At 43.2% G+C, this 143,285-nt stretch overlaps 4 protein-coding genes across 6 annotated transcripts; 3 read left to right on the forward strand and 1 right to left on the reverse strand.

Moving 5' to 3' along the window:
• Positions 1-12,550: 12,550 nt before the first annotated feature.
• IER3IP1 (immediate early response 3 interacting protein 1) lies at positions 12,551-17,092 on the forward strand. The gene is made up of 3 exons (XM_054397346.1): positions 12,551-12,661; positions 15,277-15,378; positions 16,185-17,092. Exons 1-3 carry the CDS (start codon positions 12,571-12,573, stop codon positions 16,238-16,240), a joined length of 249 nt encoding a protein of 82 aa, XP_054253321.1. The 5' UTR covers positions 12,551-12,570; the 3' UTR covers positions 16,241-17,092.
• A 6,571-nt stretch (positions 17,093-23,663) lies between these two features.
• On the forward strand, positions 23,664-37,810 carry HDHD2 (haloacid dehalogenase like hydrolase domain containing 2). Its single transcript, XM_054397345.1, has 6 exons — positions 23,664-23,764; positions 26,229-26,437; positions 28,803-28,887; positions 34,895-35,111; positions 35,946-36,009; positions 37,486-37,810. The coding sequence occupies exons 1-6, from the start codon at positions 23,664-23,666 to the stop codon at positions 37,587-37,589; spliced, it is 780 nt and encodes a 259-aa protein (XP_054253320.1). The 3' UTR covers positions 37,590-37,810.
• Positions 37,811-40,226: 2,416 nt separating this feature from the next.
• Positions 40,227-70,427, reverse strand: KATNAL2 (katanin catalytic subunit A1 like 2). Its single transcript, XM_054397719.1, has 14 exons — positions 70,340-70,427; positions 68,571-68,613; positions 68,035-68,161; positions 66,884-66,979; positions 66,280-66,378; positions 65,698-65,775; positions 61,941-62,039; positions 61,369-61,432; positions 58,947-59,065; positions 56,753-56,844; positions 54,297-54,407; positions 43,765-43,927; positions 40,662-40,764; positions 40,227-40,366 (listed from the first exon to the last, which is right to left on the reverse strand). Exons 1-14 carry the CDS (start codon positions 70,410-70,412, stop codon positions 40,227-40,229), a joined length of 1,407 nt encoding a protein of 468 aa, XP_054253694.1. The 5' UTR covers positions 70,413-70,427.
• A 29,887-nt stretch (positions 70,428-100,314) lies between these two features.
• Positions 100,315-124,570, forward strand: PIAS2 (protein inhibitor of activated STAT 2). Of its 3 annotated transcripts, none has more exons than XM_054398226.1 (14): positions 100,315-100,338; positions 103,981-104,455; positions 108,167-108,251; positions 108,799-108,849; positions 108,971-109,061; positions 112,547-112,681; positions 115,271-115,376; positions 115,959-116,032; positions 116,900-117,060; positions 117,668-117,801; positions 118,212-118,383; positions 120,589-120,722; positions 122,537-122,574; positions 124,218-124,570. In XM_054398226.1, exons 1-14 carry the CDS (start codon positions 100,315-100,317, stop codon positions 124,401-124,403), a joined length of 1,866 nt encoding a protein of 621 aa, XP_054254201.1. In that variant the 3' UTR covers positions 124,404-124,570. The 3 variants fall into 3 exon arrangements, with proteins under 3 accessions (XP_054254201.1, XP_054254200.1, XP_054254202.1); XM_054398225.1 differs by having other exon boundaries at positions 124,221-124,570; XM_054398227.1 differs by having other exon boundaries at positions 124,247-124,373.
• Positions 124,571-143,285: the final 18,715 nt, after the last annotated feature.

Below are 143,285 nucleotides of genomic sequence, written 5' to 3' on the forward strand. Positions count from 1 at the left end.
CTTTTCCAACCTGGTTGATTCTGTGATTGCTGGAGGAAGTAAAAGAAAATATATAACCTCAGCTTGAGTACTTGGGCTCAGTTACCTTTTCTGCTCACATCTCCCTCTGTGTCCTGGGGCAGATTAGGTGGGATTGGATAAAAGTGTGTGCTAGATGTCAATGTGCTTGTCCATGACAAAATCAGATGCCACAGACAAACACAAAGTGAAACTCAATGTACCTAGGGAAGCTTACTACCTTGAGAAAAACGTTCAGGGTTTTGACATCAGATTAAATTCTGCCTTTTGAATTGGTCCCTTAGTCCATCTTGCTTGGATTTCCAGTCTGCAATACAGTGATAGCAGAACCTATCTCACAAGGAAGCTGTGAAGACAGTTCATGTTAGAGGTGATGAAATGCTCAGACATCATAAATAGATCTAAAATACATGTGCTGAGTTTAAACATTAAACTGTAATCTGAATGTTTGTTGGCTTTCTGTTTCAGGATGGTCTGGGCTGGTGACAAAGGTTTCCACAACACAGTGGTTTCCAAGGAAGAAGGTGTTTTACTTTCTTGTTTGTTTTCATTATAATTTTAAATAAGTTTTGCAGTGTTTCTTTGTGTGGTGACAACTATGTAAGCTTAGATAGCACAGAGTGTAGAATGAGTTCAGAAGCAACGAACCAAGTAAGTTGTATTAGGCCTGTTTCTACTGGGGCTTTGGAGAGGGAAGAATACTGGAAACAAAAAAAAAGCTGTCTCCAAGTGGGAGACTTGGAGGCAGGGGTAGGTAGGGGACATAGTCCAAATTTCGCACCTTTATGTATGTAATTAAATACAAGTTCAAAAAGGTTGGAAGTAGATCAAAAAGGGTGGAAGTAGATGGAAAATGTTGGTTAGAGAGGCAGTAGGATTCTGCTAAGGCTTTACTGTGAATAGGTGGATAGTATGTAGAAAAACTTTGTGGGCTAAATGAAGGTCAGACATCTCCACCTTGAGATCCATAGGGTAGGCTTCAGTCTCAGCTCTGCAAAGCTATGTTGCTTTGTACTTTGGTAAAGACCCATGAGTTATTAACTCATCTGTGAGAGTTTTGCAGAAAAAGTAGCTCCCAGGAATGCCCTTCAAAGACTGTAGTAGCTGGTCAACCTCTTCCATTCCTGGTTTGCAGCTGAAGGGACCATCAGTGTTTGCAGCCTGTAAAAATCTGGTCATTTCACAAAAAGTTGCATTTCTTAAAGCCTTTTGCTCACAAAACTCACTTGTGATTTCCATATTCTCCTCAAGATTCAACATCATCTGTTTATGAGATTACCATGGTGTCTCTCAGTGGAAGCCTATTACTGTTGGTTGCCATCAGTGTAGCAGTAAATGTTCTCCGGAGGTAAGTGTTAGGGCAGTAGGACAGGATTGCAAAGGAATCGTGCAGCAATGAATTCCTGTAGGAGCAGAGTGTGATCAGGGACTCCATAGGAAGGACTATGTGCTTCTCAGGGTCTTGCTTTATTCAGGCTCTTTAACCACCAGCCCATAGCAGGTTTCATTAACAGTGTATGGAGAATTGCTAGGGCGGGTGCTTGGGCAATACTAGTTTAGACTCGTCGAATCACAAAAACATTTAGGTTGGAAAAGACCTTAAAGATCCCCCAGGGATCAGTACTGGGTCCAGTTTTGTTCAATATCTTTATCAACGACCTGGATGAGGGCATTGAGAGTATCCTCAGCAAGATCACTGATGATACAAAACTGGGGGGGTTGGCTGACAGCTGACAGGCTGTGCAGCCATCCAACGTGACCTGGACAGGCTGGAGAGCTGGGTGCAGGCAAAGCTCCTGAAGTTTAATAAGGACAAGTGCAAGGTCCTACAGCTGGGGAGAAATAACAACAGGCACCAGGACAGGTTAGGGGCTGCCCCGCTGGAAAGCAGCTCCACAGAGAAAGACCTTGGAATGCTGGTGGACAGCAAGTTCTCCATGGAACAACAATGCACTCTTGTGGCCAAGAGAGCCAATGGGACCCTGGGATGCATCAAGAAAGGTGTCCAGCAGGTCTAGGGAAGTTCTTCTACCTCTCTATTCTGCCCTGCTGAGACCACTGCTGGAATACTGTGTCCGGTTTTGGGCTCCCCTGTTCAAGAGAGGCAGAGACCTGCTGGAGAGAATCCAACAGAGAGCCATGAGGATGATGAAGGGACTTGAGCATCTCCCCTATGAAGAGAGACTGAGATCCCTGGGGCTGTTTAGTCTGGAGAAGAGAAGACTGAGAGGGGATCTGATCAATGTCTATAAATATGTGAGGAGTGGGTGTCAAGTGGAGGGGGCCAGGCTCTTTTTGGTGGTTCACAGTGATAAGACAAGGAACAAGGGGTTCAAACTTGAACAGAGAAGATTTCAGCTCAACATGAGGAGAAACTTCTTTACAGTGAGGGTAACAGAGCACTGGAAGAGGTTCCCGAGGGGGGTTGTGGAGTCTCCTTCTCTGGAGACTTTCAAAACCCAGCTGGATGTGTTCCTGTGCAGACTATCCAACCCAGGGGCAGTTGGACCTGATGATCTCTTGAGGTCCCTTCCAACCTCTGATATACTGTGATACTACAACGTCCTTTCAGGGAATTGCAGAGAGGGATAAGGTCTCTCCTCAGCCTCCTTTTCTCCGGACTAAAAGTCCCCTTAGTTCCCTCAGCTGCTCCTCAGAAGGCTTGTGCTCTAGATCCTTCACCAGCTTCATTGCACTTTAGAGCAATAACATTTGGGTTTGTTCTATATCTGGACCCAACTTTTCTCCTTCTTCCTAGACTTTATTGAAACGCCTATTTACATGCATTGTACTTTACTGAGGAAAATTAAGAGACACAATCCCCGATTTCTCACTACTACAAACATTTTAATTTTCTTCAAAAACAACCTGAAATCACAAAAAATGCACATTCCTTGAGATGTTTATCTCTATGATGAGAAAGTAGATAATATGTTTTGAGAAATTACATCAAACAAAAATTCTATTCAACTTCAACTGAATGCATCTGGCCAAATGGAGGAGGATGATGGGGTCATAAGATGCGTTTTATGCTAAAGGGCAAAAGATTAGGAAGAGAGGAACAGTTCACTTCCATAATTAAATAAGCTCTATCCAAGCTGTCAGTTCTGTACTGCCATTAGATACATGGTGTTATTAATTGGGTTGGGTTCAAAATACAAAGAGCTCTTCATAGTTATTCAACGTAGTGATTTCTTTTGCTCAATTTCTGTTGTGCCAGGTGCTGCACATCAAGTTACTCCTCCAAAGATCTCAGTAGACCTGTGGTGGTGGAAACTATTACAGTGATGAACCCTGGCTCTGATAAGATTTCAACGGCGGATTTGAATGGCCCGGTGTGTGTAAGTTACATTTCTGACAAGCAAACTGTATCCACAGAGTTTGCCATCTCTGAAGAGACAATTTCCATTTTCGAGTTACCCCTCTTCTCCTTTGCTGTCTCGATAACACCCCCAGATTCAGAGCAGTGATGGCCACAGTTTCTTCCACTTGCAGCTTTCTTCTGGAGAGAAAAGTGGATGAAGGACTTGGGGATATATGCTGGTGACCTTATGTACAGATGTGATGTACTTTATTTTCACCATAGCTTTGGACTGTGAACTCAAACCTCACCAGTATTAGAAAACGTAGGAAAATGGAATTTTTCATGGAAGTGGAATAAAAATATAGATATGTGTATCTGTGATGTATTTTGTTAAAATATACCTTAGAGATGTATGATCTCTTTCTGTGGGATGAGTCATCAGGAAAAAAAATGCAGGGGCAGATTTCTGGTAACTCTTACAAAGATTTCCCTGTCCCTGTGACTCACGTGTGAATCCTGCGTTATGCTGAGACCTAACCTTCTGCACATGACTTTTTACTGCGTGGTGCAACTCCGTGGCTGTGCTGTGTTATTGGACAGAATGCAATCTGTTAAGTCACCAGGTTTGTAATTTATCTTTTATCTGCCCACTTTTACAGCCTGAAGGGAAAAACCACTTATTAATCTTTAAACTGTGTGCTGCAGCTTTCCCAGTACTGCTGCCCTCTGCCGTGACAACAGCTTGCTAAAGAGCCAGCTTGGCTGTTCCCCCCATTCAGATGACAATTACAGGGGACAGATTAGTCTGCAATCTGACATGGAGAGAGACAGCTGTGCTCCCTGGATCTGGCCAGCCTAGTCCAGCTTCATGCCCTTTGCTAACTTGCCAGGATCTGTGGAGTATTGTGATAGGTTAAACCTGCTGTCAGCATGGTATTGAATAAACAGCTGCAAATGTTCAACTTAATCCATGGCAAGTAGCAAAAGTAACAAAAGACAAGGAAAAGGCAGAGGTACTTAATGCCTTCTTTGCCTCAATTTTCAATAGTAGGATAGGTTGTCTTCTGGACAACTGGCCTCCTGAGCTGGCAGATGGAGTCAAGGAGCAGTATAGTACCCCTGTAATCCAGGAGGAAGAAGTTAAGAGACCTGCTGAGCCACTTGGATTCCCACAAGTCTATGGGACCAGATGGGATCCATCCTAGGGTACTGAGAGAGCTGGAACACGAGCTTGCCAAGACACTCTCCATCACTTTTCAACAGTCCTGGCTCACTGGTGAGGTCCCAGATGAGTGGAAGCTGACCAATGGTTGGTTGATTCTGTGATTGATTCTGAAGTATATAATTTTCCATTTATCTTAACAACTTTTTTGGCCTACCTCCACCATGCTTTCCATAGAAATAGCTGGAAAGTTGAAGGAAGCAGGAAAAAAGCCCTTTGGACAATGGGTATTCTTCCAAAAAGGAGTCTGGCATGGTCCGTTCCTCCTTTGTCTTTACACATCACACATAGTTACCAAAAAGTTGGAAGTGATGTTGGCATCAGTGACTGTCCTTTAGCTGGTGGCTTTAGCTAACTTCAAACAGGAGACCTAAGGTAAAACAAGTGTATGTACAGGAAGGCTACAGCCTATGAATTTCCTCCTCTGCAGGTTTAAATGAAGCTAATCACTTACTGGGGAAGCTGTTGATGTAGAGTTCATCCCCAGCAGAACACACTGTGACACCAACACACTTGTGTGAATTCCCATATGTAATGTTTATCAAAACAGAAACTTAAGCACAGAAAGATGAGGCTCTCCTGCACAGATCCACAGTCATTAGACATTTCATAGACCTGAGTGAAAACCCATGTGCTGTGCTGCAAAAATGGTCAGATTTCAGTCACCATTACAACATCTCTGTATCTGTCCCCAAAAAAGGCAGTTTGTGTAACTTTTCTATTAGCAGAGCTGGAAACCAGACCTGATTCTGAAACTGAGGGAACATGTCAGCTGTCCCTGCTGGAGGCTCAGTCACAGCAGGATCCTTTGATGTTAACCACATTTTTGTTCAAAATATTGCTACTGACACCATTTTCCGTGGTCTGATGGGAACACGTTTGCACATCCATGGTGACAAAGACCTACTCCTTGTTTGTAATAGTCTGTGCCACTTTGATCTCCCTCTTGTATAATACCTGTATTTAGTTTGCTGCTTCTGCCTATCCATTGCCCATATCAGTAGCGTCAGACACCCCTTCTCTTTGCTCTTCTTAATACCCCTGCTTTTTCTTCATGCTGCTCATTGCACAGATACCAAATCCCCCCTTGTCAAAATTCATGGAGCTGTTTTCTTTTCCTCCTCTAAATCTCTCCTTAAGACCTGCTGCTACCTCAATGCCTGCCAATCCTGACAGTCTGTCAGTGGTAAGGCAGGGCTAAGCAGAGACTTCCAATTCTCTGACAAAGTCTATTTGTTTTCCTGCTGCCTTGCTCCCTATATTGGTCTGCTTTTGATATCCACAGTCTTCCACCTGAGACATGGACTGCAAAAACCCTATGCCTGCTGTCTCTGAAAAATTATCTATACGGTACTGAGCATCACAGGCTTTGGTTCTGGACTGGTGTTTTTCTGCATGAGCACAACACTGAGGTGACTGAGGTGAGGATGACAATAGTCAGGATACAATATAATGTAGTGTAAAGTAGCACTGTGTTATTCCTAATACCAAGATGAACAGCAGTGTGTGTGTGTGTGTGTGTGTGCACTAGGCAACAAACCACATTTAAAGGCTGCTATGGTTATGGAACCAAGTATGATTAACTTAGGAAATGGCATTAATAAATTTAGGTGTACATTCAGAATTTTATATTTGTTTTTCCTTTTTTCTTCAGTCTCCAGACAGTCCTTTTCTGTATGAAGCCATTAATGTCCTCTCAAAGTAAAAGTCTTAGGAAAGGTGGCAGGCTGTGTTTGTGAAGGGGATGGCTATTCAAATGAGCAAGGGCAGAGATGATACTGGGCAGCACATTTAGAATCAATAAAGATAAACCAAAGCTCTTCCTTGCACATAGCTAAGGAAGGCTAAGAACCAGATGCACATTCCCTCAAATGTACAAAATCTTAGAATCATGGAACGGTTTGGATTGCAAGGGACATTTAAAGATCATCTAGCCCAACACCTCTTCAGTAAGCAGAAATCAACTAGATCAGGTTGCTCAGAGCCCTGTCCAACCTGACCTGGAATGTTGCCAGGGATGGGGCATCTACCACCTCTCTGGGCAATCTGTGCTGGAGTTTTGCCACCCTCAGTGTAAAAAAATTCTTCTTTATATGTAGTCTGTATCTCCCCTCTTTTAGCTTAAAACCATCACCCCTTGTCCTGTCTCAACACGCTTTGCTAAAAAGATTGTCCTCATCTTTCTTATAGGCCCCTTTAAGTGCTGAAAGGTCACAGTAAGGTCTCCCTGGAGCCTTCTCCAGGCTGAGCACTCCCCATCTCTCTCAGCCTGTTGTCACAGGAGTAGTGTTTCGGACCTTTGGTCATTTTTGTGGCTTCCTCTGTGTGGTGGTAGGGCCAAATGGGCTCAACACAAACCCAGAACAAGTCCTGGTATGTCCAGACATGATCCTCCTCTCCCCCTCCCTCCCTCAGGATGCCAGGGAAATGCAGAAAAAGGACAAAAGAACCCAGGCACCAGAAAGTCTGGTAAAAAAAGGGATATATTCTCCCTTCATGGTAAAAGAGCACATGCACTGGCCATGCCTCTCCTAGACTAGGCCTTAGATCTTTATCTTTTATGGTCGTACCTTTTAATTGAATCTCAGGCAAGTGATAAATACAGGCCAAACTGTGTTCGCCTTGCCTTGATTTGCCTCATCTAAGATCTGGGAGAGAAGCCACAAGCTTTAATCTGCAAGCCTGACAAGCCAAGCCCTGCTTTACCTTGCAACTTAGAATCTGTGCCGTGCCTCAGTTTACCCAGAAAGATGCAAGTGCCTGTCGCAGTAATGCATTATAAAGGCCCAGGTGCAGACAGACGTGTCAACACTGCCTGCAGTGGGCAGAGGGACAAATCCTGGGTGAGCCAAGACCCCGAGAACCGTCCCCTTGCAGCGGTAAGTCTCTTCTGGTATAAGCACCCGCTTTGCAAACCCAGATCTCGTTGTGAAGACGTCAAGAGACACAGGCTACTCATCTAAGAGCCTGAAACCCCACGACAGCCTGCGGATCCTGGGAAGAAGCTTCAAGAGCTGCACGCTGTCGTGCCGAGGCCAGCCCAGCCATCGAGACAGCGTGGCATCCCTGCCGGCAAGCAGCACCAGCCTCTTGCCGTGCCAGGCGCATGAGAGCGTCTCAAAAGCCTCACCGCCTGACACACTGCAGCAGAACCCCTCCACTTGCGAGTAATTAGTTTATTGCCTCCTCTGTTTAACGGTTCGTGTCGAGCCTCCCCCAGTGGTCGAGCGCCATATTGCACTGGGGATTCCCTTTCTGAGTTATTTTTCCAGTTTTCTTAAAATTGTTTCAATTGTTAAGTTGCCTGAATAGTGTACATTCCCATTGTAAATATATATTTCAGCCGTACACCGAACCTATAAGTGAGGCTTTGACAAATTTCCATATTAATTACAAAAATTTAATATTTTTATTAATATCGTATTCGCCTTGTTAATTTTTCCGTAATCATAACTATAACACTCAGTACCTGCTCCAACAGAACCAATGGGTCTTTCCCATGCTGAGCACTCCAGACCTGCATGCAGCACTTTGGGTGAGGTCTCATCAGAGCGGAAAAGTGAGGCAGAATCACCTCCCTTGACCTGCTGGCCATGCTGCTTTTGATGTAGCCCAGGATATGGCATGGAGTGTACATTGGTGGCTCACGCTGAATGTTTCATGCATAAGTACCCCCAAGTCATTCTCTGCAGGGATGATCTCAATCCCTTCATCCCCCAGCCTGTCTTGATACTGGCCCAAGCCCAGGTGCAGGACTCTGCGCTTGCCCTTGTTGAACCTCATGATGTTTACCTGGGCCCACTTCTCTAGTTTATTCAGGTCTTTCTGGATGGCATCCTGTCCTGGTGTGTCAACTGCATAGCTCAGCTGGCTGTTGTCTGCAAACTTGCCAAAGGTGCACTTGATCCCACTGTCCATGTCACTGATGAAGATATTAAACAGCACTGAAGCACTGAAGTACTATGTATAGTGTATATACACACACACACACAAGGCTCACCAGCAAATACCTAAAGAACCAATTGTCAACTAAAGAACCAACTGTCAAAACTAGTTCAGAAAATAAACTCAGAATATAGTGGTAGGTGAGGTGAAGGATGTAGGGATTGAAGTTATGAGAAGTCTTTCTTTGACCTAGTATATGCTCACCAGGAATGAATTCACATAATGCATGCAACAAGCTTAGTCTCATTAACTGCAGAAGATACTTAGGCCCAACAAGCTATGACAGACAATATTGAACAATAAACAAAGAATAAAAAATGCCAAGGTCTTCACAATACTTCACTAGCCTGAAGTTTAATCCTTTGACATCTGTAAGGTGGTTTCAAACTCTTCTTTATGGTGATTGACTGACTGCACTCTGCAGATGACACCACAGGAATTTACTGCAATGAAACATAACACCATAATGAAGATAAGAACATGCTTTCCTTCTAATGCAACTTTGTCTGGTTTTCCCTTCAACCACGTAGCATGATAGTTCAGAGGTACAACTCATGTGGTTGTTAAGTTGCCATGATGGATTTTACAAAAGGGAAAATCATGTCAAGTTTATGTAAGCTTGACAGCAGATGCTCTTTAGATATACATCTTAATTATGGATAAAAATACTAAGCCATAACTTGTATACTTATTTTTAAAGCCTCTTTTTTTTCGTGCCATAATTCTAAACATTAGCTCTTCACTGAGGTCAGTATTTATTTATAGGTTGGATACCGTAAGGAGGTAGCCCAGGAAATGCTACTTGATGATGGTGGTTATTAGACATGCCTGTTAGTGACCCCTCATATTTATCTGTATTTAATTATAGAATTACTGCCATAGTGCCTTAAGTTATATCTGAGAATAAAAGGCAGTGAGACCATTATATGCCAGCACTCACAACTTCTTGAAAAATAGTAATGACCTTTGGGACGAAATATTTTCAGCTTGATATTGACTTTCTCTATGCACATGGAGTTTGGTAAAAATCACGATCAGCATTTTTAATTATTTATAGACACACGGAAAAAGATGGTTTGAATGATTAAAAAAACCTTTTCGCAAACATTGGAGGCCCTGGGGTAACTAGAAATGGCACGATTAAAAAAAAAATTAAACTGATGTTTTTTAGGAGATTTGTAGATGTGCCAAATTAAAAAAATCTAGATGAGAAAGAAGTTATGATGGAACTCCTGAGCTCACAAATGTGCATTCACACAGGCCAGTACACCTGAATAGTGCCACTAACTGCTGACACACATGAAGTTAATCATACACATAAGCATTTGCAGGATCAGGGTCAACATTTGGAAACATTTTTAACTGTCATGGGGCAAAACACTTCAGCATATGTTTAAATAACTTCAGTCTCACTGGAAATGCAATAGATATTCTACTTACAGAATCACAAAAGCACAGAATCATAGAACACACTGGGTTGGAAGGGACTCCTAGAAGTCTTCTAATCCATGGCCCTGCAGTAAGGCCTCCCAGCTTTCTTGTAGTGCCCCTTCAGGTACTGGAAGGCTACTTCAAGGTCTCCTCAGAGCTTTTTCAGCCACTTTTTCAGCTTTTTTTCAGCTGCTCCAGGCTGAACAATTCCAATGTGCTCAGCCTGTCTTCGTAGGAGAGGTGCTGCAGCCCTCTGATCATTTGCTTCCCTGAACTGAGACTGATATTTTTTGAGCAGATGACAAAGCTGTGACAAAGAGCTGTTCTCTGTTCTCTCTCCGTTATTTAACAGTAGCAGTTTTGGGGGCAAGTTAATAACAATATATGCTATGGCCCTGATGGTGTGGTGCTCTCTCTTGCTTCCAGTTCAACGTGACGAAACTTAACACAACTCAATAGTAATGATTATTTAGATGTATAGTACTACATCACTGACTGAAAGAAAAGCTGAAAATAAGAAGCAGGTGAGGTGTGGCTTTCTTCCTGGGTAATTTGCTTGGTGTCTGAGCATCAAGCGATCATATGGTCCCAACAACTAATTGCTGAAGTACCTCGCCATCTTGTGCTTGCTGGTGAGTGGATCTTATCCCAGAGCTAAAGCATGGACATACATACATATTGATAAAATGAATAATTTGCCCAGATCATATCAAAAATCTGTGGCAGAGCAAACAATTGAGATGGGGTCTCTCCAGTCCACCACATTAAGCACAAAGTTATCATTTCTATTGTAGCAAATTAGTCTAATAACCATCAAAGCACAGTGATTATGCAAATCGTTGTACCCTGATAGAGTAATAAAAGCTATCAACCATCCGGAGTTACAGGGCTGCATATTGTATGATTACTGAGAAATAAAATCAGAGTGATTATGCAAATCACCCCCTTCAGCCAATCGGACTGGAAGATGCAAGATGAAAAAAAAAGTATATTTATGCATCAATAACTATACAGTATCCCTGAGCTCCAGTTATTATTATTTTTGTTATTTGACTGCAGAATGTCCTGATCAATCCAATATAAAATATAATTGTTTTCATTTGGATTCTGTTATGAATCTTGACTTCTGCAGTCATTGCTACTCTTATGGTTGAACTCAATGTTCTAAAAGGGTGTTTTCCAACCTAAACAATTCTATGATTATATGATTACATTTTGGATAAACAACAGTTGGGATCTGAGCTGCTTTCCTGCTAGAACAACAACATAAAACAACATACATTGAAAAAATACAAGGGATAAAAACAACAGATATTGCCCTTAAAATTAAATATAACTCTCCTTATCTTTCATGTGAGGGTGACAGAGCACTGGAACAGGCTGCCCAGAGTTTGTGAAGTCTCCTTCTCTGCAGACATTCCAAACCTGCCTGGATGTGTTCCTGTGCAGCCCACTCTGAGTGACCCTCTTTTAGCAGGGCAGTTGGACCTAGATGATCCAGATGTACCTTCCAAACCCTATCATTCTCTGAATCTCTGTATTTTTGCATATAAAGTGCTTTATGGTTTTGTCTAATTCTATTACATTAAGTAATTAATATGTGATGTCTGTGAGGGCTGCCTCACACAGGGTCCATAGAATCATAGAATCACTAAGCTTGGAAAAGACCTTTAAAATCATCAAGTCTAACTGTAACCCAACTGCCATGACCAATAAACTATATCCTGAAGCACCACATCTACTCACTTCTTCAATGCTTCCAGGGATGGTGACTCCACAACCTCTCTGGGCAGCCTGTTCCAACGCTTCACCACTTCTTTTTTATTAATATGCAATCTAAACTTCCTGTGGCACAACTTAAATCCCATTTTATCTCATCCTAGCTACTGGCCTCACTACAACCTCCTTTCAGGCAGTTGCAGAGAGCAGTGAGATCTCCCCTTAGTCTTCTCTTCTCCAGAATAAACAAACCCAGTCCCCTCAGCCTCTTCTCGTACAACTTGCCTTTCAAACCCCTCACCAGCCTTGCTGCTCTTCGCTGGATATCATCCAGGACTTCAGTGTCTTTCTTGTACTGTGGTGCCTGGAACTGAACACAGTACTGAAGCTGTTGCTTTACCAGGGCTGAGCACAGGGGTACAATCACTTCTCCTGCTGGACACACTGGTCTTGATACAGACCAGGGTGCCGCTGGCCTTCTTGGCCACCTGGGCAGGCTACTGGCTCATGCTCATCCGACCGTCTACCAGCACCCCCAGATCCTTTTTCACCGAGCTTTCTTCCAGCCACTCTACCTCAAGCCTGTACTGTTGCTTGGAGTTGTTTGTGACCAAAGCGCAGGGCCCGGACTTGGCTTGCACTTGGATGATATTTCCCTGCCAGCTCGCACTGTATGCAAGATGAAACATTAAATTTATTGACAGACTCTCGCCTACGGAAACAACCACAGCACCGCGACCATACGGGGTGAAGTATGACCGAGCGCTTGGCCACGCCTGCAGAGTGGCCCCGCCCGGCCCCGCCCCGCCTGCAGAAAGACACCGCCCCCAGTCCCCGCCGCCTAGAGGTCCCGCCTGAGCCCCGCCCCGCCCCGCCACGTCCCACTTGGCCGCCGGTCCCCGCCCCGGCGGCGCACGGCGGTGGCGGGACTATGGCGTTCACGTTGTACTCGCTGCTGCAGGCCGCGCTCCTCATCGTCAACGCCATCGCTGTGCTGCACGAAGAGCGCTTCCTCCGGCACGGTGAGCTGCTCAGTCACGGGCCGGGCTGCGGGGAGCGGACCGAGACGGGCGTCTAGGCCAGGCCCAGGCCTGGCCGCCGCGGCACGTCACCGCCGCCACGCACACACACCGCGGCCCGCAGCCGGGCTGGGGTGGGCGGCCGCAGCCGCTCGGCTTTTGGGGAGACCAGGGCAGTTGCGGCGGGCCCCGCGGGCGCGGGAAAGCCGTCCTGTGTGGTGCGGTGAAGGCCTTTCCCGGCTCGCCGGCCTTCGGGGGTCCGGTGCCGCGGCCCCTCCGCAGCCAGCATTGAATGTCAGCGTGCAAGAAATTGCTCTGGGGGGTTCTAGGCTTGAGGATGGATTTTTCTGCCAGTGTGGTTCATGTCGCTCTGGTCTCTTTCCCCCATACATTTCTGGGCTCTTTTCAGTGCGTTTGTACTATTCCACCACCCGTTTCATATTAGTATATTATGGCAGCGTAAGGCGTTTTCTTTCATCTCGTCATGCCTTTTTCTGTTGGGCTATTCATTCTCCGGTTTTGTACATTCACGCCTGTCTTTCTGCTACTGAGGAGAGATTACAGTACCATAGATCTCCGAGGCTGACTATCCTTGACCTTACAAAACAGAAAACCCACGGGCACAAAAATCTGTAGAGCCCCAGAAAAAAAAACTGCCTGTGATCCAAGGTTTCCCGGTTTTCTGATATGAAGAATCCTTGCTTCTCCAAGTCAGGCTGAGCTAGGATTTTTGGCAGGAGTGCAGATAGTTATTCCTTTGTTCTGTTTACCAGTGGGGACCTAGGGTTAGGGGGTTTGCTTTCCTGATGAGCAGCTTGAGGAAAAGGAGATATGGGGGTGGTCAGGATGAGTGGTCAAGCAATCTACTGGCTTATCTGAGTAAAAGCAGTGGCTCGTGAGAGAGAGGACTTGCCTGCTGCCCCCAGTCTGGTGCCAGCAGTGTGAGACAAGAGGAGAAAGTATCACTCAAAAATTGTCTCTGGAGAAAAGAAACTCATGGATTGTGCAGTGCAGCTTTGGATGGTGACAGCCACTCCCTTCTCTGTTTCACTCGGCCCCTAACATTTCAGGACTCAAAATTCCCTGGTCCTGGGAATTCCCTGGTTCCTGGACATGCTTTGTCTCTCCACAGTGGGTAGGGAAGAGTTTCTCCCTTGAAGGACTCTGTATACCTTCAGTACTTCTTTTGCCCTCTGAAAAGTTCCCAAGTTGTGGATTTCTTTACAGCAGTTACAAAAATCATCATTCTGACATGGAGTTTATACTGCTTCCTGCTATGCAGCTTGTTTCTCAGTGCTGAAGCATCACTTCATACCCAGTTACTTCATGCTTTATTTTCTAGTAAAGGACAGGTTGTGGTTTGATTTTATTTCAGCTTTTTTGAAGCCCAAATAAACCCATTTGTTTCTCTGGCATGCAAGGGGTAGTGGTACTTAAAAGGTGAGGATTTCCTTTACACAAACATTGATCTGTCATCACTGATGTGTTCATTGCACACAGAGTCACAGAATGCTAGGGGTTGGAAAGGACCTTGAAAGATCATGTAGTCCAATCCCCTGCCACAGCAGGATCACCTAGAGGAGGTCATACAGCAATGTGACCAGGCGGGTTTTGAATATCTCCAGAGAAGGAGGCTCCACAACCTCTCTGGGTAGCCTGTTCCAGTGCTCTGTCACCCTCACAGTGGAAAAAGTTTTTCTTTATATTCATGTAGAACCTTCTGTGCTCCAGCTTGCACTCATTGCCCCTTGTTCTATCATTGGATATCACTGAGAAGAGCCTGGCTCTGTCCCATATATATGTTATCCTTCACATATTTATAAACATTAATGAGGTCTCTCTTCATTCTCCTCTAAGCTAAAGAGACCCATCTCCTTCAGCCCTTCCTCATAAGGGAGATTTTCCACTTCTTTAATCATCTTTGTGGTTCTGTGCGGGACTCTTTGAAGCAGCTCCCTGTCCTTCTTGAACTGAGGGGCCCAGAACTGGACACAATATTCCAGATGCAGCCCCACCAAGGTTTTTGATATGTTGTGTTAAAATCTCATGGAATAAAGCTAATTGGGTTGTAATTTGTCTTTCAGTGTTAGAATAAACCATGTTATTATAACCATAGATTGGTTAGGGTTAGAAGGCACCTCTAAAGGTTATCTAGTCCTACTCACCAGCAGTGAGCAGGTACATTTTCCACCACATCAGGTTGCTCAGAGCCCTGGCCACCCTGACCTGAAAAGTTGCCAGGGGTGTGGCATCTACCACCTCTCTGGGTAACCTGGACTAGTGTTTCACTATGCTTAGCCATCTGAATCTCCCCTCTTGTAATTTAAAACCATTACTCCTTGTCCTGTACCAACAGGCCGTGCTAAGATGTCTGTCCCCATCTTTCTTATAGGCCCCCATTAAGTACTGAAAGGCCACAATAAGGTGTTCCTGGAGCCTTCTCCAGGCTGAACAACCCCAACTCTCAGCCTGTCCTCATAGGAGAGGTGCTTCAGCACCCTGATCATTTTTATGGCCCTAATGTTCAAGATACATCAGTCATTAATAGTACTGATAACATTTGTTTCATGGTTTGGGGTTCTTTTTCTAACATATCTGTCTTATTTCGTGTGACCCAGTTGGCTGGGGAAGCGACCAAGGGATTGGAGGATTTGGAGAGGAACCAGGAATTAAAGCACAGATAACGAACCTTATTCGATCTGTACGAACTGTTATGAGAGGTAAGGTGATGATCATTTGTTTAAACGTTGTTACCTGTAAAATTTTGTTTCAGCTGCTATTTTTGTCATTTGCAATCTGTTCTTCCTTCATGTGTGGACTCTATGTAGGAGGATGTAGATCCAAGCTGAGGTGCCCTAATTTTGATAAAATGTAAAACATTCTCTGACTCTTGACTTGGGGTGCCACTGCTGCATCTTGTCTTTCCTCAGAGTTTGGGAGCTGGAGAAAAGCTTGGCAATTACTCAGTGTACAGTTAGCTTCACCTTGGCTAAATTAAATAAGTGCCTTGTGAGGCAAATAGATTTCTGGGATTCTTAAAGGTAAGACAGGCTTATGTGCAACCAAGGATAGGGGAAAAAAGTAAGACTTCAGTTTCTAAGTTACTGATAGTTTTCTTCACTATAAAGCACATCAAATACTCCTTTCATAGGTGATGATAGCAATAGGAAGGGCCTATCTTGCCCACCACAGAATAAAACCAGATATTTTTTCTGAATTACAGCAAAGATGAGGGTAGAAACTAACTTTGAGATGGTTTAGTCTCTTGAAAAGGTCATTTGGATTAAAATTAAAACATTTTGAGATGTAGAAAAATATTTATGCTGTTGCTTTCTGCTAATTTTTAGTATCCTAGGCTTTGATCCTGGCTCCTATGCTAATCCTGATTTTCACATAAGAAAATTAAGTGTATTTCTAAAGTTTTGATTGATTTTACTCCTTAATAGGTAGTGTCCCAAGATGATAATAATTTACCTCCACTTTGATGTGGAAAAGTTTCACAATTGTTCTTTGTCTTTCTCTGCAGTGCCATTAATAGCAGTGAACTCCGTTACAATTGTTCTCCTCCTGTTGTTTGGCTGAAAGTACCTGTGAAAATCATTTGGACATCCAAAGAAACAAGTTGCTAACCACCACTGCTCTGAGTTTTTGGGGATCCAGCTGTCAGTCTGACACTTAAAGTAATAAAGAGACTATTTCCATTTACCCTATTTCCTAATGTTCACTTGCAGTTTCATTAAACCAAGATAATGGGATCAATGCAACAATGCTGCAAATGTATTGGACTGTGACCAGTTCTGCTGCCACCTGATTGTTAAGAGTGTGCATTGTCATGTATTGCAATGATTGTTGGCAGGATGCAGTTTTTAAACATCTTGTTACTCAGGGATGAATTTCCTTCAGTAAACTTCCCAATTTATTTTTAAATTAAAATAAACAATGGTGATTTTTGTTTCGGTTACTACCATGTTACTGTTTTGGAGAATATGAATTAGGCTCTGAAAACAATGTTCTAAGTTACTGGAGTTGTGGTATCAAGGGACATAAAATTAGCTGGGTAAGGTCCTGATTCAGTTTGATTGAAACCACGATTTTTCTCTTGGTGTTTCAGCACCTTTTCAAATCAACTAATGTTTCATGCTAGTGGTAGAGTAAGTTGAAAATAAGTGCAATTCCTATGCAAACTAAAATTAAAAATAAAAAATAAAGCTGTACCTAAAGCTGAGCAACTCAGTGCTAATTTAGGCTGGCAGGTGATGGTAGGGATTGTTACTGCTCTGTCAAGGATTACTACTCTTTTTAAAATGTGCATTAAACTTCTGCTTGGTGATTAGTGCTTTGGAAGTTGGGAACCATTTGTGTTCTGAGCTTCTTTGGAAAAGTGGGAAGGGAATAGAGTGCCCTTTCCAAGCGCCATTCTTCGTGAAAACAACACTTTTGCAGCCTCTTCTGTTACTGCTGCTTTTTCCTCTGTCCTGCATCTTCCTACATTAAATGAACAACTTTGAAACTATGGGTATGATCTTGCAGTTCTGTTGCAGAGAACACTGCTAATTGCTTCGGTACGGGTCATGTCTCAATTAAGACTGCTGGGTTAGGCCCAGTGTTATATAACAAGTCTGAATTGAAGAAGGCTCATTCTCATTCTTTAAAAAAGTTAGAAATCTTACATGCGTTCCTCTGCTAAAGTGTCTCAGCTTGTTTTTAAGGAGGAGAGGCTAAAGGAAACCTGGCAGTTTAGTTATTTTAAAACAGCTTGGTTTATTATCTTTTCTTCTGATGCCTTGATGACTAACGAACTCCCTGTTGTATACAAAAACAGATCTGTAAAATGTGTAAGTGAATTAAGAATCTTCAGCTGCAGTGTGTGGCAGAGTTGAGTGTATCCTTGAAGAGAGTTTTATGTTGGTTTTGTTTTTTTTATTTTTTAGTGAAAACGTGTAAATAAATTCTGAATTTCTAAGTTAAGCAAACTCTTTTCATAACTCACTCTGTATCTGTGTACAATGGGAGCATCCCAGAAGTCAGTTTCATCCTGTTCCAGATAAGAGAGTTACTGTTCTTACATCAAATACTTTTTTCTCATCCTTGTGGCACTTGCAAGTGAAGCTGTATTTTGGTTAATGTAGCAAACCTAATGAGCCATGGTAATGTTGGCCAGAGGCAGAAAAGGATTGTGCTAGCCTTTAAATTCTAAAGTAGGTAGAGCTATAATAAAGTATTTCTTTGTAACAATCTTAGTGTAATTCAGAGGTGATGAGGGCACAGTCTGGATCAGTTATTTTCATATATCTGTCTTCTGTGGAAACTGGACAGGATATGTGTGGAACAGATAAAACATGGATGGTATGCAGGCCTTTTGTAAAACAGCAGTGGTAGATGTTTCTATTACTGATGCATTGGGTTGGAGTACTGAATGATTTAAAGCACAGCTTGCCCATCATCTCGTTTCATATCTATTGACTGTTACAACACTAGTTCTTACTAAAATAAAAGCCAGTACTGAAGATTACAAGCAACAGCTTTAAAAACAGGTGAGAAGTGATTTCCCTCATTTTGTCCTTTCAGAAAGGCAGAAGATTCAAAGCATGGCTTGTGGCACATGGACAGATTGTTTCAAAATCAGTTTGGCATGTGCAGTAAAAAGTAGCAGTGATTCTGTGCAGCAGGAATCCTGCATTTGAGCAAAACTGGGACACGTTTTACCTGGCAGATGGAGAATAGTGATTCAGAGTGGGACAGCAGCTAAAGCTCAAATAAGGCAAAGCACTTTAAACCTGGCAGAAGTTCAGGTTCTTCAGTAACAGGGACTATGGAAGAAGGTTTCCACGCGTGAGAGAGCTCCATGCACGAAGTCCTCTGTGCTTCAGTAGTTGTTTCAAACTGTGAAGACCGTTAGTACTCACAACCTGGCATAGAAACCACAGAATCACAAACCAGTTTGGATTGGATGGGACTTTGGAGATCATCTAGTTCCATTCCCTGCCATGCTTACCTGGGCACAAACTCCATGGACAAATGCCTTAAGACAATGACAATGACCATAATATTTTACAGATCAGCATGAGGGCTAAGACTTTCCAGCATAGAATAATTTGTTCTAGTAAGGGTGCAAATAGAAGATGCTTTCACAGCAGTAGATTGCAGTATGGCAGTACCAGTTGTAGGTGGTTGTGTAGGGAAAATGAAGCTGCAGAGAGTCTTCAGTGAAAATACAAGAATAAAAGATCAGTTCTGCATAATGGTACTGCTAAAGGTTTTGTTTTGAAGGGCATGGGGGCAGGTGAAAGGAAAAGTAAGAAGGCAATGGGTTTGTACATGAATAAATTAATATCAAATCATCTTTAATTATTTTTGATATCTCAATCACAAAACGGTTTGGGCTGGAAGGGACCTTAAAGACCATCTCGTTCCACCCTCCCAGCTATGGCCAGTGACACTTTTCACTAGGTTGCTCAAATACCCATTCAACCTGGCTTTGAACACTTCCAGGGATGTGGCATCCACAGCCTCTCTGGGCAACCTGTGCCAGTGCCTCACCACCCTCATAGGAAAGAGTTGCTTCTTCATCTAATCTAAAACTACCCTCTTTCAGTTTAAAACCATTGCCCTTTTTTCTATCACTATATGCCCTTGTAAAAAGTTCCTCTCCAGCGTTCCTTTAGGCTCTGTTTAGGTACTGAAAGGCCACTATAATGTCTACCAAACATTTCTCTTGCTCAGGCTGAACAACCCCAACTCTCTCAGCCTGTCCTCAGTGCACTTTGAAAGCACATATTGATGGATCATGTTGAGCTGCTGTTAACCAATACTTCCAAGTCCTTCTCCACAGGGCTGCTGTTAATCCATCTCTTTCTCAGACTGTATTTCTGGGGTTGCCCAGACCCAGGTGCAGGACCTTGCACTTGGCCATGCTGAACTTCATGGGGTTTGCAGGGGCTCATTTCTCAAGCTTGTCCAGGTCCCTCTGGATGGTATCCCATCCCTCCAGCACATTGACCTATTGCATCAAATGTGTGCATTTGTTATGCTGGCTCTGTGAGCACAGCCTGGGCTGTGCTGTTTGCAAAACCTGTGGATTTATTGCTCTGTTTGCAGTGATAGGTCCCAGGGCATGATTCACTTATCATAGTCATGGAGTAGGTCGGGTTGGAAGGAACCTTTAAAGGTCATCTAATCCAACCCCTCCCTGCCTTGAGCAGAGACATCTAAGTAGATCAGGTTGCTCAGAGTGTAAAGTTTGCTCTCTAAAAGCTCCACCTTTCATTCTTTAACTGTTGTCACCTTCTAGCCTCAGCATGAGGGAAGTGCTCAGAAAGAGGATGCTTGACAAGCTGAAACACTACACGGCTTAGGTTGACATATGAATGTACATTATGTATATAACCCTATAGACCTTGGATTTTTGGTGTATTGTCACAATGTAGAACTACAAAAGCATACCATCTGTAATTCATTGAAGTGCCCTCACGTCTTGTGTAATCCTAGCTGCAACAGTTTACAACGCAACTGCATCTGCCCACGGTCTCTGTATGCACCATCTCTTGCAGACGACCATGGCACACTATACTGCCATTGCACCTAAAGCGCGGTCTCGAGAGACTGGGGCTTCTCCTGTCCCAGATGAATTGTCCTTAAAATTCTCTTTCCAATAAGCAGCAGTAGGAAGTTTATCTTCTAAATGACCATGAACAATATTCGCGGGGTGCGGGGATACGCACGAGAGTCGCATGCCCCAGACCCATCGGGGCCGTCCGTGGCTCTTCTCGGATCTTTCCCGCTCCTGAGCGCGCAGCTGCAGACCGCGGGGCCGGCCACAAAGCACTGCAGCCGCCTACCCCTCCCCATCCAGACGCTGCGCGGACCCCCGCCCTCGGCGCCACTGAGGCCCCTGCGGGCTGCCCGCCGCTCTGCCTGACGCCGGCTGCCGAAGACCAGCCGGAGACAGCGGTGTTTGAGGGCTGAGCGTCGCCGGGGTTCCATGGCTATGGCTGCCATCCCGGCAGCAGGCGGACTCCGGCGCTCAGTCGGACAGGCCCGTCACCATCAGGGCCCCGTGGGGCGGGACGGTGGCGGGCAGGCCGCAGGGGCTGTAGTGTTACTGCTGGAGCCAGGTTAGTCTGGGCGAAGGCGTGCCGCTCTCCCTTCTCGTCCGAATGAGCTCGCCCGCATTCTTCGGGCGCGAACGGGAGTGCGGAACCACCCGCATCACGGGAAAGCGGACCGCGCCGCTCGGTGGCTCCCCTGGCACGGGATGGACCAGCCCACCTGCTCGTTGTAAACCGGCGGGAAAAGGCGGTGCCACCTCCTTGACGGGGAAGGGTAGTTGTGTCCTTATGCCCTTACCAGCATGGCGAGGGGAGAGGAAGACACTTGTTCTGTTTGGGGGGCAGGGGATCGGCCGCGGGGCTTTGGAGGGAGCGACTTCCAGGCCCGGCTCCTCACGGGGTTATGACCGGTCCACAGGGGAGGCCATGTGGGCTCTTTGTGGGGCTGGATGGGTAGCTGCAGCCCTACTTCCCTCAGCCTTGAGGCTGGGCCACTCAACTGCCTTGTCCTGTTGCTCTCCAGTGGTTTCAGGGGTTCCAGCTTCTCTGTCGAGCTTGTGATGTTATCTGAGGGAAGGGCCTGGCCTTCACTGGTGGTACTGCAGAGGCCCAGTGTGGTGGTCTAGTGGTGAGGTCAGGGGGCAAAATGGAGCAGGAGCTGGGGGAGGCTTGCATGAACGTAGTGAGGCATCTCTGCTGTGGAGAGCAGCCCCTCTGCGACTCTAATGTACGCCGTTACAAACTCTACTACAAAGGGACAAAGCCTCTTTTCGTAGACTGGGGACGTCTTGTTGCCTTCTGATAGGGCCTGTCAGTTCTTTAGACTGACAAAGACCAGGTGGTCCTCATGTCTTGAGCAGCCTGAATTACCATATGCTTCATCCAATTGCTGTAGCCATAATGCCAGCACAGAGGTGAGGTTTCTCTGATGTGTTGGACTGTGAGCATGAACGCTGAGTTGCTAGAGTGTTTTACGTCTTTCTTGCAAGGCTGTGAACTTTATACTTAAAATGCTGGAAACTGGCTTTGCAAATAACTTCAATAATGCCTGGATAAATGCAATGAAAAGGGGAACAAACAGAGATCTTGGGTAAAAGAGGAATAACAACAAACCCGAAAATCCTATTTCTGTTAAATTTAGGTATTCTAGCCTCATTCTCAGCTGTGCTATCCATTCAGGCATGGTGCAGTTACTCTGCAGTTGTGTGCCTTTGACTAGAGAATTTATATAGTAGCACCTTTTGCACTAGTCTTAATATATCTCAGCAGTCAAAATTCCCTGTGCCAGAGTTTTAAGTGGCTGAGGGAAGAGCGTTTGTTTGGTTTTTTTTTCATGGAGGGAATGCAGTCATCGAAATTCCATTCTGTTCAGACACATTGTTTGCACTAAGAATTTTACTCAGAGAAGATGTCTTAGAAACCTCATGCCCTCTTTTCACATGCAGTGGGTGAAGCTTCCTTTGAAGCTCTGTGATAGACATTTAACCTTGGCCTGTGTAGCAACAGATACACCCTAAAGTAAGCATTTTCTTTTCTTGTTGCGAGGAATCAGCAGGAATAGTTAAAGTGAAAGCTCAGAGTTCTCTCTGGGTGTGTATTGTACCTGAGACATCAAGTTCATGTGGTCTTTATCATTGAAGACAGTCTGAAAAGATGAAGCTGTCTAGATAGAAAATAAAAATTGTTAAGACAGTTCCTAATCCTGGTGTTGACTAGTTTAGACTAGAGATAAGGAACAATTTTTTTACAATGAGGGTGGTGAAATGCTGGCACAGGTTGCCCAGAGAGGTGTTAAATGCCTCATCCCTGGCAACACTCCAAATGGGGCTGGACATGGCTCTGAGCAACCTGATCTAGTGGAAGATGTCTCACTGCAAGGGAGTTTGACTAGGTGATGTTTAAAGGCCCCTTACAAAGAAAAGCATTCTATGCTTCTACTCTGCATGTTTTTTTAAAACTATGTGTTACAGATTCTGTCTCTAACCACGACAGCTCAACATAAAACAACTGTGATGACTTGCCGATGATGACAGATCAGGTAGTCATTACTGTCTAACAAACAGGAGAAAAGCTTTTGTATTCTGCATTTTTGAAGAAACAGCAAACTTGATTGTGGAGCAAAATACAGCACTTGCAACACACATAATGATCTGAAGAAAGGCTTCTAGCCAGATGACTTTCATGATAACCTCACTGTGTTCTTCCCCAGTGCCTTTACCGTTTGAATGCTGACTTCTGTTCTGGGCTGTCTCCTGTACCTGTTTGTGCGTCATAGAAATTTGTTGTTCACTCCTGCTTTGCAAGAGGAGTGCAGTAACCCTTTGAGGTGCTGCATATCTTTGAGCCTTGAGAGCTTCTGGGCAAAATTCGTGCTGGTACACTGGCAAACAACCACAGAGTAACCTAAGAGTTAGGGCAGCTGAATCGTGTTGTGGGCTGGATCACCATAGATCTCGCTTAAAAAAATAAAACTAACAATATGCACTTCTGCAGAGTGTTTTGAGCTTTATAGTCAGAGCACTGTGTCATTGCTTAGTACTATTATGTTTATTTTTACTCCAACAGCGCCATTGGTGTCGATGGAACTTGCCAAAATGTGCTTGCTGAGGCCTTGAACCAGCAATACCAGACCTAATGATCCTCTTCCCAACAGTCTTAGTTGTTTAGAGAATTTTTTGACGTGCACAAATAAAGGCACTTAAAGAACAAATAGCACCTGATTTCCATATATAGAGTCTTTGGGAAAACACCACCCCATCAATTATGTATTTTTTTAAAACACTGCCTTTTATTTCTCTGTCTAAAGGGGCCCATTTAATACTGCGAGTAATGTTCTGAGTAATACTGGGCTTGGCACAAATGAGGCGCTTAACTGAGTTCCTTATTTTTATTATCCATTGTCTGCTAACCACTTTTCTGTTGTTTCATTTATTTGCCTTTTCCCTAGGGAAGGAAGGATGGCAGCTTGGCGTGTGCTGAAAGCTGTCTTGGTGGATCTCAACGGCACACTTCACATTGAAGACTCGGCTGTGCCAGGCGCGCAGGAAGCTCTTAAAAGGCAAGCTACCTTTTTTGATTTCCTCTGATAAGTTCTGTCAGCACAAAGGTGCTTCTTGAAATGGACCTGAAGTTTCTATCTTTTTATGCTGTTGTAGATAGGCAAATATGTGACCAAATTCTGCTGTTATTCACATCTGTGTTGACACCAAGAGAAATCAGCAAAAGGTCTAGATACTGAAAAGTTGCCCTGTGTCACCTGAGGCTCCACATCTTTCTGAAGTTGCTCTCTAGGTATTTTATTTTTTTATTCAGAATTTTTCAGCAGCCTTAACTGAAGTGGAAGTTAAAGTTAACCTGAATTACCCAACATACACTGAAGTCACTTCAGCTGAGCTGTTCCTCAGTGCTTCTGTTCCTACAGGAACCTAATTGTATGTCTGACCCCTTCGTCTGTGGTGGGCTGAGGCAGAATAACAGAATAGCTTGGTGCAGTGTGCAAGGCGTTCTTTGCAGAGTTCTCATGTAATTTGTCATTAGGAAGGAGGTCTTTACTATTAGGGTGGTGGAATGCTGGAACAGGTTGAAGGCCACATCCCTGGAGACATTCAAGATCAGGCTTGGTGGGCCTCTGAGCAAAGTGATCTAGTTGGGGATGTCCCTGCTTACTGCAGGGGGTTTTGACTAGGAGATCCTTTAAAGGTACTTTTCAACCCAATGCATTCTGTGATTTTATAATTTTGTCTTTCAGCCAAAGCTTTGCTCTGTTATTTTAAAAGTTTCTCTCTAGGTAAACAAACACAGCTACATTTTTAGTATGGGAAACATTTGATAATACAGCCCACGTGTTGTGGAAATTTCAACATCTTAATGAACAGGACAGTTTCTTTTCTGATGAAAAGTTGCCCAGGTGAGGTGTAGCAAATGAATGGCAAAACAGGATACAGACCTCCAGGATATTTGTAATGTGTTATGACACTGTTTTCCTAGGAGGAACAGAGCTGAGTTAAGAATGAGACATTTTTACTGGAGTTTTATTGGCTGTTTAGATTTTCACAAAGCTAGACTGTTGCTCAGAGGAAAAGTTCACAGGGGGATTAGGAAACTCTGCATTTCTTTTCAAAAATAATTGTGTGGAAATAATTATTTCCTGAAGGTGTAAAATTGCAGCCAAGTAAAAACTTCTAAAGCATTGGGTACTCTTCCGTTACTCCTTCATTGGGCCTTGTCTGCCTGGTCTTTCATGCTGCAGGGAGAACTTGTTCCAGATGAGGGTCATCATTCTCCAAAATCTGTGTGTATATATAAAAGTAGTGATATTGTCAAGAAGAGCTCAGTATGTCCTGCCTCCTGCTCATTTCCAAGCCCCTCAGGCAGTAGACTGGGTAGAAGAAATGGCTTCTGCAGAATCAGAAGGCAAACTGCTTTATGCAGTCATTGATTCTTCTGTGTTTTCTGCTTAGTTCCTGCTGGGCTGTGCTCATGCAGGCCCTGTCTGGGCTTTGAGAAGGGAAGAGAAGGGATGAGATGCAGAGAGTCTGGTGCTATTTATTAGCTTCGGTTTGTTGTCAGGTATAGAGAGCAGGTGTTATCCTTTCACTGCAAAGAACAGCAGGTCTTTTTGCTTAAAAGTTTGAAAAAATATTTTCTCATGCTTTTTTTTCTGCTAATCCGCATCATTGTCCTTCCTAAAGAGAAACCAAAGTGATTGGCATGCAGTTTGCAGTGTATCTTTCTGAGCAGCAGACCAGACAGGAAAACTAAGTGTCAGGTGCAAGCAAGTCTCTACCACTGACCAACTTTATTCTGATCTTATTCTTGCAGTCATGATGCAAGTGTTTGTTTCTATAGCAACAAACGTGAAGTGATGGTGGGGGAATAATTAAAGGGAGCACTGTTGAAATTGTCACTTAAAATTGTCTGATTGTATGGGAGTGTGTACTGTCAGTGTAGGGCAGTAATGTGCTTTTAAGTGATGTTGGTGTTTCTCAGTAAGGGGAGGTACAGCTGCAAAAGCTGGTATAAAATCTCCACACATATAACACTGCCCTGTGGAGCATTCAGCTGCTGTGAAATTCGTCTGGCATGTGGAGTTCAATATATTAATTTAGCATCCAGGTTCTTCATTTATTTTGGTCCAGGATGCAGTTGATCCAGAAAACAGGGCTGATTTATTTATTATGTAGTCTGAACTCAAAGGCTTTTCAAACTCACAACTGTTGATCATTGATGAGTTTGTTATTATGGCAAAGGTGGAGTTTGGATTCACCTTTTTTGCTCCTGGCTTTTTCTCCAAGCAGGAGAGACTTGATCTTGTTCTGGTAACTGTATTTCTTGCCATCTATTTCACATTGCCCTCCAGTTCCACATAATTAAACAACTTTGTGGTTCTTGCATGGCATCAGTCCTCTGTCATGTATAGTCTTTTTGTCTGCAGCCTCTGGAGGAACAGTCCTTGTTCAGTCCCAATCTGACGTAAATAGGAAGGTGTTGTGACCAGTTTGCCTTTGCTCTTCATCCTTCAGGCTGCGTGGTGCTCCAGTTACCATTCGGTTTGTGACCAACACAACGAAGGAGTGCAAGAGAGACCTGCTGGAGAGGCTGACAAAGCTGGGATTTGACATTGCAGAAAGTGAGATCTTCACATCTCTGACAGCAGCCAGAAATCTCCTGGAGCAAAAGCAAGTGCGGCCTCTCCTCCTGGTGGATGACAAGGCCCTGTCTGACTTTTCAGGTGAGGTGGTAAGAAAACAGTGTGGGGGGGAAGTTACTGAACAACTTGAGGCAAAAGCGTGCTCTCTCTTTTGTAGAATGACAGACTTAAATATACTGCTAGCCATGATGATGCCTGAAATTTGAAACTATCCAGAATCATATAGGTCCTTTGTTTTAAATTAATGATAAACAGCCTGAAGTCAGACATTCTTGAGGAGTGTTGGAAAATAGTCAGGAATTCAGGTAATTTCCAGTGGAGTTAAAAAAAAAAAGTAATGCTTATCACCAGATCATTGGAGTTTTGTTGCACCACTGCTGATTTGTTTTATAGCAAAGATGTGTTAATTTGTTAGAAATCAGGTTTCCCTCAGCTGTTGCACAGAGGTTTTGCTCATAAAGAGCTGAAAAGCTAGCACATGAGCTCATGCAGAAGGCTTTCTTAACAGATTACTATTAAATATTAAATCTCCTGGTAGCTGTTGTTACTTACCTTGTATTGAACATCTAGGCCTCATTCCATGTACTTCAGTACCATAACTGGTGGCAGAAAATTTATCACACTGATTTTGCTAGATAGACGTCTTTAAAGACCTGCTTTAGTTTCAGATGTTCCCATTTCCTTCCCTCAACAATAAGGGGAATAGAAGATATATTCTACCTTGGCCATATCTGGTGGGTGCCTGAAGCTAGTCCTTGACTTAACCACATTGTTGTCTTAAGCATGGTGAAAATAGCCACTTTTTAACATACTGAGAGTTCAAAACTGAGTTTTTCATCGAAAGTCAAGAAAGCAAAGATGTGGATGGCCTGCCAATGCTCTCTGCCTCTGAACTGACTCTCTGCCCCTGAAATGAAATCCTTATGGATGTGAAACTTAAGTAAGTTCTGATCTTGCTAGGAACTAGGCGGTTCCTGTAAATTTTAGTGCCACAGTCTAGTCAGTAATCTTCAGAAAGGTAAGTGTTGAAGAGAAAAGCCTCCTTGGGCTCTGAGAGCAATGAAACCTGACATCTATTCTACATAACATTGTAGCCAGATAAGTATGCCTCTAGCAATATTCTGTGTGTGTATTCTTGGGAAGGCTTTCTTGGGTCAGAGACAGCAGCTGTTGCACTGAAGGTATTTAAATCAGTTTAATCTCCATCTGTTTGGGATCCTTCTATCAGTTTTACAGTAACTGATGCTTATTTTTGTAAAAAACGGCAGAGATAGCGTATTAGTGGCATTATATGTGTTTCTTGGGTCTGGAGTGGATTGTTTTGGTTTTTTACTGCAAGAGGTTTGCCTATATTCTTTCAGTGCTGCTTTTTTTTTTTTTTAAGTACAAAGGAGAATGCTTTAATTTCCCATTAATGGCTGCTATTGAACTGTTCTTGGCTAATCTCTCTATGAAGTCGGTCATAGATGGATGAATGTAATGCATTCTTGGTTAAAAGACACAAGTGCTTTTGGGAGAGATGTCACAAATCTACGTGACATCTTCCTCAGAGTATACATTTTGCTGTCAGAGCTAATTGAAGGACATGTGGCAGGAGGCGGCCCCCCAGCAGGCTGCAATGACAGCCTCTGGAGACCTTGGAGCTCTCATTGTCCCTGTAAAGGTGTGGAGCATGTGCTGTGTGAAGGCACAACAAAAACCCCAGCAAGTGCAGGATACAGCTAATAACTTAACCTGTGATAAATAAAACCATCTGGTATTTCTGTTTCTCCTGTAGGTGTTGCTCTGTTTCCATTGCTGGTTCTGTGCACAGGTGGCACTGCCATGTAAAAAAATTGTTCTCTGGAAGAAATGCAGGACAAAGGATGTGCAAGCTATTCTTCAGGAGACCAATGCACATTACAAAAAAAGACTTTCCAGAAAAGCCAGTACTGATCTAGTGTAATAACTTCTAGGTTATACTGCAGTTCTGTCTTTACCAGCATAACCAGACTGATACATAGAGCAACAGTCAGGCTTTACACACTGTGTGGAGTTTTCTCTGGCTAGATGGATGGAATTTCCTAGTCTTTCTGCTCTACTGTCCCGCAAAGTGGGTGAATATATATAGAAACAGATTCTTACATAACAGAAAGTAATTCAGTTTAAAAAGTGATTTGTGTAGTCTGCTGCATTCCAGCAGAGGCGCTGAGAGAGTGTCTGCTTGACAATTGCTATTCAGGCTACCCATCTGCATTGTTGTGTTCATTGGGAAGGCTGGCACAATCTGGATCAATCAACACCTTTTCCACAGATGTTTTCCTCACTTCCAAAGGACATAAAACTAGTCTACATGTTGTATCTGTGCCAGAAAATGCTCATTTTTGCTGTAAATTGATTAACTGCACATGCTGACTGGGTACTGCACATTACTGACTGAGTAAAATTCTCTGTTTTGATTTTCCAGGCTTAGCCACTGATGACCCCAATGCAGTGGTGGTAGGACTGGCTCCCGAGCACTTTCACTATGAGATGATGAACAGAGCATTTCGGTAAGTCAGCCTCTTCTCATGGCTTTTTGAGGGGCAGCTGTCTCATGCTGGGCTTGGTACCTCTGCATGTACAAGGAAACCCTTCTCATATGAGAAGAAGGAGGGGGTATCAATATCCAGTCCTGGTTATTAGAGATTTCAGTCTACAAATAAGCTGTAGAAATACAGTCATGGCTGTCACTGAGGTGAAAAAGTTGGCAGTGCTTCCAGACGAGATAACCAGGGATGTTTGTAAATATCTGGGAGATGGTTTCTGCATTCAAACCTCAACCTTGGGAGCTCAAATATTACAGGGAAGGTAATGCAGTATTTAGGGCAGGATATTCCTCATTTATCTAGTGCAGGATTTCTGGCAGTTTCTTCTGAAGCATCTTGTGTTCAGGAGTAGCCAGCTTAGTGGGCTGGGTTGGATAAACTTTGGATCTGATCTGGTCTGTCCTATTTTTAAAGATTGTCTTGTGTGCATTAAGAAGAGTGTGTCCAGCAGATTGAGGGAGGTTCTTCTTTCCCTCTACTCTGCCCTAGTGAGACCTCACCTGGAATATTGCATCCAGTTCTGGGCTCTCCAGTTCAAGAGGAACAAGGACCTACTTGGGAGAGTCCAATGGAGGGCTACAAGGATGATTAAGGGACTGGAGCACTGCCTCATGAGGAAAGGCTGAGGCTTTTTAGTCTGGAGAGGAGAAGACTGAGAGGGGATCTAATAAATGTTTATAAATATATGAGGGCTGCATGTCAGGAAGGAAGGGACAGCCTCTTCTCATTTGTGCCCTGTGATAGGACAAGGGGCAATGGATGTAAACTACAGCACAGGAAGTTCCACCTCAACATGAGGAGGAGCTCCTTTACTATAAGGGTCACAGAGCACTAGAACAGGCTCCCCAGAGAGGTAGTGGAGTCTCCTTCTCTGGGGACTTTCAAGATGTGTCTGGCTGTGTTCCTGCATGCCCTGAGATATATTATATGGTCCTGCTCTGGCAGGGAGCTTGGACTCAAAGATCTCCAGAGAGGATCTTCCAATCCCTAACATCCTGTGATCCTGTGTGTTGATTAAAGGACAAATGTGGTAAATTTTTTCTGTGACAGTACATGAGTGAGAATGCAGTAGTGTGTGAAAAGGTGCATAGCCTAGCTCAGCACCGTGCTCTTGCTTTTAACTTGAAAAAAACCTTCATCTTCAAAGACTGGAACATGAGCCTGTTGCTGAATTCAGCCCCTGTAATGTAACTTTTGTCTGTTATGAAACGTGCAAAGAAAGGTTATCCAAGGAAGCCCCTTACCCTGCACCCCAACAGAGCCTGCCCAGTGTCCATTTCATCCTGCTGGGAGGTCTCTGAGCCTTCTGTCCTTCAGCAGTGGTTTAGGCCAAGCTGTTCAGCATGGCCTTCTAATGGAGAAAGTGCACCCAGCTGTGTGAGTGCTGACCCCTGTGGGCAGCTGGTCACCCGCTTCAGTGCTGTCTCAGCACTGAGGAGAGGGTGTGGTAATGCTCTATATAACTCCCTGCTCTGCTGTCCTATGAGACATGTGATGAGTCCATTCCACTCTTTGCCCAGGGGGTGATGGCTAACACGCCCTTTTTCACTGTGGAGTTTGAAAAAAACTTGGTCTCAGCACCTTAATCTGTAATTAGGACCACTAAATCTAAAGAGGGAGTATTAATTACTAATAACCAGTAGCTTACAGAGGTTCCTTGGAGAAGGAATGGGCTCTGTCAGATCTTGAACATCTTGCTGACTTGTTCTAGGGTTTTTCCTCAGTCCCCTACTGAGTGTAGACTGTTCTACTGGTATCAGTTTTGTTTGGCCTAATGGAAATAATAACTACTGGCCACGTTCTCTTTTTCTTGAGCCTTATCCTATGTCCATATTCCTTGTCCTTTACTGCTCAGCTAATGAAGTCACTTCAGATTTGCACTGCTCTTACCAAAACTTAAAAGGTGAAACTGATCAAATGCAGATATCTACAGTGGCAGTGCCTATGTCCAAGAGGGTGACCTGGGCTCCTGAGGGAGGAGGTGCTTGGAAGATGTCATTTATTTTTCATGGTGCTTAAAACAGAGCAGTTGAACTGTGTCCCAGCAGTGCTTTTTCCTCTCCACTGACTGTGAAGAGTCCAGGATGACTAATTACCTGGTAGGCAACTGCTCTGTTCTCAGCTTTGGGTTAGGTAAATCTAACCCATTGTGAGTCCCAAAATGAGACAGACAGAGTAAGGCCATTCTCTAGGCACCATTTAAAATGACTGAGATTTTGATGCCACATTGAAAAGAATTCTCTCAGGTGAGGTCTTTCCTGCAAACCACTGAATATAAGTGCTTGTGGTGCTGATGTCAAATTAAGTTTTTCTCTATCCTAGAGGCAACCTCACATTATGAACATGTCTGGCAGCTCACAGAGACACATGCCAGCTCTCTTCTTGTTGAGCTTGCTTTGGAATACATTGATTCATTACAAGGGTGATAAGTGAAATGAAATATTATCATTTATGTACAGCTCAGAGTACCCAGACTGTTCCGCAAGCATGTAGGAAGTAGCAGATGTCCTTCAAGGAGTGCAGAGCTTACCTAAGCCAGTGTCGTGGTAGGGCCATGACATGGCCCAGTACAAACCCAGACAGGCCTTAAGATGTCTAGACAAGGTCCCTTTCTGTCCCCTCCTTCCTGCAGAAAAACAGGGCAATGTGGGAAAAAGAAAAAAGGGGACAGGACTCCTGCCTGTCTGGTAGACAAGATGTTTATCTGGGGTGAGAGCAGTAAGCTGAGCACTGCTCACCCAGATACAAGGTCCTTGTTTCTGCCTTTTATGGCTATAGCCAGTCACCCTTGCCTTGCCTTGCCTCAAATCTTGCTTCAAGCCTACTTGGACCCATCTCGTAGAGGCTGCCTCGAGTTGCCTTGCCTCGAGTGCCTGGTCCAGAGCCTGAGATAAAGCCACAAGCTATACACGTGCAAGCTGGCAAAGCCACAAGCCTAGAGGCTGGATCCACCTAGTCTGCTTCCCCTTGCCACCAGAATCGTGCCGTGCCTCACTTTGCCCAACGCAGAGAGCATTGTTAACTGCCTGCCATCCGCTGAAGCCAGATCACAGAATCGCAGAATCAATAAGGTTGGAAAAGACCTCAAGGATCATCGAGTCCAACCTGTCACCCAAGACCTCATGACCACTAAGCCATGTCACCAAGTGCCACATCCAATCCCCTCTTGAACACCTCCACCACCTCCCTGGGCAGCCCATTCCAAAGTCTAACAACTCTCTCCATGAAGAACTTCCTCCTCACCTCCAGCCTAAACCTCCCCTGGCACAGCTTGAGACTGTGTCCTCTTGTTCTGGCACTGGTTGCCTGGGAGAAGAGACCAAACCCCTCCTGGCTACAATCTCCCTTCAGGTAGTTGTAGACAGCAATGAGGTCACCCCTGAGCCTTCTCTTCTCCAGGCTAAACAGTCCCAGCTCTTTCATCCTCTCCTCTCAGGTTTGTGTTCAAGGCCTCTCCCCAGCCTCGTTGCCCTTCTCTGGACACGTTCAGGTATCTCAATGTCCTTCTTAAATTGAGGAGCCCAGAACTGGACACAGTACTCAAGGTGTGGCCTAACCAGTGCTGAGTACAGGGGCACAATGACTTCCCTGCTCCTGCTGGCCACACTATTTCTGATGCAGGCCAGGATGCCATTGGCTCTCTTGGCCACCTGGGCACACTGCTGGCTCATGTTCAGGCGGCTGTCAATCAGTACCCCCAGGTCCCTCTCTGCCTGGCTGCTCTCCAGCCACTCTGACCCCAGCCTGTAGCTCTGCATGGGGTTCTTGTGGCCAAAGTGCAGCACCCGGCACTTGGACTTGTTGAATGCCATCCTGTTGGACTCTGCCCATCTGTCCAGCCTGTCAAGCCAGTCCATCGAGGACCACAAGGTAAACTCTCACACAGCAGCACCAGCAGCATCCCCATGTGGGTAAAACTAGCTGTGAGTAATTAATTCATTGCCCTTTGGGTCTGAAGGATCTTACCGAGCCTCTCCCCTGCTGTAATCGAGTGCTATCTGCTCTTGGGGACCTTCTCTTTCCAAATTATTGCCTTCTAGTTTGCATTAAAATTGTTTGTATGTCTGACCTAAGGCTGCATATTCCCACTGTAAATATATATTCCAACTGTACAACGATCCTATTCAATGAGTTTTGGCAATTTTAAAGGGTTACTATTTTTATTAATACCCATTTGCCATATCGTTTATTACTGTTGTGAGGGTAATAAATATTCCCCCCTCAACCACAACAGCCAGCTTCTGAGTAGACACAGCAGAGCTCCTGAAAGGCAGCAGAGGGGTAAAGCAAAAGCTTGTTTTCTTAAAGTCAGGCAGGGTTGAGGACAAAAGAAGTCCTCCTTTCTGTCCTCAAGATAGCAGCCCATGTTTCCTTTCTATTCCCCAGCTCTTTTTTTTTGTACCTGTTGTGACAGTGACTAGAGTTGCCTGCAGTAGCTGAAGAAGGTGCTGTGAAATGAAATAGGAAGTGTTTGGCAGTCACTACCTCATGTTTTATATATACTGTCTGGAGGGCTTTTGTTGCACTGGGGCTGAGGAGGTAGAGAACTTCAATGACAGCACTGTGCTTGGTAGTACCTGGAGGACTCCTCTAGCACTTCTGTCCTGTTGCTGCAGGACAGGTAGCTGCTGTTTCTGCTGTAAGGGAGAACTACCAGGCAGGTAACAGGAGTGGAAGCATCAAAGATGAGGTCCAGATTCTGTGAAAACAAGCCCTCTTGTACTCCCAGTTATTACTTTGCTGTCACTGGTCCACTCTTCAGGCACCATGAGTGCTAATCAGACGTGCTCCCTGCCACGAGAGTTAGACAAGCGCCCTCAAGCAGACATGAAGTGAATTGGCAGAGGCAGCAGGGTAATGAGGCTAAGGAGGTGCTGGTTGAGGTTGGTGAAGCAACAAGCAGCAGTTTCTTCATTACTTTTTCCCTTACATTTTTCTACTTCAGACAATCCTGTGTTCTGTGCAGGTTTTCAGCAGGTAAGTCAGCTGGCAGGTCCAGAGATGCTGTCTGTGGAACCCCGAGAAGGGTGGATGCTGCTGTATCAGGGCAGAAACTGGCCCGTGGAAGGTGGAAGGATTTCAGCTGTGGGCAGGGAGCAGTTCCCTGTTCATTACTGCACTTATTTCTTCAGGCCCCCTGGTGCTGTGCTCAGCCAAGACTCACCACTAACACTGCCATATGGTGCATTCTGACCCTCTTATTCTGCTCAGAAGTTTTAGGAATCTGCTTTCAACTGTCTTCTACTTGAAATTCTTGATTCCCGCTAGCAAGGAGCCCAAATTCAGTTTTGTTTCTAAAAGGCTCAGTAATAGTGCTAGTAACTGGAGAATTCCATGGGACATAAATGCATCTAATCTCTGCTTTTTTAATGCAAATTCTTACAGTAATTCCTCCAATGTTAAAATACGAAGTGAAGGTAAAATGATTTGGCCCACTTGAACACCCCTCTCTTCTGGGAACACATTGCTGTTTGGCTGTCACAGGTGATACCAATATCCCAATTGCTGCTGGGCTGTAGATTTCCTGACAGCAGCATCCTGAAAGCATTGAAGGGTTTTTAGTCCAGGGGAGGAGATTAAGGCTGTTGTCATCAAACTTATACCTGCAGCCACTGCCTGTGGGTAATATATTCTGAAATATGTCATAGGGCTTCTGCTGTTAGGATGTTTGCCTTAGTGAAAGGCTGCTGAGAGTAATGGGCCTGAGAGACATAGAGAGGATTTTAAAATAGTTACCTGTTAAAATAATCAAGATAAATTCTTTATTTGAGGGAGGTAGGTTTTCAGCTGTTGCTGGGGAAAATAAAGGAAGAAAGTTTAACTCACCAAATGAATGCTAGCTTGCATTATGATTTCATGCTTCATGAAGGTCAGTGACAGTGACTTAAGTAACAGCCAGGTGAGTCCTTCAGCTGTAAATATAATTTCTGTTATATTAATTTTTGTGCTTTCTTCTTCATTCATTCTTTAGGTTGATTTTGAATGGTGCTCCTCTTATAGCTATACATAAAGCCAGATACTTCAAGAAAAAAGATGGCATGGCTCTGGGACCTGGACCTTTTGTAACTGGGCTGGAATATGCAACAGACACCAAAGCAACAGTGGTGGGGAAGCCAGAGAAAACCTTCTTCCTGGAAGCTCTGCGGGGGATTGACTGTGCCCCAGAGGAAGCCGTCATGATTGGTGATGTATGTGGGAACCACATACCCTATCACCTGCCTGTTAACCTAGGGCTCACTTCCACTGCCTGTTGTGCCTCTCAGACACCATGAACTGATCTTTATAAAGCACTGGGGTTAAGTGAGGACTGAAAATTGAACCCTCAAAACTTTCAGGGTTTGCTGTGTAGTCTGTGAGGTTGCTACTCTTACTTCAGCTGATGTTTGATCAGGCAGAAATCATGTAGTAAATCATTTCTGTGACAGTTTGTACAGTAGGTAGCTAAAAGATTTGACTTAGTGTAGCTGCTTTTAAGTGGCTGGTTAGTGATATGCAAAGCAGAGAATCATAGAATCCCAGCATTGTTTAGGCTGGAAGAGACTTTTACAGAAAAGTTCAACTGTTAACCTAGCACTGCCAAGTCACCATCAAATCATGTCACTAAGTGCCACATCTACACATCTTTTAACAACCTCCAGGGATGGTGACTCTACCACTTCCCTGGGCACACTGGTTCAGGGCTTGACAGTCATTACCAGGAAGATGTTTTTCTGAATGTCCAACCTAAACCTCCCCTGGCATAACTGGCCCTGGCCATAACTCCCCTGGCCATTTCCTCTAGCCCTATTACTTGTTACTTGGGAGAAGAGAGGGTTGTAGAGAGCAGTAAGATTTCCTCTCGGCCTCCTTCTCTCTGGGGTAACTAATCCTTCTTCCTTCAGCCACTCCTCACAGGACTTGTGCTCTAGAGCCTTCACCAACTTCCTTTGGACACACTTGAGCATCTTAATGTTTTGAGTGTCATGAAACTGAACAAATTTGAGCTGTGGCCACTAACCAGCTGATCTCCTGTTCTGTCCCAGGACTGCCGGGATGATGTTGGTGGTGCCCAGAATGCAGGCATGCGTGGGATTTTGGTGAGGACTGGTAAGTACATGATGGAGTCATCATTCTGGAAGACAGTAGTGTGTTTGGTCATCAGGCCCTGTGTCCTGGCACCTTCTGTGCCCACAGTAAAGGTCTGTGCTGTGCCCTGTGTTTAACCTTGGTGCCATTCCTGTGGTTTGTTACACCAGGTACATCACCTTCTGCATTTTGGGGTGAATTGTGTCCAGTTCTGGGCTCTGCAGTTCTAGAGAGACAGTGGAGGGCTACAACAGTGATGAGGGAACTGGAGCATGTCTCTGGTGAGGAAAGGCTGAGACATCTTGGGGCTCTTCAGCTGGGAGAAGGCTGAGAGGGGATCTTACCAATGTTTATCAATATCTAAAGGGCAGATGTCAAGAGGATGCCAGGCTTTTTGCAGTAGTGCCAGTGATAGGACAAAGGGCAGTAGGCACAGGCTGGAACTGAAGAAGTTCATCTGAACATGAGGAAAAACACTCTTTGGGTGTGACAGAGCACTGGAACAGGCTGTCCAGAGAGGCTGTGGAATCTCCTCTGGAGACTTTCAGAACCTGCCTGGACATGGTCCTGAGCAACCTCCTCTGGGTGACTCTGCTCTAGCAGTGGTGTTGGACTAGATGATCTCCAGAGATCCATTCCAACCCCCACATTCTGTGATTCTGTGAATTCAGTGGATAGGTTTTCTCAGCTGCAGTAGGGCAGCCTGTCAAGCAGGTGATTGAGTCAGGAAAGGTCACAGTATTTAATGCTTCAACAGGTCTAGAGCAGGATGATACAAAATAATAGATGGGGCAGCTGATCTCATAGGTGTGAAATTTTTGTTCTGAAGAGTAAAGTCTCAAGCACTAACTGTTACTGTGATATTTTAGATGGCCCAAATCAGTTGTGGCAATGTAACCTCTGACCATTCCAGAACTCCAATGTATTCCTTATGATTACACTGGCAATTACAAAGTCATTTTGCTTCAGACAAAGTTGGAACCATAAGGGACTGGCAGGTGTTATCAGTGTCATTGACAGTACCATGATACTGTAGACTGGGTAAGGTCTTTCTGATGTGGCAGCTATTCATGCTACACAGTCAATTATATTGAAAATGAAAGCAAGCAATCCTGCTTTTCCTCTTAAAATCCATAAGGGAAGCCAACAGCCCAAGAATTTCAAGAACCTACAGTACAGTTAGCTGAGTAGTCAGTGGCAGAGCAGTGCCAGTACAGCAGAGTGAAACCAGTGCAGAAGTAACTAATTCTGAGCCAGAGCTGCCCCTGGAGGAACCTTCAGTAAGGCTCAGTGTTTGTTTAGAGAGGGCTTGTGAGATGTTGTTTGGAGAAAACCTCAGATGGACATTTCTTCTTCTGGTTGTAGAGAACCTTAGATGGACATTTCTTCTTCTGCAACTGTTTATTACTGGTCTGAGGAAGCTGTAACTTTCTTGGGCGGGGGGAAGGGATACTGGAAGTAGCTTGGTAATTGCATCAGTTTGTTAACGTGTTACAGGTAAATATCGACCGGCAGATGAAGACAAAATCAATCCATCTCCTTACTTAACCTGTGAGAATTTCCCAGAGGCAGTGGAACATATCCTACAGCATCTGCTCTGAGAAAAGGAGTCATTAGTTTGAAAAGGCATCTGTGTAACAACATTTCCTTTACTCTTGCTTCAAAAATTAAGGACACAGGATCAGCGCATGCATCATTGCATCAGAAGCCTAGCCCTGAGTTGTGAAAGCACAGAAGGACTGTGGATACCCAGCAGGTGATACAGAAAGGCTACAACCAACTCAGCTGCTGAATGACTTAGGGAGCATGGTAGAGAATTCTATTTATTTTCATTTTTCAAGAAATAAGTGGTGAAAGGCCCTGTCTGGGAAGAACCACATTCTTATACTGAATAAGCTAAACTGAAAACACCTACTGGAAATACCCAAGTAAATAAACCTTGAGGACTAGCAGAGCCTTAGTCAGCCTGTACTGATTTCACTCAGTGTGATTCTGCTCTGCTTTAATTTAAAGGTAGAGATTATGCACATGTAGAAGCTACTTCTAAATTAAAATATCACCATTGTTTAATAACTATGGTTGATATCTTTCCTCTCATTAGAACAGATCCTGGTTTTTGTTTTCCAAGTTTTACATAAAACTGTCAGCACTTTACAGATGTTTTAATTAGATGCTGTTATTAAAAAGAATGGTACAGAAACAAAAATCTGTATTAAATGCCTTAGAGGCTGTGAATTTTTGAAATTAGACTTCAGCAGGGTCCTATTAATGCTACAGTTGCAAATTTTCACTATTGTTGGGGTATTTTTTTGTTTCTTAATGTTATGGGAAAAATCCTTCATGAGCCATAGGGACAGATTGCAGTTTTTACACGGTTGGTAGAGCTGTAAAATGAAATTTAATTCTGTAGTATGCAGTGCTTCTCCCGTGTGCCAAACGCCCCGGTACCAACCAACTTTGTAATGATGGCAAATAGCTTTTCTGGTCCATTTGTAAACTGTAATAATCAAAGTCCTTTGCAGCTGTTCTACAGTGCTCCTGAGTGTTAAATTATTAGATTGTAATTATACTTTACTGGAGTATTAACCTTACTGAAAATACAGTTTTGTGCTAATGAGCCATGCTTGCTCATGTTAAGAAAAACCATTGTGATGAGCGAATGGGAAGCTCTCCTCATAGGAAGAGCATTTGCCTGCTGCCTCACTGGGTGGGTGGTTACCTCTACTCAGATCCAATCTCTGTCCAAGACAGAACGTGTGGACAGAGTAGACTGGGCCATAGAAACAGAAGCCAACAATAAACCCTTAGGGAAAAAATGCTGTCTTTAGATACTGTTTGTGTGCCCTCCTAAGATGTAATTGAATAAATTCACACATTTAATGTTCATGTGAACAATTCTGAACCACCATGGGTTTCCCTTTCAGGTATGTTAGGGAGGTCTTTGGCCTATCAGCAGGCCTGGATCTGGGAGGTGGGAGGTGGGAGATCCCCTGGAGAAACTGGCTGCTCATGGTTTGGATGAGTGGACCCTTTGCTGGGTTAAAAACTGCCTGGATGGCTGGGCCCAAAGAGTGGTGGTCAACTCAAATCCACTTGACAGCTACTTACAAGTGGTGTTCTCCAGAGCTCAGTATTGGGACCAGTTCTCTTTAGTATCTTTAGCAATTACCTGGATGAGGGAATTGAGTGCACCCTCGGTAAGTTTGCAGATGATGCTGTGCTGGGAGGGAGTGTTAATCTGCTAGACAGTAGGGATCTGGACAGGCTGGATCAATGGGCTGAGACAATGCTGTGAAATTTAACAAGGCCACGTGCTGGGTCTTGCACTTGGGTCCAAATAACCCCATGCAATGCTATGGGCGTGGGGCAGAGTGGGTGAAAAGTGGCCTGGCAGTAAAGGACCTGGGGCTGCTGGTCAGCAGTGATCTGAACATGAGCCAGCAGGGTGCTCAGGTGGCCAAGAATGCCAATGAAGCTGGTGAAGGGTCTGGAGCAGGAGTCTTCTGAGGAACTGGGTTGTTTCTCCTGGAGAAAAGGGGCCTCAGAGGATAGCTGCTTGCTCTGCAACTACCTGAAAGGAAGGTTGGAGCCAGGTGAGTGTTGGTCTCTTCTCCCAGATAACAAGTACAAAAGGAAATGTCCTCAAGTTGCACAAAGGGAAGTTTATGTTCAATACTATGAAAAATTTCTTCCCCTAAAGGGTTGTCAAGCCCTGGAACAGGCTGTCCAGGGAAGTGGAGTCACTGTCCCTGGAGGTATTTAAAAGCAGTGCTGGTTAACATTTGAACTCAATGATTATTCTGTTCTGTTCTGTGATTCTCTGTAAGCAGAATTCTGTGAAGACATTGCCCATGTGAGTGACATTAGAATGAAAAAGAAACTATTAATGCTTTAGAGCTCCCAAGGCATGCTGGAAAGCCTGTGAGACCACAGTGCTCAGAAAAGTAGCTACACATCACCCCGTACAAAGAAGTACTGGGAGAACTGCAAAGAGGGTAACTGATGCAATCACCCATATCAAGCTCCAGTCCTACCCCATACCTGTAAACAGCTGGCACGAATAGAGACTGACAAGCAAGCAATCCCCAAGTCTTTATACATAAAATTAAGGCTGGAGTCTTCGTTACATAGCAACTGTCACTACATTTATTTCCAGGAAGCAAAAGTCTTCAAAGTTGTCAATCTTTGTTGTTTTTTTCTTTTTTTCTTCTTTTCACACTGACTTAATTCAAACTTTTTCAAACTGACTCAAATTCTCTCTGCCAAGCTGTGTACTTCTGGCACAGGTTCTTTGCTGATGGCTTGGTGTGGGCGATTGCATCCAGGAAATCCGCTGTTGTGATCGTGTCTAATCGGATGGTGGGTAAGTTACTGTTGCCTAAAGAGAAGAGAATTGATTAGATACTATTGTTACCAGAACATTGCTGTTCCTGCCTAGTGCAACGCTACTAGCAGAGTCTCTGTGCACAGAGCACAGATACTGACAGCTTTAAAGAAAAGCCAGATTTTGAAGAATGTGAGCATAGGTGGATGTTCTTGAAATGAAAGTTTAAAACTTGGGTAAGCAGATAACAGAGCTCCACCTGCTGGGGTTAACACTACATTTTCTAGAGTCGGAAAGTTCAGCAACTCAGCATTTGCCAGCACGGATTCTCTGCTCAGAGCTGTGGTACCTGGCTGATGATTTTCCAGAGCATCGAAAATTTTCCGCACTGGTCTCATGGCTGCTTCCTTGCACACGAGTTTTATGTCGGAGCCGGAGTACCCATCTGTCTCCTGTGACACGGTCAGAATGACACAGGACAGCTTACAGGCTTACAAATCAGACAGGCATATATATTGATACTAAATTTATGCAATGTCTATTCTTGTAAAGTCTGTGCCGCTCTCTGGATGTGTTACAAGGCCAGGCTGGACAGGGCTCTAAGCAATTTTGTTTAGTGGAAGGTGTCTCTGCCCATGGCAGGGGGTTTAGAACCAGACAATCTGTAAGGTTCCTTCCCACCCAAACCATTCTGTGATTCTATGACATACATTGATATGTTTATATATGTATATATTTTGATGTGTGCCCTCCCCTCTATGTGACATTGTTCTTATTTTGAAGCTCACAGTACCTTGTGGGAGCAAGGAAAATACTGGCCATTTTCTTTCTAAAGGACAATTTCCCATAGGTCTGTTCCCAGTTTCCCTTTTAACAAAATAACTGTGTTTCCTTGTTAACATTTATGACAAAAACTGAGCAGTATTGTCTCAGTGAACAACCACAAAAAGGGGCGAACTGGGTAAGCTCTAAGATACTGGCAGATAATTTAGAATGTGATAAAGGGCTAAATGAAGAAAGCCTGGGTCTCTCCTGAATCTCTTTTTGGTCTAAATGCACTTCTGCAGTAGTGGAGCTGTGACAAACCTTCCCAACACAATTAACTGTTCATTACCCTGTGGAACTGGAAGTGCTCCCAGCTTGGTGAGAAGAGTGGTAAAATATATTGTTGCTGGAAGTCTCCCTGTATTTAAGGCTGAAAAGTTGGCCCAACAGAGAGGATCATAATACACCATTTTGCTAGCAGGGATGAGTGAAACCAGTGATTTCTATAGACAGGTACATGCCTGTGAAATGCAAAGGCCCAGGTCTTGCTGTTCTCCCTTTGGTTTCAGTCTAACTGAGCTGAGGTCTTTCCCTCAGCTCTGTATGTCACAGTGGCTGGATACAGAATTGCTGTCCTAACCCTCCGCTGATCTCTGCTGCCATGAAATAATCTTAGAATCACAGAATGCACTGGGTTGGAAAGGACCTTTAGAGGTTATCTAGCCCAGTCTCCCTGCAGTGAGCAAGAACATCATCAACCAGATTCAGAGCCCCATCCAACGTGGCCTGAAATGTTTCCAGGGATGCGGCAATTACCACCTCCTTGGTCAAATTGTGCCAGTGTTTCACCACCTTCAGTGTAAAAAAAAATCTTCCTTCTGTCTAGTCTGAATCTCCCTTCTTTTAGTTTGAAACCATCACCCCTTGTCCTGTCACTACAGGCCCTGTTAAAAACATTGCCCTCATCTTTCTTACAGGCCCCCTTTAATTACTGAAAGGTTACAATACAAGCTTTCTGGAGCCTTCAGTTCTCCAGGGTGAACAACCCCAACTCTCTCAGCCTGCCCTCACAGCACAGGTGTTTGAGGCCTCTGATCATTGTTGTGGCTGCCTCTGCACTCACTCCAACAGGTCTATGTCTTTCCTGTGATGAGAACTCAAGAGCTGGACACAGCACTGCAAGTGGGGTCTCAGCAGAGCAGAGTGGCAGAATCTGCTCCCTTGACCTGGCCATGCTGCTTTTCACAGAATCACAGAAATATTCAGGTTGGAAAAGACCCTCAGGATCACCAAGTCCAACCAATAACCCTACTCTACAAAGTTCACCCCTAAACCATACTCCCAAGCACCACAACCAAACAACCTTTAAACACAGCCAGGGCTGGTGACTCAACCACCTCCTTGGGCAGCACATTCTAATGCCTGACCACTCTTTCTGTGAAAAAAATTGCCTATTGTCCAGTTTAAACCTACCCTGTCACAGCTTGAAGCCTTTTCTTCTTGTTCTATCACTTACTGTCTGTGAGACCAGCATTAGCCACTCTACAATGTCCTTTCAGGTAGTTGTAAATAGCAATGAGGTCTCCCCTCAGCCTCCTCTTTCCCAAACCAAACAGCCCCAGCTCCCACAGTCACTCTCCGTAAGATTTATTCTCCAGGCCCTTCCCCAGCTTCATTGCCCTCCTCTGCACTCACTCCAGCACCTCCACATCTCTCCTGTATCGAGATGCCCAACACTGGAGACACAATGCTCGAGGTGTGGCCTCACCAGAGCTGAGAACCAGGGGACAATCACCTCCCTACTCCTGCTGGACACAGCATTTCTGATACAGCCAGGATGCCATTGGCTTTCTTGGCCACCTGAGCACACTGCTTGCTCATACTCAGTTGCTTGTTGATTAGAACCCCCAGGTCCCTTTCTGCCAGACAGCTTTCCAGCCATACTTCCCCAAGCCTGTAGCATTGCTTGGGGCTGTTGTGACCCAAGTGCAGGACCTGACATTTGGCCTTGTTGAAGCTCATCCCATTAATGTTCACCATTGATCCAATCTACCCAAGTAGAGCCTCCCTACCCTCATGCAGATCAACACTCATACCTAACTTGGTGTCATCTGCAAACTTAACTGATGACACACTCTATGTCTTCATCAAGGTCATCAATAAAGATATTAAACAGTAGTCCCAACACTGAGCCCTGAGGAACACCACTTGAGACCGGCTGCCAGTGGGATTTAACTCCATTGACCACCATTCTTTGGTCCCTTTCACCCAGCCAGGGCTTTATCCAGCAGAGTGTGTGCTCATCCAAGCCATGAGCAGCCAGTTTGTCCACAAGAATTCTGTGGGGAATGGTGTCAAAGGCTTTTTGAAAGTCTAGGCAGACAATATCCACAGCCTTTCCCTCATCCAATACTCAGGTCATCCTGTCACAGAAGGAGATGATGCTGCAGCCTAGGATGTGGTTGGCCTTCTGGGCTGTGAGTGCACATTGCCAGCTCAAGTCCAGCTTTCCAGCCACCAGTACCCCCAAGTCCTTCTCTGCAGTGCTGCTCTCTTCATCCTCTAGCCTGTACTGATACTGGGGAATTACCCTGCTGTTGGTGATTTATGTCACTCATGCTTATGGTTCCCATCCAGAAGATCTTAGGTATCAAGTGGGCATTGTTCCTGCTGCAGTGCTGTCTCACCTCGCCCAGCAAGCTGTAGTCCAGATCTGTTCTCAGCTCCACTCCTCCGCTGCTGCTCAGAGGGGGTAGCCAGTGCTGGATCATCACCTGACGTGCTTCTTTACTTGGGAGGTCAACCAAAATCCTCTTCTCCAACCGCCGCAGCATAGCAGAGTCTAACTCCCTGAAAGTAAAAGAGGAAGGAAATTGTCTCAATGTGCATCACTGCTGAGACATGGCTTTGACAGCAAGCTCCTTACTGCAGAGACTGACACCAGTCCTTTGAGCCCCACCAGTAACTGTGCCAACCCAGTTTTGAAAAAAAAAAAAAAGGAACGGGAGAAAGAAAAGGGTTAGTTATCCAGTGTACTCCTTTTCAGTATGTTAGTGATACACTGGGTTGTGACAAGGAGGCTTAAAGAAAAAACAAGTTGTACTTGTCTTCACTGCCTCTGGTACTCATTTGCAGCATCTCTCATCAGTAACAACCTCTCCCTTTCTCCCTTTGCTATCAAGGCAACACTACAAATTCTGTCTGGGGTGCTCTCAGGACTAATTAATTGCTACTTTGTAAGGGATGCTTAGTAAGTATAAAATGCAGACTGAAGGTCCTGATTGCAAGGGTCATGTCTGTGGCTGTTCCTCCAGTACAGATGATAAATAATACAGGCACAAAGGAGAATATCATTACGAAAAGGATCATTATGAAAGGACAGGCTGGATAAATGTGTCAGTGGGCCAAAAATCAGGATGCTGTCAACACTTCTAAAAGTATTTTGCCATTAGGAAAGAAAAATAAAAAAGATGAAGACAAAGGATGAAATACAAAAGATTGTGACTGCTCTTAATTTTGACTTGCTTATGATGCACAAAGGAAGCTTAAAAGAGAAAAATTCATGTTTCTTTCTGTTCTTTTCCCAATGCATTTCATCACCACCTAGAAACAATCCATCCTGCCAGTGCCACAGATTCTGTCAGGTGCCAGGAGTCCCGGTATGCCCAGCATGCCTCCTCCTCTCAGGCACATCCACACAGTTTGTTTTCGTCTAGGTTTTTTTCCCACGTGGTTTTCAGTTGTTTGCATCTAACAGGAACACAACAAAACAACTGAATAGAAATTCCTACTCCTTCCCTTGTCACTGTGTAACAGGAATGGTCTACAAGTACCCCAGCCATCCACACAATTTTCAAGAAGAAACAGCTGCTGCAAGTATTTACTCATAAGTCTCCAGCGCCTCAAAGAAGCTGCTCTGAGCGATTATCCTTCCAAGTACTTCCAAGTAGCAGTCTTTCTCTACTGGCCCCATTCAGTCACAGACATGTTACATCCGCTTAAAATATAATTCAGTCCTGATACCTGCTGAGAAATTCACTTCAATGTATCTTGTACAGACAGAAAAACAGAAGTTCCAAGTGCTATTTCCACTTTTGCTGGCTGAGCAGAAGGTGCCAGCTGTTAGAGGACTGCACCTGCAATTATTTCTTCTATTAAACCCTTCTTAGAGGTTGCGAGAGCCATTTTAGTCCCCATTCTCCTTCCAAATGTATTTTTCAACTCATCTTCAAAATTTTTCTGCTTTTCTGGAAATAATTATTCTCTGGCCAACCTCTTGGCTGCTATTTACCCATATTACAGGGCAGAAGTTCTTGGGGTTTCAGATAATGCAGGCAAAGGACAACCACAGCCAGAATCTCTGAGAATACCCTAAAATGCTCTAAATGATGACATTTTGCGTCGCTCCTTTGCTTCAGAGCATTCCTGGGGTGTCTCCCAAGATCACAGTTTCATGACCTCCCTAGCCATGCTCTGTAAGTCTGCGGATGCACAGAAGTTGCTCTAATTACCCATAAAGGTTACAGTGACCCTACTTGCTGGCTGAAGAGGAAGATATTTTTGTTAAGTGTTCAGGTTATTTGCTAAATTGTTTTAGTGATCGAATGCAAAGTTAAGAGAAGTTAATCAGAATAGAACAATAAGCATGGAGCCAAGCAAAATACTCTCTCAACAACCAGTGAAAGTATTAAGAAATGCTCACGAAAAGATACATGAAGCTGTACAGGATCTATAAAAGTGAGTGACTTTCTGGAGCAACTCCAGGTTGACATCAGGAGGCATATTTTCATTTCCAGGAGGCAGAAGGGTAACAAATGAATTTTAGGCAGAAATTAAGAGACCTCAACAGCTCCAGAGGTGAACCCAGAAACAGCAACAAGGGCTGACTGGTCCATAATTAATCCCTGCCTCGTGTAATCATCAGCACAGCACGCTGGAGGAAAAAGCACCAAGAATGAGCAAGCTTCTTATCCTCCCCACCTCCCATTGTCCTGTGGAGACAACCTGGGCACAGTCCCCCCAAGCTGAGGGCATTTCCTCACTTTACATCTTCTGCTCACCACTGAGGTCTTCCCTATACTGTCCTTCGCTCCTCTTCCTCACCCTCCTCCACTGTACACACCATGCACTGCAGAGAGTGAAGGCATGGGTTCATTGCAGGGTAATGTCAGATTTGACTGAGGTTTCACAGCCCACCTCTCCTTAAAATAATTTTGGCCACACACTCATGATTCTGACAGGACTCAGTTTGGACAGAAGAGGTGATACGATCAGCCTGTGTCAAATCCTCACTCACCCTGAGAGTGGGAAGGGAGAAGAAGGCACCAGTGCAATGCAAGTCAAATTAAATGCACTATTACATTAGGAAACATTCAGTACATGGTTAAAGATCACTTTATTGCTTCACTAGCAAGGCCTTTTATTTAGTTATGTTGAATCATTTCAACAAGTAATTTGTCAGTAGAAGTGCCTTGCTGATGAGCAGCAAGGAGTGAGGCTGGGCAGCAATCAGTGGCTGAAGAGGAAGATCGATAGCTGCAGTGCAGCTTAGGACAGCATAAAGAGCTTTGCTTAGGCTTCTTTTCATTCATTTAAAAGCAGCTTGTACTAATTTTTTTCATCAATAAATATCCAAGTTAAACAAATCTCTTGAAATCCAGCTTAATACAAAATGTTTGCAAGAACACAGGGCTGTGCTGAGAAGCCACAACCCCAGACTGCAGCACAAGGTATTTTGAGACTTTGTATGAAAGATCCCTATGCAGCTGAAGTCTTGAGTCTTACAGTAGGACCGAATGCCACCTAACGTTCCTAAAAATGAGCTGTAAACCATACAGCTGAGATCTTATATGGGGTTCAAGCCCCACTGACCTCTCTGGCAGGAAATACTCCCAAAGTCCTTGAACCTGTGAGCCTCAATGACAATGTAAGACGCTCACAGCTTTCATGAGCTTTCCAACTCCCTAAAACACCTTTCTAAGCAGGCACTCAGCCATATCTTAGAGCATATTTTCTGCAGTAGATACATTTCTGGCAGAGAACCTAGTCATTACACTCATAGGTTGGATTTGATGTGCCAGAGGGGTGGGATGTCATCCGGAGGGACCTGGACAAGTTTGAGAAGTGGGCCTGTGTGAACCTCTTGAAATTCAACACGGCCAAGTGCAAGGTCCTGCACATGGGTCAGGGCAATCCCTAGTATCAATACAGGCTGGAGGATGAAGGGAGCTGTCCTGTGGAGAAGAACTTGGAAGTGTTGGTGAATGGAAAGCTGGACATGAGCTAGCAGTGTGCATTCACAACCCAGAAGGCCAGTTGCATCCTGGGCTGCATCAAAAGCAGCATGGCCAGCAGGTCAAGGCAGGGGATTCTGCCACTCTGCTCTGCTGTGATTGAGGCTCCACCTCCAGTGCTGCATCCAGCTCTTGAGTTTTCAGCACAGGAAAGACACGGACCTATTGGAGCAGGTCCAGAAGAGGCCACAACAAAGATCCCAGGGATGGAACACCTGTGCTATGAGGACAGACTGAGAGAATTGGGGTTGTCAGTCTGGAGAACAGAAGGTTCCAGGGAGCCTCTATTGTGGCCTTTCAGCACTTAAAGAGGGCCTGTAAGAAAGATGAGGGCAATGTTTTTAACAGGGCCTGTAGTGACAGGACAAGGGGTGGTGGTTTTAAACTAAAAGAAGGGAGATTCAGACTAGACAAAAGGAAGATGTTTTTTTTTACCCTGAAGGTGGTAAAACACTGCCACAATTTGACCAAAAGGTGGTAGATGCCCCAGTGCCAGGCAACATTCCAGGTCAGGATGGATGGGGCTACGAGCAACATGATCTAGTTGACAGTGTTCCTGGTCACTGCAGAGGAAGTTGTCCTAGATGACTTTTAAAGGTCCCTTCCAAACCTAAATGTTCTGTGATTCTATGATTTGCTTAAGAGTGGGTGAATTCCAGCCTGCCCCTGTGCAAAGTTGGGAAAGTTCAAAAGGAAATTCTAACCTCTCAGGTACAAAACTTCCAAAAGTGAGAGCTGGCTTCTTCCAATAGCTCAGCTGCTACTCTTGTACAAATTTGCCAGCTTTACGTGTGAGCAGTTCTTCCAAAGCAGAAATCTTGTCACTTTGGATGTACCCTAAAAAGCTGTGTCATTTTTGACGTCTCAGAGAAGATACTTTGCAAAAATTAGCACTTCAGAGTTAAAAAATTATCTGAAATCAAATGTGTAAAACATCAAGAGTGTATTCTGTAAATTTTGGCATGAATTTCCAGAAAGAGTTTATTGGTTGCTTATTAACAAGATACGTGCCAGAGATGTCAGCCTCAGGCTTACATTAATCATCTCCAAGATCCCTAGCTCTGACACCAGCCACATGGTGACCTTCAGAGCAGTTGCTATGCCTGAATTCTTTCTCAGTGGGTTTCAAATACACAATTTTTCCTTTCAAACCAGTGTGCAAGGGTAGAAAGATGGATCCTCTAAAGACAGGTGGTGCTTTTCAGTGCTGTCATGCTGCAGCATTACATGTGAAGCTGAGCTGCTCACAGGGTAATTTAAGAGATCACAAAAAGGTTCAATGCACAGCTCACTGTCTCCTTCCAACAAGGCAATGATGCTACAATAACATAAGCATTAATAGTGTATAACGAACCATAAAGAGACAAATGGATTATTAATTCTCTCTCAAGCTTACTATACACACACAGTAGTTATTTATTTTTCATCATTTTCCTATACAACTGGAACATGTAGATACTTCCTTTCATGTTGATACTGTAGTGCAAAATGGGGTGGATATTGTACTGATTTAAATTCATGGGCTTGCCCAAGGCATAAACCCCTCAAACCAATACACGGAACTTGCTATTACGGCTACAGAAGCCACTCATGCTTTTGGGCCATGATAGGAATCAGCCTAACTTGTAGACAGACCTCATCTCTAAATAAATTTTAGGTACCCACACAGACCTGAAAAACCCTGGGTAGAGCCACAGAGAGAGATAGATGAGAACCCTGAATATGTTGCCACTTTGGCACTTGAATTTCAGTAGGTGAGGTGTCTGCCTGTTGGCTTTCAGAAGCATCCTTCCTTAACTGTATGGGAAACATAAGGTTTTGCATTAGGAAAAAAAAATGTAGAGGGAGAGACAGGCTTGTAGAAGGAGGTGGACTGGATCTCTTCCTATGATGGACAGAAACTCCAGCCTTTATCAGAAAACTCTGTAGTTCTCAAGTGAGTTCTCAGGTATTTAGTACATCTAATTCTAATGAGGGATACTGAAGGTGTCACACTGCCTGTTTTTATGCAGCAGCTCTGCCTCTATGCCAGACTTGGAAGACCACTCCCCTTAGGACTTCTTACATTCAGAAGAGAGAAATAGTTTGAATTACTCTCATGATACCTGGATTAGGTCACTGCTTTGATTTACAGAATCACAGAATGGCTGAGGTTGGAAAGCATCTCTTGGAGATTGCTTAGTTCAGCCCCTGCTCAAATCAGGATCAGTAAAAGCAGGTTGCTCAGGGCCACATCCAGACACAATTTAAACATTTTCAAGGACAGAGACTCCACAACTTCCCTGAGCAACCTGTGTCAGTGTTTGATCATCCACACCTGTGATTTTCACAGAATCGGGGAATGTTAGGGGCTGGAAGGGACCTCGAAAGATCATCCAGTCCAACCTCCCTGCCAGAGCAGGATCACCTAGAGCAGATCACACAGGAATACAACCAGGCAGGTTTTGAATATCTCCAGAGAGGGAGACTCCACAACCCCCTGGGCAGCCTGTTCCAGTGTTCCATCACCCTTACAGTGAAAAAAATTCTTCCTCCTGTTTCCATGGAACTTCCTATGCCTCAACTTCCACCCATTGCCTCTTGTTCTGTCATTGGGCATTGCTGAGAAGAGCCTGGCTCCATCCTATGGGCACTCACCCTTTACGTATTTACTGACATGAATGAGGTCACCTCTCAGTCTCTTCTTCTCCAAGCTGAAGAGCCCCAGCTCCCTCAGTCTGTCCTCATAAGGAAGATGTTCCACTGCCTTAATCATTTTCCTGGCTCTGTGCTGGAGTCTGTCAAGCAGTTCCCTGTCCTTCTTGAACTGAGGAGCCCAGAACTGGACACAATATTCCAGATGTGGGCTCACCAGGGCAGAGTAGAGAGGGAGGAGAACGTCTCTCCACCTACTGACCACATTCCTTCTAATAAAACCCAGGATATTATTGGCCTTCTTGGCCACAAGAACACATTGCTGGCTCATGGTCAACCTTCCATCCACTAGGACCCCCAGGTCCTTTTCCCCTTCACTGTTCTCCAGCAAGTCTGTCCCCAACCTATACTGGAACATGAGGTTGCTCTTCCCCAGGTGCAAGACTCTACACTTGCCCTTGTTGAACTTCATTAAATTTCTCCCTGCCCAGCTCTCCAGCCTGTCCAAGTCTGGCTGAATGGCAGCACAGCCCTCCGGTGTGTCAGCCACTCCACCCAGTTTGGTGTCATCAGCAAATTCACTGACAGTGCACTCTGTTCCTTCATCCAGGTCATTGATGAATATATGGAACAGCACTGGTCCCAGTACTGACTTCTGAGGGACTCTACTAGATACAGGCCTCCAGCTAGACTCTGTCCCATTGACCACAACTCTCTGACTTCTTTCCTTCAACCAGTTCTCAATCCACCTCCCTACCTGATCATCCAGACCACACTGCCTCAGCTTAGCTGCAAGGATGCTGTGGGAGACAGTGTCAAATGCCTTACTGAAATCAAGGTAAACCACATCCACTGCTCTACCATCATCTCTCCACCTGGTTATGTCCTCATAAAAGGCCTCATATTAGGTTGGTCAGGCATGATTTCCCTTTGGTAAAACCATTTTATGAGATTGCTGTGGACTTATTCTTCCAGTCTGTTGAGGTGCTTTTGAATGACAGCACAATTCTCTGTTCTATCAACTAGTCCTCCCAGTTTTCTATCATCTTGCAGACTTGCTAGAGGGTTCACACTGTCCCATCATCCAAGTTATCAATTAAGAGGTTAAACAACACTGACCTCTATGGGTTTCTCAACTGCTGTATCAGTTGGCATCACAATCATTTAGGTTATACAAGACCTTTAAGTTTATCAAGTCCAACCATTAACCCAACGCTGTGAAGTCCAACGCTAAACCATGTTCCCAAACACCACATCTACATGTCTTTTAAATACCATCAGGAATGGTAGCCTGTTTCAGGGCCTGACAACCCTTTCTGTGAAGAGTTAATATCCAACCTAAACATCTCCTGGTGCAAGCTGAAGACATTTTCTCTCCATTGTTTTGCTGCTGACTGTCTCATAAGAGAGGAAAATTGCCCTCTGCATTAGGTGTCAAAATTATGTGATGTGAACATTGCCCACAAAGTCCATGAGACAGTGGTCTGGGGTAAAACCCTCTGTTGTTCATTGTGCCAGAAATACTGCATGGCAGAGCTGTTGACAGAGCCACAGAGACTTGAGGATATCCATTCTCCTGCATCTCTACTCCCAAGTAACTGGCAATAGGACAAGAGGGAAGGCCTCAAGTTGTGCCAGGAGGAAGCTTAGATTGAAGATTAGGAAAAATTTCTTTACAAAAAGATTGTCAAGCCCTGGAACAGGCTGCCCTCAGAAGCGGTGGAATCATATCATGGGTTGAGTTGAATCTGCTGCTATTGATGTCAGGCCAACTTCAAAATGAACGTCCTGACTGGAGCGAAGTATCATGGGACTTGAAGTTCAGATTGTAGCATGAGAGGCTTCCTGTTCCAGCTGCAGCTTTCAGTTTCCAGGTTTGGCTGTGTGGGTCTCTTCTGCTTGGGTTGGCACAGGATGGGGTGGGGGCGGGGAGTTAGCTTCCTAGCTTAGGGTTTGGTTCGCTGGCTTCTGCTGCTGCCTTCTGCATTTTGCTTCAATAGGGTAAGGTAATTGTGCTTTGTAATATCTCATTTATATAAAACTCTTTACTTCAACTCTTTATCTCAACCTGGAGGGTTTTTGTGTGTTACTTTCCCTCGCTTCTGTGTTGTAGGCAAAGAGGCTGTGTTAAACCAGCACCATCCCTGGAGGTGTTTAAAAGATGTGTAGATGTGGTGCAGAGGGACGTGGTTTAGTGGTAGATCTGGCAGTGTTGGGTTAACAGTTAGGTCTTTTCTAACCTAAATGCTTCTTTGACTATGAGTCAGGCTTCTCAGCACCATTATGTTTTGAAATGGGCCAGGCTTTACAGGCCACATGGGACTGGTTCAAAATACTACCTTTGGGCCTCAATTCTGAGGCACTTATGTCACTTCTGTTGTTTAATTCTCTCAACTGTGTTCCCATGGCCTTTCAGCTAGGCCTGCCAAAAAGGGGAACAGCTGAGAGGAATACAGCATTACCACAAACTGTGAGAAGAACACTAGGAGGGGTGTCATAACTGAGCAGTGTGTTTGTATGTTGTACAAAACAGAACATGCACTAGACATTCAGGCATTTTAAAAGGACTCCAAAGCAAGCACCTGTGGATAAACACACTATCATTCAAACTTGGACACTCCATACACCCAGCAACAGCCTGCTGATCGCAGCACACAGACTTGTCCAACACATCTCCCTGTGGCAACATCATGAGAATCAGCCAAAAATCACTAATCATGAAGAGCAGTCAAGGTGGGAAGGGTGCGGTTTTGTGGGTGCAGAGCCCTCCCTTGCTCCCAGCCAGTTTTGGATGCCCTGTGCTGTGGCTGTCACACTGCAGAGTCAGGCAAGCATCACATCAAGGAACAACATGCCATTCAATCAGATTTCAGCTGTTGCCACTTGACATGCTGCTGAGCTGCTCACACAAGATCATTTGTGTGAACACCTTCTGCTGGCCTCCACCCAACATTTCCCAGACTGTTTTTAAGTTCTCTGGTCTCCTTTTCAGACTCCTAGTTTGATCACCTCTACATGAGAGGTGAATAGATCCACTTAGGTCTGCATACTTTTTGAAACATGGCTATCAAGAAAGACCTCAGTGCTGTGATGATCAGCAGACTGCAAGCACTCTAGACAATGTCAGTCTGCCCCCAGCAGACTCGGTGTTATTTCCCTCCTTCATGTGTACTTCAGGGAAAGGAAGAAAAAATCCTTCTTACACCAAACTCATCTGTTTTGCACACATGTGCCTCCAAGACTGTGCATCACCAAACAGGTGATTTTCACAGTTTGTTTTCCTGAGGTTTGCCTCTCTGCTTTCAAGGCATAGATTTCTCAGCAAGGAAAGATGTTCATCTATTGAAGATTTCACGGATTGAACCTGGAAAATGTCAGGGCAGGCAGAAATTCACAAACTGGTTCCAGATCTATGAAAACTAACTTCAGAAACAAGCCCACCATGAACGTGCTTTGATTCAGCTATACAGCTGTTGGCTTCTGCTCTGGAAAATGATTAGTGAGCTACAAATCAGACTGCTAAAAAGAGCTGTGCTTAACCAACAGCAATTGTTTCCCCTGTGCAATACTCGTAACCATTTGGTAATGTTTTGTATCAACAGAAAATGCATACTACAGTAGTTCAGATGAATGACCAAGCCAGATCAACATGCTATCTCTGACAGTGGCCATGAGAGATGTTATTCAAGAAGAACACAAGCTGGCCATTTTTTGCTGTGTATTGGACTCCTCTAGCATCCACAGTTGCTAAACTACAAATGTTACCTCTCTACCTCTTCTTCTTCCTAATAGATATCCAGCCCTTTTTGAGAATCAACATGATGAAGTGTCCTAGTTCCAGTCTTGAGCAGTTTGTTATTCTGTTCTAAATTATGCCAAAGACACTGAAGAATTTTGTCCCTCAACTTTTTAAAAGTCATTATCTGATACCAATAAACCCAGCATTCCTATTTACGGAGTATCCTTCTAAGCACTACATGTTTTAAGCACCTTACAATTCCAGGCTGAAACCCTTCTTAGCTTAAACATAGTAAATAACTTGCCTGTAAAGTCAAATACTCCATTTTAAATATTAGCAGCTGGCAGTGCCAGCATATGTTAACTTTATTATGGATTATTCTCATGTGGCACAAATAGCAAGAATCGTAGAGTTTAAAAGTAAAAGCTCCAATTTAATCTTTAAATGCTTTAACCAAATATCAAGGCTTTTCTGAAAAAGTCTAAACAAAATCTTTATCTGTGCTTAGAAGCTCATGCAAATGTATTCAAAATGTACTCTCTGGATCTCTTACCATGGCAGATTGGAAGCTGCTAAAACAAATACAAGATCATCAGATCGGGCCAAGCCATCCATCTGCACCAGTAATTCTGTTTTCATCCGCCGACTTCCTTCATGTTCACCACTACCAAGATTCAGAGAAATATTATTTGCTCAGTGCATTAAAGTAATCATCTTTATTTATACAGTGTCATTCACAGCAACTGAGCCCTTGTCACAGTTTTGCCCCAGTTCAAAGCATGATTAAACTCCATTAGCTAACATCTAAGCATTAAAATCAAGCTTTCTAATGATTACTTAAATGGACTCTTTTCAGTGCATTAATGTGTGGAGAATTCACTACTGCTGAATCCATGGAAAACAATTTTTTTTTCTTCTTCATATTAATCTCCAAACAATGTTGATGTTTACTGAAGAATGGCCAAGGCTTTGACTGATCTACGTAGGAAATTTTTTTGTAATGTAATAGTTGCCATTAAATAATTAACACATGTACCTATTAAGGGCAACTACTGTCATTTTCCTGTGAGTAAGTTTTAGGTGGCCACAAGAAGATACACCTACTGGATTAAATATTTTGCAAAATGTTCTATCAAAAGCAAAGAGTAAATTGTGCCAAATTGAAATTAATGTAAAAATGGGGCAGAGCCCACATTGAAAAGATCCATCCTCAGAAAGAGAAAGGGGACTTAAGCAAAGTGCTAAGAATTCTGACTTGAATCCAGCTATCAATTCTGCAGGAAATCCACTTGAACTGTTAGTCCTGGATGTGGTGTTCTTGGAAACCCCTGGATCAAATCCAGAGAAAACACTGGGGCCTTAAATGGTAAGAGCTACAATTCAGGTTTCATGGCTTATTTATGCAACGGCATCCACACATTGATGCTATGGCAATATTTAATAATGATTTGTTAAAAAAAAAAAAGGCTACATAATCTTAGCTAAAAATCCTACAGAATCCAGTGATGTTACTGAGAGCTTTTAAAAACATATATGTGAAGGCAAAGTTTGTCACAATATTAATAGCTACAAAACTGACAATTATTACAAGTTGTTTCTTTACAACATGGCATATTCTCTTTATACATCTTTGTGAACATGTAATTTACAGTACAGCAAATCCACTGTAATGGACTCCTAATGTTTATAATAATATTTTTATATTTCTTCAGCTTCTTTCTCATCCCTAACTGATTAAATCTCTTTTTACCTATAAACTGTCTATGGCATAGATGACAATAATAACATCCTCCCATTCCTGCATCTGGAATTCCTGGTAATGCCATGAAAACTCGTTCCATTAATGAAAACACCCTTCTACTGTGTATACACTCAGTTTTGTCCTGCTACACCTAAACCTGACCAAAGTGTTACAAAACCAGCTGCTTCTTATTCACCTCTAACAAACCATCTGTTTTCAATCCCTCACTGCCTTTATTTCCACTTTAAATCCCTTAAGTACTGCACCAATGGTTATACGCTCCTGCACCTTCCTCCTTCTCACAGTCTTGCTAACACGGAATAGTTTTGGTTGGAAAAGATCTTTAAGGCTGAGCCCAACTGTAAACCAAACACTGCCAAGTCCACTACTAAACAGCATCCCTCTGCACCTTATCTGCATGTCTTTTCAACACCTCCAGAGATGGCAATTGCATGACTTTCCTAGAGAGTCTGTTCCAGGGCTTGACATTCTTTTGGTGAAGAAATTTTTCCTAATGTCCAAGCTAAACCTTCCATGGGCCAACTCAAGGCCATTTCCTTTTGACATATCATTTGTTACTTGGGAGAAGACACTACAACCTCCTTTCAGGCAGGTGCAGAGAGCAATAAGGTCTCCCCTCAGTCTCCTTTTCTCCAAGCTGAATAACCCCAGTTCCCTCAGTGCTCCTCACAGGACTTAAGTTCTAGACCCTTCACTAGCTTTATTGCTCTTCTTTGGACATGCTCCAGCATCTCAGTGTCTCTGTTGTAGTGAGGGGCCTATCACTGAACACAGTATTCAAGAATCCACACAACCTGTCTTTCACACTTGCTTTTCTACTGATCTCATCTGCTGTGAATAAAACAACCACTACATCTGACTCTAAATCCACAGTGTGTGCAACACTTCCATGAAGTGGTACTTTGGAGCTGACAGATATCCTGATGACAACACACTGAGAGGCTCCTAAAATTGAGAATGGAATAAAAGAAACACTGCTTAATAAAAAGTCAAGAAAGTTACCCTTCAGTAATTATAATGCAAATAAAATGTAAAAGCCAAGTCTTTCAGGGGCTTAATCATGCTCCCTGCTGAAGTTTATAGAGTAGCCTCAGGCTTTAGTTTAGCTAAGATTTGATTCTAACAGGCATACTCTATATAATGAAAAATTGGTCAGCACCTGAACACACACACACACAATTGAAAAGTAGCAGTAAAAAGGGGATAAACATTCTCCTAAAGCCATAGGAGATGGTTTCATCAGTTACCCAGAAACTGTGCCTCTTTGACTCATAACTGACTCCAGCTCATCCAAGAAAATTGTGGAAGGAGCATGGTACCGGGCAAGCTCAAATAACACCTGTTTAGAGACAAGAGTAAACAGGAAAGAAAAGATAAACTAATACAAAAAGACATTAAGGGTCATTGGCACCGAAGATAAAGAACAGCATCCACATTCCAAACTTCTAGCACAAAAAGGGCTATTTGCTGGGAAAAGGCCCTGGGTAGGCTGAGGGTCCCCAAATCCCTTCAAATTCTGAAAGGTTTGTAAAGGAGATATAAAGAACACAGCCTCATAATCCTGTCTTTATATGTAAACCTTTCTGGCTAAATCCTATCACAGTACCCTGTGAATAATAGGATAGAAGAAAATGATCCATCAGAGGATTCTGGGAACTCCTAAACTGTTATCAGAGATTAAATATCTGTCTTTTGTTGTTGCTCCATTTGTAGTGTTGTTGTTTTTTTTTTTTTTAATAAGGATTTGAGAAAAAAAAATGTCAGCTGAGCCATATTGAAAGAAAATGGTTTGATTCTCCTGAGTAGAGCAGTTCTTTTGTTTTTTCCAGTGGACACAAACTGCTTGAATAATCAAAATTTAAAAAATGGAATATTAAGCTGACGCAAAAAAAGCTAAGTCTGCCTTTTGAAATTTCATCTGGTTTTTTTTCTTTCTGTAAACACAGAGAAACTTTCATTAGCAGTAAATGTAAGAACATATTGTTGGTTCTTCTTTGGTGAAGAGTTCTTTGAGATTTGTAGAATATCACTAACTATATATCAATCCAGTACTTTTTAACATAAGGACTTAAAAAAATATTTTGTACACTTAAAAAAAATGTATACACTATGGATATAAAGGACAGTTTAACTTATTTGCTCAAATAGACCATTACCAGTCCACAATTTTACCACACATCTGAAACATAAAATCACACCAATACAGGTGGGAACTGAAGAAAATTGGGTGACTGGACATGCCTCCAAATAATCACAAAACCCACATATATTTCACACAACGTCAGAAAACTCCTGTACCAGCATCATGTAATTTTAGGATATAAATTTACAGAATATGTTTCTTAGAACTGTCCTTACTCACAATCTTATTTTGTTTTTTGATCCATTCAAAAACTCAACTAAAGATAAAATACTATAAATTCAGTATCATTGCAATTACTGCAGCATGTTTGCAAAACCCTTTTGGGCGGTGGTGTCAGAAATCAGACTGTCCTATCTGTACTCCTGCTGGAAAGGAAACTTCTGGGGAGCTAGTGAGACACATGTCAGAGAGGATCGGTAACAAAGGAGGTAAATGTCAAAAAAAATAGTGCCATTTTAAAGGACAAAGGACACATGAAGAATAATTATGTCGCAGACATTGCCTACATATCAAGAGACATAACAGTGCTTGCAATGGCATATGCCAAGTGCAGTCTGCTAAGATTGTTAATTTTCAAGAGCTCTGCAGTCTAAGAGGTGACCATAAAGGAAGACTAACGTCTATAGATTTCTTATACTGAAATGGTGGACATTATGGAGATATCAGGATGGGCATTTTAGGGCAAAGATGCTACACCTGCATCTCTGAATTTATTTGCACCACAGTTGAGCCATGCATGCTACTTGCTAGTTTTTATGCAAAAACACATTTACCTATTTACTATCAAACTACCTCTCTTAAAACAACATTACATCCATGATTGATGAGGGAATTCTTTGCCTATTCTGTGCCCTGAAGACTAAGAATAATTGGGAGTCTGGGGATTTAAATAGCATTTTGTAGGGAGCTGAGAAGCAAACCTTTGCGGAATGGCAGTGAAGTGTGTTGACCAGGTCACTAAACAAGCACTACTTTAGTCAGCAAATCGGTTTGCCTGTCTCTTATTTAGTGAGTCAAAAATCTTTTCTGCCTTCAGGACATCTGCTTCTTCTTACATTACAGAGCTAAGATACCACAGCAATAATTCACTGAGAGTCTTCTGCAGATATGATGTTATTCTCAATTTGAGAACAAGATATGGAAATCATCACAAGTTTTTTCCAAGACAGATTATCTTTCCAAGGAAAGATTATGAGTATCAGGTGAATACTCACTTTCTAGTTCTGTGTTAAACTCCAGTTCTTTTGGTGAGACCATGATGTGTGTTAAAGGGTAATGAATGAGATAATTATTCTTACCCGGACAAGTTTTTCTGAATCACCCCTCCATTTGCTAACAATGGTGGATGCTGAAATGTTGAAAAAGGTGGTATTGCATTCTGTGGCAACAGCCTTAGCAAGCAAAGTTTTTCCAGTACCTATAAACAACAGCATTGAAGAAATTCACCCTCTGCAGAAATGTAATGCAAATACTCACATAATTCCCCTCATCCTACTACCAGTTAGATAAACCCAGTAAAACAGAAAAACTCATGGAAACATACAATGGTTTGGGTTGACAGGGACCTTTGAAGTCATCTACTTCAACTAGAATGAAATGACCAGGGACATCTTCAACTAAGCAGGTAGCTTAGAGCTCCATCCAGTCTGATCTGGACTGTTGCCAGGGATGAGGCATTTATCACCTCTCTGGGCAACCTGTGCCAGTATTTCATTCTAAAAAACGTTTGCCTTACATTCAGTCTGAAGCTCCCCTTTTTTAGTTTAAAACAATCATCCCTTCTCCTGTTGCAACAGATCTGCAATAAGTCTGTCCCCATCTTTCTTATAGAAGTGCTCAAAGGCCAGAACAAGGTGTCCATGGGGCCTTCGCTTCTGCAGGCTGAACAATCCCAACTCTCTCAGCCTGTCCTCACAACAGAGATGCTCCAGCCCTCTGATAGCTTTGTGGCCCTCCCAGGATTGTCTGGAGAATCTCAGGTAATATGGCATTCCTCAGATCTGAAATTCTACCTGCTGAAACGATTAGATGGCTTCTGTGGCGAGTCCAACTAAACATTCACATGAACAAATGGACTTTACTGCAGTGACAGCCTTTGTGACCTGACTCAAGTGGTACTTGTGCCCTCTGTCCCCTCCCAGCCACACTCATGGTGGTAGTGCTTCTGCCAAAGTGGAGCAGAAGCAACAGTGAAGCTGTGCTGACATGGAAAACACCCAGCTAGGATAGCAGAGGGCAAAGCATACACCCCATTTCCAAAACCAACCCCCAAATGTCAACTTGGAGGCCTGGTAAATGAGGGGGATTGCAAACTGGCTCCACAAGAGAGTTCAGAGGGTCGTCATCAGTGGCACAGAGTCAACTTGGAGACCTGTGGCAAGTGGTGTCCCCCAGGGATCGGTACTGGGTCCAGTTTTGTTCCATATCTTTATCAACAACCTGGATGAGAGCATTGAGAGTACCCTGAGCAAGTTCGCTGATGATAGAAAACTGGGGGGGTTGGCTGACAGCTGACAGGCTGTGCAGCCATCCAACGTGACCTGGACAGGCTGGAGAGCTGGGTGCAGGCAAACCTCCTGAAGTTTAATAAGGACAAGTGCAAGGTCCTACAGCTGGGGAGAAATAACAACAGGCACCAGGACAGGTTAGGGGCTGCCCTGATGGAAAGCAGCTCCACAGAGAAAGACCTTGGAGTGCTGCTGGACAGCAAGTTCTCCATGGAACAACAATGCACTCTTGTGGCCAAGAGAGCCAATGGGACCCTGGGATGTATCAAGAAAGGTGTCCAGCAGGTCTAGAGAAGTTCTTCTACCTCTCTATTCTGCCCTGCTGAGACCACTGCTGGAATACTGTGTCCAGTTTTGGGCTCCTGTGTTCAAGAGAGGCAGAGACCTGCTGGAGAGAATCCAACAGAGAGCCACGAGGATGATGAGGGGACTTGAGCATCTCCCCTATGAAGAGAGACTGAGATCCCTGGGGCTGTTTAGTCTGGAGAAGAGAAGACTGAGAGGGGATCTGATCAATGTCTATAAATATGTGAGGAGTGGGTGTCAAGTGGAGGGGGCCAGGCTCTTTTTGGTGGTTCACAGTGATAAGACAAGGAACAATGGGTTCAAACTTGACCATAGAAGATTTCAGCTCAACATGAGGAGAAACTTCTTTACAGTGAGGGTGGCAGAGCACTGGAAGAGGTTCCCCACGGCAGCTGTGGAGTCTCCTTCTCTGGAGACTTTCAAAGCCCACCTGGATGTGTTCCTGTGCAGACTATACCCTAAGTGATCCTGCTCTGGTGGGGGGGTTGGACCTGATGATCTCTTGAGGTCCCTTCCAACCTCTGATATACTGTGATACTGTGAAATGCAGAAGAGAGACAGGACATTTTCCTCAAGAAGGTGAATCTGTGCCGGATTTATTCACATTTTGTTGGATCAGGTCAAGCCAAACTTGATTAATATGGTTCAAGCTGAGTAAAACCAGAGATATGTTTCTCACTCCTCTGAATGGCTCATGTTAAGTACTGCTTCTGGATGATTCCCATGTAGAAAATAGCCAAAGGTTGTAAGAAAAGCAAGTGGACATATTTGAGAAAGATGGAATCATCCAACATTGCCTCCTTTTATTTCACATTACAGAACATGTTCTTTATTAACACATTTGATCCAACTACTACCAATGACTTACCCATGGGACAAAAGCAGAAGTAGTGATAAAAAAACATACCTGGTGGTCCATACAGCAATAATCCTTTCCAAGGAGACAGAACACCAGTAAACAGCTGTGGGTACTGTGCAAATAGAAGAGTAATTCAGGGATTAAAAATGTATCATCTAAAATAAAATATAATGGCTTCTAAGCCCTACCTTCAATGTTCCTAACTCACTTAGAAAACCTGAAAATTTTGAAGAGAAGGGGATAAAACCCTCTGAGTACTGATAAAAATACTGTGTTTACCATTTGAAATCTGTTTTGAGTAACTTCTTCAAATGCAATTGCTTTGATATTCTGTTCTGTAAACACTTTTCCAATGAATTAATATAGGCCAGATCTAGCATCCCTTACATTGCCAAAGGTACCAAAGAATAGAATTTAACACCTGATTTTAATATTAAAAGGCCATTTTCCTATAGAAGAATATGTATGCTATTGTCAGATGACACAGGAACAAGAATAACACTAATATGAACTGCCTACAAAAGCACAGAAATGGTGAGAACTCCAAAACTCTACTGTGATTACAAGGAAAAACCTAATGAGCCCAACACTGGTTTTCTGAAAACTGTTTAGCGACTTACCCTTATAGGATAAACAACTGCTTCCTTCACTAGCCTTTTAGCTGCATCCAGTCCAATAATATCATCCCACTTCACATTTGGATTATGGAGGTAAATATCCTGCAACATACATCATATCCTGTTAAGTAAACCTTTTTCTGCACTAGGGTAATGACCTCCGGCAAAGTAAAAGAATTGATTCTGTTATAAAATAAGAGTAGTATTAAGTGACACAAATTCTATGTGCTAGGGACTTCCCAAGAGGAAAGCATACACAGCAGTTATTTCCACAACGTACTTACCTTGTTCCTCGATTACCCTCAAGCCCCTAGTTTCCCTGAAAGCATATACATATAAATGGTTATATAAATATATGTACACATATATATGGGGTTTATGGCCACATATAGAATCACAGAATGGCTTAGGCTGGAAGGCACCTTAGAGACCATCTACTACAACCTCCTCGCCATGGGCAGAGGTGTCTCTCAAACAGGCTCAGCTGCTCAAGGCCTCAAACCTGGCCTTGAACACCCCCAGGAAGGAGGCATCCACAGCCTCCCTAGACAAACTATTCCAGAGTCTCATCACCCTCATACTGAATAACTTCTTCCTAAGATCTGGCTTAAAATCATTCCCTCAGCTCTCCTCATCTTAAAACCATTCCCCCAGCTTAAAACCATTCCCCCTTGTCCTATTGTTGAGACACCCTTATGAAGAGTCCCTCTCAAGCCTCCTGTATGATCCCTTCAGGAACTGGAAGGCTATACATGGTTTTAGTTACCAACTAACACATGAAGAGCTACCATGACATGAAGAACTTGTACCAACCCTCATGTTTTATCTCTAATGCTGGCAAGGATTGGCTATTTTAAAAAGAAGTATAAGCAATAGGAGTGGCACACTGGTTAATATTTATATCCACCAAATTCTGGATGTAAATGATTTTGATAATTAAAATTACATCATAGTCTTGAAGTTCAAACACTCTTTGATATTCATTCTTCAGTGAATTTCTCTTATCTCTTTTTTGAACATGCATATTCTTTAGTGATGAGTTCCACAGTAAATTTGCAGATGACACAAAGCTGGGTGGCTGTGTCGATCTGCTAGAGGGTAGGGAGGCTTTGCAGCAGACCTGGACAGGTGAGACCAATGGGCTAAGGCTAATTGTACGATATTTAACAAGGCCAAGTGTCAGGTCCTTCACCTGGGTCACAACAACCTCATGGCAAGCCGCAGACTTTGGGATGTGTGGTTGGAAAGCTGCAACTCTGAGAGGCACCTCGGGGTTCTGGTTGAGAGTTGGTTAAATACAAGTCAGCAGTGCCCAGGTGGTCAAAAAAGCCAAAGGCATCCTGGCTTGTATTAGAAACAGGGTGGTGACCATCCCCCTGTACTCAGAACTAGTGAGGCCACACCTTGAGTATTGTCTTCATTTCTGAGCCCCTCCTTACAAGGACATTGAGGTTCTGGAGCATGTTCAGAGAAGGGCAACAAGGCTCCTGAAGGGCCTGGAGCACGTGGCCTATGAGGACTATCTGAGGTTGTTCAGTATGGAGAAGAGAAGGCTGAGGGGAGACCTCATTGCTCTCTACAACTACCTGAAGGGAGGTTGGAGCAAGGAGGGGGCAGCCTCTTCTCCTTGGTGTCAAGCAACAGGACTAGAGGAAATGGTAACAAGGTGTGCCAGGGGAGATTCAGGCTCGATGCTAGGAAATACTTCACAGAGACGGCAGTGGTGGAGTTATCCCTGGGGGTGTTAAAGCAGCCTATGTGGACCTGGTGCTTAGGGACATGGTTTAGTATTGACCCTTCAGCGCTGGGTCAAAGGTTAGACTGGATGATCTTTGAGGTCTCTTCCAACTGGATGTTTTCTGTGATTCCATAATCCTGTGATCATGTACAACATGAAAACACTTTTGTTTGTTTTAAACCTAATGCTCAGTAACTTTATGGCTGCTCCTATTACTTCTGCCATTACTTACATTATAAGTAACAGTGAAAAGTTCTTATTTACTCCACACTATGAAAGGTTTTATATGATGCAAGAAAAGCTCAGAGAAACTCTGTAACAGGAAGAAAATTTTCCTCTAAGCATCTATAAAAAGATAGTCCGTAATTAGTCTATGCCCTGAAGCACTCACTAAATTAATTTCATTTAATTCGTCAAACTTTCCAAATCTATGAATCTTTCAATTTGCCTTGTAATATTTTGCAGCTTTGCATTCCAAAGACTAATTTTCTTCAGAAAATATCATATCTTCAATACAAATACTTGGGATAAATTCTGCTCTCCAATAAAAACAGGCAGTCCCTAGAGAATGAAGAAAAATTATGTGCTTATTTGCGAGGGGAAAATCAGATTTGATACAATTAGAAAAAATATTTATATAGACTACACTTTCCCTTTCTATTAACAGCAAATTAAGATGAATCAGATTTATGATACTAAGTAGAGACTTCCTTAACTGTTTTCAAATTAAATTAGATTGTATTGTGAAATAGATACCACATGCTATTTATTTTTATTGATTTACACAGTGTTGATTACCATAGCAACTAGGACCATACCAACACAATTTAAAAAACATACCATAAAGAAGGTTAAAGCAACCCTATTCTTTATTGCTAAAGTAGCAGAACAAACAACACTATATTCAAAGTTTATCATAAATTTAAAACCTGACAGGAATTGAAATGAGTGAGAATTTTAAAGCTGGAAACCTTTTAGACTTTGATTCTACTAAACTGCATGTGCAAAACTTGCAGACCAAGAATGTGGGCCACACACAGCTATAAAACACAGTAAGCAAGGGTCTCTCAGGCTTTTTAAATAGTTGATTTAAGTATGTGGGAGCAACAGCTGATACAATTAATAATGCTTATATATTAAAAAAGAATCACAGCACTATCAAATAGTTCAACACCATGAAGCTTTTTGGACAAACACCTTGGGGCTTGGGAGATGATGCATGTAAAGCACTTATCTGCTTCTTAGCCATTGATTCCCAGTAGCATGGGACCCTAGTCTGCACTTCAACCTGCAAGTATAATAAAATTTTGCTGGTGACATTGGGATTCTCTCCAGGTGTCAAACTGCCCACCCTGGAAGAATTATCAGTCTGCCTTGGGATGTCCGTGGATGCACGTGCAGTTCCTGTGCTGAGATGAAGGAAGGGCACTGCTTGCAGAGCCATTAGTAATAGCATGTCAAGGGAGAAAAAACCAGGGAGTCCAAGTCATGCAGGCAATCCAAGCAAGGCACAGGAGCAGCAATCTAAACAGTGCAAGAATATCAGTGTCTAACAATTTCAGTACCTCTTCTCAGAGTTAGGATATCGCTGCAGTACTGCAACAACACTCACGCTGAACACAGCTCAGTGGCTTGAATGGAAATTCACCCTCAGAGTTGAACCAGTTTTTCCTCACCATTTGACCACAGTTAAGTAATACATCAGATAATAGTTGGTATCAGCTAATATATTTAAATCTCTCTTTTCAGCAAAGAGTGCATTTTCTGTGGCAAGAAGAGCAAAGGGAAAAGCTATGCTGGTCTCATGGGTACAGCATGATTAGACTACATGTTCCCCATTAGAAAAAACCCGTCTTAATTACTTCCTCTCGTTGTGTATCAGAAAGAAACATCCTAACATGTAAAGAGATGACTTGTTGGGAGTTGCATGACATTCACAAATAAGTTACTATCAGTAACAGTAAAAAGAAACAAACAGTATTCTCAAATGACAAAAAGGGATCTTTCTGCAGCTGATCTTACTCTGCTTACAACCATGGCAAGTTCTTTCATCTCACCAGTCATGCCAATGAAAGCACTAAGGGGTTTCAATAATCGTTCCTAAAAAAAGAAAAACATAAGTTCTTGTCAGACTTCAGTTATTTTTAAACAGACAAACTATGCAATAATTTCCAAAAGGCAGATACATCATACTGTTATCAACTTTTAAAGCTGTAAAAAGATGGATAATAATAAAGATTTTGACATAAGCCATATTTGCAGTAACTTTCTCATTTTACAGAATCTAATCCTTAATTAACATTAAAACGAATACGTCTCCCATTGCACATGTACTCCTATACAGATTAAGAGAAGTGAAAAATGTACCTATGGGCCACTGCATTGTCACACTGACACACTGGGTGTCTTCAAGTGCAGGCAGACTGGTGCTACATCAGCTGGATGCACTGTGAGAAACTATGTCTTGTGTCAAGAAGCGATTACTGAAAATTACTCTCCACCATTTAAACTCTGTTCTTTTCTCAGCCATACTTTACTCTGCTCCTGATTATGTAAAACTGATGTTCATATTCATTGGGTGGAAATACCAACAGAAATACTTACAGCTGGATCGGGATCACAATTAAGGTTGTTCAAAGCTATTCTATTTGATGATACTTTGACAGCATCCTGAATCATCCCATAGAAATCAATTACTTGGCCCTAAAAAAGAAAATAATGTTTTGATGGGCTTTAACTGTTAAAACTGCAGTGGACCAAACTTTGCTTGCCATTTACAGCAATTAGTTTCCCTACTGCACAGGCAGTCCTAAATATGGCAAAACCTGACCACAGAACCCGTAGTAGCAATGGGAAAAGAACAAACATCTCCTCAGTCATTGCCACAATTTAACTGCAAAGCCAAGCCTCTTATCATCTCATTTAGGAAATGGAAAATTGGCTTCAATTTTAGCTATTACCACTGGATTTTAAAACAAGAAATATTCTTCCTTCTTGATGATGCTTGAAATACTATTTAATGCAAACAGAACCTCCAATGCAATGAATTACTGCCAAAATAATAAACTGACTCTTCAGCTAATTATAAAGGAAAAGTTTATATAAAAATAGACACAAAAAGCTTGCATTTGATATTTGTGAAAACTTCCATGTGTTCTTTTCTACATATACATTTCTATCATAAATTGCAAACCAGGTTTCCACCAACCCTTCTTGGGTGAGTGCTGTCACCTCCGGATTTGTTGACTGCTGATATGCTTAAGCCAAAGCTGGACTGTTCCAGAGCAGTTGCATTTTCATTATTCTAAAGAAAAAGCAATTTAAAAACAGATATGTAGCCAAGTAGATGTGTGGCAGTTCACCTTTTATAGGCATTATTCCATCTCTTCATATATGTCCAAATGAGCTGTATCCTTACATGAAAGTTGCAGTAGTAATCCCATATTTGTCAGAGAAGCACCACTGTACATTTAGACTTCATCTGATTGCAGACAGCAGCAGTGAAAGCTCTAGAGCTCAGTATTCAAGTTATCTCATGTATTATTAGATTTCATTTTAAATTGTAGAAATATGCATTTTACATAGCTATGAAAAGATACATGGAACAATAGAATCAAAAAGCAAGCATAAGGCACAGTACAGCAACTCAGAAATGGGAGTGATTTTAGGATTACGAGTTACTTTGACATTTACTTCATAGCAGTCACATGCTGTATTTTACAAAAGCTAAGTTTTTTAAAGGGTGAGAAAATTGGTCAGAGATGAGATACACCCTATGCAGGAAAATGGCCAAGGACTTAAGAAAAAAAAAATTAAGAAAAAGCTCTCTTCACAGTTTCTCAAAAGCTACAACAAACAGGGTGCCTTCCTACCCATTTGCTGTTCCTGCTCCCTTCTCTGTAAAGGATGGTAATAAAGTAGTTTTCACAGCAATCTTACCAAAATAAGACTCACAAAACTGAAAATTATAGAGCCAAATTACTCCCCTTATCTCAAACATCTCATATTCTGTGAAGATGCTTACAACTGACAACAGACTTTCAACTTGGTTTATTTGTCTGGGTTTTTGGCACTGGGAGATTAATCTCCTAGTGTTAAGAGGAAAACTCCAGTCACTTTCAGTACAGGTTGGATTATAAAAAACTTTTTCCTGGAATTTTTGCCTATGACTTGCTCCTCAAATAGCAGAGAGAAAGCATATTCTCCTAAATCTTGCATCTATAATCCTTGAATTGCATAATTAGTAAAACCCATTACTTGCTCTTTGTGTAGCTCACATCCTTTTGCTGTCTATAGCATTTAAAAATAAAATCACATTAATTCCAACTGTAATGCTGTGAAAATAAAACATGTTTAGACCTGTTTGGGGTTCTCCTTAGTGGATGATTTAAATTCATTTGCACTCCCAGGTGAAGTTTTTGACAATGGTTGTTGCACTGTCTGATGATGTTTGAGCCTTGGGAGATTCTGAGAAGAGCTTGATGCCCTAGAATAAAAACCCAAAAGTCTTGAAAGGCTTTCACAACTTCTTTTTTTCTTCAAAATACTAAAAGATGAAAAGGTAGCATTTTCAAATAAAGCAGTTTGGGGTTAACTTTGCTCCCACTGAAGTTAAGGCGTAAGTTTCAACCATGGCAAAGTTCAATGCTTACTGTTTTCAAATACATCACTCTATCTTATCCACTCTGTGGAAACTTTGTAAATTGTCTGCATCTCCAATTGGGAAATAAATTTTTATTTTACTCTAAAAGATACAGAAAAATGCACCTCACAGTCAGCAACATGACTCTAGGCTTTAGTATTCCTATGGTATCACAACATTATTTTACTCATGCTTCATATTGCTTTTACAGGAAAATTTTCTGCCCAGAAAAAGCCTCACACATTTCTCTTACCTTCTTGGTCTTCCTCCAGTTCTCAGCTGTTGTTTCTTTTCTACTGGGGCAAAATAAATATTAAAGGGAAATAATGAAGGAGATAAAAACAGCAACTTTTTTTTTTTTTTGCTTGTGGATTGTTAAATTTCAGACTAATTCTGACTTTGATTTCTTTGCTTACTTTTTAAAAAGCAATTTCATTTTCACAGCAAAACAGTGCCAGAAATTAGATCAAGCACAATAAACTAATTGAATATATCATATAGAATTATTATGTAATGTTAATCATTTCTTCCTTGCTGAAATGGGAAATAAGAATTTACCTCATTCTTCTTAATAGTCATTTTGTCATATGTGACATATCAAGACAGCATAAATGTCACATTGCAATGAAACTTATTTTTTTGCACTTACCTAATTTGAAATAATTTCTGTCAAAGACACCACACTGTGTCTGGCTTTCACAAACTGACTGGAGACATAGTTTAAGGCAGGTGATAAAGAATCAAGCAGCAGCTTATCCAGAAAAACATATGCAGGAGGGATGCTGCTTAGGCTTCAGGGAAACAGGATGATAGATCCCTGTCGGCATGATTGCAGTTCTGGGCTTGAATAATGGCATGGTGTCCTATGTCTGTGTAGCTTTACTATCTAAAAATGGCTAGTGAGAGCTTCTAAGTGTCTAAGAGTAGCTTTTTGGAAATTGTTAATTTGCATCATGGGTCAAGCCTTGGCTACCACTTAGTTTGACTAAGTATGATGTAACAAATACATTTTCCTTCTTCACTCGTAACCAATCCCTTTGGTTTTGTCCTGCTCATCTTTGTATTAAGACCAATCAATAGGTTCTACCTGTAAATATCTTTTGCATGCAGATAATGCTTGCTTCCAGGTATTACTGATCTTCCACGTCACTGTGAGTGTACTGATGACCAGTAGCTTTAGTATCTTTCAAAATAATTTAACCTATACTAGTAATTTTATTATATTTATATAATATTTCATTTACCTGTGATTTCAAAGTTGCTGGCAGCCATTTGTAACAATGATGGCTGTTCAGAGACATTCCCTGGCCAATCATCCTCTTTTCTATTTCTAATGAATGTGTTTGTCTTACAAGACAAATAGGTAGAGATATTGGTGCTTTCTGCACCCTCCAAACTCTTCATAACTGACTCACATGCAGTTTTTCTTGCAGCTTTTGCAAGTTACATTTTGTGTTCAAGTACAAAACCATTCAGGCCCTCAGCACGCATGTTCTGATTTGCCTCATGCGTCATTCTGTATCATTCATTCATACCTCAGACTTTAAGTCCTTTGGAGCAAATAAACCTATTACTTATTTGACACATTACCTTTGATATATGAAAATGTGCAAACAAATAGTTAATGAGACTAGTAACTTTTAAGCACCTGCTTTCATTTAAATGAGTTATTTTAATTTTAAAATTAAATCCAAAATGGAGCAAACTTACTATTCTCTCCCCAGGAAAAGAGAATACATCTACACCATAGCATTTTGTGCTTACATGGCATTTTCCAATATCAAAACAGTTTTTAAAGAGAGAATAGTATCACCTTGTTCCTTTTAAGACAGGACAAGAAGCAGAAGGGCTCAAAGCTCCAGAACTGAGATTCTGATGTTCTGTGTGCTAAAACTATTGCTCTGTAAGAGAGTTCAAATACTAATCACTGACATACAGAAGAAGGGTGGTGAATGTATCAGGCAAATGCACACTTTGGGCTTTGAGAAACAGAAGCTTTGTTTTTGGAATATAGCCACATACCAGTGTCCAGGACCTTTTTTGTAATTTTAGGATACTTCTGAAATTTTACAAAGTAATAGCTTTCATATTCCATCAAAATTGTTTCAAGATCAATGTTGTCACAAACTTCAAAGCCATGTAAACTTAATTTTGTCTCTTGTTCCAAAGCATTTGCAGCATCAACATACCTGGTTCAAAAAAAACAAAGATCAAAAATGTGGGAGTTACTAGCTTATTCTAATTTTTGACAGAAAAAGCAAGCAATGATATTAGTAAGTACATGATACTTTTAACCCATTCACAACTGTATTATAAAAGCATTAAAAAAACCCTTTGCTGATTGCTCTAAAGTATTTTTAAATTATAGAGGACTTTTTTTGTTCCAGAAACTGAAACAATTCAGCAAACTGTCAAGACAGATAATAGTAGTTTACTTCTTACATCAAACCAAAGAGCCATGCTGTCCATCCACCCAAGAGAGGACAAAAGGACACTTTATGGGAGGTCAGACACACACAAACCCATGAATGTAGAGCACTATCATTTAAAAAACATACCCTTCCTCCATTAAATAATGCAAAATTAGAATGAGGAGATTTTTTCGACGAGCTTCTGTTCGCATCTCCTCCTGTGAATTAAGACAAAACTCTAGATCAAATGTAATATTCTCTTTATTGCTGTAAACAGCATCTAAACGTAGCCCATGGAAACAAACAAATTAAGACAACAGCATGTAAGAACAGTAAAACAACTCACTGTTAATAAACAGAAGGAAAGAGGGGTTTAGTGTAATTTTTCTTATACATTATCAGGGCTACTGGGTGGGTAGAATCCTTTTCCTACAGAAGAGAAAATTATTTTGAGGTTGAAAAAATAATTTACTTCCCTTACTGTGGTTATGAATCTCCAACATGTTCAAGCTGATGAGAATTTCAGTATACATGAGTCTTGCAGACATCAGGTACAGCGTCTGCAAGGGAATCATATTTGTTGTGTCCCTCCCTCTAGAAACTATAAACCCCTTTTTCTGAGTGCTTGGAGAAAGAGGGATGGAAAAAGGTCTGGACCTGCACACCTACACTACAAGGACCAGCTATATATTATAGGCATCTCCCAATTTTTGGACTTCGATATATAAACACAAGTGAAACACAGAATACTTTAAGAATTAGTAGTTTGGGATAGCACCAGTCTTGTCCAACTTTAACACAGGAGCGACCAAAGGTCCTGACATGCAGATTTCAATATGGAGTCAGTTGGAAGATTTATTCACATAGATTGGAGAAGTCAAAGCCATTCACAAATGGTTCATTGATCAAAACATGGCAGTGTAAAACATATACATCATCAGGGTGGTGGGGGAGGCATAAAGTGCAATATCAAGCAGAGCAGAGGTGGAAACAGTAATCTTCTAAGATCCTGGAAAAAAAGCCTAACTATGACGAAACATGCCATATATGCTCAGTGCCTGCAAAGAAATCCTGAGATTTCAGAGTCACTCTAGAAATCAGGATATTGACTTCGATCTGCCTCATTGGGATCTGAAGCTGGGACCACAAAAAAAATAGGTGTGGCCAAAGCCACATTTAGGTAAATAAGTTATTTCCTTTCCTTTTTAGGATGCTGGCATTCTGCATTCAGAATTGGACTCAATGAGCCTTATGTGTCCCTTCCGATTTGAGATATTTGAAGATTCTATGATTCTTTGATTATTTGTCAAGAACCCAGTGTGAGCATGAAAGAGCAGCACTCAATCAGTGGATGGGGAAAGAACAGCTGTTCCTGTTGCTTGCACAACACACGTAATCTTTGTCACACTGCACTGCAATGCACACACAGACTCACTTCCATCCCCAGTTTCCTCTATGCCAGTTGAACATTGCCTACATCCATCCTGAAGAAAATCCCTGTAACAAATGTTTTGAACCTGCAGGTGAGAAACACACAAATCTTTGAATTTTCATTCCAGAAACAGATCACCAGTGCCTGTAGCAATAACTACTGATGCTCTCTGCCTGGCATACAAACAAGGCAATGAATTACAACTGACCAAGGCTAATGTTTTATACTCCACAAGATGCCTAAAAGGAATATTCATACAGAAAGACAATTACTTTATCCTTCTTGGTCTCTTGGAAGGAAGCACCATTACAGCAAACTGCAGATACCAGAGAATCATTTTTTAACTAAGCAAAGGTCTTTTTTGAGGGGTGCAATGTACTGCAAAACCAATTTACCTCTTTGTCAGTGTGGCAGTTTAGGCTGGGTGCCCCCTGCCACTGCCGCATGAGATACACCTCTGGTGTCCTGGGTGCCCACCCACAGGGGTGGACACAGGAAACGACGTATTTCTACCCATAAGTCCTGCACCCTATAAGGCCATCTGCAGAGTCATTCTCTTCCTCTTTCTTCCCTCTCTGCTCCCACGGGAGATGTCCTCTCTTATCGGGTAATGCCGGGGGAGTATCTCAGGCCTCTTAGGCCTGGCTAGGCCTAATGCCAGGAGGAGAATGGAGGGGGGGGCAGTCTCAGACCTGGCCAGCCTGAGACTTGCCTAGCAGCGGGAGGGGGAAGAAAGAGCCCTGGGGGGTTTGGGTTTACCCTCAGGTGGGAAGAAGGGAAGGATTGGGAAGCTTTGGGAATACTGTGAGGGGTTCTGTATGCTTTGGGATACTCTTTGTCACTATGCTTTGTGGTTTGTAGTTCTCTGTAGCTTCACCAATTGCTTTTCCATTTAAACTTTCCATCACTCTCCAATCCATTTGTGTGAGTCTCACTCTTTTGTCCCTTTCGGGGCAAGAGACGATCTGTCTGGCCCCAAACCAGCACAGTCAGATTAGATCTGACTGCTCCCTCTGGATATCATACAGCATTCTGATGCTAATTTAGAATCATAGGATCATTTAGGTTGGAAAGACCTTTAAGATCAAGTCCAACCATTAAGATCAAGTCCAACTTTTAAGCCAACACAGCCAAGTTCACTATTAAACTATGTCCCTCGCCATTACATCTACATGTCTTTTACATACCTCCAAGGATGGTGACTCCACCGTTTCCCTGGGCAGCCTGTTCCAATTCTTAACAACCCTTTAAGAAAGGAAATTTTTCCTAATGTCCAATCTAAACCTCCCCTGGCACAACTCAAGGCTGTTCCCTCTTGCCCTATTGCATGTTACTTTGGAGACCAACACCCACCTCACCACAACCTCTTCTCAGACAGTTGTAGAGTGATAAGACCTTCCCTCAATCATCTTGTCTACAAGCTAATACCCCTCCTTGTGTTTGCCAACCTGTAAAACGTATTGGGCAGAGCAGGAGAAAGGTCTCCCAGTGTAGTAGATATTTTCTGGTATGTTTGCTTCAGATGTGGGGCCACCTAGTGACACAACTAAGAATGGGATAGGATTTGTTTTTAATGTTTCCTGCAGGGTGAAAGCGTATTTAGTATTTCATTTATTAATAGAAATATTGGTAAAATCTTTGTTCTGTTTTTCTAGAGAGAAGAATCAAACTGGCCAGGGAAAAGGAAAGAAATCACACCTCATTTCTAGCGTTCACTACTGCTAAGAGATACTAGTGGTTTGGCTTAAATAAGGAAGTTTTAAATAGAAGAAATCACTTGGAGATATGATGTTTTATGACTCAGCATGCTGTTTGCTCAGTTTTACATACCACGAGTAGCTAGATTCACTGAAGTTGTAAATTTCCACTTGAATTTATTGAACATGGACATACGTAGTCAAAACAGGGTCTCAAGAACCAGCATAAAAGAGAAGAGAAGGAAGCTTCATGGCTTCAGCCATCAACAGAAGTTGCAGCTAGCCAAAATAATGGCCTGTCTGGAGGCAGTGAAGGAACATAGTAAGGAATCAGAAAGTGTCAGAGGACCTCAGGCCAGAATCATCATCGGACCAAAGGCAACATGAGGGATAGATATGTAAGGATATAATTTCTCAGGGAATTCTTTCTTCAAGGTTCCTCTCCAGAGTCACCCAGCTTAAGCTGAACATACTGCTGCACCATTCTATTAAATTATTTATTTTTATGATATTCTGTGCCTGACGCTCTGCTGCAGGAAACCAACAGTTCAGACTGTGCTTCTTTAACACTACCTTTGACAACCTCTTGATAAGGCTGTGCAGTCACACTGCTTCTGAGTCCATTAAAATGCTATAATTTTGTTTGCTTTTCAGTGGTGGTACAAAGATGAATTTTCAGTTCTCAGGGAGAAATGGTGCTCTTGGATGAAGTAGGTTGGTTCCTGAGAGGTGCTGCAGCAAGAAATGAATCAATTCTGAGAACTGTTATGAGCAAAGAAAAAATGCCAACACCCTGGTACTGAAAGGCTCTTTTCCTTCTTAGTGTTTTGAGGTGTTTGGAAAACAGATTTTGAATTGTAAACCTTTCACCTATTCTCCTGGAGTATCTGAATTTTCTGAAACAGGCTTGAAGACGCAAGAAGAAAGTTGCTGAGAGTCCCACTTGCACATTCCTCTATGTTTAACTGCTCCTGCTGTCTTATGCTGAGAAAAATAAACTGTTGTGTTTGCCACATATCAAAAGGCAAGATCACAGTATGCGAACACAGCAGTTGCCATGGAAGACAAACACATCAAGTGTTTCATGGATGATGTTTGATGTATGGGTAACAAACAAGAGGAACTGGAAGTCTTGGTCCACCAGGAAGACTATGATATAATTGCCATTACAGAAACAGGGTGGGATGATTCACATAATTGGAGTACTGCACTCAGGTGTTACAAGCTCTTTAGGAGAGACAGGTGAGGGAGAAGAGGAGGAGGAGTGGCCCTCTACATTAGGGAAATTCTTGATGCCTCAGAACTTGAGGTTGCAGATGAAAGGATTGAGTGTCTGTGGGTTAAAATCAGAGGGAGGCCTAACACAACTGACATCCTGATTGGAGTCTGTTATAGACCACCCAACCAGGACGAGGAGGCCGATGAGATATTCTATAAGCAACTGGAAGCTGTCTCAAGATCATGAGATCTTGTCCTTGCGGGTGACTTTAACCTGCCAGACATCTGCTGGGAATTTAGCAGAGAGGAGGCAGTCCAGAAGGTTCCTAGGGTGTACGAAGGACAGCTTTCTGATGCAGCTGCTAAGTGAGCCTACCAGGGGTCAGGCTCTGCTTGATCTGCTGTTCTCAAACAGAGATAAGGCTGGTGGGAGATGTGATGGTAGGAGGCTGTCTAGGCTTCAGCAATCACAAGATAGTGGAGTTTTCAATAAGCAGGGAAATAGGGAGGAGCAGTAACAGAACCCTCACTTTGGACTTCCGGAGGGCAAACTTCAGCTTGTTTAAGCAACTTATTAGGAAAGTACCCTGGGTGGCAGCCCTTAAGAACAAAGGGGTCCAGGATGGTTGGACTTATTTCAAATAGGAGCTCTCGAAGGCACAGGAACTGGCAGTTCCCACATGCCGTAAGACGAGCCGGCGGGGAAGACGACCGGCCTGGATGAGCAAGCAGCTCCTGAAGGATTTAAGGACAAAAAAGAGGGTTTATCACCTTTGGAAAGGAGGGGAGGCAACTCGAGATACGTTTAAGGGTGTTGTTAGAACATGTCAGAGAAAAATTAGAGAGGCAAAAGCCCAGTGAGAACTTAAACTGGCCACTGCTGTGAAAGACCAGAAAAAGCATTTTTATAAATATATTAATGCTAAAAAGAGAGGCAAGAAGAACCTCCACTCTTTATTGGACCTGGAGGGGAATATTGTAACTAAAGATGAGGAAAAGGCTGCGGTTCTAAATACCTTCTTTGCCTCCATGTTCAACAGTAAGGCAGGAGGACATCAGGATAACTGGCCTCCTGAATTGGTAGATGGGGTCAGGGAGCTGACTTCCATGAGGAATTAGTTTGGGATTTGCTGAGCCACTTGGATATTCACAAGTCCATGTGACCAGATGGGATCCATCCTAGAGTACTGAGAGAGCTGGCAGATGAGCTGGCCAAGCCTCTCTCCATCATTTTCCACCAGTCCTGGCACACTGGAGAGGTCCCAGATGACTGGAAGCTGGCCAGTGTGATGCCCATCCACAAGAAGGGCCAGATGGATGAACCTGGAAACTACAGGCCTGTCAGCCTGACCTCAGTGCCAGGGAAAATTATGGAGCAGATTGTCTTGGGAGCAATCACTGCGCACCTGAAGGATGGCCAAGGAATCAGGTCCAGCCAACATGGATTTAGGAAGGGCAGGGCCTGCCTGACCAACCTGATCTCCTTCTATGACCAGGTGACCTGCCTGGTGGATGTGGGGCAGGCTGTGGACATAGTCTACCTGGACTTCAGCAAGGCCTTGGACACCGTTCCCCACAGCAAACTCCTGGCCAAGCTGGCAGCTTGTGGCTTGGACAGCAGCACTCTGTGCTGGGTTAGCAACTGGCTGGAGGGCCGAGCCCAGAGAGTGGTGGTGAATGGTGCCACATCCAGCTGGCAGCCTGTCACTAGTGGTGTGCCCCAGGGATCAGTGTTGGGCCCAGTCCTCTTCAATATCTTTCTTGATGATCTGGATGAGGGGATTGAGTCCATCATCAGTAAATTTGCAGATGACACCAAGCTGGGAGCAGGTGTTGATCTGTTAGAAGGTAGAAGGGCTCTGCAGAGGGACCTTGACAGGCTGGACAGATGGGCAGAGTCCAACAGGATGGCATTCAACAAGTCCAAGAGCTGGGTGCTGCACTTTGGCCACAACAACCCCATGCAGAGCTACAGGCTGGGGTTGGAGTGTTGGAGAGCAGCCAGGTGGAAAGGGACCTGGGGGTACTGGTTGACAGGCGCCTGAACATGAGCTAGCAGTGTGCCCAGGTGGCCAAGAGAGCCAATGGCATCCTGGGCTGCATCAGAAATAGTGTGGCCAGCAGGAGCAGGTAAGTCATTGTGCCCCTGTACTCAGCACTGGTTAGGCCACACCTTGAGTACTGTGTCCAGTTCTGGGCCCCTCAATTTAAGAAGGACATTGAGATACCTGAACGTGTCCAGAGAAGGGCAATGAGGCTGGGGAGAGGCCTTGAACACAAACCTGAGAGGAGAGGATGAAGGAGCTGGGGTTGTTTAGCCTGGAGAAGAGGAGGCTCAGGGGAGACCTCATTGCTGTCTACAACTACCTGAAGGGAGATTGTAGCCAGGAGGGGTTTGGTCTCTTCTCCCAGGCAACCAGCACCAGAACAAGAGGACACAGTCTCAAGCTGCGCCAGGGGAAGTTTAGGCTTGAGGTGAGGAGAAAGTTCTTCATGGAGAGAGTTGTTAGACTTTGGAATGTGCTGCCCAGAGAGGTGGTGGAGTCACCATCCCTGGAGGTGTTCAAGAGGGGATTGGATGTGGCACTTGGTGACATGGTTTAGTGGTCATGAGGTCTTGGGTGACAGGTTGGACTTGATGATCCTTGAGGTCTTTTCCAACCTTATTGATTCTGCGATTCTGTGATTTTGTGAAACTATTACTATTACTAAAGTATTAGTATTACAGTAATAGTCTGATAAGAAAATAATTCAGTCTGTCTGATGAATTGACAGGGCTCACAATTCATGCTTTTGGCACTTTACTCGAGAAGTATTTGTGTCCTGGTGTGTCTTCTGCTGCTGTTCATCCTACCAGGTTACTTCAGTCTCTACAGGCATCTTAGTGTAAACAGAGGACAGTGATGGGCAGTATCCCAAACATTCTGTATGAGCTACTTGCTTCCACTTGAACATAGAAATGTATAGCATTGACCAAGCAGAAGCAGAAGTGAACATTTACATCACAAATGAGCCCCATCTAAATATCAGAAGGCAGTTTAGACTGAGAGATTAATTCTGTATTTATCTTGAGTTAATACGAATGCAGAAAGCAATGATTGAGAATTTAGACATCTGTCCAACAAAAATTAACTAAGTCATTAATCAGTTCATCAACTGACAAAGACTTGCACTAGATTAGACCTGAAAAACAGAACAGAGATATCAAAATTATTTATTCCAATTCTGTCAAGTTTCTGTGAAACAAAATTTAAGAACCTTCCTGCATGTAGCTGTTACCAAATCACAAATCTTGTGAGTCAGTGGTGAACATACCATTGCTTTCTAGAGGAATCCACAAAGCCATGTCTCCCTGCCTTTTACCACTTCTTCTACCATGTACCCTTTGAAGAGGTCAATGAACCTCTGCATGTGTCAGTACCACCAGCAGCTTTATCTGTCCACTTAAACAGGTCTGTGCCCACACCGGTCTCCTTTCCTGAACTGCAGTTTATTCTCTACAGACTAATTCTCACTGCAAGTATGTCCACAATACAAACAGATACTAACACTGTCCAGGACTGCTGTGCTTAGAGAGGAAATGGTAAATCTCAGATGGCATGAAAAAAGGAGCACTTGCAAGTGCAAAGTTACTTAAAATTCAGTTTAACTTCATAGTGATTTAGCCTTCCTGTTTAATTAGTATTTAGAACTGCATGTTGTTTATAGCCACTGGAATTTCAATAGATGCTTAAGTGTTTAAAGTTTAATAAGCTTCCATTCTTAAAAGAACAAAAATGTAAGTAATTAAATTTTCAATTACTATAGGGGATTTTGGGGCCCATGCAATTAATAAAAGCTTAAGGCACTTAAGCATGATCTTGTTTTAAAAAACAAAAGAGTAGAGCAGTTAACTAATTAGCTCCAACACTTATAGTATATTTATTTCTAGCCTAACAAAAGAGGGCTACACATTCTTTTCTCTGAGCTGTTCAAAATTAAGCTCTATTAGAGTCACTCATTTTTAAATACAGTTGTTCAGTCATTTCCATACCTTTTACCAAAATGCATTTATATTATAAATCAACCTAGTCTCTTGTGTAAATCCATCAAATTAATGGACTTACTAAAAGATTGATATAACCCTATATTGTTTCATTATCATTTGTTGCTATATTTCTTCATGGATATATTCCATGGAATGAAGAAAAAAGCTATGAGAGTAGGTCACATTCTGGGAAGCCTGGAAATAATAACTATGCTACTCTAATGTTACGTCTTTGTACCTCTAACTGAGGTGGTCAGTAAGAGTCTAGAGAGATCTGCCATTACCAATTCAGACAACAAGCAAGTGGTTAGAGCTGTTATCACACAGGGAAAGACCTTAACACAATGTATATGCAGCGATTCTACGTTCTGCAGGATCCCAGGAGAGCTGCCAAGTATGGGGTTCCTCATGAGCAAGCTGATACCATGTGCCAGGATATAGGAAGAGTAGTTGAGGCGTAACAGACTTACCCAGTTTTCCATCTCCCTCCATCACCTTGAATCCTCACAGTGTTTCCTCTTCTGGTTTGTACCAGAACAGAACCAATTCTCTGTTCAGTGATTTTAATTATCAGTTCAGTTTCTTCTAAGTAACTGCACTTTCTGAAATTAATGGCATGTATTTGCAGACACTGTCTGCTTCTAGCAGGAATAACACTCAGTGTTTATAGTTATTATGAAGGATTGGTGTGCAGAAAGGCTCTTGCTTATACTTGCTCCTGCAGAGACCAAGGTCACTGCTAAATCGTGTGTACCATGATGGGGGTCCAGTAAGTGAAAGGGCATAAGTATAAAGGTCACATTTGCAGCAAGGAGCAGACAGGGCAGGTGACCTGAACTTGATTAGTGAAATATTCCATTCCATGTACATCATACTCAGTATGAAGCTGAGAGATCATGATGGTCAAGTTCTCAACTTCAATAGCTGGCATCCAAGGAGGACTCTCTCTGTTCTGCCTTCATTTCAATCTGTGTTCCTGACTCCAGTTGTTGTCTGCCCCCAAGTCCAGACTGGACTCACAGTTGAGTTCAACATTGATTGTGTATATATTTGTACATATTTAATTATTTTCTCATCAGTAATATTTTATTTTAACTTTATTGTTACTGTTTCATTAAAACTCTCTCATATTCTCCCCTAGCCTGTAAGTTTCTCTCCCTTATTCCCTATCCCTTTTGAGAACAGAGGGGGGGTAATAGAGAACATCCATTGTTTGTTTAGTGGACAGCCCAGCCCTAATCCTTGACGGCAGGTTTTTTAGAAGGCTGATGTTCCATTATAGTTTGGCTTGCTGACAGTACATTTTGAGAGACAAAAGCAGAGAAGGGAAATGGTGACTTTAAAACAATATATGACTTGGCTACCATTGAATAGAATTTCCCAGCACAAAGAAAAGGGACTTCTTTCCTCTCTTCTCTCTTCCAAGTTATACAAGCCTGCTGCAAACAATAGAGTTGGCAAAGTTTCTCAAGAAGGATTACAGATAGCTTTCATAATTAAAGACATATAGCAAGCTCACCAGAGAAGTTGTGGCTCTCCTAATGTAACACTAGGATGCATCTGAGTGGTTTTAGGTTTAAAATCTAAAGACATTTTACAACTTGAATTTGGTGCACTGAAAACAAAAGCCTTCTGATTTCTCCCCCCTCCCCCCAATAGTTTTATGCTGTTCATTCATGCTCTTATGCTAAAAGCCACCCACAGACCACTACTATCTCCCTCCTTTAACAGGAAGACTGCTGAAGCCAAGACTTTGGTAATTTGATGTGATAGATAATGCAAATAAAAATGGACATAACATTTGGAACATTATTAAACAACACAGATTGTGGATGCTAGCTTTATTAAGTCACTAATAAGCGTTAACTCTTGCACTCATTTGTAGGACTTTGCGAAGTTCTGATGCAGTTTACAATAGCATTAATTGACTCATAGAATTGTTGAGGTTGGAAGAGGCCTCTGAGATTATCAAATCTGACTGCTTGTAGAGCTCACAATCCCACCACTACTGCTAAGCTACTACTACAAGATCACTCTTTCAATAATAATTTACAAAACAGGAAATATTTAGCAATTAAAACCAGTGAAATGCCTCAAACACTAAATTTAGTTGTAAGACTACAATGACTAACCATGAACAGCTACATAATCGTAATGCATGTAGGAACTTATATAAGTTTTTACTTCAACATTTTCCCCCCAAAATTTCTAGAAAATAGTAATTTCCATTCTACAGAACAAACTAATGGAAAATGCAATGCAGATAAGGATAGGAATTCCAGTAATTATTTAATGCCACACTTTAAAGATATAGCAGCTTAATTTTTAGAAACTGTATGGGAATACTGCAATTTAGAAAATAGTCTGGACTCCCTCTAGAGAAGAATCTTAGAGCAAGAATCTAAAAGCCTTCATGACAGTTTCAAGTTGTTTCTGTCACTGACTGGAAAAAAGGAAACATAATCCCCATTGTATTTGAAGCGAGCCTAAAGACCAGTCAGAGAGCAACTCCGGGGAGACTTTATAGCAATATTCTAGTACATGAAGGGGTTCTACAAGAAAGCTGGGGAGGGACTATTTTACAAGGGCATGTAGCACTAGGAGAAGGGGCAGTGCTTCTAAACTAGAGAAGGGTATATTTGGATTGGGAATTAGGAAGAAGTTCTTTACTGTGAGGGTAGCGGAACACTGGAAAAGGTTGCCCAAGGAGGTGGTAGAGGCCCCATTCCTGGAGACGTTCAAGGCCAGGCTTGATGGAGTTCTGAGCAACCTGATCAAGTCAAGGATATCCATGCTTACTGCAGGGGGGCTGGACTAGATGACCTTTAAAGGTACCTTCCAACCTAAGCCATTCTATGAGTCTGACTTTTTTCCAAAGACATGTAGTAAGAGTGTGAGGGATAAGGCTTTGAACTGGAAGAAGCTAAATCTAGATTAGATATTAAGAAGAAATTCTTCACCATCAAGGTGGTGTTGCACTGGAACAGATTGCTCAGTGCAACTGCAGAGGTTCCAACATTGTGTTCAAAGATAGGTTGGAGTGGGCCTTGAGCAACCTAGTCTAGTATGAGGTGTCCCAGCCCATGACAGTGGGAGTTGCAACTAGCAGCCCTTTAAGGTTCCTTCCAACCCAAAGCATTCTATGATTCTATTGTGAGAGTGGTGAGGCACTGGAATAGGTTTGCCTGGAGAAGCAGTGCCCCCCTCCTTAGAAACATTTCAGGTCAGGTGGGATGGGGCTTTGCGCAATCGGATCCAGAGGAAGGTGTCTCTGACCATGGCAGAAGGGCAGGAATAGAAAATCTGAAAGGTCCTTTCTAACCCAAACTATTCTATGATTCTAGTGTATGGTCATTTCAGTATCCCACCTTAGGACACCACTCTCAGTGGTTTCCACCTGAACCTACTTTAAGTCCTGATTGACCTGGAGACTCTCATACCTAAGTAAACATATAACCTACTAATCTAAGACTTTGACAGAAAACTGAGTTATAGAACCCCCTTTGTTAGCACCCCTGTCATATTCATGCACAATGGAAAGTGGATTTGTGCATGCATGCACAGCACACTGCACAGTTCCAGGAAAGGTTTTCAACAGCCCGGCTGTGCAGTCCTGCAGTCTATCTTACCCTCGTTGAATACGACCAGCAGATGGAAGCAAAGAAACAGGTTAAGAAATGTAGCAATACCCCGTTGCGTCCGGCATTCCTAGAACTCACCCCATCCATGGGATGGAGGCACCGTGGGACTGTAGAGCCCTGACTTATGGAAAAGGGAGATGACAGAACAACAGATACGGAGTTGATCCCTTTCTCTGGATCTGATCCTGCCATGGCCACGCAACGGACAGGGGCTGTAGAGAGCTGGGCGGCCTGGCCTGCCCTGCCCAGAGGAGTAGACGGGCCAACAAACGCTTCGCCACTGCAAAGGGCAGGGAACCGAGAAGAAACGTCTCAAGAAGCCCCCACCTTTAGGGCAATCCAGGACCATCACCACTGCGTACATTCCCCACCCCTCCAGACCCTGCCCTCCCCAAGAACCGCCACCCGCTTCCCTCCCAGGCGCCTGCGCATTGGGCAAACTTCCCTGCGCATGCACAGAACGCCCAACCCTGGTTTCCACGGTAACGGGGACGCGTAGCGGTCAGGCCTTCCGCTTCTTACCGCCTCCCTCGCCTGGTAGGCGTTTCTCAGCGTCCGACAGGAAAGCTCCATCGGGCTGGGCAGCAGGTCCGGACACGGGCGGCTACAGCCGGCGTTGGAAGTCACAGCGAGCTTCGGTAAAGCCCGCCTCCACAGCCCACAGAGGCTCAGCGGACGCCGAGACGGAAAGTTCCACCCCAGCTCCCTCTCCCAGCCAATCAACACGCCTAAGAGTGAAAGAAGACCTGCCCAATAACGAGTAGAGTATGCAGGTCGTTTAAAGAGGAGCCAATCCCGGTAGGTAATGAAGGCAGGGCTAGCCAATCGGCGCCGGGCTCACCTGGGCCGCGCGGTGGGTCAGTGCGTGGAACGTTTGAGCTGACAGGCGGGAAGCGGTACAGTCCGGGTCGGAATGATCCAAACGAGCCTAGCCCTGTCCATCTCCCTGTTAAACATGCCCAACTGACCTGGACAGGCGAGGTGCATCCAAGAAGCAGAGTGCAGTTCACTTCTCAGATCTGGGAGGGCGGCGGGCCTTACAACAGAAGCCACCAGCGTGCGGCACTAAGGATGTACGGAGCCCTTTTCATATCACGTGAAAGCTGTAGTTGAGCACACCTGCCTGGCTGCTGCAGCCTCCCGGGTTCAGGCTGTGAATTATTGGTGGGGTGAGTTGTGCCTGTTGGATACAGCTTGACTTCAGTCCAGATGCAGAACGTTAAAAACAAAACAAAACAAACCACTCTGAAAATACATGAAAGGGAAGTTAAAGCATGCAAAACAACCCCAAGTGCCAGTATAGGTTGGGGACTAATCTGTTGGAGAAAGGGACCTGGAGGTCCTGGTGGATAGAAGGATGACCGCGAGCCAGCAATGTACCCTTGTGGCCAAGAAGGCCAATGGCATCCTGGTATGTATTAGAAGTGCGGTTAGTAGGTCCAGACAGGTTCTCCTGCCCCTCTACCCTGGTGAGGCTGCATCTAGAATATTATGTCCAGATCTAGGTCCCTAAGTTCAAGGAGAGGAAACTGCTTGGAAGAGTCCAGCACAAAGCCACAAAGATGATTAAAGGAACATCTCCATTATGAGGAAAGGCTGAGGGAACTGGGTCTCTTCTCTCTTATTACTGTGTATGTGAAGGGTGAGTGTCAGGAGAACAGAGCCAAGCTCTTCTCACTGATAGGACAAGGGGCAATGTGTGCAAGCTGGAGCATAGGAGGTTCCACATGAACATAAGGGAAAACTTTTTCATGGTGAGGGTGACAGAGCACTGGAACAGGCTCCCCAGAGAGGTTGTGGAATGTCTGAAGACATTGAAAACTCACCTGTGTGACCTATCAGGTGATCCTGCTGTGGCAGGGGGGTTGGACTAGATGATGTTTTGAGGTTGTGCTGACTTGCAGGGAATCAAAATCATAGAATGGCAGGGGCTAGACTTCTGGAAATTCATCTAGTCCAAGCCCCCTGCTAAACTACATACACCTAGATCAAGGTATACAGGAAAATGACCAGGTGAGTTTTGAAAATCTCTAGAGAAGGAGACTTTACAACCTCTCTGGGCAGCAGGTTATGGCACTCTGGCACCCTCAGAAGAAAGAAACTTCTCTTTAAGGTCAAGTGACACCTGTGTTCTAGTCTGTACCTGCTCCCTCTTGTCCTATCAATGGGCACCACTGAGAAGAACTCAGGCCCATCGTCATGACCTCCACCCTTTAGATATTGATACACATTTATAAGATCCCCTGTTAGTCTTCTCTTTTACAGGCTAAAGAGCCGTGGGTTTCTCATTCTCTCCTCGTAAGTGAGATGCTGCATTCCCCTATTCATTTTTGTGGCCCTCCATTAGATTCTCTCCAGTGGTTCCCTGTCCCTGTTGAACTGGGGAGCCTAGACCTGGACACAATATTCCAGGTGTGGCCTGACCACCGCAGAGTAGAAGGGGATGAGGACCTCCCTCCACCTGCTGGCCACACTCTTCTTAATGCATCTCATTGTTAACCAGCTCTCTTTGGCCCCTTCCACCTCACCTGTTTCATACTTTTTGTTTTTGGGGATACCCTGCTGAGGTTGGACCTCAGTCCCTGGAGGTAAAAGAGAAAGTCTGGAGGAAGAAAGACTTCCTTAGTCTCTCTGGAGAATGACAGCAACCAACTGGAGAGTAACAGCAATGAGGAGCAATCTAAATCTACTCTTCTCCAATTAATTTCAAACCATTGCTCCTCATCCTGTCACTACAGACCTTTGTAAACAGTCCCTCTGCAGCCTTCTTCTTGGCCCCCTTGAAAGTGATGGATGGCTTAGCAATAACCTTAGCTGGCTCTTTCTGTGCTTTTTGGGTGCATCCCATTGGGGCCCATGGATTTATGAGTGTCCAGCTTGTCTAGGTGATCTTTAAGCCTGCCCTCCTAGACTAAGGAAGTCATTCTTCCTCCAGACTTTCTCTTTTACCTTCAAGGACCGATGCCCAACCGTAGCAGGAAAGACTGAAGCAAGGAAGGCACTCTGCTTTCTCTGTATCCTCTGTCACTCAGGTCATCCACCTCATCCAGCAGTAGGCACACATTTTGCCTGGTGTTTCTTTTCCTGGTGATGTACTTTTAGAAACTCTTAGTTTTTACATCCCCTACAGGATTTATTTCAAGAAGGCCCTAACTTTCCATGAAGTCTCCATACATACTCTGGCACTGTTCCTACAATCCTCCAAAGTAGTCAGTCCCTTTTTCCACATACCATGAACTTCCTTCTTCATGAAAGAGTCTGAGTTTTTCCAGAATCTCCTACTTCATCCATGCAGGTTTCTTGCTTCACCTGCTTGATTTCTTACTGTGGGGATGCACCAATTTTGAGCTTGGAAGAGGTGCTGCTCTTTGGCCTCCATATCTTTTAGAGCCTTAACCCATGGTGTTCCTCCAGGTAGGTCTCCAAAGAGGTCAAAGCTGTCTCCCCTGAAGTGCAGGGCTGCAAATTTTAAGAGTTCAGAGCTGAACTCAAGCAGTGATGTGGCAGGCAGCATGCTACATTTGGCTGTCAATTTCTTGCTCTGAGTAATGGAAGTGGTCTGAAATTAATGAACTACTTATGTTTAAATCTAGAAAATTACTGTTATAATGCTAAGCACAGAACCAATTTATGTAGAGGACTAGCTACTTGTGGTTATGGTTAAAAACTTTAGCAGAGCTAAGTGTTTATATTGGACTAGCTTTTTTACCATTGAAAAATTACCACTAGTAATTTTAATTATTGTGTTCCTATGCATCCAGTTCTTGTAGCAAGATTGAGTGGGTACAGCCAGTGTGTGTGGCAGGCCTAATGTGGCAGTTTAGGCTGGGTGCTTTCTGTCACTGCCACATAAGCTACACCTCCGGTGTCCTGAATGTCCAACCCAGTAAGATGGACACAGGAATCAGCGTATTTCTACCTATATATCCTGCATGTTATCCATCTGCAGAGTCATTCTCTCTCTCTTTCTTCCCTCTCTGCTCCCGTGGGAGATGCTCTCTCTTACCGGGTAACTGTAGGGAAGTATCTGAATTTTCTTACCGGGTAACGGTAGGGGAGTATCTCAAGGCCTCTTAGGCCTGTCTGGGCCTAATGCCAAGAAGAGAAAGGAGGGGGGTGTCAGTCTTAGACCTGGCCAGCCTGAGACTTGCCTAGCAGTGGGAAGGGGAAGAAAGAGCCCTGGGGGTTTGGGTATACCCTCAGGTGGGGAGAAGGGAAGAATGGGGAGGCTTTTGGGTGTTATGTGTAATTAATAAAAATGAAATTATTTGTTAATCATATGTGAGGACCCTGACTGTTCTCTGCTTACCCTTTCCTAGACAATCTGTTCAAGCCAAAATGTGAAATAGCCCCCTTATCACCTTTCCAAATCCCAGAGGGCTTCTCCCCACACCGGTAAATACCTGTGGGGCGAGTGACTATCGCTGTCATCAGGGCAGGGGAAGAACGTTTCACACCTTGTCTCCTCTATTCAGACCTCTGCTGATGAGACAATGCCCAGGCCAGGGCAGAGCTGTGGGGGAGCTGTAGACCTGACCCACAGCAGGAGAAACTGAAGGCCCTGGGAGATTGATATGGGCTGTGAATACAGCTAGGGAGCCTCCAGATTGGGCAGATTGGTTTTGCAAATTCTGTTAGTGCTCTGACAAAGAGTTCCTCATCCTATCTGTTAAATCCTGCAGCCAATGTTAAAGGAGCAGGAAATCTGGGGCAATGTGTGTTTAACTGTGGGGTTCAGACATCAGATCTCTGAATTTGGGTTGTTCAGCACTTCAACTAGTTCCTGTATCAGACAGACAAAAAGCTCAAGTTCAAATCACAGCAATAATGAAAGCAGCTGAGCTGGGATGTCTAAAAAGCCACTGAAATATGAAAAACAAGATTTAAGGAGTGGATACTAAATATGTAGCTGTTACATAATGTCTATCATATACATTGCTTCCCTCCTCATGGCAAGGAGAAGAGTTTCACTGGCCTGGACAAATCTGCTGTGCCGTAGCTAGTGGAGAGTTTCAAATTCCTTGACTTTAAAATGTAATGAACCACCTACTCTATCACAACAATAATTGTTTTCTACATATTTCTTACCCATAAGATAAGTATCTAATCCAAACTCTTTGTAATAAATAGAAATGGAATTATCTGTTGTGCTGGTTTGAGGCCAGCCAGAACATCTCTTGCCCCGAAACGGACAAAAGAATGACACATGCAAACGGATTGGAGAGTGATGGAAAAGTTTAAATGGAAAAGCAAATTGGTGAAGCTACAGAAAACTACAAACTACAAAGCATAGTGGAAAAGAACATCCTAAAACATATAGAACCCCCTCACAGAATTCCCAAAAGCTTCCCAATCCTCCCTTCCTCCCACCTGAGGGGTCTACCCAATCCCTCAGGGCTCTTCCTTCCCCCCCCCCCCCACTGCTAGGCAAGTCTCAGGCTGGCCATGTCCGAGACTGCCCCCCCCCCCTCCATTCTCCTCCTGGCATTAGGCCTAGCCAGGCCTAAGAGGCCTGAGATACTCCCCTGGCATTACCCGATAAGAGAGGACATCTCCCATGGGAGCAGAGAGGGAAAAAAGAGGAAGAGAATGACTCTGCAGATGGCTTTATAGGGCGCAGGATTTATGGGTAGAAATACGCCGTTTCCTGTGTCCACCCGCAGTGGGCGGGTACCTGGTACACCAGAGGTGTATCTCATGCAGCAGTGGCAGGGGACACCCAGCCTAAACTGCCACATCTGTTAATCACATGATGTTAAGTTTAAATGATGTTAGATTAATAATTATCTTTTACAGTAGCTTAATAGTGGAATGTAGGTTGCTTTGCTTATTTGCCAAGACCTTGTAACTAAACTACAACAGCCAGCCTTGTGTATCATAGACAGCTTTGTGTATCTCTCAAAGTCCTGTATTCTAACATTCCTAAGCCGGATCCACAACTCCTTGCTGGATATCTACGCATATGCAGAATGATAAACTGGCTCCGAGTATGCAGAACAAGAGATAAGGAAATGAAACAATGCAAAGAGACTGAGATGCTGCTGAACTACTACCCTACAAAAGGAGTCTATATGATACTGTCAAATGTGAGCCGTGGAGGAACAGGAGACTCCCCCGGCTGCCCAGCGCTGTTTTTGCTCACTTACCAAATAAAACTTTAACCACATAAAATTGGAGTGGTCATTTTTGTCAATTACATTATGTAAGGGGCTCTGTATGCTTTGGGATGTTCTTGGCACTATGCTTTGTAGTTTCTGTAGTTTCACCAATTGCTTTTCCATTTAAACTTTCTATCACTCTCCAATCCGTTTGTGTGAGTGTCATTCTTTTGTCCCTCTCGGGGCAAGAGAGGATCTGTCTGGCCTCTAACCGGTACACCTCAGTAGCCCCTGCTTCTTGTTCCCAAAATTCTCTCCCAGAATTCCTCCCAGCAGAGCTTGCTGTCCACCTAGCCTTTCTCTCAGCCTGGTATAGCATACTTACATTTGTCCTGACAGATCTTGTGGTTGTACTTGTAACTCTGAATCCATCAATCATGCAAACACTGCAGATTTTTGGTTAATACATACACATTTTTCTCTCCAGCATTTCTCTTCAGCTTCTTGTTTGGGTCTGTTTGGCTGCTCACCTGTTTGTTGGCTCAATCTTGGGGCTTGTTTTATTGCCATAAATTGGTTGTTTGGTTTAATGGCCCAGTTGCCAATGAAACTAAATTTTGCAAGTAGGTAATTATTGTGACTAGATAATGATCTCTGGCTGCTTCTGAAAATAATATTCTCAGCTGCACCTCAATGTTTACCTTTCTCTGTAAATGTCTCAACACTTCCCTTACAGCAGGAAACAGTTTTGAAGCTTACTGCCTGTGACATTTTTGCTTCATATTTTATTAATGTGTCACAACATTATAATACAGATTATGAGAATGTTCTTGATTAGACGGATAATGCTAAGAAAGCTATAAAATCATAGCTTAATTCCAACCTTTCTATTGAATGTCAAGGCTATTACTTGCTTCTGGTTTGGCGTTTCGTTTTTGTTTTGTTTTGGTTTTTTTTTTTTTTTTTTTTTTGTGTGTGTGTGTGAATGTAATTACGTTTCACCGCAGCGTGAGGAGGACATCCTTTGAGGTGTCAGCTCTGGAAAGAGGGAGAGCGGCAGCCCCGAAGGGTGCAATCTCTTCTCATGCCGATATCTCAGGAGCTGCTGCCGAAGCCCTGCTGGGCCCGAGGAGCTGCCTCTTCCTCACTGCCTCTCATGTCCGGGCCTGCAAGAGACGATGAGGGGGCGCAGAGGGGCCCGGCTCGGTACAGCACGCGGCGGACCGGTACTGGCGGGTCCACGTACACACAAGAAGCCGTACCCTCGGAGAGACGCTTTTCCACGGCAGTGTGCCACGGGGCGTGGTCAGGCACCCGAGGCGGAGGGCAGCCCGCACGCTTCCCGCCGGGGCCGCCTACGCCTGAGTCACGTGCCGGGGGCGGGCGCAGGGTGCATGATGGTGGCGGCGGGGCCCGGCGACGGCGGCAGCAGAAGCAGAAGCGGGTAGAAAATGGCGGATTTCGAAGAGCTGCGGGTGAGACAGGGGAGAACCGGCTGTAGGAGAGACGTGGGCCAGGTGTCACCTGGGCGCTCCCGCGGCGAGGAGCTCCTCACCCACCCTCCCTTCCCCGGCCTTTCCTCGCGGGGAGTCCCTGCCGCACCCCTTGGTGCTTCCCGGGGAAGGGGGTGGGAGCGTTCAACCATCAGCGCTTCTCGCGGAGGCGGCAGCCCGTAACGGCCGCCCGGAAACCAGCGGAGGCCCGCGGCCTCCTGTGGCTTCCCTGGGAAGGAAGCGGGGCCGTCATGAAACGCGATCGGGGAGCGGCGGGAGCCAGCGGCGTCCCGAGGAAAACCCTCCTGTCGCGTCCCCGGGGGTGGGGGTGCTTGCGTTCAGGGAGCCCGTTTTCCGCCTCTGCCGTGCGGATTGTGCTGGCGCTCGGGTTCTCCTCGGTTCCCGGCATTTTAAAAGCCGATTCGGTTCTTGCATGCGGCCCGGCCGGTGGAGAAGCGGGGCCTCGGCCCGATTCTGGAGGCTGGCATGATACACCCGGTGGGGCTCCGCGCCCTCGCGGTGGACCAGCGCCGTGGTGCCCTTGTTGCGAACTGAGGGGAGAATGCTGAATAATTACTGGATTTCTAAAAATTCATTAACAGCTTTCTAACGGGGGAAACTGCACCTATGAATAATGAAGTCTAGTATTTCTTTTCAGACTGGTTCTATCTTCAGTTGAATGCTTTTATATTGCACTTGAGGACTTTCTGTTACATATTTTTCGGTGAGGGGTGTGTTTTAGGGTGTGTACACAAAGAGCTGACTAAATAATTTCTGTTTTCCCTTTCATTTCTTGCACAGTCTGTGAGCATCTTTGTTTGGAAGGAGAATGTCGTCCTTCTGCAGCTTCCACACCTGCAGAAGTGCCAGCGAGGGAATATTACATGCACACTGACCCCTTCCAACCTAGGCTTCCCTACAGAAGGAGTAGAAGTCAGTTAAATATGAGCCACTGTGAGTTAGACTTTAGTGAAGAGAATTTATGGCTGAACTGACTGTACGCAGACCAACAGTAGGAAATACGCAGCAGTCGCCAAAGAATTTCCTACAATAAGGCTTCTTCCAGGACTAAACACTGCTTGGGTTGAAGTGGCTGTAGTGTAGCTGAGCAAATCAGTTATAAAAATCTCATAGAAAGAACTGGGTTTCTTTGAGGACAGCAGTGCTCTTATCAGTCTTAAGAAGGGTGGGTTAGTTCGTTAATTAGTTTGCTTGGTTTTGTGAGTTAAAATGGTTTGGGGTTTTATATGTGTTCATGTGGGATTTTTTGGATTTATTTTGTGTCCTCTCTTATTTTCAGTGCTCTCTCAAAGTGTGTTAGACAGGTAAGAACTGCAGATAACACTCCTTTGTAGTAGCTCCTCCAGGCTTGAGGTGAAACAGTGATCTGCATTTTCCAAAGCTCTATAATTACTTAAGTATTGATAGGCTGGGAATTGAATACCTAAATACATTTGAAACATCTGAGTTGCTTGCCATGTGGGAAAAATAGGTATCCACAGTTAAAATACTAGTCTGAAGAAATGTCTTTTGATATTCCCATTTGATATTTCCCATTGGAAAACTAAACTGCCTGTGGAGTGCATCTGTTAGCTTGGAGCTTCTCTAAATGTTCGTCCCTCAGCTGATAATTATTCATGGTCTGTTTTGGGAAAAGCTCCTGATACTTTTTGAAGGAGGAGACTGCCTCATGTTTTCAAGGCCTTTGCAATATTGTTTTTGTTTAGAATTTATTTTTCTTGTAGAGGATGCTTTTGAATGTGTCTGCTTGAATACTAGGCCTTTGGTTTTACAATTGTAATTTTTTTTCAGACAACCAGTTATTCCTGCCTTTGGCTAAAACCCAAAGGAGATGTTTCCTTCTCTCCCTCTTTTCTCCACCTGCTTTTCCCCCGATAGATTTTTCTGAGTTGAACTTTAAGGATTGGTCTTAAACTGCTGCTTTATAGACTAAAATACAGAATGGTTTTAAGGCAGTATTGTTTTCTGCTCTGTTGCTAATTGCAATTTCCTCTAGTATATGATCTCTACCTGCCTTATAAAAGGCCACTTGGGCAATTTGGAAAGTTGAATTTATTTTAGTAAATTGTGGAGGACTGACTAAAGGCAGGAGGCCAGAGTTCTCTCTTAAATCCTGTTTTTGAGGGAAACCTGCTTAGACAGTATTTTTCTGTTCTCAGGGCAAACGGTTGTTTTAAGATTTGTTAGTACCATCCCTGCCATCCTCTGGATCTCTCAAGTAGAAGTTCTGGGCAGCTATGACCAAAAGGAGTAGTTTAAGAAAATAGACTATATCTTTTGGAAATCCTAGGTTTTGTTAAAGGATTTGGGAGTGGCAGTAACCACAGTCACTACTTTTCAAGAAGCTGGTGAAAATGTTCACTGTAAGACCTACCTTTCCAAATCTTCAGATTAGCCCTTAATTAGTGGTATTTATTGAATTTTATAGATTGCAAGTTTATGGAGCATTAGGGAGTGGCTGAGATGTAATGAGCACAACTGTGGTTTATATTTTGAGATCCAGTTTCCAGACCCACTGTTCACAGATATGTTTTCAAACATGGCTCATACCTTTATCCATAATCCTCACTCACAAGGAGCCTGATGAATGTCACAGGGATTACACAGGCACAGGTAGATGTGGAGCAGGAGTCAGCAGTCTACTGTGGAGGCCAGAGAAAGCATATGAGCATGTTTTTGGACAGAACTGGCCTAGGAGTGGGGCACTACAGCTCCCTTTCAGAGCCATCTGTGAGAAGGCAATGTTAACTCCCAACAAATTCGAGAACCACCAAGATTTGGCCTGAAGCTACAGTCTCTGTCCTGACAAACTACTTCAGGTATGAGGGTCTACCTTGACTTTGGCGAGGGTTTTTGGCACATTCTGGTATGTAAGCTTAGGAACCGTGTGGGTTAAATGAGTGGACGGTGAGGTAGATGGAGAACTGATTGAATGACAGAGGTCAGAGCGTTGTGATCATCTAGACCCTGCACTGTTGGAGGCCTGTGGCTAGTGGGGACCCTCAGGGGTCATTACTGGTTCCAGTCTTGTTCAACATATTCATCAGTGAACTGATTGAAGGGATGAAGTGTACCCTCAGTGTGTTTGCTGATGATATAAAACTGGGAAGAGTGACTGACACACCAGAAGGCTGAGATGGTATTCAGTGAGACCTGAACAGGCTGGAGAATTGGGCAGAGGAGAGCCTCATGAATTCAGCAAGGGAAAGTGTAGAGTCCTGCACCTGAGAAGCAATAACCCCTTGCACCAGGACGGTTTAAGAGTTGACCAGCAGCTCTGCAGAGAAGGACCTGGGAGCACTGGTGCACAGCAGGTTTACCATGAGCCAGCGATGTGCCCTCAGGGTCAAGAAGACCAAGGGTATTCTGGCATGCATGAAGAGTGTGGCCAGCAGGTTGAGGGAGGTTCTCCTCCCTCTCTGACCTGGTGAGGCCACACCTGGAGTATTGTGTTCAGTTCTGGCCTTCCCAGTTCAAGAGGGAGAGGGAGTTACTGGAGGATCACAAGGATGAACGAACTGGAACATCTCTTGTATGAGGAGATGCTGAGTGACCTGAGGCTCCTTAGTCTGGAAGGGAAGACAGAGTGAGAGTCTTAGAAATGCATATAAATATCTAAAGGGTGGAGGCCATGAGGATGGAGCTGGGCATGTTTCAGTAGTGGTCAGTGATAGGACAGGGGGCAGCAGTTACAAGCTAGAACACTTGAACTTGAGAAGCTTCTTTCCTTTGACAGACAGCCCACAGAAGCTGGTGTTCTCCAGAGGTCCCTTCCAACCCCTACCATTCTATGATTCTAAAGTCACTGCCAGACCCTCTGTTTACTCTGTTTTATTTTAGCTGTGTTAATAACATTGTATTGTATGTGCTGACCAGTGTGGGGGTTTGATGTAGCTATCAAATTTTAAGTTGATCTGGAGTAATCATAAAATGATAGGCAGAAAAGATGCTGAGAAGTGTCTGTTGCTGTACTGATCTTTAGGTTGCAATTAATATTTGAATGTATTATATAAGATAATTTCTGATAAAATACTTTTAATAAGCTGTTATTTGCTGTTATCTCATGTCTGTAAGTAGTTTCCCTGTCTTTCCTAGGTGTGTTTTCACTTTTTTAGACCAGTGAGGCTTATAGCGGTGCCTTCAAAGCTTGTTGTATCTAGAATAATTAACAATTAATGTGCTGAGATATAGGGATGGATGAAGCGAAAGAGTTAAAATATAAGGCTGCAGTGAAATGCGTCAAGCTTTGTTTTAAATGTCCTATATGGGGTGAACATGAGCATTTGATTTAGGATTTTTACTGTTATGTTAGGTGTATGCAACTTTGAAGTCTTAGTTAGGAGCCAGGCTTGATTTTAGTCATTCTGGGGACTTGATGGTCATGTTGATTGTACCAACTGCTGTGTTCTTCAGAGCTGCTTTTATTGTGCTGTGCCATTTGCAGATGTTTAACTAGTAATAATCTTCATTCTTTCCCAGGACTTGCAGTTTTTAATCTCTAGTTACATCCATTTCAAGAATACATTTATATTTGTGTTTAGGGTCAGCGTAGTCATTAGCTGGCAGTTTCTTACCAGTATTGCATATTTCTAGCCTGCTGTAAATCAGCATGTAGGCACATCTACTGGAAAAGATGTCGCAAATACAGGTGTCTGATATTAGTGTCCAGAAAAGAACTTCAAGTCAGGAGCAAGAGTTTATGGTGTTGGTCCTTTTTTGTATAGTCTTCAGTCACATCAGAAAATGCCTGGGGGCTGAAGCAGTTCGAGACTGTTTCCAGTCAAGATCAGGATCAGAGTTTGTGTCGGAAACTCTTGCAGCTAGATCTGCCTGATGGTTGTGTTGTTGTTCTTCAGTAGCTTTGCTCTTAGGAATGTGAGCATCGATGTGTCTCACTTTCACTGGGATTCTCTCAATGCGAGCAGCAATGTCTTGCCACAGATCTGCAGCCCAGATTGGCTTTGCTTTTCTCTGCCAGCCATTCTTCTTCCAGTCTTTCAGCCAACCCCACAAGGCATTGGCTACCATCCATGAGTCGGTGTAGAGATAAAGCTTTGGCCATCTCTCACGTTCAGCTACGTTAAGAGCTAGTTGGACAGCTTTTACCTCTGCGAATTGACTGGATTCTTCTTCTCCATCTCTCGCTTCTGCAACTCTGCACGTTGGACTCCACACTGCAGATTTCCATCTTCGCTTGTTCCCAACCAGACGACAGGAACCGTCTGTGAACAAAGCATATCTCTTTTCATCATCAGACAGATCACTGTAAGGAGGAGCTTCCTCAGCACGAGTTACTCTCTCCTCTGGAGGTTTAGCACAGCTTGTGCCTTCTGGCCAGTTTGTGATCACCTCCACCAAACCAGGCCTTTTGAGATTTCCCATTCGAGCTCTCTGTGTTATCAGAGCCATCCACTTAGACCAGGTAGCATCTGTTGCATGATGTGGTGAAGAACCTTTGCCTTTGAACATCCAATTCAGAACTGGCAATCTGGGAGCTAGAAGTTGTGACTCAGTTCCGATCACTTCAGAAGCAGCTTTCACTCCTTCATAAGCAGCTAAAATCTCTTTCTCTGTTGGAGTGTAGTTTGCCTCTGAGCCTCTGTAGCCACGACCCCAGAAACCAAGAGGGCGTCCTCGTGTCTCCCCTGGAGCTCTTTGCCATAAGCACCAGGTTGGACCATTGTCACTCACGGCTGTGTACAGAATGTTCTTAATGTCTGGACCAGTTCGGACAGGTCCCAGACCCATTGCTTGGACTACCTCTCGCTTGATCTGGTCAAAGGCTGCTTGTTGCTCAGGACCCCATTGGAAACTGCTTCTCTTTCGAGTCACATCATAGAGAGGTTTCACAATCTGACTGTATCCAGGAATGTGCAGTCTCCAAAATCCCACTATGCCTAAGAAACGCAGAGTTTCTTTCTTGTTGATGGGATTTGCCATGGTGGAGACTCTGTTTATCACATCCATTGGGATGTGACGGAGACCATCTTGCCACCGCACTCCCAGAAACTGGATTTCTCTGGCAGGTCCTTTCACCTTGTCTCGCTTGATAGCGAAACCAGCTTGCAAGAGAATGTCAATTATTTTGTTACCTTTCTCGAAGACTTCTTCAGCAGTCTCACCCCAGACGATGATGTCATTGATGAACTGAATGTGTTCTGGAGCTCCACCTTTCTCCAAAGCATCATGGATCACTGCATGACAGATGGTTGAACTGTGAATCCACCCCTGGGGCAAACGATTGAATGTGTATTGAATGCCTCTCCAGGTGAAAGCAAACTGAGGCCTGCATTCCTCTGCTATGGGAATAGAGAAGAAAGCATTAGCAATGTCTATGGTAGCATACCATTTGGCCTGCTTGGATTCCAGCTCATATTGGAGTTCCATCATGTCTGGCACAGCTGCACTCATGGGTGGAGTTACTTCATTCAAGGCACGGAAATCAACTGTCAGACGCCACTCTCCATTCTGCTTTCTCACAGGCCAGATTGGACTGTTGAAAGGTGAATGAGTTTTGCTGATGACCTTCTGACTCTCCAACTGACGAATCAAGTTTTGAATGGGCACCAAAGAGTCACGGTTGGTTCTGTATTGTCTGTGATGCACAGTTTGAGAAGCAACCGGCAGCTTTACATCCTCTATCTCATGTTGTCCCACAACTGCAGATTCATCTGAAAGCTCAGGTGTAATGGACAACTTCAATTTTTCTCCATCAATTTCTACAGTTGTTATTCCAAAAGCCCATTTGTAACCCTTAGGGTCTTTAAAACGCCCTTCTCTCAGAAAATCATTTCCCAAAATACAAGGTGCATTAGGACCTGTTACAATAGTATGTTTCTTCCACTGCTTCCCAGTTAAACTTATATCAACCTCTATCTTAAACAACTCTTGAGATCCACCAGTGACTCCCTGAATAGTTATAGATTCTCCCCCTTGATAATTTGGTGGTATGATGGTGCACTGAGCTCCTGTGTCAACCAAGGCCCCGTACTTCTGAAATTTTGAAGTGCCAGGCCACTGGATGTACACATCCCAATAGATTCTGTTATCTCCATTATCCCTTACCTCCCCCTGGCGGAAGGCAGGGCACCCCTAATGGTGGGGATTACCTCCACATGTACAGCTGGCACAACATCCAGCACCAGAATTAGGATCACTGTTGGAGCTATCAGAGTTGTTCTGGGAAACTGAGGAAGCGACAGCTACCCTCCTGGTATTGCTACCTCGGGATCTGCCCCTTTGCAGCTCCCGTAACCTCTTGAAAAGATCAGAAGTTGGTTGACCATCCCATCTGTTCATGTTCTCACCAAACTGATCACGCAGAGTTATCCAGATACTGCCATGTGATTGCCTCTGCTGTCTGTTTTGGTTTGACCTGTTCTGGAATGGTGTGCTGGTTTGGGGCCAGACACAGATCGTCTCTTGCCCCGAAAGGGACAAAAGAATGAGACTCACACAAATGGATTGGAGAGTGATGGAAAGTTTAAATGGAAAAGCAATTGGTGAAGCTACAGAGAACTACAGGCTACAAAGCATAGTGACAAAGAGTATCCCAAAGCGTACAGAACCCCTCACAGAATTCCCAAAGCTTCCCAATCCTTCCCTTCTTCCCACCTGAGGGTAAACCCAAACCCCCCAGGGCTCGTTCTTCCCCCTCCCGCTGCGAGGCAAGTCTCAGGCTGGCCAGGTCTGAGACTGCCCCCCCTCCATTCTCCTCCTGGCATTAGGCCTAGACAGGCCTAAGAGGCCTTGAGGATACTCCCCCGGCATTACCCGATAAGAGAGGACATCTCCCGTGGGAGCAGAGAGGGAAGAAAGAGCAAGAGAATGACTTTGCAGATGGCCTTATAGGGTGCAGGACTTATGGGTAGAAATACGTCGTTTCCTGTGTCCACCCCTATGGGTGGGCACCCAGGACACCAGAGGTGTATCTCATGCGGCAGTGGCAGGGGGCACCCAGCCTAAACTGCCACATTCCACCCCTTATTTCATACCCATAATTCCTGCACCCAAAACATATCATCAAATTAGAAACAACTTTCAGATGACATGTCTGGCAAAGTCCAAGTCTCCATCTGGGCGTCCTTCCAAAGAGTCTCTCCCTCGGGCTCAGGTAACAGTTCAGTCCAGCTCTTCTCCCTTATCCTGTGGAACCTCCCAGCGACGCAGAGTTCATTCTTCTGCACGGTGAACTCTTCATGGATCCGATGGAGCATCCTGGCCACCTGGAAACAACCTCATAACTTCTCAATCAAACATTTCTCCATCCACTCAAGCGGCATGTTTCCACCCCTCGGGGCAATCGAGTCTGAGCAATCGGGCTCCTCAACTCGACTCCTTCCACCCCTTGCAGGCAACAGCACGCTGAGACTTTCCAAAGCTGCACGGACCTTTCCCAAGCCCAGTGCTGACCGCTTCCAGCCGCGGCCCGAGGCTAATACGGATGCACACCACGCACAGGCACACCGCTCCCCCTGAGTGTACGCGTGCCAAGGCATGGAGGCATCCAGCTACACAGCCCTCCCCCGGAGAGGGAGTGGCTGCACTGCAACCCACCGAGAAGAGAGGCGGAGCCAGGTGCTTAGGCGCCATTTTCGGAACGCGTCCGAAAATCAGGGGAGAGATAACAGCGAGAGCCGCCGTCACCTCTGCAGCCGCGGTACAGATCAAAACCGCCGCCACCCCTCGGGCCACAAGAGCGGCTTTTCCAGCCAAAGCTATACTCGCTCCCTGGGTCCTCGGAAGCAGCTTTTGAACTGGAGCCACCGCCCGCCTTCTTGAGTTGCGGGAGCCACCGCTCACCGCCCCGCTGCGGCTAGCCCCCACCGCCGCGGGACAAGCCGACCCTGGTCTGCTTCCGACTGTCCCTCCCCCTTCCTCGGCTCCGCGCCGCTCTGCTCGCCGCTGGCGCCGCGGGGAACAAAAGGGAAAGGGACAGGCACCGCATTCTTAAGCTTTCCCCCAGTGCCTGCAGCTATAGAATCGCCGCTGCCGCTTCGGAACAGCAGGAGGGATTCCACGCCACGGCTGCGCACCAGGGTGTCCCCTCGGAACCCATAAAACGCCCACACGGTCGCCCCAGCACAAAACCTTGAGCCCAGCCACCAAAAACCAACAACGCCCAGATACCATTTTAACTTTTCCACCCCTGCTCTTCTCCAATCCGATTTGCAGAGTTCAGCACAGGAACCATCCTCTGCTACCAAAAAATCTGTGCTGGTTTGGGGCCAGACACAGATCGTCTCTTGCCCCGAAAGGGACAAAAGAATGAGACTCACACAAATGGATTGGAGAGTGATGGAAAGTTTAAATGGAAAAGCAATTGGTGAAGCTACAGAGAACTACAGGCTACAAAGCATAGTGACAAAGAGTATCCCAAAGCATACAGAACCCCTCACAGAATTCCCAAAGCTTCCCAATCCTTCCCTTCTTCCCACCTGAGGGTAAACCCAAACCCCCCAGGGCTCTTTCTTCCCCCTCCCGCTGCGAGGCAAGTCTCAGGCTGGCCAGGTCTGAGACTGCCCCCCCTCCATTCTCCTCCTGGCATTAGGCCTAGACAGGCCTAAGAGGCCTTGAGGATACTCCCCCGGCATTACCCGATAAGAGAGGACATCTCCCGTGGGAGCAGAGAGGGAAGAAAGAGCAAGAGAATGACTTTGCAGATGGCCTTATAGGGTGCAGGACTTATGGGTAGAAATACGTCGTTTCCTGTGTCCACCCCTATGGGTGGGCACCCAGGACACCAGAGGTGTATCTCATGCAGCAGTGGCAGGGGGCACCCAGCCTAAACTGCCACAAATGGCCTTCTTGGAGCATGTCTGTTCCTAACAGCTGAAACTTGTATCCATCTGGAGGAAGAGGAATCAGAATCATCCCCCTTCATCAAGTTGGATATGGAGGTTTTAAATTCCTCCTTCAGCTCTTTCATGCAATTCTCCATCTTTCCAGATAAAGTTTCAATGGCTGAAACCAAAGAAATACGTGTGAGACTATCCTCCAATTGCCTCATTTGGTCAGTGAAATGGCCAACAGTAGGAGGCACTCCACCATAATTTCTTGCCACAATTCTGCTTGCCAGAATAGTAGCATAATTAGGAGGAGCAAGCTTAATGAGCTTTTTGGAAAGGCCTGTTCCAACAGGAATTTCATCAGGATTCAGGGTCTTATGATCTCCATACATTATTTCTCTCACAGCAAACTCTCTCAGACGCTTGATTCCCTCAGCTATTGTGGTCCAATGCTTAGGGTTCCATGGTAAATCATCTCTGCTGGGGTACCTCAGCGAGACTGCCAGTAGGAGGCGTGCCCACAGAGAAGCTTTACCAATGCACTTGCCTAGGTGCCTGTCTATGCCTGTATCCTTTGAGAGCATCCCCAACTGAGAGGCCGACTTGTCACCTACCACCAATGCTGGGGCTCCCATATCAAAACACCTGGCTAGCCAAGACAGGACTGGCTCATTATCTCCTCTGATGTAATCCTTCCTCACATGTCTAATTTCCTGTCTGGGTGCATTAGCTGACTGTATGTCATCCTCATCATCATCATCATCCTGAGGTCGCTGTCCCCATAATCCTATTTTAATCCTCCGTTGAATTTCCTTGAGTTCAGAGGCTCTGCCAGCAGTTGCTAATCTACCAGGGTCTACATCCTGACCTACATCTCCATCATCCATGTGGGGTCTCAAGAGGTCTGCCAGAGTTTTAAGGCTAACCCTCTCTTCCTCACCAGAAGGATCTTTCTTAACAGAGGGACCCTGAGTAGAAGGACCCTCATCTCCATCTGCATCATCTCCTTCAGCATCTGCATCTCCTCCTGCAGCTCCTTTACGCTTTCTGGTTACAGTGGCCACCAAATTTACTGGCTTGGTTTTCACATTCACAGCAGAGTTGGAAGAGCAAGTAGCCTTATGTCTTTCTTGACACAGTGCTATCAGCAGCCATAGGATTATTCCAAGAAGCAACAAAATTAAGATTAAGGTTAGCACAATATATCTAGGGTACCACTGGTTCCAAGGACCCTCTGTAGTTGTAAGAGGAGTAACAAACTCAAATGTGTCTGCTAGCACATCCATAGTTGAGTTACCATATCTTCTTAGCCCAGTAAGACCACAACAGAATTCACCAACATTCAGTAACTTGTTCTTAACCCAAAGAAATGACTTATATGCCACATATCTCACAATCTTGTGTATCATGCAGGTAACAGCCCATCTGTAAAGAATCACACCGATAATAGATGAAATAGAAGGACTCGGAATCCAAAACAGCTTCATTTTGCTTCCTAATCTGAGCAGAAATAAATCATATAAGCAATCGAGCCCCACATTGGGCGCCAAAAATAAAAAGTGTGTTGGTGTGAGCTGAAATTCCCCCCCCCGACAATAACCAGGCTAGCTCAGTCTGGAAGCAAATGAAGGCTGTATTTACAAGCAGAGTCTAAAATCTACAATGAAATGCAATGAATATGTACAAATATACAAAATTCACAACATTTACAAATATATACAATCAACAGAAAAGCACAACCGATTTCCCTTTGCTTCCTCCCAAAGGGACCCTCCCAAAGGGGCCTCTCTCTCTCCCAGGAGCTTCCCCCCAGACCCTCCTGGACAGAGAAGCAGAGTTTGTTAAGCAGAAAGTTGTTAACTTAGCTGCCAAGGTCAGTATGTGTTATCTTCAGCCAGAAGAGAAGAAGAAACAGCAGCCAGACAGCCCAGCAACTGCCCCCACTGCAGAACGCAGAATGTGCAGAATGCCTACTTTGTTTTGGGTAATAGTTCTTAAACATTTCTATCTATCCAATGGAAGTGTTTAGAACAATCGTTATTTTGCTTTCTTACACCCAATAGTGACTTATTTATACTCTTTCACTTTCTCTGTTCTGAACTTTGCAAGGAAAAATTAAAAAGACAGTTTCAAACCATCACAACCGTGCCTAGGGAAGTGGTGGTATTTTAAAAACTTGTGGATATGGCCCTTGATGTGGTTTAGTAGTGAACATGGCAGTGCTGGGTTAGCATTTCAATTTGATAATCTTAGAAGTATCTTCCAACCAAAATGGTTCTGTAATTTTATGATTCGAAGTTCAGTTTTCATTTAGTTCCCTGATCTTATTGTGGAAACAGTTTTCAACATTAAGGAGAGAATAGGGAGCTAAGGGCACAGGGAGAGCTTAGCCTTTTATTGGTGGCTGGCTGCATGTAGCAGTTGTAGCATAGTTGTGTGAAAACTTCAGCCAAGGTCAGGTCTGTGCTGTAACACGTGGGTGCAAACTGCAGTGAGAGTTGGGGAAGAGTAAATCCAAAATACTGTGTTTTGAGCTGTATCCCTTTTAAAATTAGTTCCCAAAGCTTTAAATGTTACATACTGGATTCCTGTTTAAAAGTCAACAATGTACTTTTGAGCTGCTGCTTTAAAAAATCTTTTACGATCCCAGATGTCTACTTGCAAATGGTGCTGGGGCCTTCAGCTGCCAGTCACAGAATCACAGAATCAACCAGATTGGAAGACACCTTCAAGATCATCAAGTCCAACCCTAACTAATCAACTAGACCATGGCACTAAATGTCTCATCCAGTCTGTGCTTAAACACCTCCAGGGACACTGACCTCACTACCTCCCTGGACAGCCCATTCCAATGGGATTTGGTAGAGTACAGCAGTACAGATTAAAGTCAGGTGTTCTTTCAGCTTTAAAACTTTTATGGTGGAAGAGTCCCACAGAAATAGGAAGGAAGAAGTCTGGACAATTGTATACCTCTAAAAAGTGCTTGCTCGAAAACGAGATAATGCACTTATGCTAAGTTACTAATTTGTGGTAATGGGGGAGAAGATGGCTTCCTCTTGCATAATGGTTTTTTTTAATGTCTTTTTTTTTTTTTTTTAATGAGAATATGTTTTTATGAGTCTCCTAGTTTAGACCTCAGTCTTCCACAACTAATTCTAGTCACCAGATAAAGAGCAGCATTTCCTTTGAGGAGATCTTTGAGTCCTGCAATACCTGAAGGTGATACGAGAAGGACAGGAAGTTTCTGTGTTGTTCTTGGAAGAATCTGTTGTTGGTTAAACAGTTTGCTAGTAGTTACAGGGAAGCTTTTTAAAAGTGTCCATCTTGCTGTGCTGTCCCATCGAGTGAAACCTGGTGTGCCAGTCTCTGAAGCACGCATTTAACGTGCCGCCCAAAATAAAGGATATTTCAGAATAAACTATGAAGAACTTACTTAAACACTTATTTCTTAATATTTGTTGAAAGATAGGTGATAATATAATTAATCTGGGGGGGGGTAAGGATGTTATTTTCCTTGCTTATTTCATGAAGTGAGGCTGATATTTTGTGTTAAATTTACAGGCAGAAGTATAAAATTTAAGATAGCACTGCATGGGTTGCATTAAGGTTGTTGTTGCTATTGAGTGTGGAAAACAATTAAAAGTCTTTGAAATCATTAACACAACTGAACTCATCCTTCATCCTGGATGCTGTTTCCTCATTTTAAACTAACTCTTATGTGGAGTAAGGGTGTTAGTAAGAGAAGTGTGAAACTGGAGTGATTAAAGTTCAGATGCTTCACCGTGCTCTTCAAAAGGGCCTTCTTGATTTACTTGTGCTTATCTCTTTTCTTTTTAGAATATGATATCAAGCTTTCGTGTTTCTGAACTGCAAGTATTGTTGGGGTTTGCTGGACGTAACAAAAGCGGGCGGAAACATGACCTTCTGATGAGGGCTCTGCACTTGCTGAAGAGTGGCTGCAGCCCAGCGGTTCAGATAAAGATACGAGAGCTTTACAGGCGCCGGTACCCGAGGATAATTGAAGGACTTGCAGACTTGTCAGCTGCCAAGTCCCCAGTTTTCAATTTGGACAGCAATCCCTTGCCTGTTGAGTCTGACCTGGCTGTTGCTGGCATTCACCCATTCCCTTCTACGTCAGTCACACCTCAGTCTCCCTCCTCACCTGTCAGTCCTGTGCTCCTCCAAGACCCCAAGACCCACTTTGAGATGCAACAGCCATCCCCTCCAATTCCACCTGTTCATCCTGATGTTCAACTGAAAAGCCTCCCTTTTTATGACGTGCTTGATGTGCTTATAAAACCTACAAGTTTAGGTAAGTGTTTAATGGCTCTGCAGGTTGCTTGCTTTATGAAATAGGTGTTGCTTATGACAACAGCAAGTCCAATCTTAAATTTTTGCAGCTGTGGAAAAGTGGAAAGTCCCTGCCTTTCTCATCTCTGCCCTTGCCTTGCTTTTACTACTTAATCTTGTAATATTTACAAAAGAGATCTTTGTTCTTTGAATAATTTAATAATAGAGTAGCGCAGTCCAGTTGGAATGTAGCTACAATGACCACTATACACAGGGCTGACCAAAAGTTAGAATAATAGTTAAGAGCATTATCCAAATGTCTCTTAAAGGCAGGCAGGCAGGCAGGCAAGCTTGGAGCATTGACTGAGTCTCTAGGAAGCCTGCTCCAGTGTTTAACTACCCTCTTGGTGAAGAAATACTTCGTAGGATCTAGTTTGAACCTTCGCTTCTGGCTGGAAGATCTGAACGTTAGGTGTCTGCCTGGTACACTGAGAAACACATCTGTCAGGGCCAACAGGAGAAGAGTTTCAGGGGCAATGATTAATAAATCGCAACAACAAAGTAACAAACCAGTGAAACAGTTTTGTTTAGTCTTAATTCACTGTAACAATTCTGCAGGTTCTGTATGCTAGGGGCACAAGAACCAGACACAGTGGAGTCGCATGAGAGCAGAGTAGAGGGGGACAGTCACTTCCCTTGTCCTGCTGGTCATGCTTCTTTTGATGCAGCCCAGGATATGGCTGGCCTCTGGGCTACATTACTAACAAGTTATTTACAATGCCTGTTGTCACTTCTACAGCCTAGTGTTGGACAGCTGTATGGCTTGTGTTGTGCCAAGGGTTGGGTTACGGCTGGGCTGGCTACTAGATGAATTTTCTCCATTAATGCCTCTCCACCTAAGATATATAAGGGAGAGAGACTTATTTATTGGAAAAGAAAACTAAACCAGCTTTATTAAAGAAAACAACGCTAATAAAATTATATTTTTATATATGTATATACACAAAGAACCCATATGCTCCCCCACGGAAATCACTGATGCTGTGGGGCAGGCCTTGGAGAAGTTGCAGACTGGACTTGGCAGCATACAGAAACCAGATTCAGGAGCTGGACTGGGACTGAATGGAGAATGGAGAGTGTCCTCCTTGAATACTGGTCATTGAAGAAGCTTGGAAACCCTTGTGATCCTTCAGCTTTATATGGAATGTGACATATATGGAATGGAATCCCTTGTTGATCAGCTCAGGGTCACTGTCCTGTCCACTTCTCCCACAGGTGTGGCCCACGGGAGGTTCACAAGATTTAGCAGTGACCTTGGTCTGCATCGCAATCCTTAGCAGTAACTGTAAACATTGAGTTTTATCTTTCTAGAAGCAGACACTCTCTGAGAAATTAACAACCTGTTTTTGCAAAGTGTGCTTAGCAGAAACTAAGCAGAGACTGGTTGACAGCACCGTAGCCCTTCTGTCTCATACAATGCAGCGTGTGTTCCACATCATGTTTCTGCTATGCAATTACCTTTTGTTTCCTGGTCAATGATATCTAAAGGTGCTGGTGGCGTGCTAGAAATTTCTTTAACAGTCATTTTCCTCAACTTGAGAAGTAATCCTTTCTGTCTGTGAGAAGAAAGTGCTTCCTGGCTGTTGCTGCTGCTTTGTGTCAGTCAGCTGCACCGAGTCAGTGCTTCAGGATCATTTTTTTTCTTCCTTAATGTGTTTTAGGAGGACAGAGGTCCAGGTGGTGGTTATGGATCCTGAAGTACATCAGCTTTTACACTAAAAAACATTGATTTGTCTCCCCATCTCTTGTTCCCTTGTGCCTGCACAGTATCTAAGAGCAGAACTTGGAAACTGCCAGGGGTAGCACAGCCTGGCCATGCCCTGGGAGCTGCCTGCTCTTGGCAGTGGGTGTCAGCAGGATATATAGTCACAGCTGTGCAGCCTGACAGCAAGTGCTGGGGAGGACAGGCTGTCTTAGCACAGTCATGGATTCTGAGGCAGCCCAGCAGTTTATCTTGGACTTTCCACTCCATGGAAGGTCCTGCTGCAGCCATTGATGTGGTTTGAACTTCTTCACATCATTCTCAGAGGTGAGGAGTCCAGTGACATCAAGTTAAGAATATCTGCTGTGATTCTTCAAGCTACACTATCACCTAGAAAGGTTGGACCAGATCATCCTTGGGGTCCCCTCCAGCCTGGCATTTTGTGACATTTGGGTCCTCTTAGGATATGGGCAAGAGATAAAAAAAATATAGTTTAACTGAGTGCTTGCTTATCTTCAAACTCTTTCCAAAGCAAAAGTACCTGAAGATAGCAGTGGCCAGAACTACAGCCTGGATCTGTTTGAGGAGGAATGGGGAAATGAACCATGAGAAATGGCTTGATAAGCAAATAATGGGTCTTTCTGATGTTGGAAGCATATAAACACTGGCTGAAAATCACTCAATGTGGATTCAGGAGCAAACTTGGAAATGAGGCCTCCTTTAAAAAACATTTTTACATTGATATGAATAGCTTATAGTCCCAGTTAGTAAATCTGAATCACTGGGACAGGAAACAAATAAGTTTTATATGTTTGAGAATTAAGGATTTGGAAATCAAATAGACAGTTAGGTTTGAGAACTAACAGTGTAGTTTGCCTCACCATGACTTGAAAAGGAATGTATGTAGGTATTCTTTTGGCACTAACAGGTCAATACAAGAGCAGGTATAGGGTTTAGTTTTCACTCATGCTCCATTCAATAACAAAGTACTTCCATGACCCAAGCAGTAATTTAAAATAAAAAATGCTGTCCATGGTATGTGTCCACATACACGTACAATGTAGCTGTTTTAAAGTATTCAAGGAGCTTGACGTGTGTGCTCGTTCCACTTGTGTTCTCTTTTCTGTTTGTGTTCTTTGTGTGTGTTTCTGTGGGCATAGAGATCTTGTCTGAATGTCATTCTGTACAAGACAGTCTAGCAATAGTTTAGTTGTGTTATTTTTTGTATTTTTCCTCCTTGGTAATTTCTTGAAACTGTTGGACATGTCCTGCATACCTTTAATTCAGATCAAGTTTTCTAGCTAGAAAACACATTACTAGAAAGTGATGTGTACATACTGTGAATACTTAATACTAAAACATTACTAGTAGACAAGTACAATTCTGATAATAAAGTTGTATTTCTTTTTTTTTTTTATTTGTTTGGGTTTTTTTTCCCAAATGTTATTGAGGAGTAATTCCCAGGTATAAAGTCTAACTGGCTTCTCTGTCATCAGGGGATTATACTCCCTCCCTTCTTCCCCAGAGGCTTAGTACTTTTAGCTGTTTCTAAATCAAGTAGTTTTCTAGCTGTCCATTGACAACTTCTGGTGCATGTTTGCTTCTGGTAGTATGTTAAGTAGCTGTAAACATCTCTGCGGTACTCCTTGTTGTCAGGTATCCAGTGTTGTGTTTTGCTGTGTCTATCTGAGCCTTTCTCCCTTAGGAGAAAGGATTTTAACGCAGTTGCTGAGCTTCTTTAGTGCTGAAGTGTAATGTGATATTAAGCCATCTGAACACAGTTGAATGAATGGGTTGTTCTGTTGCTTTTCTGTTGAAAGTTAGATGGAGTTCAACCACAATTTGATTATAATAAGTGACTTAATGTTCCAGAAAAAGCTCCATTGCAGCTCTTGCTTTAATCAATGCCTTTAATCACCATGATAAAACCTTTTTTTTTTTTTTTTTTTTTTTTTGTCTCTCTCTTTCTAGTACAGAGCAGCATTCAGAGGTTCCAGGAGAAGTTTTTTATCTTTGCTCTGACACCTCAACAGGTCAGAGAAATCTGTATTTCCAGGTAAGAAGTGAAAGTGTGACAGTATACATAAACATTAGCATAATTTCAGGAGAAAATGTGGGGTTTTGTTTGATTTTATGTATTGTGTAGGCTTGCAGATGCAGTGCAACTTATCACTGAAGTGAAACTGAGTTAATCTGTTTTCTTCAGGAACTACTGTGCACAGAACATAGTGTGGTTGGGGTAAACCCTATGCTACTAATGAGTTAATTACTCAGTTTCAGATAATTGTGACTAGAGAGGTGGTAAGCTTTTTTTGCTTTTATTGTTATTGCAATACTCTGGTGTAAGGCAACAGAATTGATAGGACTTTCTTTGCTCTCTGGCAACATCATACTTTGTTACTACAAACTCGTCACAGAGGATTCTTGAGTCCTGCATAATTTGCAGTAGCTAAACGGAGATGTCATTCATAAGAGTTCTTCACAGCTCAAAACAAAAATCACAGCAAAGTTTAGTGATACTGGGGCAGGCATGCTGGTTCTTTATGCATGTGACTGGAACTGTTTCTGCTGTTTAAACAGATATTTCTTTTTCTTTGTCACAGAGATTTCTTGCCAGGGGGCAGGAGAGATTACACAGTCCAAGTTCAGTTAAGGTGCTTTTTTCATTACTCTTCTCTTACAGCTTCTTAATTGGCTAATGTAGCATAAGTCTGTATGTGTCTGTAGACACGTGGTGACACTTGAAAATGACACTTTCTATTTTTGGGAATACAGGTTATGCCTAGCAGAGACCAGCTGCCCTCAAGAAGATAATTACCCTAATAATTTGTGTATTAAAGTAAACGGGAAGCTGTTTCCATTACCGGTAAGCTTGTTTATACATATTCTGTGGCATCTTTGTGACTTGCTGTGTGTTGTTCTCCTGTAATCTTAGCTTGCTGAAACAAGGTGTGTGTTGTCATCATTCTTTTTTTTTTCAGTTATGAATGTGAGGCAAATGGTTCGCACATTTGCTGTGCGAGATAGCCATGACTACTGTTGATCATGTTACAGCCACAATGTGGATTAACTGTCTTTGTAGCCACCTGTAGCAAGCCTCATCTGTGGCACTTAACAAATCATGTTGAAAGTGAATTGTGGGGAATCTTCCTCATAGGTCTTCAAATTAAGTTAATTAAACTTGATTGGTAGTAATCCTTTCTTTTGGGCTATCTATATTTGTGACTGGCTGGGGTTTCTTTTTCTTACAAGGAAGTGCTGCCTTGTATACAAGTTTCTACACTGCTCTACAACTGGTTAGAGCAGAATTCATTGCAGGGGTGAAGAAGAGACACATTTTAGAGTTCCTAGCATTTGCTGATACTGGAAGAGAACAGTATTGACATTTATATGGTCTTCTGGTGTCTGGTTGCAAAAGTTAATGTGGAGACAAAGGTCACCTCATAGCTTAAATATATATAAAAAGGGAAAAGCACTCTCATCATTCTTGGAAAAAAACCTCCTCAACAAGTATCTCTGTGCAATGAAACAGAGAAACTTTTATGCAACCCATTCTGAAATAGTTCTGGAAGCTTTAGAAGGTGGAAAAAGTAGTACAGAGGTTTGGGTCAGCTGTGGGTTTTAAATTTTGTGTGGAGAGAGATGAAACCTCTTTTCCTGAACGTTTATCACCTTATTGATGTCAGATGTGTTGCCCTGTACCTTCCTGCCATAATGCAACCATGACTAATTTTGCCCCTACTCAGCTTAAATGATAACTAGTTTCTCTTTTCCCCTACCTCATCACTGCATCACTGTTCTTCTACCTTCAGTGTGTTGTTTCTCTCTTACTCTTTACTTGGTTCAGCACAAGTTGTATGTTGGAAAGTGGATAAATAACTCTTAACAACTTCCTTTCCTCTCCTCTTTCTGCTGTGAGCAGAACAGCAAGTAGTCTCAGTTCAAGTGCTTCTGCAAACATTATTTGATTCCTGTCTTCATCCCTTTGGTGGTTCCTTTCTCTTGCAGGAAATGTAACATAACTTCTTTGCCTCAAAAGCCACTATTCTCCTACTTACTAGTGTTGACATTAGGTAATAACTGATGTCAGCCTCTTGCCAACTTGTACAATTGTTAAGTGAGCACTGGTCAGACTCTCCCTGGTATAGCAGTATGTTCCTCTGCATATGTCTATAAATTGTTCTTGGTCATCTTGGCTGCAGTCTGTACCAGAAACTTCAGAGAAATGCTGCCAATGTTCCAGTACACCTTCAGGTTGAGGCAACTCATCTTAATATGGTGTTTCTATTCCTACAAATATCTATGTCCTCTTTGTAGACTGTTGGTTCTGGCTTAAAAAGTAATTGTAGAGTCTTGCACACGGGTGGCAAGTAAGAAGGATTTTGTCCTTAATGCATCATAGCAGGGGGCTCACCTGTTGACTTCTCTTGTAAACAAGACAAAATGGTAATTTGCTTTTCTCCTCAGAAGACCTCCATAGACCACCGAAGGTCTCTCTTAAAAGGACAGAATCAAATGTCAGAGCAGGCTGGAAATAGCCAGATAGAAGAGCAATCACACACTTTGGCTTTAGCAGATTCCACTTACTTTGACTAACACAATTCCCGAAAGAACCATAGAAGACTGAAAGACCTTGTTAATGTTGGCACTTGCTAGCCACTGGAATTGGCGTCCTAACTACTGAAGGTCAGGATGGGAAGGTTTAAAAGTGTTGTAGCAGTACAAGATTGAGTCTGATCTTAAGGTCATTACTCTGTGGGAGAAAACATGAAAAGCAGAACTCTGCAGCCCTGTGCTGCAGCAAAGCTCTCTAAAAAAAAAAAAAAAACAAAAGAGATAAAAAAGGGAAATGTAAGAACTCCAGTCCTTGCTTTCTTGAAAACAAGGCAGCATCATTTTAGTTTGGAGACTGGGAGGAAGCCTGGTGCAGTATGTGGGAAAATTACTCCCTCACATGTTTGCAGGGATAGTGTTCATCCACGTAAGCTCATTATGAAGCCACCATGCTAGAGAAAAGCCTTTCACAACAAAGCAATTGAAATGTATACTCTATAAATGGCTGCAGCTTCTATGTCTGATTAAAGATTGTGATGGTTTGAAACTGCCATGGCTTGGTTGTCAGGTAAGATATAGAGACTAGTAATAGAGCTGCTCTGGAAACCGAGTTGGTGATGTGACAGCCATGGAGTCCTCCTTGGATTAAAGGCAGTGATTATCCTATGATGTACTTGGTCAGTGAGCAGAAGAGGTTATCTTTCATCTTTCAAAGTAACTCTTTTTTTCTAAGCATTAGGCTACGAATGTGCTTCTCTGGGTAAAAATGTGTTTTCCTTTCTGGTAGTTTGATGTGTAGAACAGCACTGTCTTGAAATAAATGAAATGTAGCAATCAGTTCTGGGCAAGACAGGGCTGCAGTCTTCTACGTGTCTGGTGCAGGATGAGTTTGTTGTGAGTAGACTACAGGCTCTGTGTGAATTCAAAACAGATTCTCAGAATTCCTTATACAGACTGACTTGTTCTCATAGTGACAGATGTGGGGTAAGATTAATAAGCTGCAATTAGGCTGTGTGCTGTTTCACATAGCACAAGTACTTTCTGCCCACAGTGTGCTGGAGAGCACAATGGAAGCGGGTGGCTTTTTGCAAGCATCCTATAGGGGAGAAAAACACAGAGAGAAGCAGTCCAGGTTATCAAATTCTTCATTAAGCAAATAACATGTGGTGTGTTTTCTGCAGATGACAGCCAAGCCTGTTAGCTCTTGCTAACAGCTGATATTCCATGTACAGCGTCCTTTAGGGGCCTTGGCAGAGTATGGGTAACAACTTGTTGCCAGTAGACCTAGGTGTGCTTGTGAGGCAAAACAGACACCATGGAAATGTGGAGCTCTTGGAACAAAGCCTTGCTTCTTAAATAGAATTATGTTTTTTTTCTGTCTGTAAAACACTGAGTTTACTCTTCATGACTTACTATGTTTGTCACTAAGGCTGTGTCCTCACAATTTTCCACTGTCTTTGGTGGGTTGGAGAGTTAAAAAAAAGGACAAAGCATCAACATTACTCTCTTACTCATCCAGTGGACTTAACCTGGATCAAAACTGTTCTCTTCCACCTTTCCAGTGCTTCTGTAAAACCACTTTAAAAGTCTTTAAATTTGTGGTTGACTTCAGGGTATTAGACTGTCGAAGACTAGTATTTGTCAGAGTAAGTCTTGAATTTGGTCTCTAGCCTTGAGAAGTTCTAGATTAACCTGCTTCCTGTTCAACCAGTCTGTTTCATGGTATAGAAGGGAGACTTTCCTTGTCTCCCTTCCTGGTGTTCCTAGTAACACTTTCCTTGTCCTTTCTTTCCATAGGGATATGGTCCACCACCAAAAAATGGAATTGAACAGAAGCGACCTGGACGCCCCTTGAATATAACTTCTCTAGTTAGGTTGTCATCAGCAGTGCCAAACCAGATTTCCATTTCCTGGGCTTCTGAAATTGGAAAGGTAAAGTGTATGTTTTCTAGGATGAAGAAAGCTGTCTGGATAACCCCATATAGCATTCTTTCTCCCTTGATGCACAATGTTGCTGGCAAGGCACACAGCAGCGAGTGTTTCTTAGGTGGCTCAATTTGTTACCAGCACCAGGTAACAGTTTGCTCTGTAGCTACGGTGGTTTACACACAAATAGGTGGCAAAGACTTTTTTTTCTTAGAGTTCACATTGGAAAGCCTGCCCTTGGGGGTTGCCTGAAATGTGTGTCAAACCTACCAAAATCTTCATAATGCAAATAGTACAAAACAGTTTAGACATGACAAAAGAAAAAGCAAACACTTAACCTTCCTTCTTGTAGCCTGATGATGTGAAAAATGAAATTATGTAGCCACATATTCTTAGGCAACTTTTTCATTATCTGTTGTCACTGTCCATTTGAAAAGGATTTTTAAGCTGACCAGATGTGCCATGGTTGTGAAGACATGCATTTGCTCATGAAGTTTTCATATTTTCTAACCAAGTAACAGTAAGTTGTTTTATAAAGGCAATTTGTATTTCATAGGAATTGCTGCTTAATGGCTACATCCATCTCTGTTCTTTTGAGACTCCTTTTTACATGAAAATAGCCTCTCTGAGTTGATTTAAAATCCTACTTGCAAATAAACCAAAACGGGTGGAATTTCCATCTCAGAAAGCTTAGAAGGTAGGTTGTTGTGAAGGATTTACCGAGGAGGTGTCAAGTTGCTGGTGCCAAATGTTTCTGGGCTTGAACATGCTTGGTGGACCATACTTGTATGGTGTATGATTGTTTGTAATGCAGGATATGAGTAGAATTTGGGGGTTTGTGGTGTTGGTCTTTTGTGGTGTGTTTGTTTTCTTTTTAACTTCACAGAGTATTTGGGCAGTTTAGGTGACTTGATGGAGAAGGGACTCAATGTACAGAAGGGTGGAGAGAGCTGCGGGGAAAACAATTGAAGCCTCTTTATAATGTAATTCTAAACTTAATGGAGAGCTGCAGTGGGAGAGAAGCATACTAGATTCAGATGGCCCAAGATGAAGGGGAGTGGTGGCTGAAAAGTGATATGTTTTGCTTTCTAGTGCCTGTGGTCATTTACTGTAGTTGAAAAAGAGTTACCCTCTGAAATGGCTGCGTGGCTGTTTGGAAATTCTCTTTGGATTTAACCAAGAAAAAAAAGGGACAGGGTGAAGAATTTCTGAATTTTTCCTAGGTTTAAGTAGCTGTTGCAGCAGCCTTTCCAGCTGTTGGCAAGGCAGAAAGCTACTCCTCTTTGTGTGACTTGTGTAAATCCTTCTGGATTCAATTGTCAGAACAGTTTTCCTCTCAGATTTTTCTCCAAAATCAAACACATGTTTGGAAGTGACACTCCAGTATAACCTTTTATGCAGTATTCAAAATTTTTAAAGGACTGGAGAGAGAGCTGATGTTTAGAAAATAAATGAAGACTAGAACTGACAGCGAAGTGTTGGTTATTTTCCTGGAACAGACGGAGGGAAAGGTCTAACCTGTTGTTTTCCAATCATAAAGCAGAAAAATCTTGAAATGACTGCAGAGTTTTGTGTGGTCTTGGTCTCTGCTGCTGACCCCAGCTTTCTTCAGTCATTTTATCTGCCAAAACATGTTCTGGAAGCAGATGAATTGGAGGTTTTCCCAGCATGTCCCCTTCACCTGAGGTCTTTGTTTTAGTGTTGGTGCTCTGCTCCTAGTATCAGAACACACATAGCAGCCACCACTGTTTATCTTTAAATGAGACCCATGGCGACAGTGTGGAGCATCAGTGGGGTCATGTAGTAAAGACTTACTGGAGGACTGATGGTGGAGAACTTCTGAGCATAGGAAACATTAGTCTCACAGTGTTGATCAAACTTGAGCCTGCGTAATTCTTTCCTAAGGCACAAACAGTGCAGTGTTTTGCAGAGCTGTTTTCCCTACAGGTGGTAACAGAGGAGTAGGACAATAGGTTTTCTTGTTTGAAATTCTTGGATAGTACCCACCCAGCCATAAGAGGGTGGCTGTCAGAGAGTGGAAATAAGACTACAGGTTGTGTTTGTTACACAGATGTAACAATTATTATTCTGCAGGAGTGGGACTTGCAGATTTTTCATTAGTGACCTTGAAGAGAGAGTGAACACTGAACAAGCCAGCAAGTGGTGTGAATTAGGGAAGAGTAGTAAATGCTGGGGAACATGGCCAGCCTCAGAGGAGTGGATGTGATGTAATGAGGCTTGCCTTATGAGTGCTGAGCAAGTTAAAGTGCAGAAATACAAAATTGGTGTAGCTGTGTGCCTTTGGAAGGTGTTGTCTGCACTGGAAAGACCATCTTCTGTCATGTGACTGTCTTTGAGCTCCCCTCTAACAGTGAAAAAAGAGAAGGCTTTAGGAGAAACCGTGAGAAGTTTTTAAAGCTGCTGCTGCAGTCAGCATCCAAAGGATGATGAAAGCAACTGTGTGTATGAGAAGCTCTCACCAGTGTAGCTAATAAGCAAAAAAGCAGCGTTTTTGTCTGTGTGCTACAACTAGTTATAGTAATGGAAATAATGTATGAAAGCAATATTTAATCTTCAGTCACTCTTTTTTTGTAGAATTACTCCATGTCTGTGTATCTCGTTCGTCAGCTCACTTCAGCTATGCTTTTGCAGAGGTTAAAAATGAAAGGCATCAGAAACCCTGATCATTCCAGAGCACTAAGTAAGTCAAATTAATTTGCCTGTCTGTACTTTCGGAGGGTGGTTGGCAGCTCTTTAGAACTGGTAATACTTAGGGGATTTGCAGGACTTTGGAAAGTGAGTCCCTGACCAGAATACCAGAGGTTCCCTTTGCTCTTGCTGAGGCGTCGTGAACCTTTTCAGTAAAGGTCCTTAGAGCACACCTAGAGATCCCGTCTGAAATGGTCTCATGGGAATGCTAGAGGCACCACTTACTCTGGTGCACTGTGAAGAGGCAGACAGGTATCCTAGATTCTCCTCACTTGCATGATGTTGATTCTTTATACCTCACTCACTGACTGATTATCTCTTCACATGTTGGGTTGAGTTTGCTCTAATAACCATTACGGCTGTTAGTGCATCTGCTGCCCATCAAGTCTTTTGTTGCAGTATTTGCCAGTTGCTTGTAAATAGTGGACCTGTTGTTATTTGATATTGTTATGAACTAGTTTCCTAAATGCTTAGTTGTTTTAGATATCTGGAAGTAAAGTGCATGTACTGGCAAATCAAGTTTAGCATTTTAAATACTGGTGTCTGTGTATAACTTCTTGACTTATTTCGATAGTTAAAGAAAAATTAACTGCAGATCCTGATAGTGAGATTGCCACAACCAGTCTGCGGGTATCTCTGATGTGTCCTGTAAGTATGTCTGGAAATTACCAAGAGCAGTTTTGTCTTTTCATCTTCACTGCAGCTGGCTGCCTTTACAAGGCCTCACTCTAGAAACTTCACTGGCTTGTGTTATGTACTGATTCATTAGTATAAAAGAGTGGGGAGAAGGATGCCTCTACAAGCACTTGACTATAATGACATTCCACCAACTATGGTTTAGAACTGTGAATGCCTCAGTTGTAACGCAGTCAGAATCAAGTTGCTGCTTGGTTCTGAGGGCTTGAGAAGGAGTAATCTCATATATTGAGGTGTTTAGATTTGATTGGGCAGGATGAGAGAATCATTAAAGGATATATTGATAAGTAAAACTTTAATCTCTTCATCATGGTGGTGTTGCTTATACTGGAAGCTGCTATAGCAAACAAAAAAACCTGATCCCTGTGTAACAAGATAATGCTGCCTTGGGATTTCTCTTCCCAGGTAGAAACTAGCCTTCTGTATTGTGACTGGTCTGTTACGCTAAATGTGAAAATGGGTATAATGCCAATCTAACATAACTGGAACTCACAAACCCTCTTGAAATGTTGAAAGAAAATAATAAAAGCAGGTGCTTCAGTAGGCTGTTTAATAAATTAAGTCCTAGGAATAACATTGGTGTAAATCCATTAGAAATGTTTCTGACTTTTCAACCTGGGGCAAACTTTGGGGATGGCTTTATTGTTCCTGTAAGCGTACTGTGTGGGCTCTAATAGAAGGGATTTGCCTGCAGTGGCTTTGGCACCTCTGAAGAGAAAAAGAGATGGTCACTTCACTGACTCCATCTGATTTCACTGCTAGCCACACAAGCCTACTTCTGCCTTCTGTTCTGACACTCTTTAAATACATCTCTTGCAGCTTGGAAAAATGAGACTGACAATCCCATGCCGGGCTGTTACTTGCACACACCTGCAGTGTTTTGATGCTGCTCTTTATCTTCAAATGAATGAAAAAAAGCCTACTTGGATCTGCCCTGTCTGTGATAAAAAGGCAGCTTATGAGAGCCTAATATTAGATGGGTAAGAGACTGGGTTTGCAGGTTACAATTATTGAATTTTTTTCACAGTGTACTTGAATACACTTTTGTGACTTGAGGTTTGGCCGTTTCATGTGACTGACTTTGTCAAAATACTTTAGACTGGGAGAACCATTAGACTATTAGTTTCTATTCGCATGTAATGAACTATGTAAGTTTATCTCCTAGTTGTGTCATCAGTCTACTGAGCTTCAGTGTATTTCTTCTGGAGAAATCCAAATGTGGCATCTAAGGACAGCTCTCCCTTTAACATCAGGCTATCTTGGAAGCTATTAATTTCTGAAGTTTAACTGATACACAAGTGTGAAACTTGATTGGAAGTATGATGATTTCTGCCTTTGTATGAAAATCCATGAACTGCAGCAATGGTGGAGAGGAAGGTTGGGTAGGTGGAGATACTCTTTTAGGTATGGATGTCTGGATGTCTGTGAAGGCTGTAGTTAACAGGCTTTCAGGTGAGATGAACTAGGGAGAGAACAAATGCAATAGGTCCAAGGTTATAATTTGCTTTTTTCAACTGTCTTTTGAGTGGGAATGAAAAATTTCACTTGGAATCAAAAAGGAGACTACTCAACTTTGTTATTTTTCAGACTCTTCATGGAAATACTTAATGAATGTTCAGATGTGGATGAGATCAAATTCCAAGAGGATGGTTCCTGGTGCCCCATGAGGCCAAAGAAAGAAGCTGTGACAGTCTCAAGCTCACAGTGCACGAAAACAGAAAGTATGCATGCTTGTACTGGTTGCCAACCAGCAAAGTCTTGGAGACCTAGCTTGGATAATGTGTATAGGTGTTGATATGTGTTTTGTGAGTGGTTTAGTATTTCTAATCTTCTTGCCATTTAAGAAGGAATGCTTGTATCTCTGTAAGTGGGCATTTTTGTACTTTGTCTTTGCTCTAGTTAAGGACCTAAACAAAATACAACCTTAAACTTGCAAGTGAAGATGGAAGCTTGTGTTCTAGCATTCTCAGCGTGATACAGAATACTAATCAAAGTTCGTGGGCTATAGCATTCTCTGTAGTGGCCAGGAAAATGAGCTAAACTATGCATTTGAGTTCCTGGTACTGTTGCAAATAGAAACTGCTGATGTCCACAGCATTTAAAAACGGTGATGTTTTATTCTCTTGTTTAGGTTCCAGTGTTGTTAGCAAAATGTGTTCTGTGATGGTGGCCGATGAGGCAAACAAGAAGAAAGTTGATGTTATTGACTTGACAACAGAAAGCTCTTCTGAAGAAGAGGAAGACCCTCCTCCCAAAAGGAAGTGCATATTTATGTCTGAAACACAAGGAAGCCCAACCAGAGGGTTTGTCAATTTTAAAATTAGTTGTTATTCTGTAATGTCTCAGATAAACTGATGCATAGACAAATGGACTTGTAGTCTCTCTTTGGGATCCAGCTGCACCTTCTAGAGGAGACTTTGTAGGCCTGTCCTTGCAGAAGGTTGTATTGATGCAGTACATTTGTACAGGCAAAACACTATTAAATAGTTCTATCTCTCAAAAGATTTGCACTGACTGCTGCTGTGTTTGCAGGGATATTTCTCCGTAGAAAAGGTAACATTAAACTAATGGGTGGGATTCTCCTGAGAAAGCAGATTATGCCAAATGGAGGAGATCTAAGCATTCTTGCTATATTAGTGTCACCTTAAAGGCTTCTCATTTTTTCTGTCTTCTCTACCCTTTATTTAATCTCCTCTGGTGACCAGGAAATTAGGCTGCATTGCATATTTCTCTCATCCTGTCAGTCTTGGAATGGAGCCACTTTGCTGTTTTGAATCAAAATCCTCCATCTCTTTGCTAAGACTCTGGAATGTCTTGGATGCTGTTGTTGCTCCTGGTTGTCAGTCAGTCCTGCACCCTGGTTAGCACAACCGTCAGCTTCTCAGGTCTTCTGTCATCTGCTTTGTCTTCAGCAGCAGGCTTAGCCAGCTTTTTACTGCTGTGCCACCTTCTGTCTGTCCCAGTCTATGCAGCTCAGCTGGAGTTACTGTTCGTGGCTTCCGTAAAGTTCTTGCTCTTGGCCTGCAGGGCACAGGAGACTCGCAGGGAGAGAGTGGCACTTACTAGGCTCACCAGCAGTCACTGTTCCGTGAGGCAATCCAAGTGTTAGCTTTTGGTCATGGCTTATTAGTTAGTGTTGCTGCATGCATGAAGCATTTGTCTCTCAGTGTAGTGGCTTATGTTTTGTACTAAAATAATAGTAATGAAACCAAACCCCTTCTGTTTTACCAGCCCTTGAAGTACTGAGCTGGTGTACTGTGTCTCTAGTCCACAGGCTTGTGTGGTGAGCAAGTAATTGGTCATCTTCTTCCACTTTCAGCAGTGACACTGCAATGATGTTTTTTTGGTGAGGATTGTGAAAGAGACCTTCTGCAAGACACTATTTCTTATAAAAATACGAAAAAATAGCTACAAGTACATCTCTTAATGAAGGTTCAGAAGGCACCAAGACTTCCTTCCATGCTCCTGTTTTTTTGTTTTTTTTTTTTTTGTCTGAGATGGCTGCCCGCAACCGTAACTGTAGAAGGACTGAGTTTTCTTGTCTGTGACCAATGTATTTTCCTTACTGTTTGGGTATGGAAATGGCATGTTTTCATTCTTCAAATCCACATTGAAGCCAGGCGTTTAGGGAATAGCTTAGCCTCCTGTACACACAGTTGCCTCAATGCTAGCCTTGATAAAGCTGGGGGTGTCTTCTGTAGGCAGAGGCAATGGATGCTGAAGTGTAAGAGGTGCTTGAAAAGGGAGGGTCTGAAACCCAAGCTTCAGAGATCAGAAACAGGATAAATGCACCAGTGCAGTCTGGGGAGAAAGATGAGTGGGTAACACTCATGGCTGTGGGCTGGTGGAAGTGGTGTGGAGCAGCTGGGACCAGCACTCTGGATGTTTCACCTCACTTGGAGTTTGTGAAATATTTTACGCACATGGCTGGTATCTGAACACCTGTGGTGTCATGTTTAACAGTGCTGCAAAGTAATGGAGCAGAAGGTGGCAATGCAGAAGGGTTCTAGCTGTTTACATGCTTCTAGAGAGCTGAACTTAGATTGGGCTCAGGCTGTGAGTAAATAGAGGTTTGACACTGAACTCCCACATGTATCATCTGTGCTTCAGGGACTGAATAATGGCCAGTTGTGTCCTTGGCATGACAGGATAGCACTGAGGAACCGTTATGTGGAGGAGCTGAAACGAGGGGTCTCATCCTAGCCCTGGCTACCTGCACATCTTCCCTGGGCATTCCACAGATACCTTTCTGTCTCTGTGCGGGCGACAGTTAAAAGTGATTCTAGCACTGTACTTTATTTCAAGGCCAGTTCACCCTTAGGTCACAGCTGCTGTTGAGAGTCAAGGTACATTCATGTTATTATGAAAATTGTTAGGAAATCAGAATGGAATACTGTGTAGTTGTGTTGTAGCACAGTGACCTTGTCAATAAGGGCGCTGTGCTGCCTAATTTCTCTTCTGTAACTAAGGCCCAGGTTGTTTGTATTTTCATATGCTGTTTGAAACAGGGTTCTTGTGTATCAGCCATCTGCTGTCAGAGTGCCGAGCGTGACAACGGTTGATTCTGCTGCTATTCCTCCTTCTTTAACAGACTACCCATTCCAGCACCCACCAATATCCAATATTTCGTCAGACTTGCCAGGTAGGTGGTGGGTGTTCTTAATGTGTATTTTGACAGCCTTATTAATTTGTGGGGTGGGTAAGAATTAAAGAATTGATTGCCTTTTTTTTTTTTTTTTGAGGGAACAAGACTATATGCAGTATTCTGATGAAGCAATGTCTAGACAAGTCCAGTACAGGCTGTCTTTCCAGTTTCAGATTGTGCTTTGCAACAGTGATTTTGAAAACTATTTGCTTCTGGGGTACAGATTGACACTTCAGAATAGTAGACAGAAGCACTTCTCAATATATTGAGTTAGACTTTTTGTAAACATCCAGTTGTGAGGTACTGTAGATGTGAGGGAGAGTAGCTGCTTACTGAAATTATAGATGTGTGATGGCACTGACTCATCCTAGCCCTAGATATAGAGATGTTCTGTAGATGATTCTAGTCGTCTCTGTCTAGACTATATGAAAAAGGTTAAGGTGAGCTACAATATGTAAGCTGACCTCTATTGACTTTCTTTACCTAGACATACCCTAAATGCCTATGATGTATTCTTCAACACTGCTGCTAAATATCAGACAAAAGGTGGGGATACTGATTGTTTTCTATCCTGGCTCCTTGAAAAGAACAGTGTATATATGGACTCTGGGGGTTCTCTTTGGTGGCTGTAATGAACCCAGAGCTCAGGGAAGTGGTGATGTGTGGTGACAGGTGTCACACTGACCTCCTGTACTTCCTCTTGCCCCCTCCATTGCCTGTCTCCATTTCCCTCCTGCAACATCTCTGGGTTTTTTCCTCTTCTTTCAGCACCAGTTTGGCAATGGGATGGATATCATTCCCCTTGTTTCTCTGTCCATTTTGGTTCCCTTATTGCTCCCTCCCTCTGCTTCTCCCTTGTTAAGAAATTGGTTGTCTTGCCAAATTGGGTAGGTGAGTAAGCTGAGAGAATGGAAGTCTATAACTTTGATCCATCTCTATCAACTGAAGTTGTAAAGCGTACAAGAACAAAATCAGCTGTCAGTTCTGTAAAAGCAGCTGAGCTTAAATCTTCAAAATTTTTCTCTTGCGGAGAAAAGGAGACGTGCCACTGGCCAAAACAGATTTGCAGGCGAGGGGAGATGGAGGGAGTAAGTTTACCATTCCTTTCTGTTGACATAGCAAACACAAGGCCAGTATTTAGAAAAACAAAACAAAACACCCAAAAAGACTCTAATTTCTCATTGGTTTCATAATTTTAAACGTCTTGCCCTAAATGCTTACACGCTAATGGTGTATAAGACGGACGCTAGTTGTCACTGCTTATAGAGGATATACCTTGAACTACTTGTAGTCTCCTCTTCTTCATTCCTTTTATCTGTCTAGACACAAAACGGGGATGATATTAGAAATGTTTCCTTATTGGCTGCCCGTGGGTGGAGGAAGAGACCTGCTGCTTGTTTTTGGACTTGTGCATGTTGTGACTTTACTTCATTCCAGCATCTTTAATGTGATGACACTCTTCATGTCCCAGTTTGGCCAAGTCAGGTACAATATGCAGTGAAACTTGCATTATGAACCAACAGCTCCAAATGGCAACCTCCATCTAAGCAACCACATTGAACCACCCTGCAATATCCAGTGAATAATACATCATTATGTCATTCTCATTCTTGAAAGAGCCACTTGTACTAGATAACTTGTTTTGCTGCTGCCTGAAATAGTCTTTGAGAGTGGTGTCACAGTGGTATATCCATTTACAAACTGTGTAACAATGGCACAATCTGTTCTACGACCACAAAAAAGTTCCTTAAGTTTGTTGTTTGTGAATGAAAGACAGACACATCAGTTTATCATCCTTCTCTTCTTTCTAGGCTTGGATTTTCTGTCGCTAATCCCAGTTGAATCACAGGTATGTTTCTGAACTGCTATGGAGTTAATTTCTGAGTCTGGTTGTTGGGACGTACTGCTTGAGTAGCTATCAGGATGCAGTCATCATCCATACCATGTTTACAATCCACTTGCTTAGACCTAACCACTGACCAGGAAAATCCAATTTCCTGGCATATGGCAATGGAGAAGCTTAATTAAGGGAGGATTCAGGTCAGCTTTATGAGGATGAACCCAGGCATGGAAACTCTCCCTTTGCTGAAGTGGACATTTGCACAGCACTAATTTGAACATACCCATCACTTTCTTCACACTCTTAGTTCATACCATATATCTTTAGGTCAGATTAAGCTCTGTAAATATACATTGCTTGGTTTGATACTAATTGGAGGTTAAGTTTAAAAGAAAATATCTTAATTTGCTCACATTACTAAACTGTTTTTTTTTAATAAAAAAGTTCCCCTATGTAACATTTAAACCCCATTGGTTTTGGATTATATAGAAATTTCATAGGTTGAAAAGTAACGAGGCAGAGCTTTTCCATCCCTGGAAATTTAAATTAGGGGGAATGATTCTTTGTGTAACTAGATTCTTACACAGACTGCAGCCTTGAAATATGGGGGAGTATCAGATCCTTAACTAACACGAGGATCTTAAGCAGACCCCTCTGTTTCATCTGTCACTAGAAGACAACAGTAACAGGAATCTATACTCTAGAGTTGACTTTCTGGTGCCTTTAAAAAAGGATGAATCTTCCTCCTTTTCTTTCTGCTTACTGCATCTTGCAATACTTTGTGCCTGTTTTTGAGATCTGAACTGCCAAAAGTGGAAGTAACAGAAGCTGGAAGCAGGTATGCTGCTCTGAAGTGTCCACTTTGGACAGTTCAAACAGTTCAGGCTCAGTTCCAAACATATGCCCAAGATTGGAATCTACAGGGTAAGAGAAAGTAAGGTGTGTTGAACAATACGTGTGTGCGTGTGTGGGGAGTGTGGTACATTACCCTCCTCTGACACCTGGCAACCTTGTTCTGTTTCTGAACGCTTAGAATGTTCACCTCTGCTTTGAAAAGGTTGCTCTTCCACTTCAGGAAACTTAAATCAACTTAGTAATTTTGCTTGATCAGGGCTCATTTATCACTGCTAAAATGTTTAGAGAGGTGCATGTACCATTGCAGGTATGTACTATTAAAACATTGATTAGTGCAGTTGCTGTTACCTTAAGACGATGAAATTGTTTTAACCTCCATCAGACCACCATAAAGCATCCTGCTACCTTTTGTGATGAAAGGAGCTTGAAATCTGCAGTTTTCTAATAGCTCTAGGCAGTGAACATCTTCCAAGTGCTAAAGGGTTGGTTTTGTTTTTGTGGCCATCATGTGGACATGATAGCGCTTCTTAATATGCTAGTAAATGCTCAAGCTAACCAGTTATTAAGAGGAAAAAAAAAGAAGCAAACAAAAAACTCCAACCAACACCAAAAGAGAGGGAAGTATGAGAGAGAAGGGCTTGTGGCTGCCATCTCTGCCTGCTGACTTGCTGATTTGCAGAACTGTGGGTTAACTATGCATGGGACATACTTTGTGCTTGTTGTAGGGAAGATGTATCTTGAGAGCATACATTTCCCTTGTACAGTTAGTCTCTTCATTCTTTGTTGTTTGTTTCAAGCAGTACTGTCCTCCTATGTTTTTGGATAGTCTTACCTCAACCTTAACAAGCAGCACGTCTGGCAGCATCATCACATCAACGAGTCGCCACGAGAGCGGCACACATGTTAGCTCCTCTGGCCGGAGCGAGGCAGCAGTGATCACCAGCAGCAGCGGCAGCGCTCCCGACATCATCTCACTGGACTGAAAAAAGGGGCAGCAAGAGGCTCTAGGGGATATTGTTACAGAGCTCTGCTGCTTGTATCTTGAATTTCAGTATCTTAGAAGTTACTCTGATATTTATTGAAAGGATTTGCCTTCTGGAAATGGAGGAAATTGATCTATGCTAGGAACAGAAGTGATAGATTTTTATTGTGGGTTTTTTGTTTTCACTCTTTTCATGCTCATTAAGTAGCTGGTATAGAAAAGACCCCGTCTGAACATGCTTCTATGCTTTCAGCTTGTTCTGGGGAAATTTAAGTTGCTGTTGTTGGGTGGATTTCACAAATTATTTTTAATTCTTGTTGTAAAATGCAGCAATAATGTAAAAACAAAACACCCCCCAAAACATTTTTATAATTAAAAAAAAAGCACTTAACTTAGGACACCAGCATGTTAGAAAAAGGTGCAGAAATGCAGACATTGGTGAATTTAAATTTTTTTTGCTGGGGCCTGTACTGAACCATTTTAACCATCGAACCATGCAACTTTGTGAAATAGCCATGATCTGTGTTGTATGTCTTGTGTTCCCCACTTTCCTCTCAAGTGGGAGTATAGTGGAAGCCTATGTAAATGGGCTATTTTTGTCTTTTGATTTCACTTGCATTTTCACAAGTGCAACAAAATCTTAAGATGTGACGACTTCTTTTTAATGTCCTGTGTGCTAGGGAGGGGACAAACCATCTATGCAAACTCAGCATTACACAGTCTCTGTGTGGTTATGCCAGAATTAGGACACTTCCCAACACTTAAACACCAAATTACATAACAGTTGGGCTATGGTCCACATTCTGGTTTGACACTTTGAGAGATGATAGAAAAACAGCTTTTAAATTCAAAGTTAGATTATAAAGTTCTTGTTGGTCCTCTTTGAAATAGCAGCCACTCACCAGGGGATCAAGTGAAATGCATGTTTTCTATGGCAGCAGTAAGAAAACAACAGGAATTACTTCCTGCAGTGCACAGGATTATTTTCTAGGATGCCTTACTTGTGGCTTCTGTTGTCAATAACTGTTCTGTTTGGGATTACCACACTCTGTGAGGCTCTTCTGTTTTGGAGCATAAAAGCTGCAGCTGCACGGTGCACCCAGGTAACTTATAGAGTGATGTTTAGGGTCCACTGTTGCTGTCATAACTACAGCTTTTCTAATGCCATGGAGTAACTAACATGGTGTCACTGCTCTGACTCTGATGCTTTGCTGTGTGTATAAAGTGTCCCGACATACCTGTGAGAATCACCTCTGCAGTACTGTATGTGGAAGAGATTGCAGCCCAGGAAAATCCATTCTTTTCCATACAGCTGGAGTAATGGTATTATCTACGTCTTGTTGTTCACATAGCAGCTTTTCCAAGCTTTGTTTCTGCTGAGTAACTGTATTTGAGATTATTCCTTCCCTAACTGCCAGCTTTCACTTTCGCTAATTTTGTGTTTCTCTAGTCAGACATTGGTGCATTGTGCCTTCCATTACTCTTACAGTATTTGAACGATGTATGTGAATAGGAAGTATCGAACCAGGATGTATTGTAATTCTTGTCTGTCCCATACTCCCACCTTTAGTGCTGCATTACTCCTCATTGCCTTTTTTTGTATGATCTTTCACAGCATTCTTCAATTCATATATTGGTCTTAAGAAGATAGACTGTATGCAATATTATCTGATGAATTTTCTTTTGTACTTGTGAAAGGATCAGGTTTTAGTGTGATTTTATTTCCAGTAAAGCGATGCTACTCATAAATTTTTTTCCTAATGGCCTGCAGCAGATCAGTGCTTTCTGCATCACAATTGCACAGTAAATAGAATGTGGAGAGAGGTTCCAGAGTTGTTACGAATTAAAGTGTTTAAAACCTATTGGTTCCTGGAGATTCTGTTTGTACTCCTAACACCATAACTGAAGGATGTGGGTGATTGCTGAACTGACTGAAGGGATGTAAACATCTCACATGGATGTTAGAGAAGTAAGGATGAGTGCTAGTGCCATTTTTAGGATATGGTCTCATAAAAGAGGGCTGGAATTTTGATAAGTAGCTACTAAACTGGGCACAATATTTAGCTGGGCTGAGTAGGGTTGTGTTCTTCAACTGCTTTGAACAGGAATTTGGCTGCTGCTTTTTAGCTTTAAACATTTTAGACCCAGGAGAGCATTGCCAAACGCAAACTTAAAGCATTTGAGCCTTACTTGGATTGTCGTAGGCCGTGCTGGAGGTGTTCTGGTGAACAAGGCAGTGATGTTCACACAGGTAACTACTAGGCTTGTGTAATGCCTACATCCTTTAATTCCCTTGAGTTTGTGGATCACAGAATGTTGGGGCTGGAAGGGACCTTGAAAAGATCATCCAGTCCAACCTCCCTGCCAGAGCAGGATCATCTATAGTAGGTCACACAGGAATGCATCCACGCAAGTTTTGAATACCTCGAGAGAGGGAGACTCCACAACCCCCCTGGGCAGCCTGTTCCAGTGTTCACAGTGGAAAAAATTTTCCTCAGGTTTCCACGGAACTTCTTACATCTCAACTTCCACCCATTGCCCCTTGTGCTGTCATTGACCATCACTGAGAAGGGCCTGACCCCATCCTCTTGGAACCTCACCCTTTACATATTTATAAACATTAATGAGGTCACCCCTCAGGCTACTCCTCTGCAAGCTGAAGAGCCCCATCTCCCTCAGTCTGCCCTCATAAGGAAGATGTTCCACTCCCTTAATTTTTGTGGCTCTGTGCTGGACTCTTTCAAGCAGTTCCCTGTCCTTGAATTGAGGGGCCCAGAACTGGACACAATACTCCAGATGCAGCCTCACCAGGGCAGAGAACAGGGGGAGGAGAACCTCTCTCAGTGTACTAACCACAGCCATTCTAATACCCCCCCGAATGGCATTGGCCTTCTTGGCCACAAGAGCACATTGCTGGCTTATGGTCAACTTTCCATCCACTAGGATCCCCAGGTCCTTCTCCCCTTCACTGCCCTCCAACAGGTCAAGAGGTTGGAGTGCTGCAGTGCAGTCATGTCATCCCTTTACTATGCCTTTCACAGGACAACAACGAATTCACTCAAACAGTGGTGAGTGGAGAGAGGACTGGAGGCTGTCACTTAATCAAGGCATGTGCCACTTTATCCCTGCTCTAAGCAAGACTGTCCAGACTTTTTGGCTTATTTGTTTCTTCAAGTACTGAATGTGTCTGCTGAGAACTTAAGACAAATCTGAAGACAAAGTTAGATGATTTCTTAACTCTGCGTTTCCACTAGGGAATATCTGGTGTTAAGGAAAATTGTTCAATTTGTAAGTGATATGGAAAATGGATACTAATAAAAATATTAATAAGTTTTTATTAATATGAAAAATTGTGCAAAACATATTAAATAGGTTTGAAGTATGGTTAGACTATATATTTACAATGGGAATGTACAGTATTTAGGCAACTATAACAATTTTAACAATTTTCTGCAAACAGGAAATAACACAGAAAGAGAGAATCCCTGGGAGTGAAATGGCGCTCGACCACAGAGGGGAAGACTGGACAAGAACCATTAAGCCAAAGAGGCAATGAATTAATTACTCACAGCTGATTCCACCCAAGTGGGGAGTGCTGCTGCTGTGTATTAGCTGTAGAGGCTTTTGGGGTGCACTCATGTGCCAGGCACAGCAGGTTGCCAGCAAGAAGGCCACACGGTCTTGGGGCTGGTCTGGCTTCAGCAGGTGGTAGTTTGCAATGCTTATCATGACGGGCACTTGCTTTGTCCTGGGTAAACTGAGGCATGGCAAAATCCTAGTTCCAAGGGGAAGCAGGCTTGGCTCCGGCTCCTAAGCTTGTAGCTCCTCTAGCTTGCAGTGGGTAGGCTCATGGCTTTTATCTCAGGCTCTGGACCGGGCAACTCAAGGCAACTTCAGGCAAGGCAGGACCTAGGCAATTCAAGCAAGGTTTAAGCAAGGCAAGGCAACTAGAAATCAGCCTGTATATATATCTTGCCTGCGATTCAGTTGGGCTAATAGGGCAACTGAAGCCAGCACATAGTTACCCAAAGAAAAGAGGTTCTGCCAGGCTGTGGCCATAAAAGGCAGAAATGTAAGCCTGGTCAGGGAGAGCAGTGGCTAGTACACGTGCTCTTACTCCAGAAGTAAACTTGTTTATCAGACACGTGTGGTCCTGTCCCCTTTGTTCCTTTTCCCACATTACCCTGACTTTCTGCAGGAAGGAGCAGGGAGTGGGGAACCATGTCTAGACACATCAGGGTCTGTCTGGGTTTTGTGCTGGGCTCGTTTGGCCCTACCATGACATCTGGTTACTGCCTTGAGTGGACTGTAACAGATACTTTCAAACCAACTGCAGAATGAAAGTAAAGCTTCTGAGACTAAGACCAAGTCCCTCTATTGCACAGATAACCAGCAGCTGCAAGAACTGGCCCATCCATTTGCTACAAGTGAGCTAAAATACAGGTTACAGAAAGGATATACCTGATGCACTTACGCACCTGAAGACTACTGGCCTGAGCTTCCTTCTGATGTTCATACTTCCACATCAGATAAAGCTGTCTGAAACAATGGTGAGCCATGTAGGCAGCCCAATGATACAACACAGCCCCAGGAGGTTCTGCACAAATTCAGGCATTTTCCATCATCGGTGGGGATTTTCTGTACTTTTACATCCAAGTGTTGGATAATAGAAAGCCTACCTGTGAAAGGCTTGCAGTTATTTGTCCTCAAGAGCACAGAGGATTCAAGTTTGGAAATTAAAAACTGCATCTTCTGCATGAAAAGAGAAAACCTTACAGTTCAACAAGAATTTCTGCCTGGGACAAAGGCAGCTTCTTCCTAGGTTAAAAGGCAATTGCTGATTAGGCAAAGAACACCATTACTCCTATGCAACTGATTTTATTTTTTTTTTTAATGTGTAAGACACAGGTAACAATGAGCCAAATTAGCATGCCACTTTTTTTTTTTTTTAAATAATAATTGTGCCATCATCACAATCTGTTAAAACCCTGTGTGTATTCAGTGTGACACCTAAAAACTTTAATTTCCTTTCTGCTTTTAGAGGAAACTAAACTGGACTAAACTGGGCAGTGCATCACACTACATGAAACAGAAGGGATTATAACTGATCTAGGAAGTTATCCAGATGTGAAATATTCTCTTTTAAGCCACAACTTGCCAAGGATGAGAATTTGCATTGTAAGGATCTCCAGGCAAAATCTGCCAGTGGTCAATGATACATTATGGAAAACCCTGGCCAGCAGTGTTGGATCTCAATTCATCAGTAAAACCTAGTGGGAAGAAAGAAAATAAAAACCAAAAATGGACAAACCAGCTCCAGGAAAAAATGAAATGTGTATTCTGAATTTCTGCATAGACAAAACCTTAACACTCTTGCAGAAACTAGGTATGGAACTGTTAGAAAACTGCCACTTTGCAGGTTAATTCTTTTAAGCAATTAAAAATGAGGCCAGTTTTTGAAGAACTGCAGAATGACCTCATGTGCTCAAGTTAACTCTGAATGTAAAAGTCAATGGCAAAACAGAATTCAATTTAGATAGAAAAGCACATGGGGAAAACTGTTTCATGTGTCTCAGGACCTGAACTAATCAATAGTAGTCAGTGTGAAATAGCTGTTACAAAAGGAACAGAAAGCAAAACAGGATGTCCAGTTAAACCCTGCACCTTTATTACAAAGTTATGCAGTTTTGGTTCCTTTATCATAAATGCAGTTGCTGCAGGAATGGTTCAGAGAAAGGGGACAGAAATGACTAAGGCCCTGAACTGATTTCCATGTTAAAAACCCCACACTTAGGCTGGGAATCTTCAGCATGGAAAGAACAGCACTTCTGTAGGAAGTGATACAGGGAGATAATAAGTGAGATGAGATGAACCCCATGGAGGAAGATCAAAATGAGCTTTGTTACAAAGGGAGCATCAATTGAAGCTGGCAGGAACCAGATTCAAGAGACACAAAAGGCAGAAGTCCTTGCCAGTGCTGTTGGATGATGATGTTTTACAGTGAGTAATTTAATAAATTATCAAGTGTTACTAAATTAACTCAGAAACCAATTCTGCCCTGGGAAACCTCTGAAAGTGGTTATGCAAAAGCAACTAGGGAAGTTTTATACCAGCTTACCTTGTTCTTTTCCCTAAATGCTCACTTTCAGTTGCTGTTGTGAACAAGATGCTGGGATGACGTGACATTTAGTCTGACAGTACAGGAAATTCACATTTAACTGGAAATACGTGGGCCTTTCCTTTGCTATTTCCTCATCTTCATCCTCTTCTCCTAAGTATTCAGTCCCATGAAGAGCTGCTGCCTGTCATCTGAGGGTCTACTACTGCAGAACTGCTTCTAGCAAGTAGTTTATAGGAATAGCAATGTTTTTCCACATCTTTAGATAGCTCCTTTAAGCAAGACTCAATGGCAGCTTTGGCACTGTACCAGGAAGGCAGTTTCACAGAATACAAACATTAATGTGCTCTGCCCCTTAAGAGTGAGAGCCCAGTGTAATCCACATCCTACAAAGTCTAAGCTTACACTTCCTTTTGGTTTTCCAGATTTGGAAGATATATCTATTTATAAATTGGTTTGAAACTCCATGGAAACTTGGAGAAGAAAAGAAAAGCCCAAATATTCAGAACACAGCCACACAACGTGTAAATTGTTCTTCTAAGAGAAGGTAAACTGCCAGTTTAGACTTCAAAAGCTAAGCAACTCATATTTTATCACTGCTGAATACTAGCAAAGACACCCCCTCCAAAATAAAACTTGACATTTCTCACAATTTTACCATGCTAGGAGTTCAAAATGCATCCCATGAAATGAGTAAACTTTCTCTTGTGATGTCATAGGATACTCTGGAAGTGCATTTTTAAACGAGGAGGGAAATGGGACACACAAGCCACAGTACTGGCAGAAGAGCTCCGAACCATGCTGAAAAGTGGAAGTTTCAGAGCCACATCATGCTGAAATGTAGAAGTTTCAGAGTTGCATATGGGATCAGATGATTATTTTCAAGGTAGCCTTAAGATTGGCCAGAAGGAGTAATGCCATTTTAGCTGCTCAGGCTGGCACTCTGTCTTTCTTTTAAAGTTTCAAATCAGTAGCAAATTTTCTAGCCTGCTGCCACCAATTCTTCCTTCCAGGCTTGCCTCAAATAAGATGATTTAAAATCATGGAAACTGAATTGGGTGTATGCTGAAAAGTCTTCATGCGCAGAAGCTGCCACATCTTTTTGGCACCTTATGCTAGCAAGAAAGGCCAGTGAAGTAGGCTGCCAGGAAAAAAAAAAGGAGTAAACTGATCTGAGGGTGCAAATGGAGAACAGGAAGGCACTTGCAGCTAATAAAATGGGAATTCTTAAGTCTCTTTGAAAGAGACCTTTCTTTAGGGGTGAATGTGGTGAATGTGGGTGTGGTGAATGATGTTTATGTCCAAAATTATGTCCCAAATATTGCCAGGACATGTCCCTTCATGTTTGGATCAAACCCCCTCCTCTCCCTCCCTTCTGGCATGTGTGTGTGTGTAATTTTGGTGCCACTGAGTCCAGGTAAACAACCTGCCTGGGCATGTTTTCCACCTCTGTGGTAAACAAAGTTCACACGGTATGCTCCTGCTTGTCTCGTTCTCGGCGTATGCTTATACCATATTTGGCAAAACATAATTTCATTGGTAATTATTCTGTTTACAAAGGATGCTCATTGGACCGGTATTCGATGTGGCAAATGTTAAATAGGGGTTGTTTTGGTAAACACGTGCCACCATGCCCGTGCAGGTGTTTTGCCTCACAAACTGCATTGCCAAAGGGTGTACGATCTACTTTGCCCGCAACCAGCGTTCCCCAGCACTTCACTGCGGACCACCACCGTTGCCCGGCTACGGGCAATGCCGCACTGCGTGCCGACCCCGCAGACCGTAGCCCCTGTCCCGCTGACGGAGCCAACTGTTGCCCGAACCATTGCCAATGAGGGAACTGTGGCAGCCCACGTGCACCACCCGTTCCGGACCGCTACAGCACCCCCGGAATGGGGACATCGCTTCGTCCAGACGGGCAGCCGCCCCGGCTGAGCCTCGCAAGCCGCGGAGGGAGTCGCCTCCACCTGGCAGAGCAGCCGCTTTGCCTTGCCATGCTCTGCGAACCTGGGCGACAAGGCTTTCCCCCGGAGCGGGAAGCCCTTCTCACGCAACACGGTCCACAGACTTTTCTGCAAAAGCCTCCGAAGTTTTCCCGGAAGGCACCAGGACGTTTCGCTCTGGGAGAAGCAGCAACCAGCAGCACCGAGCCAAGCGGTTGGCGCCATGTTCGATTTCCTTATGACGGCACATCCGTGCCACAATCTCCGGTCTGTAAACGCAGTGTGAAGGAAAGATTCCGCAAAGTTCTTAGTTCATGAGTAAGCCAAGTACTTCTTTATAAAGTTTATGTTAAGGTTTGTGCAAAACCGTTCTGTTTTATGGCCTGGCGGTCACCGATAAACTCCACTGCCCCTCTCCGTCTCTTCCCAAATTAGTTTAGTTTCTAAATTTCTAAATTCTCTAATTAATTTAAACAGTTCAAAGTGCCCGTATATATACATTCGGTAGAGACGGTTCTTCCAACTGAATACCTACCTGTAAATATCGTCTGTTATTTGTGGCATAGTTTGTATATAAATAAATAATTTTTAGAAAATTAATATCTCTGCCACCCATTCCTGAGAGGTATATTTTATAACAATGGATAATTAGCAGCATATTGCCAAATGACTCACTTAGATATAGATATATCTTGACCACAGACTTTGGAGTTCCCGCTACTTGGGATTCGTCTAAAATGTGTCCCCTTTTCCTGTTCACACCATAGATCCCACTTGTTCTGGGCACTGTCAGAAAACTTTCTATGAAGTTACATCCAAGGGGGAGATGACAAGTGATTAAAACACAGCCAGGCAGCATTAGAAAATCAATTCATCGAGACAGCTCCTTATGTGATTCTCATGATGGCTCCTTGCTCAGAAAAATTTGTAGCAAGTGACTTCACTCTCATTTCCAAGACACCTTTCAGAAGTTCTGCCTTCTCTGCCTCACATGCCTGTGATGTTTCCAGTCACTGTTTATATTAACTATACCTTCTAGTTCACATGCACAAAGTGAGGAAAAAGTGCATTTATTCTGTGAGTTGCCTTCAGCAATCTTAGGGCACAAACAAGCAGAGTCCTCTAGTGCTTTGTAATAAAGGTATTTACTACAGGATACAAATGTTGTACAAATAAGATCTCCCCATGCCTTATCCTAGAACTGACAAGCACTCTGGTAAAAACTGTACTTAAAACCCCCCACATTTGCTTAGAAACAAGCCACAAAGGCTGCAGAACTCCTGTGCTTTGTCACAATCAATCTCACAAGTCACCAAGGTGAGAAAAGTCTCCATTTTGCTGTGTAATCTTTGCTTACACTTACCTTTTTCATCCCAAAGCAACTTTTTTTTGTGTAGGTGTATTTGGTTTGCCTGAGCTGGAGTTAATTCTCCTCAGAGCATCTTTCCAGTGCTGTGTTTTGCAGTGCTGTAGCTGGGTGTTGATAACAAAACAGTGTTTTGGCTATTGCTGAATGAGCACCCAGGCTGTGCTTTTCCAACATTTCCTCCGTTCTGAGAGTATGCTGAGAGGTGGGGAAGATCTTGGGAGAAGACACAGCCAGACCAGCTGACCCAAAGTGACCAAAGGGGTTGTATTTGGTTTGGCTGAACTGGAGTTAATTCTCTTCAAAGCATCCTTCTAGTGCTGTGTTTTGCAGCGGTAGTTGGTAACACAGCAGTGTTTTGGCTGCTGTTGAATATGTATCCAGGCTGTGTCTTTCCAACATTTGCCTGCTCCAGGAGTACACTGAGGGGTGGACAAGGTCTTGGGAGGGGACATAGCCAGGCCCACTGACCCAGACTGGCCAGACATGCCATATGATGTTCTCTCAGATACAAGAACAAAGTGAAAGAGGAAGTGGGGGGATTTGTCCATGGCACCTATCCTCCTAAGGAACCACCAAGCTTAGAGAGCCCTGCTTCCCAAGACTGACCACCATCCTTGCTGATGGGAAGTAGAGACTTAACATCTCTCTCTCTGCTTTTGCTTCTGCTCGGTCTATTGCCTTTGCTTATTATTGTTATCAAATTGCTTCTATCTTATTACTGGGTTTTGTTATATTTTTCCTCTCTCCCCTGTCCATTTAAGAGGGGGAGTGAAGTAGCAGCTTTGGTAGGCATTTGGCCCCTAGGCCAGGGCCAAACCACCACAAGGGTATTTCATGCCATATGACGTCAGCTCCCATGTAAGAACTAAGTGAAAGGAGTGTGGGGATATTTGTCCATGTGTCTGTCCTCCGGAGAAACCGCTAGGTGAGTTAGGGGGACCGAAGATCGTGTGCTGATGGGAAGCAGAGAATAACATCTCTCTTTGGTTTTGCTTCTGCGCATGGCCTTTGCTCTTTTCTTGTGCTTAGCATTATTAATTGCTTCTAGCTTATTACAAGCCTTTTGTTGTATTTTTTCCCCTCTTCCCAGTCCATCTAATAAGGGCAGTGATAGAGTGGCTTTGGTGGGCATTTGGCCCCCAGCTAGGGCCCTCATAGCCTAGAAACCCAATACTCACATTGTAATTAAAACTCTTTTCAACAAACAGAACAACTGATCCCCAAATAAGCCTTTTGAACAGCATGTAGAAGGCTACATCTAGGAGTGCAATGTCAAAAGTTGTGACAGTGTGCCAGTTTAACAAAGCCTTTTCCCTAAAACACAGAAGTGAGGGAAAAGTAACACACAAAAACCCTCCAGGCTGAGATAAAGAGTTGAGATAAGAGTTTAGTGAATGAATGAGATAATAATACGCAAAATTACCTTAGCCGTTTTGCAGAAAAAAACACAGCAGAAAGCAGTGGGAATGTGGTGGGTTGAAAACTTCGCCCCCAGCATTAAATTTGCCAGACCAGCTCAGTTGGAAGCAAATGAAAGCTGTATTTACAAGCAAAACTACAATCTACAATGGAATGCAATGAATATGTACAAAAATACAATATTTACAATATTAAATGTATTTGCAGTTAATAAACAGCACAAGGACCCCTCTGGCCAAGGACCAGGGGAAGCTAATAGCTTCTCCCTTCCCTGCCTCCTCCCCTGCTCCCCTATACACAAGGTACAAGAGACAGAAGCAGAGAAGTTAATACCAGTAAAACAATGCAGCCCAGGTCAAGCAGAAGCCAGTTAGTATGTCCCAGCCCAAGGAAAGGGAGAAGAGAAAGAAATTGTTTTGGTTACTAGCTTAAGTCCATTTATCTCTCCAGTGGGATTGTTTAGAATTATTGTTTTCCTTTTTACACCCAATAGTGATCTATTTACATTTTACTACTTTTCTGTTCAAGATCTGTGAAGAATTTTAAAGGCATAGCCTAAAACTACCACAAGGAAGCAGAAGCAAGTGAGCTAAAAACCCAAGCCAGGGAGTTACTCTTCCATCCCTCCCTGTCTGCTGCCATCTCAGTGGAAGAGAACCAATGCCTGAAACCCAGGAACCCAGAAAGCAACAATGGCAGCAGGAAGCCTGTCTTGTTACAATCTGAACTTCAAGCCCCACAAAACTTTGCTCCAGCCAGCACTATCATTTTGAAGCAGGTATGAGGCAGGATGGTTTTTTTAGAATTAGACCATTCCCATGTGTTTGAATTTCTGAAAACCAGCACTTACCAAATTATTTTCTCCCTAATGCTAGTGAAGGGAAGGTTTAGATCGGATACCAGGAAAAAATTCTTTACTCAGAGGTGTGGTTAGGCACTGGAACAGTCTGCTCAGGGAAATGGGGAAGTTGCCATTCCTGAGGGTGTTCAACAAACGTGTAGACATTGCCCTTTGGCACATGGATTAATGGCCATGATGGTGTTAGGCTGACTGCTGAACTTGATCTTAAAGGTCTTTTCCAACTGAAAATGATTCTATGATTCTATGAAATGCTATTCAAGAGATAGGGTAGGAGTCCTGGATTATATTAAGCTCCTGAAATAAGACAAGAATCTCTGTCCTCTCTGCTGACAACAGTAGAAAGAAAAAGGTCCATGAACAGTCAATTCTATGGCTGTATCTTCTATATAAGGAAGATAAAAATAAATCTAAATATTTTATTAAATCTCTGAAAACTTGTGTTTTGATTGGGATTAAATTAATGAGGCAGGATTTATAAAAATGTAGTTATCTTTATTTTCCCGAAAACCCTGCTCCAAAATTATGTACAAAATCGATTAAATTTATTTACAGGTTCTATTCGGTCGTGAATTCTACAAGGATGCTTATGGGCAACTTTAATACAATTTAAAGAATTCAGAAAATTGAAAAGGCTAAGCGTAGCTTCACCCCAGTTATAAAATCAGAGGCAAGCCAGGACCCTAGGGAAAGCTGAGAATGACAGTTTACTCATGAGGATGGAGCAGGAATTTGGAGATGGTCCCTAGGTCCCTCTTTGGTGTCAGGCTCCAGAAATGAAAGTTTTATAATCCGATTTGTGGATAATGCAGCACAAAAGAAAAGGGACCTGCCAAAATCAAAGTGTCCTGAGACGCTGCTGCTACGAGGCAAAACTTGTGCAGCAGCACTGTCTGAGCAGTGCAAGAGAAGCTGCAGTGCAAGAGAAGCCGCACTGCCGGCGTGTTCCAGTGAACAGACGCAGTTTAGGGCAGGCAGGGTCACTCCAGCACGGGGCAGGGAGCAGGACCGTGGGGCAAGCAGGTCCGGGGACAAGCCAGGTCCGAGTGCTGATTTCTCCAATTTCACTGCAAATCCGGAGCGAGAGCAGAGCAAGTCCAAAGTGGGTGCCAAAATGAGAGCACAGACTGCTTCCTGGTCACTGTATTTAATACCTTCCTGGACGATGTGTCCAGGGCCAATATATACTGGGTGCGAAGAACCCAGCTAATCACAGTTCCAAATCCCAGTGCGGGCTTCCCCCACGAATGAGGGACCTCAGCTCCTGGGGAAGAGGGGGGAAGAGTGGGTGCATTTTTACCTGTCTCCAGAGGGATGGGAAGGCAATTTCGCACCTTTGTCTTCCCATATTCAAACCTCCATCCGTAACTCTTGTCACAGTGGTGCAGTTGGTTTTCCCTTCTCCAGTAATTATTTCAAGAAGTTTCCACATGTATCCCATGGGCCCGCTTTTTATGTGGGTTTTAACATACATGAAGAATAAATGAGTTAGCACAGGATCTAGACAGTTCCTTAAAGTCTCTTAACATTCAGTGCTTTCAGACATTACTTTTCAAAAGGCTGAACAGAATTCAGCAGTGTTCTTGAGTACACTGGAATTTTTTAAGAGCCAACCAGAAACTATGTTTCTGATTATGCAGCCACAAGTGTACATGTGTGACAACATACACTGTATTAGCATTGCACTGTTGCACCCTCACCTTGAGAAGAGGAATGCAGTACTTGTGGGGTTTTTTTTTCATGTGTGTAACATTTCTCCCCTTTCTTAAATCAAAAAACTTTTTTATCTGCTGCAGCATGCTTATTAAGTCCTGTTATCTCCCTAGTAAGTCTTGTTACCTCTAGCAAATTCAGTACAAGACATTACCAAGCACCTTATTTGAAATCATAACGTTCCTGATGTACAAGTTAACCACTGACCAGATTATAAAAAGACAATTAAGGTAAGTTCCTGTGGATTTCAGAAGGACATAAAAGATTGTTCTCATTATACAGATCAAGGGTAAGGAATGCTACCATGCTGGCAATTCTAATGAAGTAAGAAGGGGTTTTCCCTCTCCATCTCAGTTTTGAATGTCTAGTCTGATATCAGGCTTCTCTATCAGTCTGGCTTCCTTCTCTTTCTTAAAATTCATATAGCATCAAAGATCTGAAACAAGATCATAGCAACTGGACTAAGTGTAAGTTTTGCTTACCATTTATCTTCAACGTTTTGTGTTGGAAAACCCTCTGGTTACTCTGCTCTGGGCTTTTGCTTGACATAAATTATTCACAAGGATTATAGAATTTTGTAAGGAGTTAAGTTTGTTTTCCTCATGTTGGCCTCAACATTGTTTGTCCCAAGGTGTTTTCACACCATTGTCCCAGGAAGATAGCTGCTTATCTACAAGCTCTGTGATTATAGCACCTGATAACCAGACAAGGTCACTGGTTCCACATTGGAGAGTGTTGGGATGCAGTCTAGGGTTCACTGTGACAGCTTTTTATGGGTATTTTGATGGAGAGGACCCTCACAGATGATTGATGCAGCAGTTTAGAACCAAAAGAACATGCAATTTACCATGGTACCAGGGCTGACACATGTAACTAACTGTGGGACTGGTGCTGACACCAGTCAAACATGCTGTAGCCATGGCAACAGAATGAGGAACTCTGACCACATGGGATTGGAAAAGGTATAAAACCTCGAAAGGTAGCAGGGAAATGTGGAGTTCCCCCACTGACTGAAGCCTTCAGGACCAGCGAGACGTCATCTGTGGTGGTAACTATCTCTTTTGCTTTTGCTCTCTCTTGTTTTTTTCCCTCTTTTTCTACATTTCTAACTTTTCCCCCTGCACATGTAAGCAAAAAAAAAAAAACAAAAAAAATTCAAGTGCTTTTCCCAACAAACTACTCAATTCCTTCTTGGTTTCACTCAGGGGATCCACAAAAGGACCATCTTTTCTGCAAAAGCGGACTGAAACAAGCTCAAGATCCACAAATTATATAAAAAGTTTCTAATTCCAGAGGAAACTCCAAAAAAACTGTCAGAAGAGGTTCACACAGAAGAAAAAAATCTTTAATAATACAAGGAACAGTGAATAGATCATTCAGATTTGCTGCCTTGCATTTCCATTCCACCTTTTTCACATTGTTCTTAAACTGCAGAATTTTTCTAGTCTTTCCATTTGGGATGGTATCTGATATGCTGAATTCTCCAGTTGCTGGATCAAATGTTTATTTTAACTTACGCAGTTTGAACCTGAGGAGCATCCAGTTTTCCTGCAAAATTTAGTAATTTTTAACAGAACTTTTTAAAAATGTTCACATTTTAGCAGAGATTAAAATTGTCAGAATGGCTAATCCTTACTCAAATGGAGCAATAACTGTTAGGTGTTTAAGAAGGCAAAAGATAGCTTTTCATGTGTTTATGCTTTTGAAATTGTTCACTTAAAAACACTGACTTCAATGTGCATTTTAGACTTTCACAGGGAACTAGGCACTGTAAGCAAACCTGTTGCCAAGAATTTTCTTCCTCCACCTTGTTGTCTATAGCTGTCTTTTGAAGCCTTGCTAAAATAATTCAACTAACATACAAGATAAACCTTGGAGTGCTCTGCGAGCTAGATAAGTCAAGGCAGGTTAATTTATTTTAAGGCACCAGAAGACAAGCAAATACATTGAGCTTTCACAAATGTATAAAGCATTCAGTGAACAGCAAGTTGGGTACACATCAAATACAAAATTAACTCCACCATTTAGAGATACAATTTCAGGTTCATTAAATTCACAGAATCCACAGACTGGGTCCACAGACTGGATTTGGTCCACAGCCTTTTAACCTGTGCAGTTCAGTAAAAGCTTTTATGTTCTGAAATTCTGAGAGTGAATCTTCTCTCTGTGCTCTTCCTGGGCAGGTTATAAGAACTCACCACAGAAGGCACAGACAGCGTATGTGCATCACAAGCAATTGCCTTTCTCAGATACATCAATATTTCTGTTACAAACTCACATCTCTAAAGAGGGCAGCTTTCTAAGCTGCCTGTGAAAGCATGGTGTTACAGAATCACAAACTCAACAGGCACTGGTGTGCATCACTGATATCCTTAGCGTGTCACTGTGGTATCTGAGTACGTATCTATATTCATTCCATGTGTACTGTGTTACCTTCTTATCACCCCAGAGTCGTTTTCATCATGTCTTCCACTTTCTTTGAATGCTTAACTGGAGCGACTTGAGCTTTTTTCTTCTTTGGCAGCAAATTTAGTTACATGCATCTCAGCAAACTGCTTTGCAGTAGACATTCAGTCATACAGACCAGAGCCAAACCCAGCAGTACTGATAACTTGCTCAACCTTTGAAAGAGGAAAAAACATGAATGCATTTGAAAAACATCAACTTGAAATGTATAAATTGTTCTCAATGGCAAGTAAGATCAGTAAAGATGCCAGATACTTTCTAAAACATAGAAAAATGAAGTACTTCCCCTAAAATGATCCACTGAGTATTCGAAGTAAGAATCTTGCTTTGTCCTACACAGTGGGAATACTGATAACAAAGGCTAAAATAAAAACTTCAAAAATACACTTGTAAAGTGCTAGGTAAGATTTGGTGGATTATGACTTTGTAAATAACATCAATGGAATTGTTAGTGAACTTTCTCTGAAGACTAAAATATAGGTGGCTTATCCCTGCCACAGATAAAACTGATCTGACTTAAGAATGGCTGAGATTCATGAATTGTAAGAATCAGTGTACAATCCTAGGCAAGAGTACCTTGTTCCAGTAAGCAGATTAAGCAAGCTAGTACAGTACGAACACATTTAAACAAAGGAAACCAGGTCTGAAAACTGTTGGGAAGGTCTGTTTTGTACCTATTTGGTGAAAAAAGTAGTATCTGAAGTAGCTCAGTTCTGACAATTCCTTACTCTAACAGCTGGACCACCACCGAAGACTTGACTTGCAGTTGACTTTGGTTTTGTTTTTGTTTTTTTTTTTAATATATTTTACATTTCTTGTCTTTCTAGTTTTGTACCATCCTTCCAGAGATATCCAGCATATTATGGTACAAAATACTGGCAGTAGAACATGGACGTGCCAAATTCAATGCCTTATCAATTGTCAAGAGCAGAAAAGCCATGTTCCTTGTCATGTGAGTAAAGTCAGGCACAAAAAGAGAATCTTCTGGCTTCTGGTCCTTTGCCTTAGATGTCAAACCCTAGCTTCCTTTCAGCAGTTTGCCCCAGGCAAATATCTATCATTTGATGTTTGAATGACACTGAGCAACTGGCTTGAGGTTACATATTTTGTGAGGAAGTATCATTAGAGGATGGTCTGCTTTGTGAATTCTGCCTTCTCTCCTTGTTGCTGTCACTCTCCAGTTGGTCTGACATAATATCCCCAAAATAAAAAGTATGAAACAGGTGAGGTGGAAAGGGACTAAAGTGTGGCTTTTTTGGATTGGTCAGTGAGCTGAACTGCCACAAATGTATGCAATTGTTCCATATCAAGGCTGGTATGCTCCAAACTAGGAGTGCAACCACACCAAAATTTTAAACCTTTCTTTACCATATTATGCTTTGGTCCTGTTTCACCCTCTTCACAGGTGGAAACAGTGGCATTGACATTTTCCACAATACACTCAAATGTCTGATAAAGTCCCTTAGGCTCCAGCTGCAATTTCAGCAAAGCACAATCCGTTTTGTTCATCATCAGTGTCCTGAAGGGTCAAAACCCCAAAGATGCCCTAGCCCAGACAATGGGCTAAGCACCTGCAAATGTGCTTATCTGGACAGTTCCTGGGGTCTAGATAGCCAACGTAAATGTACAGCATGTGTGATTACATTGTAAGCACCCATCAACGTGCAAGCCTGGACACTTCCTGGGGTCCAGATAAACACCTACCACGTGTAATTAATTTGGAACACAGCTGTGAACTGTGTGTGCCTCTGGCCATGTTTGGATATGCCCCATCCTAGAGCTCTAGTTATCAGATTCTGTGTTACCAAAGGGCATTAATTGTCTTGGGACAGTATTTAAACCAGCCAAGAAGTCAGGCAACTTGCCTTGTTCTTACTCAGAGAGCAACAACAGCCAAATGCTGCCAGAGCAGCAGCTGAAGAACCTGCTCTAGCAGACTGACAACTTCTCTCAGACCTTGTACCTGGACCAAGGCAGAAAAGGGGAAGAGCTCCAAGGGAACTGAATCCCAGAAGAGTCTGCAGCCCAGCGACTGGGCATGACAAGAGAGAGCCCAGCACTCTTCAAGGACTGCTCGAACTACAGCCACAGCATCTGGCAAGATTCCAGACAGAGGAGCAAGTCGTGAGTACTTGGTCAGTCTGCCATGGAATCCCATTTGTGGGAAACCCACAGATCACAGCACCTGTATTTCCAATTTGAATGGCTGTACTGGAAATGTTAGATCTGAACTTAAATCATTTAACTGTCTTTATATGTGCAGTGTAAAACCCACAACCGAATAATTGAACCTGTGAATACATTTTGTAAATAAATTATGGTGGTGTTTGAAGATACCACTGCCAGGAAATATTAATTAGAAAATATATTAAAATTTACATTTTTATTGCAATCAGTACTGGTTTGGTAACCTCTGCAACAGCCTGCCACAGAACAGTCTCTGTCTATACACAAACCTCTTAAAAAATATAAACACAATTAAAACATGCATTATTTATATGGGCAAGGTCTCTAATCTCCTTTGTATGGCAGACTGGGAAATTCAAACTGGGAGCCTGGTGGTAGTCTCGGCATTCCCTGAACGGTCATTGCTCAGTTGCATGCATTGCTCCATTTTTCCAGCTGGTGGAGCTGCTCTTTAAGTAAGAGAGCAACTGGAATGTATTGAGCTCTGCTTTGGGAGAGGGAAGGAATTGAAAGTGTGTTGGTAAGAATTAAGGGACAGGCTAATAAGGGTGCCATTGGAGTGGGTGTTTATTAGAGGCCACTCGATCAGAAGAGGAAGTCTACGAGGCCTTCTACAGACAGCTTAAAGTAGTCTCATGACCACATTCCCTGATACCTATGGGGGACTTCAGCCACCCTGATACTTGCTGGAAATGTAGCAAGGCACAAACAGTCCAGGAGGTTCCTTCAGTGCATCGATGATAACTTTTTGACGTGGGTGGTGGAGGACTCTATGAGGAGAGGTGTGCTACTGGACCTTGTGCTAACAT

The sequence above is a fragment of the Indicator indicator genome, chromosome Z, assembly GCF_027791375.1.
Source record: "Indicator indicator isolate 239-I01 chromosome Z, UM_Iind_1.1, whole genome shotgun sequence".
Lineage (NCBI taxonomy): Eukaryota > Metazoa > Chordata > Aves > Piciformes > Indicatoridae > Indicator > Indicator indicator.

What these genes read in the sequence shown, in the direction of transcription:
- IER3IP1 (XM_054397346.1), top strand. Translation starts at nt 12,571, where the DNA reads ATGGCGTTCACGTTGTACTCGCTGCTGCAGGCCGCGCTCCTCATCGTC. An exon ending in AGAGCGCTTCCTCCGGCACG is followed by an intron (nt 12,662 to 15,276) that starts GTGAGCTGCTCA and finishes CGTGTGACCCAG; the next exon opens with TTGGCTGGGGAAGCGACCAA. An exon ending in TGTACGAACTGTTATGAGAG is followed by an intron (nt 15,379 to 16,184) that starts GTAAGGTGATGA and finishes CTTTCTCTGCAG; the next exon opens with TGCCATTAATAGCAGTGAAC.
- HDHD2 (XM_054397345.1), top strand. Translation starts at nt 23,664, where the DNA reads ATGGCAGCTTGGCGTGTGCTGAAAGCTGTCTTGGTGGATCTCAACGGC. An exon ending in AAGCCGTCATGATTGGTGAT is followed by an intron (nt 35,112 to 35,945) that starts GTATGTGGGAAC and finishes GTTCTGTCCCAG; the next exon opens with GACTGCCGGGATGATGTTGG. An exon ending in TGGGATTTTGGTGAGGACTG is followed by an intron (nt 36,010 to 37,485) that starts GTAAGTACATGA and finishes AACGTGTTACAG; the next exon opens with GTAAATATCGACCGGCAGAT.
- KATNAL2 (XM_054397719.1), bottom strand. Translation starts at nt 70,412, where the DNA reads ATGGAATATGAAAGCTATTACTTTGTAAAATTTCAGAAGTATCCTAAA. An exon ending in ACAGCACTCACCCAAGAAGG is followed by an intron (nt 66,379 to 66,883) that starts GTTGGTGGAAAC and finishes TTTCTTTTTTAG; the next exon opens with GGCCAAGTAATTGATTTCTA. An exon ending in TCTGGAAAATCATCAGCCAG is followed by an intron (nt 40,367 to 40,661) that starts GTACCACAGCTC and finishes TCTTCTCTTTAG; the next exon opens with GCAACAGTAACTTACCCACC.
- PIAS2 (XM_054398226.1), top strand. Translation starts at nt 100,315, where the DNA reads ATGGCTGAAACCAAAGAAATACGT. An exon ending in CTGAAACCAAAGAAATACGT is followed by an intron (nt 100,339 to 103,980) that starts GTGAGACTATCC and finishes TTTTCTTTTTAG; the next exon opens with AATATGATATCAAGCTTTCG. An exon ending in TATTTCGTCAGACTTGCCAG is followed by an intron (nt 120,723 to 122,536) that starts GTAGGTGGTGGG and finishes TCTTCTTTCTAG; the next exon opens with GCTTGGATTTTCTGTCGCTA.